The 144,179-nt window shown below is 38.3% G+C and overlaps 3 long non-coding RNA genes and 2 pseudogenes across 3 annotated transcripts; 2 read left to right on the forward strand and 3 right to left on the reverse strand.

Moving 5' to 3' along the window:
• Positions 1-5,663: 5,663 nt before the first annotated feature.
• On the reverse strand, positions 5,664-9,599 carry LOC103103752 (uncharacterized). The gene is made up of 2 exons (XR_474353.3): positions 9,392-9,599; positions 5,664-6,285 (listed from the first exon to the last, which is right to left on the reverse strand). It is a non-coding gene; the product is annotated as an uncharacterized LOC103103752 (long non-coding RNA).
• A 15,696-nt stretch (positions 9,600-25,295) lies between these two features.
• LOC130457198 (uncharacterized) lies at positions 25,296-30,105 on the reverse strand. Its single transcript, XR_008916307.1, has 2 exons — positions 29,979-30,105; positions 25,296-25,917 (listed from the first exon to the last, which is right to left on the reverse strand). It is a non-coding gene; the product is annotated as an uncharacterized LOC130457198 (long non-coding RNA).
• An 18,251-nt stretch (positions 30,106-48,356) lies between these two features.
• On the forward strand, positions 48,357-55,321 carry LOC103097373 (uncharacterized). Its single transcript, XR_462007.2, has 3 exons — positions 48,357-48,407; positions 51,972-52,101; positions 54,521-55,321. It is a non-coding gene; the product is annotated as an uncharacterized LOC103097373 (long non-coding RNA).
• A 19,768-nt stretch (positions 55,322-75,089) lies between these two features.
• On the forward strand, positions 75,090-84,360 carry LOC130457199 (electrogenic aspartate/glutamate antiporter SLC25A12, mitochondrial-like; annotated as a pseudogene).
• Positions 84,361-97,621: 13,261 nt separating this feature from the next.
• Positions 97,622-98,037, reverse strand: LOC130456906 (clathrin light chain A-like; annotated as a pseudogene).
• Positions 98,038-144,179: the final 46,142 nt, after the last annotated feature.

Genomic DNA, 144,179 nt, shown 5'->3' on the forward strand with positions numbered 1-144,179 from the left:
GAACAGTGATCTGCCACTGAATTGCAGAAACTGAGATTTTGAAGGACCTTCAGGTACAGTTTACTCAAAGCATGCCTGAAAGGAATCCTCAGTGTGACAATCTGAATAAATGGAAATCCTTAAAATCTGTTCCACCAAGACCAAGGCTATGGGGCACACTATACCAGCTTCCCTATCCTTCTCTCTCACAAACTCCATGATGGAGCTTTTGGTTCCTTCCATGCTGCTCATTACTTCTTCCTCAGCAGTCAGTAATGTTCTTATATTAGGTAAAATGAGTTCTTTAAAATAGAAGGCAGTGATTTCACTTAGTAGGTAAAACACTGAAGTGGAGGTAAAGAAGAGCTGAGTTGAATTCAGCTTCAGAAACTCCCTACCTGTCTTATAAGTACTTCAGAAATGGTATATAATATCTCTCATGTCCTGGGTGGCAGAAGGTTACCTTAGAAAAATCAAATGTTCCCTGGAGAGCAGGGCACATAAACTACTACAATTTCATATGAAAACCTGAACACATTTCCCAAAGGGTACTGTGGAAGAGGAATGAAGAGAGAAAGGTTTTGAAGGACAAGCCAAGACGCAAGAGACTAAGCTGGGGGACCTGTCTTGTCAATCAAGACAAAGATTCTAAAACTGAATGTTCCCAGGAGGAGTGGCAGTTGAGCGGACCAGGGGGAGGGGACTGAGAGGAGACTCTCTCTTTGGACAGTTGAGGCTGGCAGTTGAGGCTGGCTGAAGACCCTGATTGTGCTGGCTTGGTTTTTGGGGGGCTTTCTGATCAAGGGGAGACCCCTGTGTTCTCTGAGATTTTGACTGAGCAAGAGTTAGGGTTTTCCTGGCCACAGAGAGAGGAGAAGGAGAAACTTAGCTTTTGAGATGGTTGTCTCTCTCTGAGAGTTTAAGCTGGCCAGGAGAAACTGAGAGATCTTGATTGTGTTGTAAAAGAAGAAAGAAGATCTTAGCTGTTGTCCTCCATTTATCTAACTGTTCCTCTTCTCACCATTGTTACTGGACTATTTCCATAACCCTCTCAAATTCCCCTTATAGATTAGGGAAACCTTCATCCCACTTTCCTCAGTTTCACATCCTGTTATCCTAATAAACCCCTACTTGAAAAAGGAAAAGAAAAGAAGATCTTTATAGTTCACTTAGGGGGGAGGGAAGAAGCCAAAGGCTTCAAAAAGAATTGGGAGGTGAAGGGGGGCAGGGAGCAGAGGGTTGGAGAAGGGAGGGAATGAAAGGGAGGAGGAGGTTAGAAAGATATACTGATCCATCAGCCATCAGTAGGGATCCGTAGGCAAACACCAGAGCATTCCCCAGAGTAGCTCCCTTGTGTAGCAGTTCCCTTGTGTGGCAGCATCTGGTTCCCCTGTAGCAGTTGCTCTCTAGTCTCAAGACAGCATCCAGGCATTGCAACAAGTAATAGTGTCACCACAGATTTAACTTCTATTTCAAGAAGTAATAGTGTTTCACTCAGTTTCCCACAGTTTATTCTTCTATGTTCTCTGTTCTCTGTTCTATTTGTTGGCCATTAATAATGGGAATAAGGTGCATAGCTCTGGATAGCTGTCTAAAAGGAATCTGGAGCTTTTGTTGGACTTCTGGCTTCATGTCAATCAATGATATTTCAAGGAAGCTCAAGCAGTTAATGCAATCATTGATGATATTAAGAAATGATATTTTTCAGCAATAAGGTAGGTGGTCATTTCGATTTATTATGCCTTGGTTAAATTATATGAGAAGTAGTATTTTCAATACACAGTTTATAATTAAGAGAAAAAACTATTAATGATAACGAGCATTCAGAGTAGGACCACCATTTAATAAAATACAAAGAACAGGAAGTGGCACTGAACTATGAAATATGAAGCCCTAAAAATGGGAGATAATTGATGAATTTTTTAAAAAAGTAAATAAATGATAAGTTAAATGAATCAACTTTAAAGTAAAGAAGCAAAAATATTAAGCATTGTTAGCTTTAATTAGTTATTAATTAGTTCTCTAGCATAATTAGAAATAGAGATATAAATACCAGAGAAAGGATTCTTTCCTTGTCCCCATAAGCATGGCCAGGGGAAAAAAATCACAGTAGTCACTTTAAGAAAGATTTGCATGCTGAGAGGACTGGTAGAGAACTCTTGGCCACTCTCCTGAACTCACTGTCTTGAGAGGTGGTTGGTGACTTTTCTCTGAATACTATCAGCTGGTAGTTTTGGTTAAACTTAACTTTGAAACCTTAAAAGAACATCTGTGAAAGTGGGAGGAGTTTTTGTTTGGTGTGAGAGCTGTTCTCCTGAAGAGAGAAGCAGCTGCCAGTGGGGGTGCTCTTTGGATCTCACTGATACAGAGTGAAGTCTGACTCCCTGCTGGGAAGAGTCAGAGGAAGTCATTCAGTTCTGTCATATCTCAGCAGTTAGAGAAGGTGTAACTTGTGACCTTCAATATGTAATTTAAGGAGGTTAATAATATTTGAAGTTTACATATTAGAAGAAGTTTAGATAGAGAGAATTGGGTTTTAGATATACAGTTTAGAACAGTTTTAAGGAGGTTCATCCTTGTGAACAAGAAGCAAATCCTTGTGGATTAGATGGAGGGGGGTTATATTTAAAAATCTTATAATTAGAATGAGTTTTCCTATTTTATCTCTACCTACTTACTCCAGCCCCTGCCTCTCCTGATAGCAAATAATAAATAAGTGTTGAATTAATCTATGTCTAGCAAATTCATCCACCATCTACAACCAAGTGACTAACAGTTTAAGACTATCTATCCCAACTGATAAGGATCATTCAGCTATCTATATCAATAATCCATAATAAGATCAATATCGACAATAATGGAATGTTAGGAAATCATATTCTCAATGACTTTTCCAATCCGTTTCTAACATCAATCAATTTAATCAGCAGGCATAGCAGCTCTCTGCTCCATTGTTTGAGGACAAATTTTCATGTTCTTCATTTGCTTGTAGTACAGTTTTTATTTTGTAGATTCCTTAGGATTCATAAGGATGCTGAGAATCCTGGTGACTTAAAATGAGAAGTAACCTCATTCCAGTTTTGTTCCTTGTTATTATTATTTGTTTTTCAAGCAAAAACAGGACTATGAGGGAAAGCACATCAATCTCCCTTTTCTTTTCTTCAAAAATCAGACCGTTTGGGCCTATGACCGTAAAATGGAACTACCATCCAGCTATCCTGATTGCCTTACCAGCACCTGGTAGAAATTGCACAGAGAATCTTAAGCCTGAGTTTGGTAAACGTATTCTTAGAGTTAATGGGCAAAGGTTGTTAATGGAAAGAACATTATAGTAGGCATCAGGAGGTCTCAGTTTAATTATTCGTAGGAGGACTGGAAAACTCTAATGACTAGATGGATACTGTATTTGATTTATAAAATATTTAAACACTGCTGAGTGGGGATTTGGGGGCAAGAGGATCTGAATTTGAGTGAAAATTTTATGACATATATTTATTCAAGAAGCCTATTCATTCTATGTGTTTTTTGTTATGGTAGTGTATTTCAGCTAAAGATACTTTCTTAAGAGAGAATGGCTGATACATCAAAGAGATAATAAGGAAAAAGACTTGTACAAAAATATTCATAGCCACACTGTTTGTGGTGACAAAAAATAGGAAAATGAGAGGATGCCCTCCATTTGTGGAATGGCTGAACAAATTGTGGTATATGCTGATGATGGAATACTATTGTGCTCAAAGGAATAATGAACTGGAGGAATTCCATGGGAACTGGAACGACCTCCAGGAATTTATGAAGAGTGAAAGGAGCAAAACCAGGAGAACATTGTACTCTGCTACTCTGCCCTTTCCTTTTAAAAAGCATGCTCTCACCCCCCCCCCCCCTTTCCCTCTTTCTTTTAGTTAGTCATCTAGGTTATCTGTCTATTGTAAACTTTCATTCTGGGACTGGATTATACAGGTTATTTCAACCATATGGAACTGCATGACAAAAGGGAGGAAGTCAGGAAAGCCCTGAAATGAGTGTCCTTATGTTCTGTATTTGAGCCTACTCTATATTATTGCCATTTTTTGTTTAATTGTTTAGCCCATGTTTTTCAATCCTTGAGCCACCTTTTCCTCTGAAGTGTTAAAAACACAACATAACTTTTTATTACATCAAAAGTAATATTTTTAGTCCTTAGCCTTAATTGTTCTTCAAAACAAATTAAAAAGTCTATTATGCATTTGAACAACGATTACACAAAATGAGAAGAGTCACTGAGAGGGAATGATCATGAGGAAGCCATAGATTAACACATCAGTGTCAATCTTGCTACATTATACTAGAGAACTTTTAATAGGACTTAGAAGAAAATTAGCTTCTCCATTAGAATTTATGTTGAAAAACCTAACCTATGAAATTGTAGCAGAGCTGCTGATCAAAATACTTAAGTTGAGAGACTAGTTATATAAACAACAAAATGACTATCTAAAAAAAATGACAGAAAAGAAAGACCTAGAAACCAAGTATTTCTCCATTTACTAGAGAGTGGCTACTGTGAATTTCAAAACTACTCAACCCTATTCAGACCATTCTTTAGAAGATGGGATTTAGCTATTTCCTGATCAATAACAATAGAGATACTTGGAATAACAGAATCAGGTCTTGCAAACTACAACCTCCACCCTACTCAGGGTAACAAGATCAGGAAGGGCTGCAGCAAAACTCAAGATTTAATTATTTGAGAATATGGCCTTCAACAGACATGTGCAAAAAAGGACAGACTTCTGGGCAGTCCTAGGTCAAGGTAGAGCCACCATTGGCACATGTGAAAGACAGGAAGTGAGGTAGAGGACAGCTCAGGAGTTCTGGGGACTTCCTGTGTGGAGGGAAGAAGGTTGTTGGAGCCTGGTGCTTGGAGTGGAGAAGCCCACAGACTGTTTCTGCATTTTGGTCACATGAGTGATAGGGACTGATCTCTTTTCTTTGCCTTGGCTATCCAGGGCCTTGGGCCTTTGGCTCAGCCTAAGCAGAGTGGGTATTTAAGCCCCATTTCCTTCTCTCCCCTTTCCCCCTCTCTCTCTCTCCCTCTAATACTTTTCTTCCTCCTGTTTGTAATTAAAACACCATAAAAAGTTTGACTGCTGATTTGAGTTTTCATTTAGGAATTACATAGCTGAATTCCTTGGCGACCTAGTCTTTTAAAAGTGATTTCCATATCACACTACATGCACTTGGGGAATAGAATAGAATACTCAACTCTAAGTAATGATGACTGAAATATGCAGGGAAGTAAGTAAAGAATTATATGAAGTGAATTAAACTTGTATAGAGAATCCACAGAAACACTGATTATGTCATTGTAAACCAGAATAACAACAGTGCTGTTTGACCTTGGAGAAATCTCTCAACTTCATGGAGAATTAATTTTTTCATCAGACAAGTCAAGATAACAATTCTACCTGGATTAACTCAGGGCTGATTGTAAGAATTAAATGAGTGAGTAAAAGATGTAAAGAATTTGAGAAGCTGTGAGTGAAGTACTATGAAAAAGGAAATTGATCCTGCTATTCCCATTGATAGAGCGGGCCTATAGTTCATCATTAAACATGGATTGAAAATGCTGATTTGAAATGAACTGCCACCATATAATAAGTGTTGATGGTTGGGAAGATGGTAAGAGAAAAGCAGCAAGTCCAGTCTCACCATGAAACATATGCTTTATTAGGATGCAAGAAAAGTGGAAGAAGGGTTAAAGTGGCCCTAAGATGGAAATCCAAACAGAGATTACACAGCACACTGTACAGAGCAGAAAGATGATGAAATAACAGGGGAGTCTGATCTTTCTAAGTTGCCTTTCCTCTGACATCACAGGGTTAAAGTTGACTCTTTCTTGGTTGATGCTCATCCTTGGAGGTAGAACTTGGAAGTAAGATGGATTCTTCTTTCTGATATGAGTGTAGCTGCAGGAACAAAGGTTCTTCTCCCAGGGATTCCATCCAGGGCACTTCAAGGGCAGAGGAACATGCAGATTCAGAGAGGGTAGGAAGAGCAGAGGTGTCTAAGGAGATGCTTGAACTCCCAGTTTCATGGTTCTTCTAGCATCTGGTGCTCTCATTTCTGGGGAGGGTTCTGTGGCTGGGAAGATGTATTGCCAGAAATGGAATTGTTGTTCCCCTGTATCTCATTTCCAGAGGAAGTAACTGATCCTGAAATGCAAGTATTGCCCTTATTGATAGTGTTTTTCTCAGGGGCAGGTGGCTGACAAGGCACATTGATCATATTATTTTGGGTGCAGGACATCTTTCTTGGATCTCAGTGAATCTGAAAGAAAAAAAATCAGTGTTCACAGGTAGATAAATATTCTGCAATTATGAAAGTCTGCGTCTTCATACTGAGATGGGTTGGGATCAAAGGAGGCTCTTTGGCTAGACTTTGGGATAATCAACTATATACTGACTGGGGTTAAAGACCTATGAATAACAGTAGGTCTGACAGTTACTAGTTGTATAACTTTGAGGAAGACATTTAACTTCTCTGGGTCTTCTGTTTGCCATCACCAATACAGGCAAAATGAGGTCACCCTGATTATATATTAAATTCAAGGGAGTGCTACATCATGGTGAACTGATCATTTATATCCTCCATCACATCCTCCTCCAACATCTGATGAGAGTAGAAACCTGAGACCTCAAAACTAAAGGCTGAGAAAGTCATGCAATGCTGACTTCTTCCTAGCAAGAAGAGTTTCTATGATGGGACAGAGAAAAGATGATTTGTGTATCATCTTTAACTTATTATCAAGTGACAAGTTGTGACGGTCAAGCAACTCATGAAGACCATCGTCTAAGGTAGTGACTGATTTGAGAGAAATTCCACAATGTTATGATAGTAAGTCTTTGAAAAACTTCTATTATTAGAGCATTGATTCAACTGTTTCCCATCTTACATATTTACTACTGTTTATGAAGGGAGGTAAACTAAGTCATTGACCAGAAAAATCTGTTTTTCCCTGAGAAAGTAGAATTCAGAAATGAGCTTTCCTGTGAAGGTCAGTCAGTTCAGAATAGTTAGAATCCATGAGAAAAGAGCTCCCTTAGTGATGGCAGCTGGGATAAGATACAAGGAATGCCTTGTACCCCACACCACTGACCAATATAGCTTCTAGACGATAAAGCTGCTCGCTCCATCAGGGTTATGTCTCATAATGAACATTGTTTGCTTTGTATCTTGCACCCTATAAAAGCTGCATTGTAACTTCAGTCTGGTGCAGCAATCACTAGGAAGGTTGCCCTGGCTAGTTAGGTATGTATTATTAATAAATAATATTGATTCCATTATTCAGTTCAATAACTTCTGGGTGTCCAGACTCATTTTATGAAGTGCACCACTTCATTTATTCATTGGTCCTCCCTATTAATTCTCCTTTCTTCAGTTTTTTTTCCTTTTTTTTTCAAACTCTTACCTTCCGTTTTAGAAGCAATACTGTGTATTGTTTCTAAGGCAGAAGAGTGAATGAGGCTAAGCAATGGGGGTTAAGTGACTTGCTTAGGGTCACACACCTAGGAAGTATCTGAGGCCATATTTGAACCCAGGACCTCTAGTCTCTAGGTTGGACACTTGATCTACTGAGCACCCAGCTGCCTCCTTCAGTTCTTTCTCTAAAGCCTTTATGTAACCCCAGCCCATGATCAAAATAACCATTATGAAGAAGATAGAGCATCCCATAGCAAATTCTGCCATATCACTGGATCATCTGAAAAGAAGATGTTGGAGAGATTATATAGACAAAGAAGCCCTGGTCTGGATGATAGAACAAGTATGAGTTAATCAATCTAACATTAGACCTCTAGTAAGCATTGACAATGTATCAATCACTGTGCACAGCTCTGAGGACAGAAAGAAAGAAAAAATCACCCCCTCCATGATCTCAGGAAGCTTATGTGCTATTGAAGAGGACAGCATGTTGGGGGAGGGGAGGCTGAAGAAGCCAGGTTCCTGTAAGCTCTGTCTAGTGTCAAAGGAATTTAATCCTAAAGGAAACTTTCCATACCTCTCTGTCCTCTTTTGAATATTGAAGTAGCTTAACACAGTCATCTGGAAAGTACTCACCAACTCACATGTCACAAATAAATGCTTTTTGAATGGATGTCTATAGCACCACAGTTTTATATAATGTTATTGGAAATGAATAAAACTTGAAGGAAAAGACCCAAACTCCCTAGAATTTGGCCTAATCCACTAATCAAACTTCATTGTCATGACCATCAGAATGAGAGAATCATGATGAAAGCCTCCAGGGAGCTGTGCCAAAACATGGGAAAATAAAAAATGGGAGAAATGCCCTTGTGGCCCCAGGACCTCAATATCAGATATGCCTTTGATGGATCAGAGGGAGATTCTGCTCTGATCATTAGCATCCTCTAGAAGAAGATGGAGAAGAGAAGGTTATTATACCTTCTATAGTATCCTTTAGTTAAAAGCCTTCTTAGATTTTTGTTAGACTCCTTCTAGGTTCCTGTGTAAGGTAGAGTTCAACACCACATATGAAAAATTTCATAAAAATAGTCCAGGATCAACAGGCTTCAACAATCCTTCTCTGAATTCCAACAATCAGTAAAACAAATATTTGACCTTCCATGATGGTTCAGAGAGAAGAGAAATCAATTAAGCCAATTCTTTTTTGAAAGTGAGGGAACTGAGACCCAGTAAATATCCAAACCTCATAAAGGTAAGAGTGAGTGATAGAACCAGTATTTGAATCCATGTTTTTTCATTCTATGTGTCATTTTCTTCCACACATGCTGCCACCCGAGCACCTCTCATACAATTAAATTTAAGAATAGATCTTAGGAGTCTAAGAAAATGAGGTGTTTGGAATGAAGGACCTCTAAGATCAAAGCAGGAAGAAACTTTCAAGATCATCTAATGCAAAGTTCATTTTACAGAAAAAAAATTGATCATCAGAGAAAAAAGTGACTTGATCAAAGTGAAAGAGCTGAATAGGATGAGGTCAAAGATTTTTAACTGCAATCTCCTTATTTCCTACCAGGGAATCTTTAATTGCTAATGCTCAATTCAGTGGAAATGAGAAAACATCAAAATTTGTATCAAGAAGATCTCAGGAATATAATATAAATTATTCTTTTAGAGTATTTCATAGGATGCATGAACCGAAAGGAATCTGGAACATTACCAATAGGCCCAAAATAACCTTTTACAAAGAAGGAAATGAATACCAAATGAAGTGAAGTGACATCCTTAAAGTAACATAACTCATTAGAGGCAAAACAAAGACAAGAACCGAGAACTCAGTATTTCTGATTCCCATGCCAGTGTGCTCTCCCTTCCACAAAAGGGCCTCCTCTGCCTTTCAGCCTCCAAGAGAAATCCCAGCCCCAAAATGTGCCCTGAAGAATCTCACACTCACCAGATGCTCCAGAACTGAGTGGGATCTAGAAGAGCCAGTGGATGGCTCGGTATTCAGCAAGAGCACTTTAATAGGGCTTGGAAGTCCTGCCCACAGGAAGGGAAGGTGATACCACACTCTGTTATGTCAGGTGCAGGATAAAACAATGTATGTAACAAAAATGTTTTGTAATAAATGTTATGTAATATGTAATAAATCTTATGTAATTTTATGTAAAGTTCATTTGTATCCTTAAACTACTTCAGAGGAAAAAGTGGTTCATGGTTTGAAAAATATGGACTTAACAATTAAACAAAAAGCAATAATAATACGGAATAGAGTCAACTACTGATCATGAGAAACTCATTTCAGGGCTTTCCTGCCTTCTTCCCTTTTATCATAGAGTTCCACATGCTTGAAATAAACTACGAATCTAGCCCAAAGAATAAGAGTTTACAACACATAGATAATTTAGAAGACTAATGACAAGAAATAGGGAAAGGAAAAAAAACGTGTTTTTCAGAGCAAAGAGCAAAAAGAAGGGAAATTTTTAATAAAATATCAATCTCAACCATTCACACTTAATGAATAAAGTTAGAACTCCTGATGCCATTAGAGTTGTTTCCATGAACAACTTTTGCTACTAACTCTAAGGATAAGTCTACCAAACTCAGACCCAAGAGTCTCTGTGCAATTTCTACCAGGTGCTGGTAGAAAGCAATCAGGGTAGCTGAATGTTGGTTCCTCGTTATGATCATAGCCCCAAACAGTGATTTTTGAAGAAAGGAAAACTGAGAGTGATGGGTTTTCCTTTACCCTCCTGTTTTTGTTTGAAAACCAAATGATAATCACAAGGAACAAAACTGGAATAGGGTTAATTCTCATTCTAAGTTAACAGGATTCTCAGCATCCTTATGATTCCTAAGGAATCTCCAAAATAAAAATTATCCACAAAGCATATGAAGAACATGAAAACTTGTCCTCAAATAAAGAAGGCAGTTGCTGTGCATGCTCATAAATTTGACTGATGGCAGAAATGGATGGGAAAGGTCATCCAGTATATTATTTCCTACCAGCCTAAATATTTTTGCTTTTCTACTTTAAAATCCATTCATACAACTAATTATTATTTTACTTATTTATTCATCAAATATTTATCAATTGCATTCCATTTGACAGGTTTCATACTTCATAGTTCAATGAGATTTCCTGATCTTTGTATTTTATTGACTGGATAGCCTGCATGACCATGGTGGTCTAGCTCTTGGATGCTCCAATCATTAACAGGATTTTTTCACTATGAAACTCTGTATTGAAAATATTATTTCTCATGTAGTTGGACCAAGGCTCATTCTGGTCATGAAAGTGAGTGGGGCAAGTTATTTCCTGATCTGAAAGAGAGTATATTTTGTTTGGGAGTTGCTTGAAATGGTTGAGTCTTGAATTGTGCCCAATTCCTCTGGGTAGGACTCCTTGTAAAAGTGGGGTTCAACACCACACACAAGAAATTTAATGAGAACTATCTATATTCAACACATTCAATACCTTTCAACATTCTGACCCAAGTCACCCAATGAAAGAATGAAACACACAAAGATCTTCAATGGAGAGTAGAATGAAGACTCAGAGACAACAGGAATCTTAGAAATCAATTAATCTAATTCCCTCTTTTTATAAGAATGAGAAATGAGGCACAATAAATACCCAAAGACCATGAAGATAGGAATAAGTGAGAGGACCTTGAACACAGGTCTCATCATTCTCTCTTTAGTCATGGCCTTCTGCACATGCCAGCACCTTAACAGCTATGATAGAATTTAGTTTAAGAAGAGATCTTGGGGATCTAAGAAAACCCAGGGTTTGGAATCCATGATGTCTAAGGTCAAAGCTAGAAGAGACTTTAGAGATAATATAGTGCAAAACTTTAAATTGTTCATATGTAAATTAAATTTGGGAGAAAAAAGTGAATTGTCCAAATTTATTACCTGATTTCAAAGGAATCTATCATTTCATCTCAGGTCTTCTAATTTATGAACAGTACTCTTTAATGTATATTGCTCAATTCAGGGGAAATTAGAGGAGATTAAAAATGCCCAAAGGGACTTCTTAGCTAGGTAATATGAAGTAATTCCTTGACATATTATATAGAGTTCTCAAGCAGAAACAATATATTTTAAAAATGGAACTAATCAAGAGAGGGAAGATACTAATATTTAGGTTGATGTTTAGAGGGTCCTTTCACTAGAGTTCTTCAAATAGAAATTCACTGGCCAGCTTCTTTGGAGATTCTGTAGAAAAGATGTGGTCACTGTTTGGAATTAACCATATTAACTTCCAATGCATTTAACCACTTTACAGAGAGATTCATATTCGAAAAGGAGTATATATACATGTGTAAATATATAGTATAAGTGTGTGTGTGAGTGTGTGAGTATGTGTTGCATAAGAAAATCCAGAATTGTCCCCAGCATGTGGCAGGGAACATGTACTTAGGCTCCTCTAACATTAGTTCTGTAAACCTTAAAATATCTTAGACTTATAAATGTTGGCAATTTCACCATTGGGAAATTTCATACTTGAAAAATTCCCTATTGATAGTAGGAACTCTATTGGAATGTGAACCCTATTGGCATGGGAGGTTCCTCCTCCTCCCTTCTTAAGATTACTTTAGGTCAGAAACCTTTTGCTGAACAATGGAAAGGGCTTTGACCTATGCTTAAGCATAGAAATGGAATTTCTTTGAGTCATGATTGATTTTAGAATTGATACAATAGAGATACTTGAATGACAGAACCAGATCTTGGAAAATACAATTTCCACCCCACTCAGTCCTAACAGGATTTATAAAGGGCTGTAGCATAGATCAAGATTTAATTATTTGAGAATATGACCTTCAACAGACATGTGCAAAGCCACAGACCTCTGGGTGGTCCTGGGTTAAGCTAGAGCCACCATTGGCACAGGGAAGACATGGACAGTGATTGGGAGATGTGAGAACTGAGGGGAGGGAACTTGGATGGTTTCCTTAAAGATAGAGGGGTCTGAGGACTGGGGGTTTTCTTTGGAGAGTTTTGGCTCTGAGTGGTTGGAGAGGTACTCTGAGAAGCTTGCTCTGAAGGAAGCTGGAGGTGGAGGCCCCTGAGACTGTTTCTCCATTTTGGTCACGTGAGTAATAGGGACTGATCTCCTTTCTTTGCCCCAGCTATCTAAGGGCTTAGGCCTTTTGGCCCAGCCTAAACAGAAGGGGTATTTAAGCCCTATTCCCTTCTCTCCCTTTTCTCTCTCCCTCTCTCTCTCTATCTCTAATACCTTTCTTCATCCTGTTTGTAATTTAACTTTAAAAAAGTTTGACTGCTGATGACTTGAGTTTTCATTTAGGAATTACATAGCTGAATTCCTTGGCGACCTTAAATTAATATATATCAGTCTTTTAAAGTGATTTCCATGTCACATTGTGGCGACCACGAAGGGACTCTTGCTATACTCTTGCTATAATATCAATATATGCCTAAAAGCTTTAAACTATGGGAACCTGCCATTTATTGATAAAATATTATAGGACTGTGATTAATGCTTGTGTCTGATTCCAGGAAAAGGGATAAAAACAAGGAGCACAGACTAAACCTGAATAGTGCCAATAGAGCACACAAGAAATATTAAAGTGAGACTCGAGGTTGCGACGCTTAACTTATGTTTAAGTCATAGGACTTCCTTGTATCTACACTCTTTTCGAAGTACTCAAACAAGTACAAAGCTTGACTATCATGCTGGCTCCCTATATCCCTGAGGGAAAAAAAAATCAGATGAGGGAATGACATTTCCCCATCAAAATAGAATTCTAATTCTTTTCTTCTTATATTATGGCAACTTCCTGTAGTCTTGGCTACAAATGGCTAAGTGAAATATTACTGCATTCTGTCCTACATACTTGTGGGATAGAAATTACTTTAAACTGGACCTATACAAGGCCTATTTTGAATTTTTCTTATGTTTTTGATTATTTTTCTATTCTCTTGATAATTGACACATACACCCCCATAACTTAACATTGCATTCTGAGCTAAACTTGATATTTTTTTTAATACTTACTTCAGGGGGGATTGTATTTTAATTTAAAATCTAAGAATTTTTTTATTTTTGAATTATATTGTTTGAGATTGTATTTTTTAAAAAATTCTAGAATTTTGTTTAAGATTTTACTTTTATAAAAAAATTCAAAGATTTTGATTCTGTTTGAGAAAAGATCTTCAAGAAAGAAGCTTGAAACTTTTATATCCAGAGAATGAACTGTTGCAGAAAGATGCCGAAAACCTACACTTCATCAAGAAGCTCAAGAATGAACTTTGGATATGATTGATTGGACTGAACTTTTGATTGAACATTTATTTTAACTGTACACATTTATGCCAAAAGGGACTGCCCCTAATTTGGCTTTCTGTCAATGCGCCTATCAAAACATTGGTTTTACTTTCTTTTCTTTTCTATTTCCTCTCTAACTCTTCTAATTTCTCTTAGAAAATTGAATATTGTGTATATCTATAGTTAGAAGTGAATTTAGAACTACAAAATGATTATGATAAATGATCAATGGGGAGACTAGTCTCCCAATGATCATCAGGGGGGATTGTAAACCTTAAAATATCTTAGACTTATAAATGTTGGCAATTTCACCATTGGGAAATATCATACTTGAAAAATTCCCTATTGATAGTAGGAACTCTATTGGAATGTGAACCCTATTGGCATGGGAGGTTCCTCCTCCTCCCTTCTTAAGATTACTTTAGGACAGAAACCTTTTGCTGAACAATGGAAAGGGCTTTGACCTATGCTTAAGAATAGAAATGGAATTTCTTTGAGTCATGATTGATTTTAGAATTGATACAATAGAGATACTTGAATGACAGAACCAGGTCTTGGAAAATACAATTTCCACCCCACTCAGTCCTAACAGGATTTAGGAAGGGCTGCAGCATAGATCAAAATTTAATTATTCCAATCTCTACCCTACTCAGGGTAACAGGGTTTAGGAAGGGCTGTAGCATAGATCAAGATTTAATTATTTGAGAATATGACCTTCAACAGACATGTGCAAAGCCACAGACCTCTGGGCGGTTCTGGGTTAAGCTAGAGCCACCACTGGCACAGAGAAGACATGGACAGTGATTGGGAAATGTGAGAACTGAGGGGAGGGAACTTGGATGGTTTCCTTAAAGATAGAGGGGTCTGAGGACTGGGGGTTTTGTTTGGAGAGTTTTGGCTCTGAGTGGTTGGAGAGGTGCTCTGAGAAGCTTGCTCTGAAGGAAGCTGGAGGTGGAGGCCCCTGAGACTGTTTCTCCATTTTGGTCATGCGAGCAATAGGGACTGATCTCCTTTCTTTGCCCCAGCTATCTAAGGGCTTGGGCCTTTTGGCCCAGCCTAAACAGAAGGGGTATTTAAGCCCTATTCCCTTCTCTCCCTTTTCTCTCTCCCTCTCTCTCTCTATCTCTAATACCTTTCTTCATCCTGTTTGTAATTAAACTTTATAAAGGTTGACTGCTGATGACTTGAGTTTTCATCTAGGAATTACATAGCTGAATTCCTTGGCGACCTTAAATTAATATATATCAGTCTTTTAAAGTGATTTCCATGTCACAGTTCTCTCTTTCCTTAAAGTATTGTCTTTGTTTCTCTCACCTCTACAAAATTAAGTTATAAAACTTAGGCTCTAGATTGTATATGAAATATCTCCCAAGTACTAGGAAAGCAATCTGGGGAGTTTGTATATAGTGAATCAGATTTCTAGGTTATGATCCTAGGACCAACCAGTCAGAATTTTTTAGGGAAGGATAACATAGAATTATGTGCTTTCCCTCACACTCCTATTTTTCCTTTAAAAAAATCATAAGTAGCAAAACATGAATGAAGTCACTCGTCATTCCAAGCCACTAGGATTCTCAAGATTCTCATGAATCCTGAATATTTTCCAAAATAAAAATTATCCTCTAAAATACTAAATAGCACGAAGGTTTTCCCTCAAATAAAGAAGCAGAGAGCTGCTGTGCATTGTCATTAGTATTATTGATGGCAGAGATGGATGGAAAAGGTTAGCCAGGGTATTACTAACTAGTGCCATCATCTTTTTGGTTCTCTATTTTGAAATCCATTCATTCATCTGAATGCACAGAATTCTCTGACCAAGGAAATTGTAGGTCTTTGAAGAATTTTTCTTAATATGGATTCAATTCAACTCACTTCCACAATCTTCCAAACTCATTTCCAAAATCTTTCACATTTATTACTCATCTTCTTATTGGTCCCTCCAGCAAATTCTCTCATTTGTCCATTCTTTTTCTAGAATCTAAAAGAAGCTCCAGCTAATGATGGAAACAGCCACTGGTCAGGACATAGTAATGAGTAAATCTTAGTCAATCAATACTTATTAAACACTTGATATATATCAGTTATTAGGATAAGCTCTGAGGACTGAAAGAAAAAAATAAATGACTATGATATCAAAAAACTCACATTCTATGGGAAAAGGTAACTTGTAAAAAAGAGGGAAAAAAGGTTCTGAAAATATATATGCAGTCAATGGAATTTGATCTTAAAGCATCAAGGTTTCTCTTGGACTGACTCTTGTCATCTGACAATGAGGAACTTAAAGCAGTTCTCTGGAATTTCTCTGCAAAAGCTAATATTACAAATAAGTGCAGGTTGAATGAATGTGCCAATTGACATTTGATCTTGCAAATGGTCAGAGTAAATGAGAAAGATCTTGAGGGATAAAGAACAAAAGGCCTGAAATTCTGGCTAACTTCCTGATAAATCCACATTCTCATGACTTCCACGATAAGGCATACTTGATTAAACACCTCCAGACAGCTCTGCCAGGATGTGAAGAGCCTACAAGGGTTCTGAGGAATTGCTGAACAAAAAGCCTTTTGATATAACGAGTTAATGTGAAACAGTATACCTCTTCCTTTAAAAGGTGACTCAAGGACTGAAAAATGTGGACTAAGCAACTAGACAAAACAATTCAGTAACAGAGAATAGGGTCAATTAACTAAACAGAATCAATTATTCCATGATACAAAATAATTTTAATTTTTTCATAGGGTACATTTTAGAATTAAAGAAGAGTCTGACAGCTTCCTATGGAAGGGAAGAATTCTGCTGGTATTTTAAGGAAGGCAAGTAAATTGGGGGGCAAATATGAAGAAGGCAAGCATTGGAGTTTATTATCCTAGTATAATGAAATCTCTCTGAAGATAGAGACTAGGACAGAAACTCTTCAGCTTTTGTCCTTGAGTCTTGAGCACTGTACAAGACTCTGGCATATGATTCAGAGATCATCCATATTGTGTGTTTTCTGAAATGACTGAATTGAGTCCTGGGCTCTGTTAATGGATATACAGAACTCTAACATGGAAGAAAATGATGTATTTCTGCACTGCTTGGCTCAGACTACAGCTGGAGTATTTTTGTCCAATTGTAGGCCCCCTATTTTAGGAAAGGCATTTTTAAGCTGAGAGCTCTTAATATGAAGAAAAAATAAGTTTTGAAATAGCATCCTATGGAGATTGGATGAAAGGGAAAATTGGAAGGTGATCCTGGAGAAGAAAGAGAAGGCCTTGTAACTAACGGGTCTCTGATTTTTTAAATGAAATAGTCTTGAAAATTGGTTCACTGGATGCAGTTCTGGGGGTGGAGCCAAGATGGAGGAGTAACTAGAATAGCAGCACCTTTTCCCCAGGAAAATCATCTCTGACCAAGAGTAAAATATTGCCACAAAAAGAATATAGGAGTGAAACAAAGTTAAAAAAAAAAAAAAAAGAAAACCCAGAACATAGGTAGAGATTATCTGGGGAACTGAGGGGAGAGGGCAGCAGAGGTAGGAGGCATAGCAGCAAGTCTTTAACAAATTCTCCCTCCATGAATGGTCTGCCAGGGTATGCTATTAGCTTGGCAACTTGAAAACTTGCTCACAGTGATGAAATATTTAGCTGTTTCTGCTTCACAAAAGTATTTTGCTGAGTTGTCAATGTATTTTTCAGTTTTAATATTTTATCTTTTCTCACATCTCCAACCAAACAATCATATTTATCTTTATGTTGAGTTTGATAGTGTTGATGCAAATTGTATTCTTTGAACACAGACACTATATTCTGGCATATCAAACACACAGCTCTTTCCTTGTACTGCATGAAAAAGTAATCGAAAGTCCACTGTTCTTTGAATATCCTACACTGAGTCAATTTTTCTCTTTCTTGATGTCATTTTTTCCTAGGGATTCCAAATTGTTATTAGTAAAATACCAATTATATATATATACATACATACATACATATATATATGCATGCATATATGTATATTTATATACAGCCCTACAAAAACAATATACCAACAATAATTTTGCCCACACAGAGGCATACAGACTGCACTGCCCATCAATGCAGCCTTCTCAGTCCACATCATTTCAGTCTCACCTGTGGCCATATTGGTGGAACTCTACTTTTACCTTAGGCTCACACTGGTGTGGTGCAGGAACCAGCATTACAGAGCTGGTTTCTCCACCACCTTTCCAGTTCACACTACCCTGTGCAAACTGCACTGTGATCTGTGAACTCACACAGGAATCTGATTGCATGGGTCAGACCCATGAGATCAGATTCCATAGCAGGAAAAAAGAAGGCATGACACTAGTGTGTATCCTCTTGTGGTCCATATTTATGGATCTGTAATTATAGGCTGTAAAACGAAAAACACATGTCTCACTTCCCCCACATAGTACAATGGCAACCATATTCCCCCAGATGCACAACATAATGACCCCTATAACCTCCCTTTGCCCAAAAGTCTTTCCCCACATTACTATACAGTGAAATGGCCCCCATACTCCCCCAAATGAGTGCCATTATTCTGCCATGTTTCCCTGAAAATCCCCAACATCTCTTCTTAAACTAAATTCTATGATAGCTGTTAAGGTGCTGGCATGTGTGGAAGGTCATAACTAGAGGGAGAATGAGATGACCTGGGTTCAAGTCCTGGACCTCTCACTTACTCCTACCTTTATGATCTTTGGGTATTTATTGGGCCTCAGTTCTGTTCCTTGTAAAAAGAGGGAGTTAGATTAATTGATTTCTAAGATTCCTTTTCTGTCTGAGTCTTCATTTTACTCTCCAGTGAGGATCTTTGTGTGTTTGGTTCTTTGATTGGGTGATATGGGGCAGGATTGTTGAAAGGTGTTAAATATATGTGGTTTTTGTTAAATTTCCATTGTGTGGTGTTGATTTCTACCTTTAGAAGAAGAATTCTTGCCCAGAGAAATTGGGCACAGTTCAACACCCAGCCATTTGAAGTATCTCCCAAACAAAACATTATCCTCTTCCATTCAGGAAATAATTTGCCACATTCACTCTCATGACCAGAATGAGCCTCACTGGGGAGCTGCCTCCATTCATTGTAGAATCCCTGCCATGACCTCACTCCTAGCCTGTTATGGCAGAACTGATTGAATCTAATTCATTATTTTTCTAGCTTGAGGTACTCAGGAACTTAAAATTTTGAAATAAGAAGCTTCTGAAGTAGGTAGTGTTATAAGGAGTTTTCTTAATCTCACTCTGTCTCTTTAAGAGTAGAATTTCTATGTTAGAGGGAGTTACTTAAACTCAATCTGTCTCTTTAAGAGCAGAATTTATAAGGAAGGAAGGACTGGACAGTTGGGCTTTTTCTCCTTAGAACTTTGAGGGAGAAGGAGTCTGACTGAGGGCTTTTACCTCACAACTTGGAGGGAGCTGAAGTCTGTGTCTGTTCCTGTGTTAGGCAGTTTCACTATTTACATTTGAGGAAGAAGAACTAATTTAAGAAGGTGTTAATGATTCATGTTCATCGATTAGCTTAGGTAGAAAGATAGGGAATATATTTCCAGGTAGAAGTAGTATAGATAAGATAGGCCTGCTTTGTCAGGCAAGAAGATCCTGACTAAGAAGGCAGTTAGATTTATGGTTTCTTGGAAAATTCAATATAGGGTTTGGATTTTAGGTATAGTATAAGATTAAGAGCTATAATTTCACTTTTCTCCCTCCTATTTTCCTATCCAAACTTGCCTCAGAATAAACCAAGTGCTTGTGTTTTACCAACTTGCTCTCAGTATATGTATCAACTCCTACCCCCCAAAATTTGAACCCTTAACAGCTGCAAATGATTTTCTGATGTTTTTGCTAGAAATAATTAATATTCAAAAGATTGTAGGACCAAGTGTCTGAATGGAAAGAACAGTGATCTGCCACTGAATTGCAGAAACTGAGATTTTGAAGGACCTTCAGGTACAGTTTACTCAAAGCATGCCTGAAAGGAATCCTCAGTGTGACAATCTGAATAAATGGAAATCCTTAAAATCTGTTCCACCAAGACTAAGGCTATGGGGCACACTATACCAGCTTCCCTCTCCTTCTCTCTCACAAACTCCATGATGGAGCTTTTGGTTCCTTCCATGCTGCTCATTACTTCTACCTCAGCAGTCAGTAATGTTCTTATATTAGGTAAAATGAGTTCTTTAAAATAGAAGGCAGTGATTTCACTTAGTAGGTAAAACACTGAAGTGGAGGTAAAGAAGAGCTGAGTTGAATTCAGCTTCAGAAACTCCCTACCTGTCTTATAAGTACTTCAGAAATGGTATATAATATCTCTCATGTCCTGGGTGGCAGAAGGTTACCTTAGAAAAATCAAATGTTCCCTGGAGAGCAGGGCACATAAACTACTACAATTTCATATGAAAACCTGAACACATTTCCCAAAGGGTACTGTGGAAGAGGAATGAAGAGAGAAAGGTTTTGAAGGACAAGCCAAGACGCAAGAGACTAAGCTGGGGGACCTGTTTTGTCAATCAAGACAAAGATTCTAAAACTGAATGTTCCCAGGAGGAGTGGCAGTTGAGCGGACCAGGGGGAGGGGACTGAGAGGAGACTCTCTCTTTGGACAGTTGAGGCTGGCAGTTGAGGCTGGCTGAAGACCCTGATTGTGCTGGCTTGGTTTTTGGGGGGCTTTCTGATCAAGGGGAGACCCCTGTGTTCTCTGAGATTTTGACTGAGCAAGAGTTAGGGTTTTCCTGGCCACAGAGAGAGGAGAAGGAGAAACTTAGCTTTTGAGATGGTTGTCTCTCTCTGAGAGTTTAAGCTGGCCAGGAGAAACTGAGAGATCTTGATTGTGTTGTAAAAGAAGAAAGAAGATCTTAGCTGTTGTCCTCCATTTATCTAACTGTTCCTCTTCTCACCATTGTTACTGGACTATTTCCATAACCCTCTCAAATTCCCCTTATAGATTAGGGAAACCCTCATCCCACTTTCCTCAGTTTCACATCCTGTTATCCTAATAAACCCCTACTTGAAAAAGGAAAAGAAAAGAAGATCTTTATAGTTCACTTAGGGGGGAGGGAAGAAGCCAAAGGCTTCAAAAAGAATTGGGAGGTGAAGGGGGGCAGGGAGCAGAGGGTTGGAGAAGGGAGGGAGTGAAAGGGAGGAGGAGGTTAGAAAGATATACTGATCCATCAGCCATCAGTAGGGATCCGTAGGCAAACACCAGAGCATTCCCCAGAGTAGCTCCCTTGTGTAGCAGTTCCCTTGTGTGGCAGCATCAGGTTCCCCTGTAGCAGTTGCTCTCTAGTCTCAAGACAGCATCCAGGCATTGCAACAAGTAATAGTGCCACCACAGATTTAACTTCTATTTCAAGAAGTAATAGTGTTTCACTCAGTTTCCCACAGTTTATTCTTCTATTTCAGTTCTCTGTTCTATTTGTTGGCCATTAATAATGGGAATAAGGTGCATAGCTCTGGATAGCTGTCTAAAAGGAATCTGGAGCTTTTGTTGGACTTCTGGCTTCATGTCAATCAATGATATTTCAAGGAAGCTCAAGCAGTTAATGCAATCATTGATGATATTAAGAAATGATATTTTTCAGCAATAAGGTAGGTGGTCATTTCGATTTATTATGCCTTGGTTAAATTATATGAGAAGTAGTATTTTCAATACACAGTTTATAATTAAGAGAAAAAACTATTAATGATAACGAGCATTCAGAGTAGGACCACCATTTAATAAAATACAAAGAACAGGAAGTGGCACTGAACTATGAAATATGAAGCCCTAAAAATGGGAGATAATTGATGAATTTTTAAAAAAGTAAATAAATGATAAGTTAAATGAATCAACTTTAAAGTAAAGAAGCAAAAATATTAAGCATTGTTAGCTTTAATTAGTTATTAATTAGTTCTCTAGCATAATTAGAAATAGAGATATAAATACCAGAGAAAGGATTCTTTCCTTGTCCCCATAAGCATGGCCAGGGGAAAAAAATCACAGTAGTCACTTTAAGAAAGATTTGCATGCTGAGAGGACTGGTAGAGAACTCTTGGCCACTCTCCTGAACTCACTGTCTTGAGAGGTGGTTGGTGACTTTTCTCTGAATACTATCAGCTGGTAGTTTTGGTTAAACTTAACTTTGAAACCTTAAAAGAACATCTGTGAAAGTGGGAGGAGTTTTTGTTTGGTGTGAGAGCTGTTCTCCTGAAGAGAGAAGCAGCTGCCAGTGGGGGTGCTCTTTGGATCTCACTGATACTGAGTGAAGTCTGACTCCCTGCTGGGAAGAGTCAGAGGAAGTCATTCAGTTCTGTCATATCTCAGCAGTTAGAGAAGGTAACTTGTGACCTTCAATATATAATTTAAGGAGGTTAATAATATTTGAAGTTTACATATTAGAAGAAGTTTAGATAGAGAGAATTGGGTTTTAGATATACAGTTTAGAACAGTTTTGAGGAGGTTCATCCTTGTGAACAAGAAGCAAATCCTTGTGGATTAGATGGAGGGGGGTTATATTTAAAAATCTTATAATTAGAATGAGTTTTCCTATTTTATCTCTACCTACTTACTCCAGCCCCTGCCTCTCCTGATAGCAAATAATAAATAAGTGTTGAATTAATCTATGTCCAGCAAATTCATCCACCATCTACAACCAAGTGACTAACAGTTTAAGACTATCTATCCCAACTGATAAGGATCATTCAGCTATCTATATCAATAATCCATAATAAGATCAATATCGACAATAATGGAATGTTAGGAAATCATATTCTCAATGACTTTTCCAATCCGTTTCTAACATCAATCAATTTAATCAGCAGGCATAGCAGCTCTCTGCTCCATTGTTTGAGGACAAATTTTCATGTTCTTCATTTGCTTGTAGTACAGTTTTTATTTTGTAGATTCCTTAGGATTCATAAGGATGCTGAGAATCCTGGTGACTTAAAATGAGAAGTAACCTCATTCCAGTTTTGTTCCTTGTTATTATTATTTGTTTTTCAAGCAAAAAACAGGACTATGAGGGAAAGCACATCAATCTCCCTTTTCTTTTCTTCAAAAATCAGACTGTTTGGGCCTATGACCATAAAATGGAACTACCATCCAGCTATCCTGATTGCCTTACCAGCACCTGGTAGAAATTGCACAGAGAATCTTAAGCCTGAGTTTGGTAAACGTATTCTTAGAGTTATTGGGCAAAGGTTGTTAATCGAAAGAACATTATAGTAGGCATCAGGAGGTCTCAGTTTAATTATTCGTAGGAGGACTGGAAAACTCTAATGACTAGATGGATACTGTATTTGATTTATAAAATATTTAAACACTGCTGAGTGGGGATTTGGGGGCAAGAGGATCTGAATTTGAGTGAAAATTTTATGACATATATTTATTCAAGAAGCCTATTCATTCTATGTGTTTTTTGTTATGGTAGTGTATTTCAGCTAAAGATACTTTCTTAAGAGAGAATGGCTGATACATCAAAGAGATAATAAGGAAAAAGACTTGTACAAAAATATTCATAGCCACACTGTTTGTGGTGACAAAAAATAGGAAAATGAGGGGATGCCCTCCATTTGTGGAATGGCTGAACAAATTGTGGTATATGCTGATGATGGAATACTATTGTGCTCAAAGGAATAATGAACTGGAGGAATTCCATGGGAACTGGAACGACCTCCAGGAATTTATGAAGAGTGAAAGGAGCAAAACCAGGAGAACATTGTACTCTGCTACTCTGCCCTTTCCTTTTAAAAAGCATGCTCTCACCCCCCCCCCCCCCTTTCCCTCTTTCTTTTAGTTAGTCATCTAGGTTATCTGTCTATTGTAAACTTTCATTCTGGGACTGGATTATACAGGTTATTTCAACCATATGGAACTGCATGACAAAAGGGAGGAAGTCAGGAAAGCCCTGAAATGAGTGTCCTTATGTTCTGTATTTGAGCCTACTCTATATTATTGTCATTTTTTGTTTAATTGTTTAGTCCATGTTTTTCAATCCTTGAGCCACCTTTTCCTCTGAAGTTGTTTAAAAACACAACATAACTTTTTATTACATCAAAAGTAATATTTTTAGTCCTTAGCCTTAATTGTTCTTCAAAACAAATTAAAAAGTCTATTTTGCATTTGAACAACGATTACACAAAATGAGAAGACTCACTGAGAGGGAATGATCATGAGGAAGCCATAGATTAACACATCAGTGTCAATCTTGCTACATTATACTAGAGAACTTTTAATAGGACTTAGAAGAAAATTAGCTTCTCCATTAGAATTTATGTTGAAAAACCTAACCTATGAAATTGTAGCAGAGCTGCTGATCAAAATACTTAAGTTGAGAGACTAGTTATATAAACAACAAAATGACTATCTAAAAAAAATGACAGAAAAGAAAGGCCTAGAAACCAAGTATTTCTCCATTTACTAGAGAGTGGCTACTGTGAATTTCAAAACTACTCAAGCCTATTCAGACCATTCTTTAGAAGATGGGATTTAGCTATTTCCTGATCAATAACAATAGAGATACTTGGAATAACAGAATCAGGTCTTGGAAACTACAACCTCCACCCTACTCAGGGTAACAAGATCAGGAAGGGCTGCAGCAAAACTCAAGATTTAATTATTTGAGAATATGGCCTTCAACAGACATGTGCAAAAAAGGACAGACCTCTGGGCAGTCCTAGGTCAAGCTAGAGCCACCATTGGCACATGTGAGAGACAGGAAGTGAGGTAGAGGACAGCTCAGGAGTTCTGGGGACTTCCTGTGTGGAGGGAAGAAGGTTGTTGGAGTCTGGTGCTTGGAGTGGAGAAGCCCACAGACTGTTTCTGCATTTTGGTCACGTGAGTGATAGGGACTGATCTCTTTTCTTTGCCTCGGCTATCCAGGGCCTTGGGCCTTTGGCTCAGCCTAAGCAGAGTGGGTATTTAAGCCCCATTTCCTTCTCTCCCCTTTCCCCTCCCCCCCCCCCCCCCCCCCGTCTCTCCCTCTAATACTTTTCTTCCTCCTGTTTGTAATTAAAACACCATAAAAAGGTTGACTGCTGACTTGAGTTTTCATTTAGGAATTACATAGCTGAATTCCTTGGCGACCTAGTCTTTTTAAAGTGATTTCCATATCACACTACATGCACTTGGGAATAGAATAGAATACTCAACTCTAAGTAATGATGACTGAAATATGCAGGGAAGTAAGTAAAGAATTATATGAAGTGAATTAAACTTGTATAGAGAATCCACAGAAACACTGATTATGTCATTGTAAACCAGAATAACAACAGTGCTGTTTGACCTTGGAGAAATCTCTCAACTTCATGGAGAATTAATTTTTTCATCAGACAAGTCAAGATAACAATTCTACCTGGATTAACTCAGGGCTGATTGTAAGAATTAAATGAGTGAGTAAAAGATGTAAAGAATTTGAGAAGCTGTGAGTGAAGTACTATGAAAAAGGAAATTGATCCTGCTATTCCCATTGATAGAGGGGGCCTATAGTTCATCATTAAACATGGATTGAAAATGCTGATTTGAAATGAACTGCCACCATATAATAAGTGTTGATGGTTGGGAAGATTGTAAGAGAAAAGCAGCAAGTCCAGTCTCACCATGAAACATATGCTTTATTAGGATGCAAGAAAAGTGGAAGAAGGGTTAAAGTGGCCCTAAGATGGAAATCCAAACAGAGATTACACAGCACACTGTACAGAGCAGAAAGATGATGAAATAACAGGGGAGTCTGATCTTTCTAAGTTGCCTTTCCTCTGACATCACAGGGTTAAAGTTGACTCTTTCTTGGTTGATGCTCATCCTTGGAGGTAGAACTTGGAAGTAAGATGGATTCTTCTTTCTGATATGAGTGTAGCTGCAGGAACAAAGGTTCTTCTCCCAGGGATTCCATCCAGGGCACTTCAAGGGCAGAGGAACATGCAGATTCAGAGAGGGTAGGAAGAGCAGAGGTGTCTAAGGAGATGCTTGAACTCCCAGTTTCATGGTTCTTCTAGCATCTGGTGCTCTCATTTCTGGGGAGGGTTCTGTGGCTGGGAAGATGTATTGCCAGAAATGGAATTATTGTTCCCCTGTATCTCATTTCCAGAGGAAGTAACTGACCCTGAAATGCAAGTATTGCCCTTATTGATAGTGTTTTTCTCAGGGGCAGGTGGCTGACAAGGCACATTGATCATATTATTTTGGGTGCAGGACATCTTTCTTGGATCTCAGTGAATCTGAAAGAAAAAAAATCAGTGTTCACAGGTAGATAAATATTCTGCAATTATGAAAGTCTGCGTCTTCATACTGAGATGGGTTGGGATCAAAGGAGGCTCTTTGGCTAGACTTTGGGATAATCAACTATATACTGACTGGGGTTAAAGACCTATGAATAACAGTAGGTCTGACAGTTACTAGTTGTATAACTTTGAGGAAGACATTTAACTTCTCTGGGTCTTCTGTTTGCCATCACCAATACAGGCAAAATGAGGTCACCCTGATTATATATTAAATTCAAGGGAGTGCTACATCATGGTGAACTGATCATTTATATCCTCCATCACATCCTCCTCCAACATCTGATGAGAGTAGAACCCTGAGACCTCAAAACTAAAGGCTGAGAAAGTCATGCAATGCTGACTTCTTCCTAGCAAGAAGAGTTTCTATGATGGGACAGACAAAAGATGATTTGTGTATCATCTTTAACTTATTATCAAGTGACAAGTTGTGATGGTCTGTAAACCTCAAAATTCCTTAGACTTATAAATGTTGGAAATTTCACCATTGGGATATTTCATACTTGGAAAATTTCTTACTGATAGTCTATTGGAATGGGAACTCCATTGGCATGGGAGGTTCCTTCTCTTCCCTTCTTCAGATTACATTAGGACAGAAACCCTTTGCTGAACAATGGAAAGGACTTTGACCTATGCTTAAGCATAGAACAGGAATTTCTTTGAGTCTTGATTGATTTTAGAATTGATACAATGGAGATACTGCACCCTATTCAGTCCTAATAGGATTGAGTAAGGGCTGCAGCCTAGATCAAAATTTAATTATTCCAATCTCTACCATACTCAAGTTAACAGGATTTAGAAAGGGCTGTAGCAAAGGAATAAAGATTTAATCATTTGAAAAATATGACCTTCAACAGACATGTGCAAAAGCCAGAAACCTCTGGGCGGTCCTGGGTTAAGCGAGAGCCTCCATTGACAGGGAAATTGATGAAGAGTGATTGGTAGATGTGAGGACTGAGGGGAGGCAACTTGGATGGTTTCCTTAAAGATAGGGGGTCTGAAGTCTCCAGGAGGTTGTTGAGGTTTTGGTCGGTGTGGTTCCTGGGCTCTGAGAAGGCTTGCTCTGAAGGAAGCTGAAGGTGGGGGCCTCTGAGACTGTTTCTCCATTTTGGACACGTGAGTGATAGGGACTGATCTCTTTTCTTTGCCCCAGCTATCTAAGGGCTTGGGCCTTTTGGCCCAGCCTAAACAGAAGGGGGTATTTAAGCCCTATTCCCTTCTCTCCCTTTTTCTCTCTCTCTATCTCTAATTCCTTTCTTACTCCTATTGTAATTAAACTCCAAAAAAGGCTGACGGCTGACTTGAGTTTTTCATTTAGGAATTACATAGCTGATTTCTTGGCGACCTTAAATTAATATATATCAGTCTTTTAAAGTGATTCCCTTGTTACAGGTCAAGCAACTCATGAAGACCATCGTCTAAGGTAGTGACTGATTTGAGAGAAATTCCACAATGTTATGATAGTAAGTCTTTGAAAAACTTCTATTATTAGAGCATTGACTCAACTGTTTCCCATCTTACATATTTACTACTGTTTATGAAGGGAGGTAAACTAAGTCATTGACCAGAAAAATCTGTTTTTCCCTGAGAAAGTAGAATTCAGAAATGAGCTTTCCTGTGAAGGTCAGTCAGTTCAGAATAGTTAGAATCCATGAGAAAAGAGCTCCCTTAGTGATGGCAGCTGGGATAAGATACAAGGAATGCCTTGTACCCCACACCACTGACCAATATAGCTTCTAGACGATAAAGCTGCTCGCTCCATCAGGGTTATGTCTCATAATGAACATTGTTTGCTTTGTATCTTGCACCCTATAAAAGCTGCATTGTAACTTCAGTCTGATGCAGCTTTCACTAGGAAGGTTGCCCTGGCTAGTTAGGTATGTATTATTAATAAATAATATTGATTCCATTATTCAGTTCAATAACTTCTGGGTGTCCAGACTCATTTTATGAAGTGCACCACTTCATTTATTCATTGGTCCTCCCTATTAATTCTCCTTTCTTCAGTTTTTTTTCCTTTTTTTTTCAAACTCTTACCTTCCGTTTTAGAAGCAATACTGTGTATTGTTTCTAAGGCAGAAGAGTGAATGAGGCTAAGCAATGGGGGTTAAGTGACTTGCTTAGGGTCACACACCTAGGAAGTATCTGAGGCCATATTTGAACCCAGGACCTCTAGTCTCTAGGTTGGACACTTGATCTACTGAGCACCCAGCTGCCTCCTTCAGTTCTTTCTCTAAAGCCTTCATGTAACCCCAGCCCATGATCAAAATAACCATTATGAAGAAGATAGAGCATCCCATAGCAAATTCTGCCATATCACTGGATCATCTGAAAAGAAGATGTTGGAGAGATTATATAGACAAAGAAGCCCTGGTCTGGATGATAGAACAAGTATGAGTTAATCAATCTAATATTAGACCTCTAGTAAGCATTGACAATGTATCAATCACTGTGCACAGCTCTGAGGACAGAAAGAAAGAACAAATCACCCCCTCTATGATCTCAGGAAGCTTATGTGCTATTGAAGAGGACAACATGTTGGGGGAGGGGAGGGTGAAGAAGCCAGGTTCCTGTAAGCTCTGTCTAGTGTCAAAGGAATTTAATCCTAAAGGAAACTTTCCATACCTCTCTGTCCTCTTTTGAATATTGAAGTAGCTTAACACAGTCATCTGGAAAGTACTCACCAACTCACATGTCACAAATAAATGTTTTTGAATGGATGTCTATAGCACCACAGTTTTATATAATGTTATTGGAAATGAATAAAACTTGAAGGAAAAGACCCAAACTCCCTAGAATTTGGCCTAATCCACTAATCAAACTTCATTGTCATGACCATCAGAATGAGAGAATCATGATGAAAGCCTCCAGGGAGCTGTGCCAAAACATGGGAAAATAAAAAATGGGAGAAATGCCCTTGTGGCCCCAGGACCTCAATATCAGATATGCCTTTGATGGATCAGAGGGAGATTCTGCTCTGATCATTAGCATCCTCTAGAAGAAGATGGAGAAGAGAAGGTTATTATACCTTCTATAGTATCCTTTAGTTAAAAGCCTTCTTAGATTTTTGTTAGACTCCTTCTAGGTTCCTGTGTAAGGTAGAGTTCAACACCACATATGAAAAATTTCATAAAAATAGTCCAGGGTCAACAGGCTTCAACAATCCTTCTCTGAATTCCAACAATCAGTAAAACAAATATTTGACCTTCCATGATAGTTCAGAGAGAAGAGAAATCAATTAAGCCAATTCTTTTTTGAAAGTGAGGGAACTGAGACCCAGTAAATATCCAAACCTCATAAAGGTAAGAGTGAGTGATAGAACCAGTATTTGAATCCATGTTTTTTCATTTTATGTGTCATTTTCTTCCACACATGCTGCCACCCGAGCACCTCTCATACAATTAAATTTAAGAATAGATCTTAGGAGTCTAAGAAAATGAGGTGTTTGGAATGAAGGACCTCTAAAATCAAAGCAGGAAGAAACTTTCAAGATCATCTAATGCAAAGTTCATTTTACAGAAAAAAAATTGATCATCAGAGAAAAAAGTGACTTGATCAAAGTGAAAGAGCTGAATAGGATGAGGTCAAAGATTTTTAACTGCAATCTCCTTATTTCCTACCAGGGAATCTTTAATTGCTAATGCTCAATTCAGTGGAAATGAGAAAACATCAAAATTTGTATCAAGAAGATCTCAGGAATATAATATAAATTATTCTTTTAGAGTATTTCATAGGATGCATGAACCGAAAGGAATCTGGAACATTACCAATAGGCCCAAAATAACCTTTTACAAAGAAGGAAATGAATACCAAATGAAGTGAAGTGACATCCTTAAAGTAACATAACTCATTAGAGGCAAAACAAAGACAAGAACCGAGAACTCAGTATTTCTGATTCCCATTCCAGTGTGCTCTCCCTTCCACAAAAGGGCCTCCTCTGCCTTTCAGCCTCCAAGAGAAATCCCAGCCCCAAAATGTGCCCTGAAGAATCTCACACTCACCAGATGCTCCAGAACTGAGTGGGATCTAGAAGAGCCAGTGGATGGCTCGGTATTCAGCAAGAGCACTTTAATAGGGCTTGGAAGTCCTGCCCACAGGAAGGGAAGGTGATACCACACTCTGTTATGTCAGGTGCAGGATAAAACAATATATGTAACAAAAATGTTTTGTAATAAATGTTATGTAATATGTAATAAATCTTATGTAATTTTATGTAAAGTTCATTTGTATCCTTAAACTACTTCAGAGGAAAAAGTGGTTCATGGTTTGAAAAATATGGACTTAACAATTAAACAAAAAGCAATAATAATACGGAATAGAGTCAACTACTGATCATGAGAAACTCATTTCAGGGCTTTCCTGCCCTCTTCCCTTTTATCATAGAGTTCCACATGCTTGAAATAAACTACGAATCTAGCCCAAAGAATAAGAGTTTACAACACATAGATAATTTAGAAGACTAATGACAAGAAATAGGGAAAGGAAAAAAAACGTGTTTTTCAGAGCAAAGAGCAAAAAGAAGGGAAATTTTTAATAAAATATCAATCTCAACCATTCACACTTAATGAATAAAGTTAGAACTCCTGATGCCATTAGAGTTGTTTCCATGAACAACTTTTGCTACTAACTCTAAGGATAAGTCTACCAAACTCAGACCCAAGAGTCTCTGTGCAATTTCTACCAGGTGCTGGTAGAAAGCAATCAGGGTAGCTGAATGTTGGTTCCTCGTTATGATCATAGCCCCAAACAGTGATTTTTGAAGAAAGGAAAACTGAGAGTGATGGGTTTTCCTTTACCCTCCTGTTTTTGTTTGAAAACCAAATGATAATCACAAGGAACAAAACTGGAATAGGGTTAATTCTCATTCTAAGTTAACAGGATTCTCAGCATCCTTATGATTCCTAAGGAATCTCCAAAATAAAAATTATCCACAAAGCATATGAAGAACATGAAAACTTGTCCTCAAATAAAGAAGGCAGTTGCTGTGCATGCTCATAAATTTGACTGATGGCAGAAATGGATGGGAAAGGTCATCCAGTATATTATTTCCTACCAGCCTAAATATTTTTGCTTTTCTACTTTAAAATCCATTCATACAACTAATTATTATTTTACTTATTTATTCATCAAATATTTATCAATTGCATTCCATTTGACAGGTTTCATACTTCATAGTTCAATGAGATTTCCTGATCTTTGTATTTTATTGACTGGATAGCCTGCATGACCATGGTGGTCTAGCTCTTGGATGCTCCAATCATTAACAGGATTTTTTCACTATGAAACTCTGTATTGAAAATATTATTTCTCATGTAGTTGGACCAAGGCTTATTCTGGTCACGAAAGTGAGTGGGGCAAGTTATTTCCTGATCTGAAAGAGAGTATATTTTGTTTGGGAGTTGCTTGAAATGGTTGAGTCTTGAATTGTGCCCAATTCCTCTGGGTAGGACTCCTTGTAAAATTGGGGTTCAACACCATACACAAGAAATTTAATGAGATCTATATTCAACACATTCAACACCTTTCAACATTCTGACCCAAGTCACCCAATGAAAGAATGAAACACACAAAGATCTTCAATGGAGAGTAGAATGAAGACTCAGAGACAACAGGAATCTTAGAAATCAATTAATCTAATTCCCTCTTTTTATAAGAATGAGAAATGAGGCACAATAAATACCCAAAGACCATGAAGATAGGAATAAGTGAGAGGACCTTGAACACAGGTCTCATCATTCTCTCTTTAGTCATGGCCTTCTGCACATGCCAGCACCTTAACAGCTATGATAGAATTTAGTTTAAGAAGAGATCTTGGGGATCTAAGAAAACCCAGGGTTTGGAATCCATGATGTCTAAGGTCAAAGCTAGAAGAGACTTTAGAGATAATATAGTGCAAAACTTTAAATTGTTCATATGTAAATTAAATTTGGGAGAAAAAAGTGAATTGTCCAAATTTATTACCTGATTTCAAAGGAATCTATCATTTCATCTCAGGTCTTCTAATTTATGAACAGGACTCTTTAATGTATATTGCTCAATTCAGGGGAAATTAGAGGAGATTAAAAATGCCCAAAGGGACTTCTTAGCTAGGTAATATGAAGTAATTCCTTGAAATATTATATAGAGTTCTCAAGCAGAAACAATATATTTTAAAAATGGAACTAATCAAGAGAGGGAAGATACTAATATTTAGGTTGATGTTTAGAGGGTCCTTTCACTAGAGTTCTTCAAATAGAAATTCACTGGCCAGCTTCTTTGGAGATTCTGTAGAAAAGATGTGGTCACTGTTTGGAATTAACCATATTAACTTCCAATGCATTTAACCACTTTACAGAGAGATTCATATTCGAAAAGGAGTATATATACATGTATAAATATATAGTATAAGTGTGTGTGTGAGTGTGTGAGTATGTGTTGCATAAGAAAATCCAGAATTGTCCCCAGCATGTGGCAGGGAACATGTACTTAGGCTCCTCTAACATTAGTTCTGTAAACCTTAAATATCTTAGACTTATAAATGTTGGCAATTTCACCATTGGGAAATTTCGTACTTGAAAAATTCCCTATTGATAGTAGGAACTCTATTGGAATGTGAACCCTATTGGCATGGAGGGTTCCTCCTCCTCCCTTCTTAAGATTACTTTAGGTCAGAAACCTTTTGCTGAACAATGGAAAGGGCTTTGACCTATGCTTAAGCATAGAAATGGAATTTCTTTGAGTCATGATTGATTTTAGAATTGATACAATAGAGATACTTGAATGACAGAACCAGATCTTGGAAAATACAATTTCCACCCCACTCAGTCCTAACAGGATTTAGGAAGGGCTGTAGCATAGATCAAGATTTAATTATTTGAGAATATGACCTTCAACAGACATGTGCAAAGCCACAGACCTCTGGGTGGTCCTGGGTTAAGCTAGAGCCACCATTGGCACAGGGAAGACATGGACAGTGACTGGGAGATGTGAGAACTGAGGGGAGGGACCTTGGATGTTTTCCTTAAAGATAGAGGGGTCTGAGGACTGGGGGTTTTGTTTGGAGAGTTTTGGCTCTGAGTGGTTGGAGAGGTGCTCTGAGAAGCTTGCTCTGAAGGAAGCTGGAGGTGGAGGCCCCTGAGACTGTTTCTCCATTTTGGTCACGCGAGTAATAGGGACTGATCTCCTTTCTTTGCCCCAGCTATCTAAGGGCTTAGGCCTTTTGGCCCAGCCTAAACAGAAGGGGTATTTAAGCCCTATTCCCTTCTCTCCCTTTTCTCTCTCTCTCTCTCTCTCTCTCTCTCTCTCTCTCTCTCTCTCTCTCTAATACCTTTCTTCATCCTGTTTGTAATTAAACTTTATAAAAGGTTGACTGCTGATGACTTGAGTTTTCATTTAGGAATTACATAGCTGAATTCCTTGGCGACCTTAAATTAATATATATCAGTCTTTTAAAGTGATTTCCATGTCACATTGTGGCGACCACGAAGGGACTCTTGCTATACTCTTGCTATAATATCAATATATGCCTAAAAGCTTTAAACTATGGGAACCTGCCATTTATTGATAAAATATTATAGGACTGTGATTAATGCTTGTGTCTGATTCCAGGAAAAGGGATAAAAACAAGGAGCACAGACTAAACCTGAATAGTGCCAATAGAGCACACAAGAAATATTAAAATGAGACTCGAGGTTGCGACGCTTAACTTATGTTTAAGCCATAGGACTTCCTTGTATCTACACTCTTTTCGAAGTACTCAAACAAGTACAAAGCTTGACTATCATGCTGGCTCCCTATATCCCTGAGGGAAAAAAAAAATCAGATGAGGGAATGACATTTCCCCATCAAAATAGAATTCTAATTCTTTTCTTCTTATATTATGGCAACTTCCTGTAGTCTTGGCTACAAATGGCTAAGTGAAATATTACTGCATTCTGTCCTACATACTTGTGGGATAGAAATTACTTTAAACTGGACCTATACAAGGCCTATTTTGAATTTTTCTTATGTTTTTGATTATTTTTCTATTCTCTTGATAATTGACACATACACCCCCATAACTTAACATTGCATTCTGAGCTAAACTTGATATTTTTTTTTAATGCTTACTTCAGGGGGGATTGTATTTTAATTTAAAATCTAAGAATTTTTTTTTGAATTTTTTTGTTTGAGATTGTATTTTTTTTAAAAAATTCTAGAATTTTGTTTAAGATTTGACTTTTATAAAAAAATTCAAAGATTTTGATTCTGTTTGAGAAAAGATCTTCAAGAAAGAAGCTTGAAACTTTTATATCCAGAGAATGAACTGTTGCAGAAAGATGCTGAAAACCTACACTTCATCAAGAAGATCAAGAATGAACTTTGGATGTGATTGATTGGACTGAACTTTTGATTGAACATTTATTGTAACTGTACACATTTATGCCAAAAGGGACTGCCCCTCATTTGGCTTTCTGTCAATGCGCCTATCAAAACATTGGTTTTACTTTCTTTTCTTTTCTATTTCCTCTCTAACTCTTCTAATTTCTCTTAGAAAATTGAATATTGTGTATATCTATAGTTAGAAGTGAATTTAGAACTACAAAATGATTATGTTAAATGATCAATGGGGAGACTAGTCTCCCAATGATCATCAGGGGGGATTGTAAACCTTAAAATATCTTAGACTTATAAATGTTGGCAATTTCACCATTGGGAAATTTCATACTTGAAAAATTCCCTATTGATAGTAGGAACTCTATTGGAATGTGAACCCTATTGGCATGGGAGGTTCCTCCTCCTCCCTTCTTAAGATTACTTTAGGACAGAAACCTTTTGCTGAACAATGGAAAGGGCTTTGACCTATGCTTAAGCATAGAAATGGAATTTCTTTGAGTCATGATTGATTTTAGAATTGATACAATAGAGATACTTGAATGACAGAACCAGGTCTTGGAAAATACAATTTCCACCCCACTCAGTCCTAACAGGATTTAAGAAGGGCTGCAGCATAGACCAAAATTTAATTATTCCAATCTCTACCCTACTCAGGGTAACAGGATTTAGGAAGGGCTGTAGCATAGATCAAGATTTAATTATTTGAGAATATGACCTTCAACAGACATGTGCAAAGCCACAGACCTCTGGGCGGTTCTGGGTTAAGCTAGAGCCACCACTGGCACAGGGAAGACATGGACAGTGATTGGGAAATGTGAGAACTGAGGGGAGGGAACTTGGATGGTTTCCTTAAAGATAGAGGGGTCTGAGGACTGGGGGTTTTGTTTGGAGAGTTTTGGCTCTGAGTGGTTGGAGAGGTGCTCTGAGAAGCTTGCTCTGAAGGAAGCTGGAGGTGGAGGCCCCTGAGACTGTTTCTCCATTTTGGTCACGCGAGCAATAGGGACTGATCTCCTTTCTTTGCCCCAGCTATCTAAGGGCTTGGGCCTTTTGGCCCAGCCTAAACAGAAGGGGTATTTAAGCCCTATTCCCTTCTCTCCCTTTTCTCTCTCCCTCTCTCTCTCTATCTCTAATACCTTTCTTCATCCTGTTTTAATTAAACTTTATAAAAGGTTGACTGCTGATGACTTGAGTTTTCATCTAGGAATTACATAGCTGAATTCCTTGGCGACCTTAAATTAATATATATCAGTCTTTTAAAGTGATTTCCATGTCACAGTTCTCTCTTTCCTTAAAGTATTGTCTTTGTTTCTCTCACCTCTACAAAATTAAGTTATAAAACTTAGGCTCTAGATTGTATATGAAATATCTCCCAAGTACTAGGAAAGCAATCTGGGGAGTTTGTATATAGTGAATCAGATTTCTAGGTTATGATCCTAGGCCCAACCAGTCAGAATTTTTTAGGGAAGGATAACATAGAATTATGTGCTTTCCCTCACACTCCTATTTTTCCTTTAAAAAAATCATAAGTAGCAAAACATGAATGAAGTCACTCGTCATTCCAAGCCACTAGCATTCTCAAGATTCTCATGAATCCTGAATATTTTCCAAAATAAAAATTATCCTCTAAAATACTAAATAGCACGAAGGTTTTCCCTCAAATAAAGAAGCAGAGAGCTGCTGTGCATTGTCATTAGTATTATTGATGGCAGAGATGGATGGAAAAGGTTAGCCAGGGTATTACTAACTAGTGCCATCATCTTTTTGGTTCTCTATTTTGAAATCCATTCATTCATCTGAATGCACAGAATTCTCTGACCAAGGAAATTGTAGGTCTTTGAAGAATTTTTCTTAATATGGATTCAATTCAACTCACTTCCACAATCTTCCAAACTCATTTCCAAAATCTTTCACATTTATTACTCATCTTCTTCTTGGTCCCTCCAGCAAATTCTCTCATTTGTCCATTCTTTTTCTAGAATCTAAAAGAAGCTCCAGCTAATGATGGAAACAGCCACTGGTCAGGACATAGTAATGAGTAAATCTTAGTCAATCAATACTTATTAAACACTTGATATATATCAGTTATTAGGATAAGCTCTGAGGACTGAAAGAAAAAAATAAATGACTATGATATCAAAAAACTCACATTCTATGGGAAAAGGTAACTTGTAAAAAAGAGGGAAAAAAGGTTCTGAAAATATATATGCAGTCAATGGAATTTGATCTTAAAGCATCAAGGTTTCTCTTGGACTGACTCTTGTCATCTGACAATGAGGAACTTAAAGCAGTTCTCTGGAATTTCTCTGCAAAAGCTAATATTACAAATAAGTGCAGGTTGAATGAATGTGCCAATTGACATTTGATCTTGCAAATGGTCAGAGTAAATGAGAAAGATCTTGAGGGATAAAGAACAAAAGGCCTGAAATTCTGGCTAACTTCCTGATAAATCCACATTCTCATGACTTCCACGATAAGGCATACTTGATTAAACACCTCCAGACAGCTCTGCCAGGATTTGTAGAGCCTACAAGGGTTCTGTGGAATTGCTGAACAAAAAGCCTTTTGATATAAGGAGTTAATGTGAAACAGTATACCTCTTCCTTGGAAAGGGGACTCAAGGACTGAAAAATGTGAACTAAGCAACTAGACAAAACAATTCAATAACAGAGAATTGGGTCAATTAACTAAACAGAATCAATTATTCCATGATACAAAATAATTTTAATTTTTTCATAGGGTACATTTTAGAATTAAAGAAGAGTCTGACAGCTTCCTATGGAAGGGAAGAATTCTGCTGGTATTTTAAGGAAGGCAAGTAAATTGAGGGGCAAATATGAAGAAGGCAAGCATTGGAGTTTATTATCCTAGTATAATGAAATCTCTCTGAAGATAGAGACTAGGACAGAAACTCTTCAGCTTTTGTCCTTGAGTCTTGAGCACTGTACAAGACTCTGGCATATGATACAGAGATCATCCATATTGTGTGTTTTCTGAAATGACTGAATTGAGTCCTGGGCTCTGTTAATGGATATACAGAACTCTAACATGGAAGAAAATGATGTATTTCTGCACTGCTTGGCTCAGACTACAGCTGGAGTATTTTTGTCCAATTGTAGGCCCCCTATTTTAGGAAAGGCATTTTTAAGCTGAGAGCTCTTAATATGAAGAAAAAATAAGTTTTGCAATAGCATCCTATGGAGATTGGATGAAAGGGAAAATTGGAAGGTGATCCTGGAGAAGAAAGAGAAGGCCTTGTAAGTAACGGGTCTCTGATTTTTTAAATGAAATAGTCTTGAAAATTGGTTCACTGGGGGCAGCTGGGTAGCTCAGTGGATTGAGAACCAGCCCTAGAGACGGGAGGTCCTAGGTTCAAATCTGGCCTCAGACACTTCCCAGCTGTGTGACCCTGGGCAAGTCACTTGACCCCCATTGCCTAGCCTTTACCACTCTTCTGCCTTGGAGCCAATACACAGTATTGATTCCAAGACGGAAGGTAAGGGTTTAAAAAAAAAAAAAAGAAAATTGGTTCACTGGATGCAGTTCTGGGGGTGGAGCCAAGATGGAGGAGTAACTAGAATAGCAGCACCTTTTCCCCAGGAAAATCATCTCTGACCAAGAGTAAAATATTGCCACAAAAAGAATATAGGAGTGAAACAAAGTTAAAAAAAAAAAAAAAAGAAAACCCAGAACATAGGTAGAGATTATCTGGGGAACTGAGGGGAGAGGGCAGCAGAGGTAGGAGGCATAGCAGCAAGTCTTTAACAAATTCTCCCTCCATGAATGGGCTGCCAGGGTATGCTATTAGCTTGGCAACTTGAAAACTTGCTCACAGTGATGAAATATTTAGCTGTTTCTGCTTCACAAAAGTATTTTGCTGAGTTGTCAATGTATTTTTCAGTTTTAATATTTTATCTTTTCTCACATCTCCAACCAAACAATCATATTTATCTTTATGTTGAGTTTGATAGTGTTGATGCAAATTGTATTCTTTGAACACAGACACTATATTCTGGCATATCAAACACACAGCTCTTTCCTTGTACTGCATGAAAAAGTAATCGAAAGTCCACTGTTCTTTGAATATCCTACACTGAGTCAATTTTTCTCTTTCTTGATGTCATTTTTTCCTAGGGATTCCAAATTGCTATTAGTAAAATACCAATTATATATATATACATACATACATATATATATGCATGCATATATGTATATTTATATACAGCCCTACAAAAACAATATACCAACAATAATTTTGCCCACACAGAGGCATACAGACTGCACTGCCCATCAATGCAGCCTTCTCAGTCCACATCATTTCAGTCTCACCTGTGGCCATATTGGTGGAACTCTACTTTTACCTTAGGCTCACACTGGTGTGGTGCAGGAACCAGCATTACAGAGCTGGTTTCTCCACCACCTTTCCAGTTCACACTACCCTGTGCAAACTGCACTGTGATCTGTGAACTCACACAGGAATCTGATTGCATGGGTCAGACCCATGAGATCAGATTCCATAGCAGGAAAAAAGAAGGCATGACACTAGTGTGTATCCTCTTGTGGTCCATATTTATGGATCTGTAATTATAGGCTGTAAAACGAAAAACACATGTCTCACTTCCCCCACATAGTACAATGGCAACCATATTCCCCCAGATGCACAACATAATGACCCCTATAACCTCCCTTTGCCCAAAAGTCTTTCCCCACATTACTATACAGTGAAATGGCCCCCATACTCCCCCAAATGAGTGCCATTATACTGCCATGTTTCCCTGAAAATAAGACACTGCGAAAATAAGGGTGCAGATGCATCCTGTGATCCTCTCACTGACCACCGATGAAAGAGGTGCCCCTTCTGGAAGTGCAGTGGGGGGGCAGATAAATGGCCTTAGAGAGTCACATGTGGCTTGCAGGCCATCGTTTGGGGACCCCTGCTTTAAACAATTATATTATCATTGATTTCTTATGAAATGGCCAAGCCAATTTAAGGAGAATGATCATCCTACCTAAAGAAATTTGCCATACAAATCAAATTGCTCCAAAAATATTTTATATTACTAGGGGAATAAAATAAAGTTCATCTGGTAAACAAAAGGCCAAAAAATATTAATTGAATTGATGGGAAAAAATGAAGGAAACTGTAGTATGAAGCAGTAGTAACCAAATCTGGTACTGGCTAAGAAACAGAATAGTGGATCAGTGGAACAAATGATGTAATCAGCACCTGGTATTTAATGTTATAGCAACTCAGTGTTCAATAAACCCAAAGATCCAGGCTTTGGGGGAAAGAATTCACTAAGTCAACCTGCTGGGAAAACTGGAAAGCAGTATGACAGAGACTAAGTTAAGGCACTATGCAGTTAATGGGGAGATGTGGAAAATGTCACCCCTTTTAAGAGTTGGGGCCCTAAAAATTGAGTTTATGGAAATAATTTGTTCATTTGTCCTGTTTTCAGTTTCAGGAGTCTGTCAGACTCCTCCTTAATTCAAATGTGAAGAAATTAAAATTATTTTGTAACATTTAATAATTGCTTCTGTTTGATAACTGACCCTATTCTGTGTGACTGCATTGTTTTGTCTAATTGCTTAGTGCACATTTTTCAGTCCTTGAGTCACCTTTCCAAGGAAGAGGTATATTGTTTCACATTAACTCGTTATCATGTTGAAAGGCATATTCAGCAATTCCTCTAAACCCTTCTGGCTCTACAAGTCCTGGCAGAGCTGCTTGGAGGTGTTTAATCAAGCATGCCTTATTGTGAAAGTCATGAGTATGTGGATTTATCAGGAAGTTAGCCAGAATTTCAGGCCTTTTATTCTTTATCCCTCAAGATCTTTCTCATTCACACTGACTATTTGCAAGATCAAATGTCAATTGGCACATTTATTCAACCTGCATTTATTTGTAATATTAGCTTTTGCAGAGAAATTCCAGAGAACTGCTTTAAGTTCCTCATTGTTAGACAACAAGAGTCAGGCTGAGGGAAACCTTGCCCCTTTGAGATGCTTACTAAGGAAGTATTGATTGATTGACTCATATTTACTCATTCCAGTGTTCTGACCAGTAGCTATTTCCATCATCAGCTGGAGCTTCTTTTAGATTCTAGAAAAAGAATGGACAAGAGAGAGAATTTGCTGGAGGGACCAATAAGAAAATGAGTAATAAATGTGAAAGATTAGGGGAAGTGAGTTGAATTGAATCCATACTAAGAAAAATCCTTCAATGACTTACAATTTCATTGGTCAGAGAACTCTGTCCATTAAGGAGAATGAATGGATTTCAAATGTCAACTAGAAAAAACACAGAACTATTAAATAGTCAAAATCACTCTTTAATCAAGGGAAAAGGGGTTAGCGCTACTACTACGACAACAGAGCTGCTTTCCAAGACTGCACCGGAGTCAAGACGCCCTGGTCACCAGCCCCTGGGAGTGCCACCGACTCAGGATGGACTCCGAGGAACAAAAGAACTTGGGGAACCTATATGCCACTCTAGGTGACCTGGGGCTTTAGGATTAGAGGGACAGTTGAATGACTTTACAATAGTAAGAAAGGAAAATGAAGAGTTCCAGACAGGAATAATAGTGAGGGACTGGGGCCCTACAATGGACACAAAAGGGAAAGACTCAGCCTAGGGCTGGGTCACCTTGGTCATGGACCTTAGCCTAGGGGGAAGAAACCATTGGGACAAAAGGGATGTTCAATATTGGATGGGATTAGCTGTTCCCACCCAAACTACCAGGAAGTTCACTGTCTGGTGAAGAGGGACCTTCCCTCAGGGGGAAACTCTCCTGTGACAAGGTCAAAACCTGAGGTTTCTACACTCAAACTAAATAAACTAGGGATCTCTAGATTTCCATGTTGACACCACCCCCCCCTTTTGGTCAAGACCGAAGGTCGCTGACCAAACATGGACAAATGAGTAATGCTATATGGGATTGGACTCCATCCCCTACTGGTGGGAAAGTCTAGGGACACAGATATTGGTGATTGGCATTTGGGGGCGTTCCCCAATGCCACCGGCGCATTGACAATTGAGCCAGAAAGGCAGGCAGTCTGCCTTTGGCCAAAAACAGACTAACAATCAAAACACTACCCCAATTCCCAAAGTCTTAAGTCTTTCACATCTGGTGGGTCCTGATGATGTCTTCAGCCTCCTCTCTCGCAGACTTCTGTCCTCTGGTAGGCTCCTCCTTTGGTATCAGCCAGCTTCCTTGCTGCTGCAAGAGAAAACTTAAGAGAAATCTATAAACACACATTCTTTAACAGGACTTGATCTACTCCCTATATGCTTATTCACTATAAGGATTATCCACACTGCTAACCTTAAATCTGCAATTCCATCTTATTAATTTTAATAATGTCTTTTCCACAAATTACAAAATTGCATAATTTACATGCTTAATCAGAAAGATTGCCTTACTTTACCAAAATATAAAAATCCTACAAACTGTAGAAATATAAAAGCAGAAAAATTCTCACTATTAAAATGCTTCTAATTTTTCCTAAATTTTAAAACCTTATACACTCAACTCACACCCCCCCCTTTAGGGAGGTTGAGATGTTAGGGATTTTGAAATTGATTCAATTCTTTTTCTTACTTAACCATAACCATGGTCCAGATTTAAAATATTTATCTTCTGTTACTAACAATCATTTCTAGGCTCCATCATTTCTTCCTAACCTCTTCTGATACTACTTTGAGACAAATTAGCACTCTGGAATCTTTGCTGCAAATTCTCAGCTGTCACTTTCAAACCGTAGTCAGGTAAAAATGTTCCCTTTTTAAACTTTTCTTACTTCAACTAAGTTTGGGGAATAGCTCTGTCCTTTCTAGGTTCTCTATTTAAAGGGACTTTTGCTCAGGGTAAATAAAATTCTCAAGGGAAATAAACTTACCAATACCTCTATGGTTCAGAGAGATAACATGTGAATGAAAGAAATTTTAAAAGAAAAAGAATACTTAGCCAGTTCAAACTTCTTTTTATCTTCTTCTTCTGATCAGCCGTATTTTTGAGTCACTCATTGACTTTACTGACCATTTTGGAGTTGTGGCTTTCTTTAGATGAGATAGATGTATCCAACTTTCAATTCCTTTTAGTTTTGCTGCAGATGGATTTACCAGCAATACCTGGTGAGGTCCGTCCCATCTGACTTGTAGAGCATCCTTTCATAGGTGCCTCTTTCTGTATACCCAATCTCCGGGCTTCACTTTAGATGTTGAGGGTGTTTCTGAGGAAGAATTCCTGGAAACTGACTGAGATATAAGGTGGTTAAGGCCTTGGAGAGTTTTTGCTAGTCCCTGACAGTATGATAAGAGGGAAACCTTGGTGCTCATGGAGTCAGCATAGGGTGAAAAAAGAGACATTGGCCGACCTGTGATTATCTCGAATGGTGAGAGTGAGAGCTTGCCAAAAGGTGTGGCTCTCAGGTTCAACAGAACTATTGGGAGGGCTTTGGGCCAAGGAATGTTTAAGTCCTCCGTAAATTTGGCTAATTGTACTTTAATGATGCCATTTACACATTCCACTAATCCTGAGGATTGTGGGTGATATGCACAATGTAGATGACGTAATATAGGTCATGCTGTTAACAGCTGTGACACTACCGAACCAGTGAAATGTGTTCCTCTATCACTATGTATTTCCCTAGGAATTCCCCATACTGGAAATATCTTTTCCAGTAAGCATTTGGCTACTGCTGTTGCTGTGGCCTGTCTGCATGGAAATGCTTCTACCCAGCGAGAAAACATGCAAACCATTACTAAAACAAATTTGTATCCAGCATGAGGTGGTAACTGAATGAAATCGATTTGCCATACTTGAAAAGGGGCCTCAGGTAATGGGAATTTACCTGGCATAGGTTTTAAAGGCTTACTGATATTATATTTAGGGCAAATTTGACATTGCAAATACACATCCTGGTGATGTTGGACTTAGCCAGGAGAGAGGCTTCTAGCTTTGCAAGGCGGCTTGTGGAAAAATGCTGAGTGTGATGAGAGTTCAAAAGCACCTCTATTCCATATGGGACATGCAGTGTTAAAGGAGATTCTAATGTCACTTCTGCTAGTTCTAGTAAATCTGAAGCTGCCACTACTGCCCTTAGGCATGATGGTAGCCCTCTTGCCACTGAATCTAGACTTTTACTGTAGTATCCAAGAGGCCTAAAGTGGTCTCCATGTTTCTGGCTCAAAACTCCCAGGCTAATCCCGTTTCTTTCTAAAAGGAAAAGGTGAAAGGGTAGTGAATAATTTGGATGCCTCAGGGCTGGGGAGTTAGAAAGAGCTGACTTTAAGTTCATGAAAGCAATTTTTGCAGCCTCATTCCAAATCAGAGGTTCCGGGGATGAGGCCTTGAGGAGATCAAAAAGGGGCTTGGCTACTAAAGAGAAAGATGGGACCCATAACCTACAGTAACCAGCTAATCCCATGAACCCTCGAAGCTGTCTTTTTGTTTTGGGCCTTGGGAAATTCAATATAGCAGCTACTCTGGCGGGATCCAGGCTATGCCCTTCAGCTGATATTAGATGTCCCAGAAACTTCACCTGTGAAGAGACAAACTGCATTTTTTCTTTAGATACCTTATGGCCTTTTTGTGCTAAGGACTTAAGGAGCACAATCGAATCTTCCCTCGAAGACTGGTTATCTGGGGAACACAGAAGTAGGTCATCCACGTACTGGAGTAAGGTGGACCCAAATGGAAATTTAAGGCCAGCAAGGTCTGCTTTTAGTACTTGGGAGAAATATGTGGCACTCTCTGTATAACCCTGGGGCAGAACAGTCCAGCAGAGCTGAATTCCTTCCCAGGTGAAAGCAAAAAGGAATTGGCTGTCTGCATGTAGTGGCACACTGAAATAAGCACTGCATAAATCAACCACAGTGAAAATTTTTGCACTGTGTGGGATTTGATTTAAAAGGTTGTGGGGGCTGGGGACTACTGGAGCTCACAGGCATTTACTGCTCTTAAATCCTGAACTAGGCGCCACCCTCGGCCTCCTGGCTTTCGGACACCCAGTATGGGTGAATCGCAAGGGCTGGAACATTTTATCAAAATACCTGCCTCTAGATAACCATCAATTAATGGTCTAATTCCTTCTGTCGCTTCCCGTGAGAGGGGATATTGAGGGACCCTTGGAAGGGGTTTGGATGGGTCTAACTGAACTTGTATTGGGGGAGTGCTTAAAATTCTCCCGATGTCAGAAGAATCAGTAGCCCACAGAGAGGAAGGAACTTCCTCCAGCTGTGGAAGATCATAGGCTATAATGGGAGCTGTAAGTATTTGGAAGGTGGGAGGGGCATCCGATGGGGATAGGGAAAGCCTTATTTCCTTTCCTGGGGAAAATTCAATTGTGGCTTTGTATTTGTCTAAGAAATCTCTACCCAAAAGATGCAGGGGGGCATCTGAGGAAAGAAGAAAGGAGTGCATATTTTTCACTTCTCCCAGAATAAATGGGAGAGGTTGAGACAAGTAAACAGATTGCACGTGGTTCGTGATCCCCACTATTGAAACTTTTTGGTCACTCCGAGGAAGGGGGCTAGGAAAGGCCGTGGGGTTTAAAACTGACATTGTGGCCCCAGTATCTATGAGAATCTCAATAGGATGGGATACAATCACAATGTGAGTGATGCCCACTGGGGAGGTGGACACCACAGTGAAAACCCCCTTGATACCCTCGGAGCCCCGTCATTGTGAGGCTTCCTCATGATGTTCCTTTCGGGGGAACTTTCCTGAGTGGTATTGAAACTTACCTTGGCGTCTCTCCCTCTTACCCTGGAGCCGATGGCAGTCTTTTTTAAAGTGCCCAGTCTGGTGGCAAAAGTGACATCTCCAGGCTCTTTGCCTCCCGCCTGCTTTTTCAGCAGAATAGGGTTCAGTCGGTCTTTTCTCCTTCTGCTCCCAGTGTTTTAACTGCAAATTCATGATCTGGTTGGTTTTTTTTTGTCATTTCCTCTGCTGCCTTCTCCTTTTCTTCTGTCAGTGTTTGTTGGAATTTACTTGCTAGATAGACTAGGTCAGGGGTGGGAGTTAAATTCCAGTCTACTTTCCCTCTCTTGAGATTTGCAAGGGCTTTATTTAACCCTTCCACATAGAGGGTGTTAAAGGTAATTAAGGTGTCTGGGCTATCTGGGGAAAGTCCAGAATTTGCCCTGAAGGTATCGAAAAAATCTATTATAAAAATCAAATACAGATTCTCCTTTCTGAGTGCAAATTTGGATTTTCCCCCAATTTACAGATTTTGGAAAGGCCTTGGGGATTGCTTCTAACAAAACCTCCCCCATCTTCTTTGCCTCCTGAAGATGGATTTCAGGTCCTTCCTTTCTGGCCATTAACTGATTAATATATTCTAAAGGGTTCTCCCAACTTGCAGTTTTAAACCAGTGGGCTGCATCTCCTGAACCTACTAGTATGTGAGCTAGCTGGTAAAGGTCTGATAGGCCAGGCTGGTAGGTAGAGAGAGTTAATTCAAATTCCTTGGCAAATTCTATGGGGTTTTCTCTAGCCTTTGGGAATTCCTTGGCCATGGCTCTGAGCTCTGTTTTTGTCCAAGGAGTAAAAGATACCTGCATTGTTTTGGTTCCTTCCCTTCCCTTAATTTTAAAAAGGAATTGAGGGATGGGTGCCTCAAGTGATTCTAGGGGCTCAGGTATGCTGTCTAAAGAGGTTGCTGCGTTGCTAGAGCCTTTTAGGAGTTCCTTAAGGCTTTCTACCTCCTTCTGTAAATCAGCTATTTGCTTTTTAGTGGCTTCCCTGCTCTGTTCCTTCAGTTGTTCTCCTTGTTCACCTTGATTCTCCTCCTCCTCCCTTACCTTTCTCTTGTTCTTACCCGTCTCTCGTTCTACGGATCGTTCTGACCTGTATTTTCTCTGGGTGTACTCCTCGAGCCATTGGTTGAAGACTTCTCTTTCGTCTCCTTCAACTTCTCGATCTGCTTCACTTAAAACAGACTGCAGAAACAACATTCTTTCCTCGTTAAGTGAACCCCACCTTGGCCAGCTTACCTTCGGATTGGCCTTTGTCATCGCTTGCCACTTCTCTAAGTACTTGCTTGCATCAGGTCCATACTTCGAAACCATGTAACTTGCGGCCGTATTTCTTTGGGCTACTGACCGCCCTACCAAATTTTGGGACAACAGACAAGCTGTTACCCATGTCCAATGACTATGGACAAATTTGACTAAGGATCTCTTAATTAAAGAGCAAGTTATTCCCAAACCAGAGATGCGAGTCCTACCTCCGAGAGAGCCGCTTACCTGGCCCTTGCTAACCGGACTCCTGACCCAACGCCAAACAGGTTGTGTGTGGTACCTCAAGTCTGGGGTCCTCGTTAGCTGGAGGGCTCAGGCCGCGGGGACTTCGGATCTCGGTGGGACCTCCATTAATGTCAACTAGAAAAAACACAGAACTATTAAATAGTCAAAATCACTCTTTAATCAAGGGAAAAGGGGTTAGCGCTACTACTACGACAACAGAGCTGCTTTCCAAGACTGCACCGGAGTCAAGACGCCCTGGTCACCAGCCCCTGGGAGTGCCACCGACTCAGGATGGACTCCAAGGAACAAAAGAACTTGGGGAACCTATATGCCACTCTAGGTGACCTGGGGCTTTAGGATTAGAGGGACAGTTGAATGACTTTACAATAGTAAGAAAGGAAAATGAAGAGTTCCAGACAGGAATAATAGTGAGGGACTGGGGCCCTACAATGGACACAAAAGGGAAAGACTCAGCCTAGGGCTGGGTCACCTTGGTCATGGACCTTAGCCTAGGGGGAAGAAACCATTGGGACAAAAGAGATGTTCAATATTGGATGGGATTAGCTGTTCCCACCCAAACTACCAGGAAGTTCACTGTCTGGTGAAGAGGGACCTTCCCTCAGGGGGAAACTCTCCTGTGACAAGGTCAAAACCTGAGGTTTCTATGCTCAAACTAAATAAACTGGGGGTCTCTATATTTCCATGTTGACACAAAGTAGAGAACCCAAAATATGATGGAACTAGTTTGTAATATCCTGACTGACCTTTCCAATCCATTTCTGCCATCAATAATACTAATGACAATGCACAACAGCTCTCTGCTTCTTGAGTTGAGGGGAAATCTTCACGCTATTTAGTATTTTTAGAAGATAATTTTTATTTTGGAAAATATTTAGGATTCACCAGAATCTTGAGAATCCTGGTGTCTTGGAATGACCAGTGACTTTGTTCATGTTTTTCTACTTATGATTATTATTTGTTTTAAATGAAAAACAGGTGTGTGAGGGAAAGCACATCATTCTGTGTTATCCTTAAAATCTGACTGGTTGGGTCTATGATCATAACCTGGAACTCTGATTCATCAGTAACAAGCTCCCCAGATTGCTTTCCTAGTACTTGGGAGAAATTTCACATACAGTCTAGAGCCCCGAGTCTTGTAACTTAAGGTTGTAGAGATAAGATAAACAAAGACAATACAGGAAGGAAAGAGTGAGGCAATGTTAGCTTAAGCACATGTTCTCTGCTAGATGTTGGGAAAAATTCTGGATTTTCTTATGCAATGTATACACATACACTTTCACTATATATTTATAAAATATGAATCTATCTATTAAGGGGTTAAATGAAATAGGGGTTCATATCTCCAATTCCAAACAATGGGCACATCATCTTTTCTACAGAATGCCCAAAGAAGTTGTCCAATATATTTCTATTTGAAAAATTCTATTGTAAAGACCCTCCAAAGGTGAACCTAAATATTAGTGTCTTCCCTCTCTTATTTAGTTCTATTTTACTTTTTATATATCTTGTTTCTGTTGTGAACTCTATAGAATACTTGAAATGATCCCCTTGGGTATTTTTTATCTGCCCTAATTTCCACTGAATTGAGCAATATGGATTAAAGAGTCATGTTCATAAATAAGACCTGAGATAAAATACTAGATTACTCTCAAATCAAGTAAATGACCCTTGTACTAGAGGAATCAGGAACTGAAGTTAGAAAGGTCTGAGTAAGAGGAGGGACAGATAAAAGAAATCACTACTTCCTCTCTTAGTTAGAAATACACAAGGGAAGGGAAGAGATTTGATCAAGGTCCAGAGCTTAGAGGTAAGAAAGAAAGTTCCTTTTCAATCTCTGATTTCTGGTTTCCTTCCCTAATAGATGATTGTCCTGATCTTCCCTAGAACATTAGATGGAAAGGAAGAAGATGTTTCTTTCTTCCTCTTTGGCTTTAATTACAAATTGAGGCTCAGTCTCTGCTAAGTAATAACTATTTATTCTTTGAAAATATAAGGAAATTGGGGTATATGGGTAGAGGGAAAAAATAGGAAATCCCTAATTATTATTTTATCCTATATTCCCAATCAAGGTCTGGGGACCTGACTCCCTGGAGAGATGTATTCATCTGTTGGACTCCTGATTTAGAGTTATATAAAATATCAGTTGAAGATCTTTTTGAATGGATAGTCTCTTCTGTTCCACAGGGAAAAAGTCTCTATCCACTAATGAAAAGATCAGGGCTATGTTCTGATTCACATCAGCTAGTTGAAGAACCTTAACAGGTTGAGCTCAGAGTGATGCTCTTCTTCTCTCCTTGCCAGAAGAGAAATAACCCTCTCTCCAACTGCTGATTTGCTTTTCTTGGCTAGAGGTTCTAGCCCCATCCACCATTGACATCAGAATTCCATCCTCTTTCTTCTTGGTGTTTTTTTGCAAACCAAATCCTTGCAATGCAGTCTGTAATTCTCTCACCCACACCTTAGACAAGTCATTTTTTTTCTCAGTTTTAATTTTCATCGGTATAATGAGGCTTTTCACTAGATTATCTCTAAAGTCTCTTCCAGCTTTGACTTTAGAGATCATGGATTCCAAACCCTTAATTTTCTTAGATCTCCAAGATCACTTCTTAAACTAAATTCTATGATAACTGTCAAAAGTTCCTGGCATGTTTGGAAGGACATGACTAGAGGGAGAATGAGAAGACCTGGGTTCAAGTCCTGGTTCTCTCATTTACTCCTACCTTCACGATCATTGAAAAACAGGGAATTATATGAATTGATTTCTAAGATTCCTTTTCTCTTTGAGTCTTCATTCTGCTCTCCAGTGAGGATCTTTGTGTGTTTGGTTCTTTGACTGGGTGATTTGGGGCAGGATTGTTGAAAGGTGTTGAATCTGTGTGGTTTTTGTTAAATTTCATGTGTGGTGTTGAATTCCACCTTTACAAGAAGGAGTCCTGCCCAGAGGAATTAGGCATAGTTTAAGACTCAGCCATTTCAAACTTCTCCCAAACAAAACATAACCCCTTTCCATCAGGAACTAACTTGCCCCAATGAGCCTCACTGGGGAGCTGCCTTTCTCTGAGTGATTCATTCTAGAATCCCTGCCATGACCTCACTCCCAGCCTCTTATGGCACAACTCATTGAATCTAATCCATTATTTTTCTAGTTTGAGGTACTCAGATTGTTTACAATTGAAATAAGTAGCTTCTGAAGTAAGTAGCAAAATGTTTTCTGAAGTTTTTGCTAGAAATAAGTAGTATTATAAAGATGGTAGGAACAAGTGTCTGAATGGAAAGAACACTGATTTGGGGGTCACTGAATCCCAGAATCTGAGACTTTGAAGGACCTTCAGGTGCAGAACACTTATGAAAGGAACCCTCAGTGTAACAATCTGAATAAATGGAAATCCTTAAAATCTGTTCCAAGAATTTCAAGGCTACAGGTCACACTATGCCAGCTTTCCTATCCTCCTCCCTCAGAAACTCCACGAGGGAGCTTTTGGTTCCTTCTATGCTACTCATTGCTTTTACCTCAGCCATCAGTAATGCTCTTATATTTGGAAAAATATGCTCTTTGTAATACGAGGAACTGAGTTCACCTAGTGATTAAAATAATGAAGTGGAGGTAAAGAAGAGATGAGTTGAATTCAGCCTAAGAAACTCCCTACCTGTCTTAAAACCACTTCAGAAATGGATAACCTCTCTTCTGGCCCGGTTGACAGAAGTCATGACAGAAAAATGAAATGTTCCCTGGAGGGCAGGGAACATAAACTACTATAATTTTATATCAAAGCATAAATGTTTCCCCAAAAACACTCCATTCTATTTGTTGGACCTGAACCATGGGAATAAGGAGCATAACTCTGATTTCTTTCTGAAAACTTTTGTTGGACTTTTGCCTCCATGTGAATCAATGATATTTTAAGGAAACTCAATTGGCTAATGCAAACTTTGCTGATATTAAGAAATGAAAGATTTCAGCAATAAGGAAAGTGATAGTTCCAATGTATTAATCTTGGTCAAACTATGTGAGAAATGATATTTTCAATACAGATTTTCATAGTTAAGAACAAACCCTGTTAACGACTGGAGCATCCAAGAGCTACAATGGTCATGCAGGCTATCCAGCCAATAAAATACAAAGGTCAGAAAATGGCACTGAACTTTGAAGTAGGAAGCCTATCAAACGGGATGTAATTAATAAAAATGTGTTGAATAATAATAAAAAATAAATGGATGATCAATTGTATGAATGGATTTTAGAGAAGCAAAAATATTAATACTGGTGGGAAATAATATTCTGGATGACCTTTCCCATCCATTTCTGCCATTAATCAAATTAATGACCATGCACAGCAGCTGCCCTCTTTATTTGAGGAGAAACTTTCATATTCTTCATAGGTTTAGAGGATAATTTTCATTTTGGAGATTCCTTAGGAGTCATAAGGATGTTGAGAATCCTGTTGACTTAGAATGAGAATTATACTTATTCCAATTTTGTTCCTTGTGATTATCATTTGTTTTTCAAGCAAAAACAGGAGAGTGAAGGAACGCACATCACTCTCAGTTTTCCTTTCTTCAAAAATCAGACTGTTTGGGACTATGATCAAAATGAGGAACCAACATTCAGTTACCCTGATTGCTTTCCCAGCACCTGGGAGAAATTATACAGAGACTCTTGGGTCTGAGTTTGGTAAATTTATCCTTAGAGTTAATGGCAAAAGTTGTTCATGGAAACAATACTCCATTGGGCATCATAAGGTCTATGTTTAATCATTGGTAGGAATACTAGAAAACTGGTGACTAGGTAGGGATGGATATTTGTTTTTTAAAGTGTTTAAACACTGTTGATCAGGAATTTCTGGGCAAGAGTGTGAATTTGAGAGAAAATTTCAAGAATTGTATATTTATTCAAGAAGCCTATTTATCCTATTTGGTTTCAGCTATGATTATGTATGTTAAGGAAAGACACTTGTATGATTGGTTGAGATGGATATTTTATAAAATACTTCCCCTTTTCTGCCCTTTCCTTTGGAAAAAAAAAACATGTTTTTTTTCCCCTCATTCTTTTAATTAATTTTCTAGATTACCCTTGTATTTTAAACTACAAGTTTAAACTACAAATAAACCTTGTATTTTTTTGGGCTGGATTCCTGGTTTATTTCAAGCAATTGGAACTACATGACAAAAGGGAGGATGGCAGAAAAGTCCTGAAATGAGTGTTCCCATGTTCTGTACTTGACTCTATTCTGTATTATTACTGCTTTTTGTTTAATTGTTAAGTCCATGTTTTTCAATCCTTGATTCACCTTTTCCTCTGAAGTAGTTTAAAGTTGCAAATTTAGTTTTTATTACATAACATTTTTATTATATACCTTATTTTATCCTGCAGCTGGCATGACAGAGTCTGGGATTATCCTCCCTTCCTGTGGGCAGGATTTCCAAGCCCTATTAAAGTGCTCTTGCTGAAAACCCAGCCATCCACTGACTCTTCTGGATCCCACTCAGTTCTGGAGCATCTGGTGAGTGTGAGGTTCTTTAGGGCACATTTTGGGGCAGGGATTTCTCTTGGAGGATGAAAGGCAGAGGAGGCCCTTTTGTGGAAGGGAGAGCACACTGGCATGGGAATCAGAAGTACTGGGTTCTAGGTTCTTGTCCTTGTTCTGCCTCTAATGAGCTGTGTGAATTTAAGAATGTTATTTGAACTCATTTAGCATTACTTTTCTTCTCTGTAAAAAGTTATTTTTGGCCTCTTGGTGATGCTAGAGTCCTTTCGGTTCATGCACTCTGTGAAATGCTCTAAAGGGATTAGTTTATATTACATTTCTGAGATTTTCTTGAATTCATTTTGATCTTTTCTCATTTCCACTGAGATGAGCATTGGTGATGAAAAAACCCTGGTCAGATATGAGGATATTGGAGTCTAAATCTTAGACCTTTTTCTATTTACCTCTATTACCTTGGCCAAGCCACTTTTCCCCTGACCTTCAATTTTATTCTTTAAAATGAAATCTGCACCAGATAATCTCTAAAGTGTCTTCTAGCTTTGACCTTAGAGATCCTGCATTCCAAACACCTCATTTTGTTAGACTCCTAAGATTTATTCTGAAATTTAATTGTATGACAGATGCTCTGGTGGCAGCATGTATGAAAGACCACGACTAGGCAGAGAATGAAAAGACATGGGTTCAAATCCTGACTCTATCACTTATTCCTAACTTGATGATCTTTGGATTTACTAAGTCACAGTTCCCTCCTTGGGAAAAGAAGAATTGAATTAGTTGATTTCCAAGATTCCTTTTTCTGATTGTGGGAATTTGGAGCAGGGTTGTTGATCTTGGACTATTTTTATGAAATTTTTCATATGTGGTGTTGAACTCTACTTTGCACAGGAATCTAGAAGGAGTCTAGCAGAAATCTAAGAAGGTTTTTAACTAAATGATTCTGTGGAAGGTGTGATAGCCTTCTCTTCCCCATCTAACCTATAGTGGATGCCAATGATCAGAGCAGAATCTCCCTGTGATACATAAAACATATATCTGATACGAAGTCCTGAGATTGCAGGGGAACTTCTCCTATTTTCTCTTTCCCCTAGTTCTGGCAAAACTGTCTGGAAGCATTAATCAAGATCCTTCATTCTGATGATCATGACAATGAGGCCTGATTAGAGGATTAGGAAAATTTTCCGGGACTTTGGTTTTTTTTTTTTAACTCAAGTTTTTATTCATTCCCAGTCACATAAAAAACCATGATGCTATGGACATCCATTCTACAAGTGTTTATTTGTGTTATGACAGTTGGTAGGAACTTTCCAGAACACTGTGTCAAGCCACTTCAAAATTCAAAAGAGGACAGTGAGGTATGGAGAGTTTCTCTTTTGGATTAAATTCCTTTGACACTAGACATAGTTTACAGGAACTTGGCTTCTTTGCCTCCCCCTCAACCTCCCATATTGTTCTCCTCAATAGCATGTGAGCTTCTCGATATCACGGGCAGTAATCTTTTATTTTTCTGTCACCAGACTTGTGCATAGTGATTTGTAAACAGTCAATGTTTACCATAGATCTAGTGTTAGATTTGAGTAACAGGTTCTGTCATTCAGGCCAGTGTTTCTCTATATAACCTGTCCAACTTCTTCTTTTTATAGATGATCCAATGATGTGGCAGAAGATGTTAAGGGGTGCCACATCTTATTTATGGTGGTTATCCTAATCATAGGCTGGGGTTTCCTAAAGGCTGAAGTAAAACCTAAGAAAATTGAATTAATTTGGTGAACCAATGTATTGATAGTAGTAAATATGGAAGGCAGGAGGCAGTCAGTTCAATCAATAATCTATTAAGAGAAGCCTTTCAAAGACTTGCAATTTCACCAGGGTGAGATTCCTTTCTAATCTGTTTATATTTTAGGCAATTGTCTTTATGAGTTGCTTTGGGCATCATAATTTGACACCTGATGATAAATTATAGGTGATACACAAATCATCTTTTGTTAGTCCTATGTTAGAATCCTTTTCAGCTAGGAAGAACTTAGCATGGCTTGACTTTCTCAGCCTTGAGTTTTGAGGCCCCAGGGAAACTTTTCTGCTCTGATGAGATGTTGGAGGAGGATGTGAGTTGACCATATAGATGATCAATTCACCATGATAGAGCATGTCCATGTATTTAGCTAATCAGGATCATCTCATTTTGTCTATATTAGGGATGGCAAAAAACTAAGTCTCAGAGATGTTAAATGTCTTCCTCAAGGTCATATAGCTAGTAGCTGTCAGAGTGCTTGTTAAATCACAACTCTTTAAGCCCAAACCAGTGCACAGTTGACTATCCCCAAGTCCAGCCCAAGAGCTTGCTTTGATCACAACCCCTCTCAATATAAAGACTTAGACATGCTTAAATGTGGAAGTATTTACCTACCAGTGAATACTGATTTTTTTTTTCTTTCAGAGTCACTGAGATCAACGAAAGATATACAGTCCAAATAATAAAAGGATCAAAATGTGTTATCAGGACTCTTTCAATTGCCCCAGGCCTTATCAACCCTATGTCCCTCAGGGTTGTCTTATCTATCCAGACCCTTGTGCCCCTTTGATCTACCCACAACAACCATATGTCCCTCAGGGCCCTATTGCCATCTGGCCAGACCCATATAATCCTTGTGCCCCTATGACCTTCCCACAACAACCCTATGTCTCTCAAGGCTGTATTACCATCTGCCCATGCCCAAGTAATCCTTGGGCCTCTAGTATCTACCCACAACAACCCTATGTCCCCAACTACCCAGGATCATGTAATTCTTATGGCTATATGACATATTGACAATCACAGGGCAGGGGAATTGAAATTCTTATGGTCCACTTTACTAGCACAGAACCCTCCCAAGAATTAAGAGCACCAGATGCTGGTGTAACCACAAACCTGGAAGCTCAAGAGACCTGTGCTCTTCCTACCCTCTCTGAACCTTCATGTTCCTCTGCACTTGAAGTGCCCTAGATGGAATCATGGTGAGAAGAACCTTTGTTCCTGAAGCTATAGTCATTTCAGAAAGAAGATTCTATCTTACTTCCAACTTCCACCTCCAATGATGAGAGGCAGCAGAGAAAGAGTCAACCTTAATTCAATATCTGGTTCCTACAGAGTTTGAGAAAAGGCATCTTTGAACAACCAGATCCCCTGCTATTCCATCCTCTCTCCTTTGTACCGTGTGCTCTCTTCTTCCACCCAAATAAAACATATGTTTCATTGTGAGACTACACTTGTTGCTTTTCTCTTTCCATCTTCCCAAATATCAATCTTTATTATCATGTCCTGTCATTTCTTTTCATATCAGCATTTCCCATCCATGTTTAAGGATAAGCTATATCCCTCCCTATCAATGGGAACAAAAGGATCAATTTCCCTTTGTATAGCCCTTCTCAACTTCTGAAATCCTTTACATCTTTTGCTAACTCATTTATTTTCCAACAATCACCCCTGAGTTCATCCAGGTAGGATTGTTATCTTGACTTGTCATATGAGAAAATTGGTTCTCCAAGAAGTTGTGGGATTTAGGCAAGGTCAAACATCTTTTTTGTTATTCTGATTTACAGTGACATAATCATTATTTATGTGGATTTTCTAGAGTAGCTTAATCCATGTAGCATCACTTTATGTAGTTCTTTACTTGCTTCCCTGCATATTTTACTTACCATTACTTAGAGTACTGTATTGCCTTCTATACCCTAAGTGCATTTAGCTATTCTCTATTGAATGGAGAAATACTAGGTTTCCAGATCTTTGTTTCTTGTGATTTTTTTCCAAATAAATATTTTGGTGTTAATGAGACTTACTTTAAATATTCCATTTAACAGATCTGCTATAATTTCAGGAATGTAATTTTTTCAATATAAATTCTAATGGAAAAACTAGTTTCATTCTATGTCATATTAAAAAGTCTATAATGTGGTAGATGAGTAATAAATGTGAAAGATGAGGGGAAATGAGTTAAATCAAAACCATAGTAAGGAAAGACCTTAAAGACCTGCAATTTCATTGGTCAGAGAATTCTGCCTATTCAGATGCATGAATGGATTTCAAAGAAAAGATCAAAAAACATTATGGAACTAGGAAATAATATACTGGATGACCTTTCCCATCTATGCAGTCAATAAAACTAATGACAATAAAGGCTTGCTTCTTTATTTGAGGGAAATGCTATTTAGTATTCATAGAGGATAATTTTTATTTTAAAAAATATTTGGGATTCATAAGAATCTTGAGAATCCTGGTGGCTTGGAATGGCCAGTGATTTTGTTCATGTTTTGCTACTTAAGATTATTATTTATTTTTAAGCCAAAAAAAAAAGTGTAAGGGAAAGCACATCATTCTATATTATTCTTCCCTTATCTGACCAGTTGGGCCTAGGATCATAATTTGGAATTCTGATTCACCAGGTACAGGCAACCCCATTGCTTTCCAAGTACTTGGGAGAATACAGAAAAAAACAAAGACAATACAGGAAGGAAAGAGTGAGGTCATGTTAGAGGGGCTTAAGTATATGTCCCTTGCCAGATGTTGGGGATAATTCTGAATTTTCTTATGCAACACACACACACTTATACTATATGTATATATACATATATTTATATGTATATATCTTCTAGATTATTGGTGTATTGTAAACTCTCCTTTGTGCTCAATTAGTAGGTTATTTCAAGCATGTGGAACTGTATGACAAAAGGGAGGAAGGAAAGAAAGCCCTGAAATGAGTGTTCTCATGTTCTATAGAGAACTGTGGCCCAATAAATACCCAAAGATCATAAAGGTAGGAGTAAGTGAGAGGTCCAGGACTTGAACCCAGGTCTTCTCATTCTCCGTCTAGTAATGACTTTCCACACATGCCAGCACCTTAGCAGCTATCATAGAATTTAGTTTAAGAAGAGATGTTGGGGATCTAAGAAAATTAAGGGTTTATAATCCTTGATTACTAAGGTCAAAGCCAAACCCTCATTGTTCAGATGAAAGTTAATGTTGAAAGAAAAAGTGACTTATCCAAGGCCATTTACTTGATTAGAATGGAATCTAGCATTTCATCTCTGATCTTATTTATGACCAGGACTCTTTAATCCATATGGTTCAATTCAGAAGAAATTAGAACAGATAAAAAATTCCCAAAGGGACATCTTAGCTGGCAATATGAAGGAATCCATTCCAAATATTTTATAGAGTTTACAAGCAGAAAGAACATATTAAAAATGGAACTAATAAAGAGAGGGAAGACACTAATATTTAGGGTAATATATAAGCGTATTTTCTCTAGAATTTCTCCAATAGAAATTCATTGGACAACTTCTTTGGGGATTCTGTAGAAAAGATGTTATGCTCAATGTTTGGAATTGGCCATATGAACCCCCATTCCATTTAAACACTTAATGGACAGATTCATATTTTAAAAGAAATGTGTATATAGATATAGATATATGGAAGAGTAGGAATGAGTGTGTGTGCGTATGCATCTGTTGCATAGCATATGAAAATCCAAAATTTCCCCTAGCATGCTGCAGGAGATATGTGCTTAAGCCCATCTAACATTACTTCACTCCTTCCTTCCTGTATTTTTGCCTTTGTTTCTCTCACTTTTACAACCTTGAGTTACAAAACTCAGGCTCTAGATTGTATATGGAATTTCTCCCAAGTACTTGGGATACTTAGCAATGGGGATAGCTTGGACCTGGTGAATCAGTATTCCAGGTTATGATCCTAGGCCCTACCAGTCAGATTTTTTAGGGAAGAATAATATAGAATGATGTGCTTTCCCTTACACTTTTTTTTTGCATTAAAACAAATAATCATAAGTAGCAAAACATGAACAAAGTCACTGGCCATTCCAAGCCACCAGAATTTGCAAGATTCTTATGAATCTCAAATATTTTCCAAAATAAAAAATTATACTCTACGAATACTAAATAGTATGAAGGTTTTCTCTCAAATAAAGCAAAGAGCTGCTGTGCATTATCATTAATTTCATTGATAGCAGTGATGGTTTGGAAAGGTCATCCAGGATATTACTTTCTAGTTCCATAATATTTTTTGTTCTCTATTTTGAAATTCATTCATTCATATGAATAGATAGAATTCTTTGTCCAATGAAATTGCAGGTCTTTGAAGGTTTTTTCTTAATATGGATTTGATTCAACTCATTTCCCCTGATCTTTCACGTTTATTACTCATCTACTTATTGATCCCTCAAGCAAATCCTCCCTCTCTTCCTTTATTTTTCTAGAATCTAAAAGAAGCGTGTTAAAATTTATTGTGGTTAGACTGATAATATATTAATTAGGTGGTCACCAGGGATTTAATTTATAAATCCCAAAATGAATTACTAAAATAAATAGAATTTATGGTAGTTTATTTTATTTACAATATTTACAATAGAAGGAAGATATTAAGGAGAGAGAGAGAGAGAGAGAGAGAGAGAGAGAGAGAGAGAGAGAGAGAGAGAGAGAGAGAGAGAATTCTGACTTCTTCTGATACCAGTTAGAATTTCTAAGCCCCAGCCAGGGGTAGAGAGTCTCAAGAAGTTGGGCCTTACCTGGAGGCTTCACGTCTCCAGAAAGGTGGGGTCACTAAGCCAGCTTTTTATTCACCAATGGTAACAGTCTAAAAGAAGTCTGAGTGTTGGTTTTCCAGTCACTCCTCTGAGTCTGTCTTCAGGTCACTTCTCCATCCTTCATTCCAAGCTCAGGTAACTCCCTCTCTTCAGTCTTTCCCCCCCCCCCCTCTATTTAAAGACCTTTTTCTCTTGTGTCACCTCTGTGGAAGAGGCATGAAGGAAGAGAAAATTTTCATGCATGCAAGACAAAAGTCACACAGCAAAAGATTAGAAACAACTTATGCATAATGCTTACACACACCTATGAAGAACACATGTACAGCTTACTTGCATCCATGAAGACAGAACAGATCAAACAAGTCCAGGACCTAAAAGAAAAATTAGAAATGATTGAAAAAAATCTTAAAGATAAGGAGATAGAAGAAATCAAGAGAATAAACATGGTTAAGACTTGTATAACATCTACTTACAAGAAACCTAGTTACAGACAAAAACCAGTGCAGAGAGAGACTAAGAAAGGCTACCTTACTAAAGATTGTTTTTTTAAAGAAGAAACATGAGATTAATAATAACAACATACAAAATTCACAAACTAGGTACAAAAAGTCCACTTGTTCTTATTGCACACTAAAGTTCTCAAAGCAAGCTCCAGACTTGCATGAAATGCAACAGGACATAAAAACTGGAGAAAACCTAAGTACTGTGATATGGAAATCACTTTAAAAGACTGATATATATTAAATTAAGGTCACCAAGGAATTCAGCTATGTAATTCCTAAATGAAAACTCAAATCAGCAGTCAACCTTGTATGGAGTTGTTTTAAAATTACTAACAGGAGGAAGAAAGGTATTAGAGAGAGAGAGAGAGAGAGAGAGTGAGAGAGAGAGAGAGAGAGAGAGAGAGAGAGAGAGAGAGAGAGAGAGAGAGAGAGAGAAAGAAAGGGGGGGAGAAGGGAATAGGGCTTAAATGCCCACTCTGCTTTAGGCTGGGCCAAAAGCCCAAGTCCTTAGATAGCCAAGGCAAAGAAAAGATATCAGTCCCTATCACTCACATGACCAAAATGGAGAAACAGTCTGAGCGCCTCCACTCCAAAGCACCAGGCTCCAACCACCACCTCTCCCTCCACACAGGAAGTCCCAGCCTCCTCAGCTCTCCTCTACCTCACTTCCTCTGTCTCCCCTGTGCCAATGGTGGCTCTAGCTTAACCCAGGACCGCCCAGAGGTCTGTCCCCTTTGCACATGTCTGTTGTGGCGATATTCTCAAATAATTAAATCTTGAGCTTTGCTACAGCCCTTTCTAAATCCTGTTACCTTGAGTAGCGTGGAGATTTTAGTTTCCAAGACCTGATTCTGTCATTCCAAGTATCTCTATTGCTATTGATCAGGAAATAGCCAAATCCCATCCTCTAAAGAATGGTTTGAATAGGGTTGAGTAGTTTTGAAATTCACAGTACTCAGATATGATTATGAAAGAGTTATGAAGCCAGGACTATAAGGTATTTAGTGTGACAAATTGAGATATAAGAAATAGTAAGAATGAGGCTGCAGTTGAAAATAGTAGAAAAAAAGTTGGGAAATGGTGAAAATTCAATGCAAGAAAGTGAATCTGTGAGTGATAACTATAGCAATAAAGCAAGAGATAAAGGATATAACATCTCAAATAGTAAATGAGATGAGACTTACAGAAAAGCTGCATAGTAACCAAACAGGAAAAGAGTGTCAATGAAATAAAATCTTTATTAGAGAACTTTTTCCAGTGTAGAGTGGGTAATGGGATTGAATTGTGCAAAAGAAAAAGAAAAAGTCTCAAGAACTCAAGCAGGAGTTTGTGACAGATGCAGAGACACATAATTTCAATTCCCTAAAGGTTACTGTTGCTAAAGGAAAAAAAATACTTTCAAATCATTCACAGAGTCGCAGGAATTCCCACCAACCTTAGTTGATTCTGTTAATAGCCACATGTCAAAGGTACCCTTAGAAAATACATCTAATTTGAATCCAGAAGCTGAAACCTTCCGTCCAGCAATGAGTGATGTAGATGAGACAAAATTAACTGAAAATGAAGCTGAAATTACTTTTGAACACAATAATCCTATTCAAAGTAATGGAGGTGACAGAACAGTTAAATTTGAATATGGGGATGGAATGGGAGTCTTAGTAACAACCAAGGATTCAGTTGGTCCCAATGTTCTAAGTGGCAGAGGTGAATCTGACCAAAACAACAGCTATGATTTAGGTTCATGTTCCAATGTGGTAGAGAATACAACCTCAAATGTAGACTTCATAGGGAATGAATCAAATCAAATAGAATTATCTGAGCTACATATGCACCTATCAGAAAGTAGCACAGAAATGAACACTGATTCAGTGGTTATGAACACCTTAGGTACAAAGCCAAAAACATATGTATATACTGTGGGACAGAATGAAGCCACACATCCTACTGATGATGCAGGGGGACATGCAGATGTACCAAACTTATTCCCAGAAGAAAATAATAAAATAGAGGGACAGATTCCTATCTCTACACAGTCAAAAGACAGGGAAAATGAACATAAACCTCAGACTGGTGATAGAGTAGGATCTATGAATGATAACAATATAAGATGTCTGCAAGAAGAAGCTATCCCCATACCATCACGTTTACCAATTCAAAATGAAACTCTAAAGCTTAGTAGTGAGAAAGAACAAGAAACTGATCTGAAAAATATAAAAACTGGTGACATAAGCTTAGATCAAAACACAAAGTCAGAGTTATTAGCAAATTCTGACAGAAGTTTACATGGCATTGAGCAAAATCCAAAGAACATAGTGATTGGATTTAGTGAATAGATTCAGATACTGGATCAGAAGGGATACCAGAAGTTATAATTATAATGGATGAAGATGATTTAGAACAAATGCCTTATCAATTTTATAAGCTTTATGAAGAGGTAGATGAATGAGGGGATGTGTGGGGCACAAATGAGAAGATAGAATATCTGAAACCAGTACAATCAAAATCTCACCAAGACTATGATGAGGAATTATTCTTTGGGCATAGAACAAGTTGGATACCATTGGAAGAACTTTATGCAAGATTAGGGGTTGATAATGAAGATGATTGTATAGAGAAGTTGAATTACACGGCTTGTATAGATACAGATTTTAAATGGGGAGGAGAATATCAAGAAACATATTGAGAACAAGAGGAGGAGAGATAGATACACAATTTCACTTCTATTCTCTAACTTCAAAAACATGACAAGGACTATTCATGCTGTAACAGTGAAACCAACACAAACCTTATGAGAATGAAGACTAGTCTTAGGTAGCATGGAAAATAAGTTATTCCATCAAAAGAAGAACTGAGTAATTTAACAATAAGGATACTTTTAACCTTGTAGCATAACTTCATAACTTCATAATGTCCAACTTCATAACTAGGATAGACACAAACATCTAAAATGCTATGGAAGCATAAATTCACATTGAATGGATTTGTTAACAAGACCTTAACATCAAGTTGTAGTTGAGACCTGAAAGAAAACGTGTATCCATATCTCTCAAGCTTCATCCTAAAACAGTCTCTACTGGGGGGAAGGAAGAGAGAGAGGGTATACCATGAAGATATTATCTCATAGTTTCAGATCCCTCACTAGACACAACAATGTGATCATGTCATCAATGAAGATACTTACAAATGACACATGAGAAAAAAAGTCCTAGTCATGAACAGCAACATGAGTAGCCCTAGAAGAAATAAAAAACAGTCTTGTGAATGAAAACCTAATGAAAGCAAAGGAAAGCACACATGAGAGTATATATCTATAGATAGCACAGAAAAGAGAGCACTGCACATACTAAAATGATAAAAGCATAGCACCCCTGAAGCAAATACAGCCAGTAACACAGACACAAGTAAAACATGCATTTGTAAGTTTAACAGTCATATAGAAGCCTATATATATGTATATATACATATATATATTCATACATAATCTCTGCCAGCCACACAATAACAGAACAGAAAGAAACAATGTTATTTCAAATGAATACATAATTCTCTAAATTTTATCTCTAAGAAATTATTACAGTAACCATAAAATAAATAAACCTAAATAAACCTCCTTGAAAAAAAATTCAAACTTATAAAAGATAAGCAAACTTGCTTTATGCACAATGCTATTAAGAACTTACACACACCCATGAAGATATACATATGCAAATCTTAATCTCATGCATGAAGATAAACATGTGAAAAGCTTACTTACATGCATGAAGATGTACACATGTAAAGCTTACTCCCATGCTTGAAGATGTACACATGTAATGCTTACTTTTAAACATGAAGACTTATTGATAAATTCTGACAAACATTCGTGAAGATTTCACCTTACTTCCATGCACATGTAAATTTCACTCTTACATGAATACACACATAAAAACCTTACACACATGCATGTTCGTGTTTGTTCCTGAGTTTGTTCTGGAATGGAAGAATATGTCTTCAATCAAGACTGGAAGAAGATGAGTGGCATGCTAACCAGTTGGAGGACCAGAGATGAAGAAAGAGTTTATACAAGCAACCTAAAAGGACATGGGAGGATTTTGAAATTTAGGAACTTTTGATCATGAGGATATGTAAGAATGTGTCATACATGTTAACATCATGTATATGCATGCACATGCTACATAGAATTACACTTTAGGAAGATATTTCATGGAATGGGTAAGTATACAACATCTATAGTTGCATAACAAAAACATACACTGATAAAATTTCTGTGGAAAATCCAACCAGACTAGGAAATTTCTTTTCTGCATGAGTTTGCACAGAAATCTAGAAGGTTGTACATATGTAAATTTGTATAGACCTTATGTACACATGTGAATTGGTTGGTAGTAGTCTCTCGGTAATGGAGGATGACAATTGTCTTTGTGCATTTTTGTGCACAAAGACACTTGTGCATGAAGATTTAAGTGGAAAAGTCGATTCACAGAGACAGTCCCACTCTCTCAGCGTTGGAAGCCTGGGTCCAGTGGCACGAAAAGTCGTTACATCTGGAGACTTCCTCAGCTGCATTGGATGGCTGTGTTGTCTTTTGTGCTCCAACACGCCCTAAGCACTCCACAGTGCCTTGCTGCATCGCCATCTCAGCCGTTGAACCTTCTTATTGGTTTCTTCCGCCTGTTCCGCCGAAACAGTCTTCACATGCTGGGTGAGCAAAGCCCTAGTTCACCAGGGGTCCACGATGACCCGATGGCTACCCTCACAAGGTTTGGTGGGCCTGTCGAAGCCATTGCCCGGGGTGTGGCCCCTGCTGCATGCTAGCAGCTACTAGGAGCCACAAGTGAGAGCTGGGTGTCAGGTGGGGGTCAGAGGCTGGAGAGCTGCCCTAGGAGGGCACGACAAGCCCTCCATACCAAAGATATTACTCCTCCCTGAGCACCCCATACACCCCCCCACACACATGTGAATACTAATTTACTAACAAGCTAACTATATTAGAGTAATTTATTAATATATTCTAATGATTAACAATAGTGGCAGCCTAGTGAATTTGTTCAAATCTTAGGAAAGTAGAGACAAATAGAATTACTTAACTATAGAAAATACATTGCATTATGATTGTAGATTAGCATTTTTAAGTACTAGAAGATTTTATTTAGTGAATTTATAGACATTAGGAGATAAGACAGTTGCATGTTCAAAATGTTATGGAAATTGTTGGAATGATTTGAAAAAGTGTTATATGATTTGTTGTTATTATGTAAAAACCATGTTCATGTAAATCCCTTACCTAAACCATTTTCCTATACCCATTCTTAGCTTAGCATTTGGTAGACAGAATAGCTAAGATAAGTTAGGATTTTGTTATTTTGGGAATATAAGGGAATATTTCAAATAGTACAGAGTTAAGAATAGATAGATAGGGTTATATAAAAGATAAGTATCATTAAAAAAGCAAGGTGCATTTTTTTTTAAGAAAAAGGGAGGAATGTGGAAGAGGCATGAAGGAAGAGAGAATTTTCATGCATGCAAGACAGAAAGCTGGGGTCATCATCTGTCAATCAAGGTGAACATTCCAAATAGAATGTTCCCAGGAAAGTCAGTTGGAGCCTAGCCAGGAGATAAACTGAGAGATTGCCTTGCCTTCTAACCAAGGGAGAGACTGGCTTCTTCTGACCTAGGCTGAGACTTTGGTGCGGCTGATGTTGGTGACTGACCATTATATACTGGGCTGATTAGAAGAAGACAGGAGAAAATCAATTGTCCTTCATAACTCCCTGACAGACTTTTGTGTCACAGCTGTGACAGAACTGGCATTTCTCAAAATCTTCCTAACCTTCATTATAGACTAAGGATAAATCCCCATCCCTCTCACCTCATCTTCTATCCTGTCCTATCTCCCCCAATAAATCTCCTTACTTGAGATAGAGAGAAAAAGTATCTTCTCTAAACCTCACAGTTCACCTTTGAGTTACATAAAAAAGTGGGGGAAGGGGAAGGGAGGCAGAAGGGAGTGGGTGGAAAAATGGGAGGTGAAGGGTGGAGGGTAGGAAAAATCTTGATCTATTAGCCATCAGTAGTAATTAATAGGCACTCTCTGATTGTATCTCTGGTAGTATCTATCTCTCATAAATATCTCTATCTCCTAGTATATCCTTTATTACTATAGGCAACCCCAGGATCTCCTTTATTACAACTAGAAATAGCTCCAGGGAATCCTTTTTATTATACCTCCTCTAAATTTTCACATCTACCAATCACAACAGATGCTTTTCTCCAGGACTGTCCATTCTTTAGTTCTCACCTTCTTTGGTTAGATTTTATCTTTTTGAATTAGTTAAATCTTCTTTTGTTAATTTCACTTTTTGTAGTTACCTAACACCTTTTTGTGATTAATTCACTTTTTGTAGTTAAAATCTAAAAATAGATTGTAGCTTAAAATTCTAGCTTCACTATAAAGTAAGAGCTAAATGCCTTCATTGTTACAATCAGGAGATTACAATTTTATCTTCACAATAAAGAAAGAGCTAAGTATCTTCATTGTTACAATCAGGAGATAGCTAACTCCAATCTTCACAAGCTCTAGCTGATGATGGAAACAATCACTGGTCAGGACACTGGAATGAGTAAATCTTAGTCAATTTCCAACACATCCTGGCAGCAAGAGTTAGCAAGAGAAATTCCCTTTAAAATCACCCTAGACAATATAAAATACTTAGGAATCTATTTGCCAAGACAAACATAGGGATTATAGTAACACTACTACAAAACACTTTCTGCACAATTAAAACTAGATCTAAGAAACTGGAAAAACATGAATTGCACACAGGTAGGATAAGCTAACATAATAATAATGACTACCTTACCCAAATTAATTTATTCAGTGCCATAGCTATTAAACTACCAAGAAACATTTTAGTGAATTAGAAAAAAAAAACTATAACAAAGATCATTTGGAAGAACAAAAGATCAAGAATATCAAGGGAAATAATGGGGAAAAATGTGAAGGATGAAGGCCTACCATTACCAGATCCTAACATGCACTATAAAGCAGTGGTCATCAAAACAATTTGGTACTGGCTAAGAGACAGAAGGCAGGATCAGTGGAATAGACTTAGGATAATTAACCTCAGCAAGATAGTGTTTGATAAACCCCCAAATCCACTATTTGACAAAAACTGTTGGGAAAACTTGAAAACAGTATGGGAGTTTAGGTCAACATCTCACACCCTACACCAAGAAAAATTCAGAATGGGTGAATGACTTGAATATAAAGAAGGAAACTATAAGTAAATTAGGTGAACACAGAATAGTTTACCTGTCAGATCTATGGGAAATGAAATATTTTAAGACTAAACAAGAGTTAGAAAATATTACAAAATGTAAAATAAATAATTTTGATTACATTAACTTAAAAAGATTTTGTATAGACAAAACCGGTACATTCAAAGTGAGAAGCAAAGTGACAAATTGGGGGGAAAATCTTTAAAACAAAAACCTCTGAATATCTGTTCATAGCTCTTAATAATTTAATAGAATGTAAATATAGTAAAAGAGGAATAAATGTAGGAAAGAAGTAGAAAATACTGCCTAGCTAGATACTCTATAATTGCTTTCTGAAGAAGTCCAGTTCACCACCTGGCAAGGGTTTCCTAAAATCTCTATCTCTTTGTGGAGTCCCAATAGTCTCTTTAGCCAGATGTCCAGGTGGTATCTTCAGCAAGCAATGCAAGCCTCTTCCTTCAGCTCCAGTCACTCACCCAGCAAGCCTCTCCAGCATAGTGATCTCCAACCCAGAATGAACCCATGAGAAAGGCCTCTTTCAAAAAGCTCAGGAATGAATCCATAGGAAAGTTCTTTCCCAAAAGATCAGAAATGAATGAATCTTCTTCTGGGCCTATCCTTTTATACCCCCTATTCCACATCACTTCCTGTCTCTCTCCCCCTTCATAGGAGCCAATCACAGCCTTTCAATTTGCCTAGCACTGTCAAGGGGACAGTATTTGTGGTCTTTGGGTTTGAGAACTTTTTCTGTTAGTGATTTACTCAGTGTTAAATAGGAGTACTTTAAGTTATTGATTGATTAACTCAAAATAGACAAAGAGACTTTTAATTGGGAGGTCAGAGGGAACCTAAAATTTGGGGAACACAATCAGTTAGGTCTTGAGCTAAACACAGATACTATATACCCCTTAAACTTCTTTAAGGACACAAAAGAACTCTGGAAAAGGGCTAACATGTAATAGACAAGGGGACATATAGCCAGGCAGGAGGTCAGGATAGTAGTCAATGTTACACCAATTTTCCAGTCTAGGCCCACTCTAATTTCCTCATTGACATGGCTACTAAGTGAATCTTCCTTGCTCTGATCACATTTCTTTCCTGTGCAAAAATCATCATTAGACTCACATTTCCCAGTAAAAATCATTTAAGGTCATTAGCCTAGCATTCCAAACCCAGTATGACCACAACTTTAAGTCTTTCGAGCTTTTCAAGCCTTGTTTTATAAAACTTCTTTTCAACTACACTGTCTTACTATAAAACTGGACTAGATAGGTTTCTCCATCATCCCCCATTTCAATACCCTTGCTCACACAACCTCCAATTAATGTAATGGTTCCACTTACTTCTCTTGAAATTCTTTCTTTGCTTGAGGCCTCACTCAGGGGGTCTTGCTTCACCCACCCTTCCTTTATTTGTTCTTAACCATCTTCCAAATGCCTTTAGTATATTCTATTCTGTATCAAGTTTATTGGTATATACATCTTGTTTGCCCTGATGATTGTCAAGATTCATGAGGGTGGAGATTGTTTCTTCAGCAATCTCAAGTTCTTTGTTAATGGATAGCACAGTAACTCATATATTCTCTAATAATCCAAGGATTTCTAATTTTGTTGATCTAGACATTCCTCTCTCAATATAAGTTACAATCTGTTTGTACCTCGGTTGATGGACTTTGAGATGAGATTGTGGCAAAAGAAGTCATTACCTTGCAGTCAAGCTGGTGATGAAACTATATTACTCAGGGCAGATCCTTGGAGAATTTTTTTTTTTAATATATTTTATTTGATCATTTCCAAGCATTATTCGTTAAAGACATAGATCATTTTCTTTTCTTCCCCCCCCCACCCCCCATAGCCGACGCGTAAGTCCACTGGGCATTAGATGTTTTCTTGATTTGAACCCATTGCTTTGTTGATAGTATTTGCATTAGAGTGTTCATTTAGAGTCTATCCTCTGTCATGTCCCCTCAACCTCTGTATTCAGGCAGTTGCTTTTTCTCGGTGTTTCCACTCCCATAGTTTATCCTTTGCTTATGAATGGTGTTTTTTTCTCCTGGGTCCCTGCAAGTTGTTCAGGGACATTACACCACCACCAATGGAGAAGTCCATTACGTTCGATGATACCACAGTGTGTTTGTCTCTGTGTACAATGTTCTCCTGGTTCTGCTCCTCTCACTCTGCATCACTTCCTGGAGGTTGTTCCAGTCTCCATGGAACTTCTCCACTTTATTATTCCTTTTAGCACAATAGTACTCCATCACCAACATATACCACAATTTGTTCAGCCATTCCCCAATTGATGGGCATCCCCTCATTTTCCAGTTTTGGGCCACCACAAAGAGCACAGCTATGAATATTTTTGTACAAGTCTTTGTGTCCATTATCTCTTTGGGGTACAGACCCAGCAGTGCTATGGCTGGGTCAAAGGGTAGATATTCTTTTAGCACCCTTTGGGCATAGTTCCAAATTGCCCTCCAGAATGGTTGGATCAGTTCACAGCTCCACCAGCAATGAATTAATGTCCCTATTTTGCCACATCCCCTCCAGCATTCATTACTTTCCTTTGCTGTTATGTTAGCCAATCTGCTAGGTGTGAGGTGATACCTCAGAGTTGTTTTGATTTGCATCTCTCTGATTATAAGAGATGTAGAACACTTCATAGTTTTGATTTCTTTATCTGAGAACTGCCTATCCATTTCCCTTGCCCATTTATCAATTGGAGAATGGCTTGATTTTTTGTACAATTGATTTAGTTCTTTATAAATATGAGTAATTAAACCTTTGTCAGAGGTTTCTATGAAGATTTTTTCCCAATTTGTTGTTTCCCTTCTGATTTTAGTTATATTGGTTTTGTTTGTACAAAAGCTTTTTAGTTTGATGTAGTCAAAATTATTTATTTTACATTTTGTGATTCTTTCTATATCTTGCTTGGTTTTAAAGCCTTTCCCCTCCCAAAGGTCTGACATGTATACTATTCTGTGTTTACCCAATTTGCTTATGGTTTCCTTCTTTATGTTTAAGTCACTCACCCATTTTGAATTTATCTTGGTGTAGGGTGTGAGGTGTTGATCTATTCCTAGTCTCTCCCACACTGTCTTCCAATTTTCCCAGCAGTTTTTATCGAATAGTGGATTTTTGTCCCAAAAGCTGGGATCTTTGGGTTTATCGTATACTGTCTTGCTGAGGTCGCTTTCCCCCAGTCTATTCCACTGATCTTCCTTTCTGTTTCTTAGCCAGTACCAAATTGTTTTGATGACTGCTGCTTTGTAATATAGTTTTAGGTCAGGGACTGCAAGGCCCCCATCATATGTGTATTTTTTCATTATTTCCCTGGATATCCTTGATCTTTTGTTCTTCCAAATGAACTTTGTTATGGTTTTTTCTAAATCAGTGAAGAAGTATTTTGGTAGTTCAATGGGTATGGCACTAAATAGATAAATAAGTTTGGGTAGGATGGTCATTTTTATTATATTGGCTCGTCCTATCCATGAGCAGTTAATGTTTTTCCATTTGTTCAAGTCTAGTTTTAGTTGTGTGGCGAGTGTTTTGTAGTTGTGTTCATATAGTTCCTGTGTTTGTCTTGGGAGGTAGATTCCTAGGTATTTTATTTTGTCTAAGGTGATTTTGAATGGGATTTCTCTTTCTAGTTCTTGCTGCTGAGCTGTGTTGGAGATATATAGAAAAGCTGATGATTTATGTGGGTTTATTTTGTATCCTGCAACTTTGCTAAAGTTGTTGATTATTTCAATTAGCTTTTTGGTTGAATCTCTAGGATTCTTTAAGTAGACCATCATGTCATCCGCAAAGAGTGATAACTTGGTCTCCTCCTTGCCTATTTTGATGCCTTCAATTCCTTTATCTTCTCTAATTGCTACTGCTAGTGTTTCTAGTACAATGTCAAATAGTAGAGGTGATAATGGGCATCCTTGTTTCACTCCTGATCTTATTGGGAATGCATCTAGTTTATCCCCATTGCAGATGATATTAGCTGTTGGTTTTAGATATATACTGTTTATTGTTTTTAGGAATGACCCTTCTATTCCTATGCTTTCTAGTGTTTTTAATAGGAATGGGTGTTGTATTTTATCAAAGGCTTTTTCTGCATCTATTGAAATAATCATGTGGTTCTTGCTAGTTTGCTTGTTGATGTGGTCAATTATGTGGATGGTTTTCCTAATGTTGAACCAGCCCTGCATCCCTGGTATGAATCCTACTTGATCATGGTGAATGACCCTTCTGATAACTTGCTGGAGTCTTTTTGCTAGTATCCTATTTAAGATTTTTGCATCTATATTCATTAGGGAGATTGGCCTATAGTTTTCTTTCTCTGTTTTTGACCTGCCTGGTTTTGGAATCAGTACCATGTTTGTGTCGTAAAAGGAGTTTGGTAGAACTCCCTCTTTGCTTATTATGTCAAATAGTTTGTATAGTATTGGGATTAACTGTTCTCTGAATGTTTGATAGAATTCACAGGTGAATCCATCAGGCCCTGGGGACTTTTTCTTAGGAAGTTCTTTGATGGCTTGTTGGATTTCAATTTCTGATATGGGATTATTTAGGAATTCTATTTCCTCTTCTGTTAGTCTAGGCAGTTTGTATTTTTGTATATATTCATCCATTTCTCCTAAATTGGTGTATTTATTGCCATATAATTGGGCAAAGTAATTTCTAATGATTGCCTTAATTTCCTCCTCATTGGAGGTGCTGTCCCCCTTTTCATCTTTAATGCTGTGAATTTGCTTTTCTTCCTTCCTTTTTTTAACTAGATTGACCAGTACCTTGTCTATTTTGTTTGTTTTTTCAAAGTACCAGCTTCTTGTCTCATTTATTAAATCAATAGTTCTATCACTTTCGATTTTATTAATTTCTCCCTTAATTTTTAGGATTTCTAATTTGGTTTTCTGCTGGGGGTTTTTAATTTGATCGCTTTCCAGTTTTTTCATTTGCATTTCCAATTGATTGATCTCTGCTCTCCCTTGTTTGTTAATATAAGCATTCAGGGATATGAATTTACCTCTGATTACCGCTTTGGCTGCATCCCAAAAGGTTTGAAAGGATGTTTCGCCATTGTCATTTTCCTTGATGAAATTATTAATTGTTTCTATGATTTCTTCTTTAACTAAACGGTTTTGGAGTATCATATTGTTTAATTTCCAATTGGTTTTAGATTTGGTTTTCCATGTACCATTACTAATCATTATTTTTATTGCCTTGTGATCTGAGAAGGCTGCATTCATTATTTCTGCTTTTCTGCATTTGTGTGCTATGTTTCTGTGACCTAATGTATGGTCAATTTTTGTGAATGTGCCATGTGGTGCTGAGAAGAAGGTGTATTCCTTTTTATCCCTATTTATTTTTCTCCATATGTCTATTAATTCTAATTTTTCTAAGATTTCATTCACTTCTTTTACCTCTTTCTTATCTTGGAGAATTTTTTAAAAATAATTTTATCACTTTGGAATTAGAGGGGCTTTTAGAGGCAATATATATATATACACTCAATAAAACACTCAACACTCAATAAAAAATCTTTTCTACAAAATTCCCAAACAAGTAGCCAAAAAAATCTCTACTTAAACATCCTCAGTGAAATTTAATATGCCACTCTGAATGCTGCTGCTTTCTCTCTCTTGATTACCTCCAGTTTATTTTGCACATATCTTATTTTTACATATTGTTCACACGTCATCTCTCTCATTAAATTGCAAGGTCTTTGAGAGCAGAACCTATCTTTTATATTTCTTTGAATTCTCATGGTATATCACAGTGCCTGGAATATATTCATCACTTAATAAATGCTGGTTGGTTGATCCATAGGACAACCAATAACAATGATAAACTCCTCTAACTATTTGGGGGTTTTCCCTTCCAATGAGTTGAAATGTCGTTCTGCATATTTCATTGATTTTTCCTGGAATTGTCTTTAGAGGCTCAGCTAAATCATGGAACTAGTCTTCTACACGATGAATGATGCTTCCTCACAGAAACCAAATGTAATGCAGCTCCTCTCTTTTCAAGGGTAAACATCCTATTTTTAGAACTGTTTCTCTGGGATCAATTCATAGGACATGATTTAGATACCCATTGCACATGAATTATTCAACTTAATATGAAAGTGATTCAGCTTAACAATGTCTTTTCTAAAATGTGGGGCCCTTAATTTGAAAAACTACATCAGATATTATCTGACCAAAGAAGTATAGAGATGAACTATTATTTTCTTTTTACTGACACTGTATTTACCTTAAAAGATACCAGGACTCAATTCTAATTAATTCAGCAAAAATTTACAAAGTGTATTCTCTGAACCATGTTCCAGAACTTTGTGAAGTACCAGGGAATTAAAGACAAAGTTGAATGGTCTCAGTTTTCATGGAACTTTCATTACACTGAAGGAAAAACATCAATACTATCCCATCTCATTCCTTTCTCCAGGGTTCCCAGGCTTCTTTCAAGTGCCAGCTGAAATTCACATTCAACAAGAAGCCTATTAGAATGCCCCTTAATGATAGTGCCTTCACTCTGTTTATTTTTTCCTAATTTATCTTGTATATAGTTCGGTTGATTATTGCCTGGCACGTAGCAGGCATTTAATACATTTTTATTAATTGATTACATATAGTTGTTTTTTGTTATCTCCCCAACTAGACTGAATTCCTTGAGAGTAGGGATTAACTTTGACTTTTCTTTGTAATCTTGCTCTTAGTACCATGACTATCATATAATATATGCTTATGAAAATATTTATGGAATGATGGATTAACTGACAAGTAAGTTCATAAGAAATACAATGGAGACTTCTGGATTAAGATGGCCACAGTGTAGAAGCAAGGATCTTCCTTTCCTCACACCAACCAATATAAAGTGCCTCAAAAGAACAAAAAACAAAAATCAGATGAGTTAAAGGGCTCCACTGTATGATGCAGTCTTGAAGGTGGGCAGGATTTGGGCATTTCCAAGCTATAAGGGGGTTAAATAACTCCCACCAAAGCATGAGCTGATCACCCCTCCCCCACTCCACCTAAGGTGCCAGAGTCAGAGCCAGTGTGCCAGAATCAGAGAGAGCATGGGGCAATCTCTAAGTCCTTGGGAGCTGGCTGAGAACATCACAGATCTACCCCTAAGAACAGCTAGACTTGGGACCCTAGGAGGCTGAGGAATTCAGACCTTGGGCACAGAGATAGAGCAAAGAGGGGCAGCACACAGCAGACACCGTGGAGACCCAAAAACTGGCCTCAGGGAAAAACTGTTTCATAGATTGAAACACAGAGAGCCTGCCCTTCTCACTCAGACTTCTAGCTGGGAAGGGAAGGAAGAACCAACAAAGCAATGGCCACCAACACCCAAGAAATACAATTTACAAACACCAAAAAGAACAAGAGAAAGGCATTTATCCTGGATAATTTTTATGGAGAAAAAAAAATACAGACTACAAAGGAGATAGCAGAAGACAACAAACAAGTAAACACATCCAAACCTTCCAAAAAATGGAAATTGCTAAAAAGCTCTTGAGGAGCTTAGATTTGAGATTATGAACCAAATTAGAAACAGAAGAAACAGCGAGAAAAGTGGGAAATAGTTCAAAAAGAAAATAACAGTTTAAAAGGCAGAAATTTCCACTTGGAAAAAGAAGCTGAGAAATAAAATGAAATAATAAGCAAATTGGAGACCAGAATTAAACAGCTGGAAACCATGAAAAGCAGGATAGACCAAACCAAAAAGGAAAATTAAAAAATCATAGCTAAAAACCAGTCTTTAAAGACCAGAATTGGGCAAATAGAAGCTAATAGAAGACAGCAAGAATTAATAAAGCAAAGTCAAAAGAATGGCAAAAATAGAATGAAACATGAACTATATCACTGACAAAGTGACTGACCTGGAAAACAGATGTAGAAGAGACAATGTGAGAATTATTGGTCTACCTGAAAACCTAGAAATAAAGAGAAACCTTGACATCATAATATAAGAAATTATCCAAAACAAACAAACAAACCAAAAACCAAACTGCCCTGTTGTTCTTCAACAAGAGGTCAAAATAGACATTGAAAGAATCCACATATCACCTTCTTCATTAAATCCTCAAAAGACAACCCCCACTAATGTAATTGCCAAATTTAAGAGCTTCCAAGCTAAGGAGAAATTATTACAAAAATCCAGAAAGAGACAATTCAGATATCAAGGAACACCAATCAGGAATACAAAGGACCTGGAAACTTTCACACTAAAAAATCTCAAGGCTTGGAATATAATATTCAGAAAGGCAAGAGAATTGGGTCTACAACCAAAGATCACCTACCCATCAAAACTGACTACATACTTCCAGGGGAAAGTATGGGAATTCAACAAAATAGAAGATCTTCAAATATTTGTAATGAAAAGACCAGAACTAAATAAAAAATTTAATAATCACATACAAACATCAAGAGAAACATGAAAAGGTAAATAAGAAAGAGAGGGTAAATAAAAATAATTTTTTTCTTTAAGTGCTTCAATAACATCAAATTATTGATATTTCTATATGGAAAAATGTTATTTGTAACTGAAAAAAATTGTATGCACTATTATAGTAGTTAGAAGAATTATTCAGGTTCCCTGACAGCTCTACTTGCTGCCTTGTTCACTTGCTTGCTCCTGGCTCTGAGTACAACATGGAGGTCAAGGTGCAGACAACCAAGCAGGGTGATCCTCATGAGGTAAGAAACATATTCCTATAGGATGCTAGTACTGAAGTTGATGGAGAACATTACATGACCCCAGAGGACTTTGTCTAGTGTGATCTTGGATTATATACTGATCCACGTTATAATCCATGGACTGTGCAGCTCTTGGCAGTAGTAGCTGATCAAACCAAGGATGGGTTGATCTCCTATCAAGAGTTTTTGACATTTGAGTCTGTTTTGTGTGCCCCAGATGCTATGTTTGTAGTAGCCTTCCAGTTGTTTGACAAGAGTGGAAGTGGAGAGGTGACATTTGAAAATGTCAAAGAACTTTTTGGACAGGCAATTGTTCATTATCAGTATCTTTTAAGTGGGACTGTGAATTTATTATCTTGCATTTTGGGCACAATAGGAAGAAACATCTTAACTACACAGAATTTACTCAGTTCCTCCAGGAGCTGCAGCTAGAACATGCAAGGCAAGCCTTTGCCCTGAAAGATAAAAGCAAAAGTGGAGTGATCGCTGGACTAGATTTCAGTGACATTATGGTTACTATTCAGTCACAAGTGCTCACTCCTTTTGTGGAGGAAAACATGGTTTTGGCTCCTGGTGGAAGTATTGCCCACCCGGTTAGCTTCTTCTACTTCAATGTATTTAACTCCTTATAGAATAACATGGAACTTTTTTTTTTTTAAAATATATTTTATTTGATCATTTCCAAGCATTATTCGTTAAAGACATAGATCATTTTCTTTTCCTCCCCCCCCACCCCCCATAGCCGACACGTAAGTCCACTGGGCATTAGATGTTTTCTTGATTTGAACCCATTGCTTTGTTGATAGTATTTGCATTAGAGTGTTCATTTAGAGTCTATCCTCTGTCATGTCCCCTCAACCTCTGTATTCAGGCAGTTGCTTTTTCTCGGTGTTTCCACTCCCATAGTTTATCCTTTGCTTATGAATGGTGTTTTTTTCTCCTGGATCCCTGCAAGTTGTTCAGGGACATTACACCGCCACTAATGGAGAAGTCCATTACGTTCGATTATACCACAGTGTATTAGTCTCTGTGTACAATGTTCTCCTGGTTCTGCTCCTCTCGCTCTGCATCACTTCCTGGAGGTTGTTCCAGTCTCCATGGAACTTCTCCACTTTATTATTCCTTTTAGCACAATAGTACTCCATCACCAACATATACCACAGTTTGTTCAGCCATTCCCCAATTGATGGGCATCCCCTCATTTTCCAGTTTTGGGCCACCACAAAGAGCGCAGCTATGAATATTTTTGTACAAGTCTTTTTGTCCATTATCTCTTTGGGGTACAGACCCAGCAGTGCTATGGCTGGGTCAAAGGGTAGATATTCTTTTGTCGCCCTTTGGGCATAGTTCCAAATTGCCCTCCAGAATGGTTGGATCAGTTCACAACTCCACCAGCAATGAATTAATGTCCCTACTTTGCCACATCCCCTCCAGCATTCATTACTTTCCTTTGCTGTTATGTTAGCCAATCTGCTAGGTGTGAGGTGATACCTCAGAGTTGTTTTGATTTGCATCTCTCTGATTATAAGAGATGTAGAACACTTCATAGTTTTGATTTCTTTATCTGAGAACTGCCTATCCATTTCCCTTGCCCATTTATCAATTGGAGAATGGCTTGATTTTTTGTACAATTGATTTAGTTCTTTATAAATATGAGTAATTAAACCTTTGTCAGAGGTTTCTATGAAGATTTTTTCCCAATTTGTTGTTTCCCTTCTGATTTTAGTTATATTGGTTTTGTTTGTACAAAAGCTTTTTAGTTTGATGTAGTCAAAATTATTTATTTTACATTTTGTGATTCTTTCTATATCTTGCTTGGTTTTAAAGCCTTTCCCCTCCCAAAGGTCTGACATGTATACTATTCTGTGTTTACCCAATTTGCTTATGGTTTCCTTCTTTATGTTTAAGTCACTCACCCATTTTGAATTTATCTTGGTGTAGGGTGTGAGGTGTTGATCTATTCCTAGTCTCTCCCACACTGTCTTCCAATTTTCCCAGCAGTTTTTATCGAATAGTGGATTTTTGTCCCAAAAGCTGGGATCTTTGGGTTTATCGTATACTGTCTTGCTGAGGTCGCTTTCCCCCAGTCTATTCCACTGATCTTCCTTTCTGTTTCTTAGCCAGTACCAAATTGTTTTGATGACTGCTGCTTTGTAATATAGTTTTAGGTCAGGGACTGCAAGGCCCCCATCATATGTGTATTTTTTCATTATTTCCCTGGATATCCTTGATCTTTTGTTCTTCCAAATGAACTTTGTTATGGTTTTTTCTAAATCAGTGAAGAAGTATTTTGGTAGTTCAATGGGTATGGCACTAAATAGATAAATAAGTTTGGGTAGGATGGTCATTTTTATTATATTGGCTCGTCCTATCCATGAGCAGTTAATGTTTTTCCATTTGTTCAAGTCTAGTTTTAGTTGTGTGGCGAGTGTTTTGTAGTTGTGTTCATATAGTTCCTGTGTTTGTCTTGGGAGGTAGATTCCTAGGTATTTTATTTTGTCTAAGGTGATTTTGAATGGGATTTCTCTTTCTAGTTCTTGCTGCTGAGCTGTGTTGGAGATATATAGAAAAGCTGATGATTTATGTGGGTTTATTTTGTATCCTGCAACTTTGCTAAAGTTGTTGATTATTTCAATTAGCTTTTTGGTTGAATCTCTAGGATTCTTTAAGTAGACCATCATGTCATCCGCAAAGAGTGATAACTTGGTCTCCTCCTTGCCTATTTTGATGCCTTCAATTCCTTTATCTTCTCTAATTGCTACTGCTAGTGTTTCTAGTACAATGTCAAATAGTAGAGGTGATAATGGGCATCCTTGTTTCACTCCTGATCTTATTGGGAATGCATCTAGTTTATCCCCATTGCAGATGATATTAGCTGTTGGTTTTAGATATATACTGTTTATTGTTTTTAGGAATGACCCTTCTATTCCTATGCTTTCTAGTGTTTTTAATAGGAATGGGTGTTGTATTTTATCAAAGGCTTTTTCTGCATCTATTGAAATAATCATGTGGTTCTTGCTAGTTTGCTTGTTGATGTGGTCAATTATGTGGATGGTTTTCCTAATGTTGAACCAGCCCTGCATCCCTGGTATGAATCCTACTTGATCATGGTGAATGACCCTTCTGATAACTTGCTGGAGTCTTTTTGCTAGTATCCTATTTAAGATTTTTGCATCTATATTCATTAGGGAGATTGGCCTATAGTTTTCTTTCTCTGTTTTTGACCTGCCTGGTTTTGGAATCAGTACCATGTTTGTGTCGTAAAAGGAGTTTGGTAGAACTCCCTCTTTGCTTATTATGTCAAATAGTTTGTATAGTATTGGGATTAACTGTTCTCTGAATGTTTGATAGAATTCACAGGTGAATCCATCAGGCCCTGGGGACTTTTTCTTAGGAAGTTCTTTGATGGCTTGTTGGATTTCAATTTCTGATATGGGATTATTTAGGAATTCTATTTCCTCTTCTGTTAGTCTAGGCAGTTTGTATTTTTGTATATATTCATCCATTTCTCCTAAATTGGTGTATTTATTGCCATATAATTGGGCAAAGTAATTTCTAATGATTGCCTTAATTTCCTCCTCATTGGAGGTGCTGTCCCCCTTTTCATCTTTAATGCTGTGAATTTGCTTTTCTTCCTTCCTTTTTTTAACTAGATTGACCAGTACCTTGTCTATTTTGTTTGTTTTTTCAAAGTACCAGCTTCTTGTCTCATTTATTAAATCAATAGTTCTATCACTTTCGATTTTATTAATTTCTCCCTTAATTTTTAGGATTTCTAATTTGGTTTTCTGCTGGGGGTTTTTAATTTGATCGCTTTCCAGTTTTTTCATTTGCATTTCCAATTGATTGATCTCTGCTCTCCCTTGTTTGTTAATATAAGCATTCAGGGATATGAATTTACCTCTGATTACCGCTTTGGCTGCATCCCAAAAGGTTTGAAAGGATGTTTCGCCATTGTCATTTTCCTTGATGAAATTATTAATTGTTTCTATGATTTCTTCTTTAACTAAACGGTTTTGGAGTATCATATTGTTTAATTTCCAATTGGTTTTAGATTTGGTTTTCCATGTACCATTACTAATCATTATTTTTATTGCCTTGTGATCTGAGAAGGCTGCATTCATTATTTTTGCTTTTCTGCATTTGTGTGCTATGTTTCTGTGACCTAATGTATGGTCAATTTTTGTGAATGTGCCATGTGGTGCTGAGAAGGTGTATTCCTTTTTGTCCCTATTTATTTTTCTCCATATGTCTATTAATTCTAATTTTTCTAAGATTTCATTCACTTCTTTTACCTCTTTCTTATTTATTTTTTGATTTGATTTATCTAAATTTGATAATGGTTGGTTTAAGTCTCCCACTAGTATGGTTTTATTGTCTATTTCTTCCTTCAATTCTCCTAGTTTCTCCATTAGAAATTTGGGTGCTATATTATTTGGTGCATACATATTGATTAATGATATTTCCTCATTGTCTATAGTCCCTTTTAACAAAATATAATTACCTTCCCTATCCCTTTTGATCAGGTCTATTTTTGCATTGGCTTTATCAGATATCATGATTACCACTCCTGCCTTCTTTCTATCAGTTGAGGCCCAGAAGGTCTTACTCCATCCTTTAATTCTGACCTTGTGGGTGTCAACCCGCCTCATGTGTGTTTCTTGAAGACAACATATGGTAGGGTTTTGGATTCTAATCCATTCTGCTATTCGTCTACGTTTTATGGGTGAGTTCATCCCATTCACGTTCAAAGTTATGATTGTCATTTGTGGACTCCCTGGCATTTTGATTGCCTTCCCTAATTCTAACCTTTTCTTCTTCGGCTCTACCTTTTAGTCCAGTGATTTACTTTGAAACAGTCCCCCTTGTTCCCTCCCTTGATGTTTCCCTTTTTAGTCCCTCCCTTTTTGTTCCTTCCCCCTCCTCCCTCTCTTTCCCTCCCTTTTTGTTCTCCCTCTCCCCCTCCCCCCCCTTGGTTTTCCCTTCTCCTTACCCTTGTTGGGTAAGATAGAATTCAAGATCCCAATGGATCTGGATGTTTTTCCCTCTCAGAGTTGATTTCCCTGAGATTGAGGTTTAAGTAAACCCCCCCCCTCTCTTCCTCTCCTTCTTATAGGAGTTTTCTTCCCCTCCCCTTCCCATGTGAATCTTTGTGTGAGAATGATTATTCTATTTGGTCTTTCTTTACCCCCTATTTATACATTACATTTTCCCCACATATTAGTATACATAGATTGATATAAATGTAGTCCTTATAGAAGAGAGTTTGAGTAAAAGAAGAAGATAACATTTTTCCCCTTTCCTTAATATTTACCTTTTCAGGTATTCCTTGCTCTTTGATTTTCGGTATCAAACTTTCCACAGAGCTCTGGTCTTTTCTTTGCAAAGAGTTGGAAGTCTTCTATTTTGTTGAATGCCCATACTTTCCCTTGGAAGTATATAGTCAGTTTTGCTGGGTAGCTGATTCTTGGTTGGAGACCCAGCTCTCTTGCCTTTCTGAAGATCATGTTCCATGCCTTACGATCATTCAGAGTAGAACTTGCAAGGTCTTGGGTGACCCTGATTGGCATTCCTTTATATCTAAATTGTCTTTTTCTGGCTTCCTGTAGGATTTTTTCTTTTGTTTGATAGCTTTGGAATTTGGCAATTACATTCCTGGGAGTTGTCTTTTGGGGGTTTAGTGTAGAAGGTGTTCTGTGAGCTCTGTCAGTGGCTGTATTGCCCCCTTGTTCTAGAATCTCTGGGCAATTTTCTTTGATTATATCTTGTATCACCATGTCCAGTTTGGTGTTTATTTCTGGCTTTTCTGGGAGTCCAATTATTCTTAAATTATCCCTTCTCCCTCTATTTTCCAGATCTATCACCTTGTCGGTGAGATATTTTATGTTCTCTTCTAATTTCTTGGTATTTTGGCTTTGCTTTATTAATTCTTGCTCTTTTACACGATCGTTGTCTTCCAGCTGCCTGATTCTGGCCTTTAAAGCCTGGTTTTCCTTTTCAGTTTCATCATACCGGTTTTGTAGATGCGTGAATTTCTTTTGCATTATTTCCAACTTTTCCTCCCAGAAGGCTTCCATCTTTTTGGTCATTTCTGATTCAAATTCTTCATAGGTTTGTGGAGGGTTTCCATTTCCTTTGGAAGGTTTTGGAGCATTTTCTTTTATATTATCTTCTATCTGCTCTGTATTTTGTATTTTGGCTCCATAGAATGTGTCCAAAGTCGCCCCTTTCTTCTTATTTTTCTTGGTATTTTGGGGCTTCTGTGGTTCTGTGGAGTTTGCCATTTCTGAATGTGGAGGATTAGCTTTTCTTGTCTCTGTCTGGTGTTCAGAGGCTTTAGTCCTGGGCAGATGGTTCTATGAGGTTTCCCTAGGTTAAACTGAATATGCCTCACTGGAACTGGAATGGAAGGGTCGGACCACGTTGCTTTCCGGAAGTTGCCTTCAGAATCGCTGGCCGTGAGGCCTGCGGGGGGATGGGCTGCAGCTTTCCCAAGCTCTAGGGCAAGGACTTTCACTGAGACTTGGATAGCAGGATCCAGCCCGTGAGGCTGTCTTGCCCGCCCTGAGGGTTGCTGTTGTTTAGACCAGCTCTCTGCAGCGGAAGCCCCAGGCAGTAACTTTCACTGGGACTCGGGTAGAAGGCCCTGAGGGTTCTGCTCTCTGAGCCCGGCCGGGCTGCGGCTTCCGGGAGCCTTGGACTCTGCACTCCTACCCCTGAGGTCCGAGTGATCTCGGGTTCTGGCTTTTGAGGGGAGCCGTACCTTTTGAACCGGGTCCAGGTCCAGGAGGAGGGTTCCCAGGGTCTGTGCTGTTGATCATTTTGAATTTCGGCGCCTTAGGAGCTTATCATTTGAGATCGGTCGGGAAGGGTTTTCCGGAGATCTGAACTTTAGCTTTCTCTAAGCCGCCATCTTAACCGGAAGTCTCGGAACTTGTTAATAAGATATATAGCACTCTAGATGGAACAAGGAAAGATGCTGAAGTCACAAAGGAGGAATTTGCCCAAAATGCAATAAGACATGGACAAGTTACACCATTGGAAATTGACATCCTTTACCACCTTGCAGACCTGTACAATGCTACTGGGTGCTTGACTTTGGCAGCTATTGAGAGAATAGCACTGCTGGCCATAGGTGCCTTACCTTACAACCTGGCAGAACTTCAGAGGCAGCAATCTCCTGGGTTAGGCAGGTTTGTCTGGCTCCAGATCACTGAGTCTGCTTACAGATTCACTTTGGGCTCAATTACTGGAGCTGTGGGAGCCACTGCAGTATATCTTATAGACCTGGTAAAGGCACGCATGTAAAATCAGCATGGCACTTGTAAATCTTGAAATTTCTCAGACTTGTGAATGTTAAAAATTTCCACATTGAGGAATCCTCCATTGGAACAAAATTCCCTACTGGAAATGTTCCCCATTTTGAGGAGAAAACTCCTTGCTATAGGAGGACCTCTACTCCACCTGTACTTAAGACTGCTTTGGGGGAGAAAACTCCTTGTTAAACAATGAAGCTACTTACATGGGACTATTTCCCATTTTAAGCAGTGAAGCTACTTAGACCTAAAATGTGAAAACTCTACTTAAGATCAGAAAAGGTCGGAGAAGTTTTCTCTTGATGAGATTAGTTGACACAGCAGTTTTTTCTCTGGTTCAGACTTACTGAAGGGATTAATCTACTCAGCTGTGAATTCAGAATGGGCTGTCTTTTTGGAAAACATCTACGGTGATTGGTAGATGGAAGAACTTAGGGGAGGTGACATAGGAGAAATGGCCCTTTAAATAAGAGCTCAGAGAAGAGCGAGAAAAAGACCTCATTCTGAAATATTCAGATTGAGTAGGGAGCTGGTGAAAGCAGCTGAGATGATGCTGGCCTGATATCACTAGAATCCTTGCTTGGATAGATCTTGTGGTGAGTGATAAAAGACTGACTGATTCTCTCTCTCTTAAGACTCAGGTCTAGGCCATGTTGGCTTAAGGCCCTTCATACTTATACCTTTTTTTCTCTCTCTCTTTCTCAAATTATTCATTGTATTATTAATTAAAATTCTCTATAAAACCCAGTTGACTTGGGCATATTCTTAATTGGGAATATTTCCCTGGTGACCACCTTATATTTGATTTAAAACCAAGACACTGTAGTGATACATATTTTCTGCGGTCACAATTTACTCACCCACTCTTATATATATTTATCATAATTGTTTTCCTTTCCTTGGCTCCCACCATTTTAATTGTTACAGTTTATGGCTCCCACTATTTTAATTATTACACACTGACTCTGTCACTGGGGAGCTGATGTATAAAAACAACTTTGACTCTTTTAAGAAAGTCTTATGCTATGAGGGCTTCTTTGGACTCTATAGAGGTCTGGTGCCACAACTCATAGGGGTTGCTCCAGAAAAGACCATTAAACTGACTGTTAATGACTTTAAGACAAAGTCACCCAAAGAAATGGTTCCATTCCAATATAAGCAGAAATTCTTGCTGGAGGTTGTGCTGGAGGCTCTCAAGTTATCTTTACTAATCCTCTGGAGATTTTGAAGATTCCATTTCAGGTAGCTAGAGAGATCATCACAGGACCTAGGATCAGTGCCCTGAATGTTCTTTGGGACCTGGGGATCTTTGGACTGTACAAGGGTACCAAAGCATGTTTCTTGCGAGACATTCCCTTCTCTGCCATCTATTTTCCTGTTTATACTCACTGCAAACTCCTCCTGGCTGATGAAAACGTACAGGTTGGAGGTTTAAATCTCTTGTCAGCTGGAGCTATGGAAGGTGTGTCCGCAGCTTCTTTGGTAACCCCTGCTGATGTCATCAAGACAAGGTTGCAAGTGGCAGCCCTTACCTGTCAGACAAAATACAGTGGCTTTATTGACTGTTTCAGAAAGATACTGAGAGAAGAAGGTCCACCTGCCTTTTGGAAAGGGATGGCAGCTCAGTGTTCTGATCCTCTCCCCAGTTTGGGGTTACCCTGGTCACTTACTAACTTCTGCAGAGATGGTTCTACATTGATTTTGGAGACCTCAAGCCCTCAGGCTCAGAGCCTACACCCAAATCCCACTTTGCAGACCTTCCTCCAGTCAACCCTGACCACATCAGTGGATACAGACTGGCAATGGCTTTGTTTGCTGGCATCAAAAATAAGTTCACTCTCTATCTTCCCAAATTTAAAGCTCTGGTCATTGCTGTATTTCAGCCAAAGGTGGCCGTGGCATCACAGTGAGGAGACAGCTGTTCCACCTGGCCAAAGTTTATGATAGAGAAGGGCACAGGAGAGCAGTGCTGTAATTGATCCAGTCATCTGCATAGCTCTAGCTGAACTGAGAATTTAAACCGGTTCTTTCTATATGATATATACATATATTTGTTTATAAAGTAATCATTTGAATAGGAAAATGACCACAGGAGTTTCAAACTTGTCTTCTTTTGATATTTTAGTTTATTTTTATTTGGTCAATTTCAAACATTATTCCTTGATTACAAAAACCATATTCTATTCCTCCTTCTCCACCCCCCACCCTTCCCATAGCCAATGCGTAATTCCACTGGGTATTACATGTAACCTTGATCAGAACCTATTTCCATGTTGTTGATGTTTGCACTAGGATGTTCATTTAGGGTCTATATCCCCAATCATATCTCCCTAAACCCATGTAGTCAAGCAATTGTTGTTGTTTTTTCCTGTGCTTCTACTCACACAGTTTTCCCTCTGAATGTGGATAGTGTTCTTTCTCATAGATTCCTCCAAGTTGTTCAGGATCACTACATTGCCACTAATAGAGAAGTCCATTGCATTCGATTGTACAACAGTGTATCAGCCTCTGTATACAATGTTTTCCTGGTTCTGGTCCTTTCACTCTGTATCACTTCCTGGAGGTTGTTCCAGTTCCCATGGAATTCCTCCACTTTATTATTCCTTTGAGTACAATAGTATTCCTTTTGTCATGGTCTTCTGGTAGACCAATGATTCTTAAGTTGTCTCTCCTGGAACGATTTTCTAAATCTTCTGTTTTATGAATGAGATGCTTCATATTTTCCTCAATTTTTTCATTCTTTTGATTTTATTTTATAGTGTCCTGCTGCCTTGTGAAGTCACTTAATTCTAATTGTTGTATTCTTGTTCTTAAAGACTGGATTTCATCCCTGGCTTTTTGGTCATCCTTCTCCTTTTGGTCTGATTTTCTTTGGAGGTTATCTTTCATTCTCTTTACCTCATCTTTCATCTCCTTTGCCTCATCTTTTGTCTTCTTTGCCTCATTGTTCATCTCCCTTGCCTCATTTTCAAGCGGGTTGATTTTGGCTTTCAAGATACTATTTTCTGTTTCCAGATGACTTATCTTAGTTTTTAAGTTCTTTTCCCAATTGTCTTCAGCCTCTCTTAATTGTGTTTTGAATTGTATTTTGAGTTCTTCCAAAGCCTGTATCCAATTCACTGGGTTTTCTGTTTTATTGTTTGATGTTCCTTCCTTCTCTGTTCCATTTGCTCATTGTTCATTGCCTGTATAGAAGCTGTCAATTGTAATTTCTTTTTTCTTTTTCTGTTGTTTGCTCATATTTACCCCTTCTTTACTCCCTGCAGTTGTCTGTGCTCTTGCTCCTCTCTGTCTTTTTTTTAAATTTTGGTTTTGGGGTTTTCTGTCAGTCTTTCCTCTTGGAGCTTTGTCAGGAGACCTCTCAGGGTAGTCTGTGGGTGTGGGTGTGGGTGTTGGAGCTTGAACTTCCCTGACCTCTGAAGATTTTTGATGGGATTAAGTCCAGCTGGGTTGGGCTGGAAGTGCCCTGAGGCCAAAACCTCCTGGAAGGCAGGAGCAATATGGAGGGTCTCCACTGCTGTGACCAGGCTGCCTGCTCTGTGCTCCCTCTCCAGCTCCTTCCCCAATGCCTATGTTTGATGCTCTGAGCCTGGCACAGCCCTGCCCACAAGGTACTCCCTCCAGACCTGCACCTTTGCCCAACCAGAGGCTCCCGTTGCCACTGGAGGCTGTAATTTTTTTCTAAGTCTTGCTTGGTTTAAAAATCTTTCCTTTTCCAAAGGTCTGACATGCATACTATTCTTTGTTCATCTAATTTACTTATAGTTTCTTTCTTTATGTTCAAGTCATTCACCCATTCTAAGTTTATCTTGGTGTAGGGTATGAGATATTGATCCAAACCTAATCTTTCCCACACTGTGTTCCAATTTTCCCAGTATTTTTTTTTTTATCAAATAATGGATTTTGGTCCTAAAAGCTGGGATCTTTGCGCTTATCATAGACTGTTTTTCTGAGGTCACTTACCCCAAGTCTATTCCACTGATCCTCCTTTCTGTTTCATAGCCAGTATATTGTTTTGATGACCACTGCTTTATAGTATAGTTTGAGATCTGGTGCTGCAAGGCCACTTTCCTTCACATTTTTTTCATTATTTCCCTGGATATCCTTGATCTTTTGTTCTTCCAAATGAACTTTGTTATGTTTTTTTCTAATTCAGTAAAAAAGTTTTTTGGTAGTTTGATGGGTATGGCACTAAATAATTAAATAATTTTGGGTAGAATGGTCATTTTTATTATGTTAACTCATCCTACCCATGAGCAGTTAATGCTTTTCCAATTGTTCAGATCTAGTTTTAATTGTGTGAAAGTGTTTTGTAGTTGTGTTTATATGAGTGTTATTCTTTATGATCAGGTGGAATTTATACCAGGAATGCAAGGATGGTTCAATATTAGGAAAACCATCCACATAATTGACCATATTAACAAGGAGACCAACAAAAATCACATGATTATCTCAATAGATACAGAAGAAGCCTTTGACAAAATACCATATTCATTCCTATTGAAAACACTAGAAAGTATAAGAATAGAAGGATCTTTCCTAAAAATAATAAACAGTATATATTTAAAACCATCAGCAAGCATCATTGGCAATGAGGATACATTGGAAGCCTTCCCAATAAGATCAGGAGTGAAACAAAGATGCCCATTATCACCTCTATTATTTAACATTGTACTAGAAATGTGAGAAGTATCAATTAGAGAAGAAAAAGAAATTGAAGGTATTAAAATGGGCAATTAGGGGAACAAGTTATCACTCTTTGAAGATGATATGATGGTCTACTTAAAGAATTTTAGAGAATCAACTAAAAAGCTAGTGGAAATAATCAATAACTTTAGCAAAGTTGCAGGATACAAAATAAACCCATATAAATCATCATCATTTCAATATATTTCCAACATATCCTGGCAACAATATCTAAAAAGAGAAATTTCATTTAAAATCACCCCAGAAAATATAAAATACTTTGGAATCTGCAAGGACAAACACAACTACAAAACACTTTCCACACAACTAAAACTAGATCTAAACAATTGGAAAAACATTAATTGCTCATGGATAAGAAGAGCTAACATAATAAAAAAGTACAATCCTACCCAAATTAATTTGCTTATTCAGTGCCATACCTATAAACTTTTTAGTGAATTAGAAAAAAAAACTATAATAAAGTTCATTTGGAAGAACAAAAGATCAAGAATATCAAGGGAAAAATGAAAAAAATATGTGAAGGAGGGGGGCCTAGCAGTTCTGAATCTTAAACTATACTATTAAGTAGTGGTCATCAAAACAATATGGCACTGATTAAGAGACAGAGGAGAAGATCAGTGGAATAGATTTGGGGTAAATGACCACAGCAATACAGTGCATGATAAACCCAAAGATTCCAGCTTTTGGGACCAAAATTCCCTATTTGACAAAAACTGCTGGGAAAATTAGAAAGAAGTATGGGAGAGATTCAGTTTAGATCAACATATCACACCCTACAGAAAGATAAATTCAGAAAGGGTGAATGACGTGAACATGAAGAAGGAAACTGTATGTAAATTAGGTGAACACAGAATAATATACCTGTCAGATCTATGGGAAAGGAAATTTTTCAAGTCTAAGTAAGAGTTAGAAAAAATTATAAAATGTAAACTAAATAATTTTGATTGCATTACATTAAAAAGGTTTTGTACAAACAAAAACAGTCCAAACAACATTAGAAGGGATGCAATAAATTGGGAAAAATTTTTATAATTAAAACCTCCGACAAAGGTCTAATTACTTAGTTTTATGAGGAGCTAAATCAATTGTAAAAAAACCAAGCCATTCCTCAATTGGTAAATGGGCAAGGGACATGAATAGGTAATTTTCAGATAAAGAAACCAAAGCTATCAATAAGCACATGAAAAAGTGTTCTAAATCTCTTATAATTAGAGAAATGAAAATTAAAACAACTCTCAGGTACCACTTCACACTAACAGATTGGATAACATGACAGCAAAGGGAAGTAATCAATGTTGGCAGGGATGAGGAAACATTGGTACATTAATGCATTGCTGGTGAGGTTGTGAATTGATCCAACCATTCTGGAAGACAATTTGGAGCTATGCCCAAAGGGCTTTAAAAGACTGACTGCCCTTTCATCCAGTCATACCCACTCCTGGGTTTATACTCCAAAGAGATCATAAGGAAGAAGACTTGTACAAAAATATTTATAGCCATGCTTATTATGGTGGCCCCAAATTGGAAAACGAGGGGATGCCCTTCTATTGGGAATGGCTGAACAAATTGTGGTATATGTTGGTGATGGAATACTATTGTGCTAAAAGGAATAATAAAATGTAGGAATTCCATGTGAACTGGAACGACCTCCATGAATTGATGCACAGTGAAAGGAGCAGAACCAGGAAAACATTGTACATAGAGACTGATACACTGTGGTACAATCAAACATAATGGACTTCTCAACTAGCAGCAATGCAATGATCCAAGACATTTCTGAGGGACCTATGAGAAAGAACACTATCCACATCCAGAGAAAGAATTGTGAGAGTAGAAATACAGAAGAAAAACAACTGCTTGATCATATTGGTTGATGGGGATATGATTGGGGATTTAGACTCTAAAGGATCACCCTAGTACAAATATCAAAAATATGTAAATGAGTCTTGATCAATGATACATGTAAAACCCAGTGGAATTTCAAGTTGGTTATGGGAGGGGTTTGGGAGGAGAGGAGGGAAAGAACATGAATCATGCAACCATGGAAAATTTTTATTTATTATTCAATTAAATAAAATGTTTTTAAAAGAAAGGTGAATTTGGGAAATGGGAAGTTGGTGAATCTGGCTTGGATTTCTATAATATGGCTTAAATTAACAACAAAAAAAGAAATATGATGGAATTTCATGTAGAAGAAAAAGAATGTTATTAATTGGTGATATTAAGAAAGGCTTGGCATTTGAATTATCACCTAAGCTGGTGCTTTTAAGGAAACTGGGAATTCTGTCAGGAAAAAGTGAGGAGCAAGTATAAACTAATCATCAGTGATCATTTATACAAAAATGCAGACTTTGGCAGGTGAAATGTAGTGTAATGGGAACAGGTAACAGATTGGCTTGGTTATAATGGAGAATGCAGGAAATGGGATAATATGACATAACTCTTTGGAAGACATTAAATTTTAGGAGTAAGAATTTGTATTTTTTCTTTGAAGAAATGAGGATCCTGATTTTTGAATTTTTCCCTTCCCTAGTCCCCCTCCCCCTTACAACCAATGTCATTTGGAATTTATAGGAACCAATAGCCTAAAAATTCAAAATGAGAAAAGGCAAGTTTTTCCTCTTCTTGATCCCTAAGCCTGATGATTTGGGTCTGTGGGAAAATCATGGCAAAAGCAAATTGCTCACACCTCATTTATCCCTAGGGGATGTGATAAAAATTATGGAGTATAACAGACCTGTTTCCCTGGGTGAAGGTATGTTTGGTTGACTCAATGTCTCCACCCTGTTCATAGGACATCTATTGAAAAATGGAAATATCCTTAGCTCCCCATCATCACTGGCATTAAAGATTCCTTCCAGATTTCAGGCTACTGATAGTTAACTGTCTGACATTTTCCCAATGGCAAAAGTCCTTTCCAGGAAAAGCTTCAGGTTCATCTAGGCGGAATCAAGGAAATTCTGGCATAAGGTAAAGTTGAGTGGTCTCTCATGCAAAAGATACAATGAGGTTTTCTTGGACATAGCAAATTTTAGTGGATACTAAGATGAAAGAGAGAGGAAATAGAGGCTAGAAAACACCTAAGAAATAGAGAAATTAGAGAGTTTACTTTGTAAGATAGAACTTACTTGCACGTACAATGGAGAATAAAATTGTTGGATACATCATATTTGCTCTGATGCTACAACAATAAGACAATGGTATGGTAGGAAGACCACTAGATTTAGAAAGAAAAGATGTATCAAAATTCTAATCCTATCTCTTAACTATATGAGATTTGGGCCATGTCACTTCCATTCTCTGGGCCTTCATCTATAAAATGAAAGTGCTGAACAAGATAATTGCTCTAATAATTTCTAACTCTATAATCTTTTTTTCCCTATGATGTCACAGCTTTTTAGACTTAACAGCACCCCAACCACTATCAAGTTAAATATATAAATGAGGAATCTCTTCTAAAAATACCTGACAAATCATAATTCAATCCCCTCTTGAAGACATCCAATGAGAGAAAACCCACAACTTCCTGGGGCAACCCACTTCACTGTTAAGGATAATTTTAGTTGTTGGGAATTTTTCTTGATATCCAACATAAATCTGCCTTTTTGTACCTCCTATATATTCCTCTTTGACTAATCAAAATGAATCTCATGTGATTATCCATTGTACTCTTGACTGTCATAAACTGTCATAAACCCTCTGGGATTCCTCTTCTGCAGTTTAAATACCCCTAGTGCCTTTTCCCAATCATCACAAGTCATGGCTTCAATACCTTATACAAACATGGTAACCCTACCCTGGATGGAATGTCTTTACTTGTGAAACTCTGTATTAAACACTGTATTTCAGATGTAATTTGATTAGAATAGAGTTCAGTGGAAAAATCATTTCTTTATTCCTGGGAGTTTCTTTTATTTTTAATTTCTCAAGTTGCATTAGTCTTTTGGACTTCCTTATCACACTATTGATTTAAATAGAACCAGAGTCCAACAAAACCTTCATGTTCCTTTCAGATAGTCTTTCATACTGTGCTTCTTTTCCTTACTGGCAGAAATCAGAATGAGTACTCTTTGGAAAACACATTTGAGGACTGTTAAAAAACTGTAGTAGTCCAAATGCAGTGCCCTCCTGGGAAAATTCAGTTTCTCTGTTTTAAGATACTATCACTAGACCTTCAAGAGAGGTTATATGAATTGTTCAAGAGTTATAACACAAGCAATGAGTTCCCTTTTTTAAATTACAACTCAAATCTTCTTTACTTCAAATCCAGTGCTCTGTTTACTATGCCACCAAATTACCTCATTGTAGATAGAAAATACGAGATCCAGTATGAAATCATTGCCACAGACAGAATAGCATTGTCACCAGTGTCACAATGGAAAGAATACTAGTCTTATAATTATAGTGCCTAGATTCAATCCCAAACTTTGCCTTAGTGGCTACAAACCAAGCCCCATGAGGATTAAGTGCCCTTTTTAAAGAAGTAAGATCCTATGTTGAATGAGTCTCAATTAATCCCTGCCACAATTGTTATTAACTAGGGGAATATGGCAAACAGAAAAAAAAGCAGGGCTCTCTTCTGGTGTGAGGTTATTGGTTTTTTTCAGGACTTCTAGAAGTAGATTTGGAGTGGGCAAGAAATAGAACAGGATCTGAGAAGAGCAAAAAATAATATGGAAATGGGAACTTTTGAAAAGGCATGAAATAATGGGAAGGTGGTGAGAAATGTTAGTTGTTCCATGGATAAAGAGGCCAAGAGGAGAGTGCATCATTTGGTCCAGGAACAGTAGAGGAGAGGCAGCAGACATTGCTGGAATGGATGTTAAAAGGGGGAATAATCCTAGGGAAAGTGGCCATGACTTTAAGGTGTTCCAAATCAGAATGCTTTGATTTGATTTGATTTGAACCTTCTTGGGTTCTCTTGATAGCTTGAATTCATATAGAGCCTTGAGGGGAACAAGGAACTTAATTTATACAATTTCATTTGCTCCTTATGAAGGAGATATATGAATAATAACATCTTTATTTTACATGTAAGGTTATTCCCCCTTAGAATTCATAAAGCTGAAGATCAGAAGGGAACAAAAATAGAGATAGGGAAATGTAAAAGGAAAGAAAGCTCTTTGAGATAAAAGGGAAACATTTTATTCCTTAGAACACTCTGAGGCTTGAAAAATCCAAAAGTATATGAAAAGGCTAGGTATACAATGAAAATTCCAACAATGAATATTCCCATAGGGCACAGACTCTCCTCATCCCCAGGCATTCATCTTCTTGGACTCCAAAGAATTCTGGGAATTTAACTACTGATCATCCTAAGTGAAAGTATAATCCTTTACTCAGAGGACTTTCTCTGCTCCACAAAGGATCTTCAATCAGAGAAATCAAAGAAACTTCAGCTCTTCACCCAAAATTCTTAGAGGTGAGCAATGTAAGGGTCAAGGCTCTGAAGGAATTAGAGAGAAGGAATCCCTTGCTAATCATTAATGTTCATACTTTCAACTCAGATTGTGTGATTCTGTAACCCTTAAACCACATCAAGGTATTGCTTTTCTCATTACTCTTTAATAATTCCACATTTCTGAAAGTAGATTACGCTTTGTTGGGGAGGTAACTGGGATGACAGAACATGAGATGTCTCTGCTTCTTCTGGGCAGGACTTTCCAGTCCTATAAAGGGGCTCTTACAGAAATCACAGCTATCCACTCACTGGCTACCTGGTTCCTCATATGTTTGTAGTATTTGGTGGATCTGAGATTCTTCAGGGCTAATCTTGGGGTTTGGATTTTTCATGGAGGTTGAATATTATTTGAAGCCATTTGGTGGAGTGGAGAAGGCATTTGTCTACAAATAAGAAACCTTATTTTGGGGGTTCTTATCCATCCTTTGTCTTTAATTAGGTATCTTAAGGAAGTCAGTGACTTCACCTGGCTAATCCTATGACAGATTCCTTTGGCATCAGTTTTTTTTCTCTATAAAAAGTAATCTTTGGGGGCAGCTGGATGGCTCAGCAGGTTCAGAGCCAGGCCTAGAGACTGGAAGTCCCAGGTTCAAATCTGGCCTCAGATACTTTCCAGCTGTGTGACCCTGGGCAAGTCACTTAGCCTCCATTGCCTAGCCCTTACCACTCTTCTGCCTTGGAACCAATAGATATTATTAATTCTAAGATGGAAGGTAAGGGTTTAAAAAAAAGTAATCTTTGCTTCTCAGCCTTTCGGCTAAAATCAAGTCTGTCTCTAAAAGGTGATCTTGAAGATTCCTTTATGCTTTTATGTATGATTTTATAAAGGACTATAAATAGATAGTTTCATATTAAATATCTGAGATGTCTTTGTGGACCACTTTTCATTTGTCCTAATTGACTGAAATTTTCCTTTAAAAGCCACAATCAGAAATATAAAGATCTAAGTTTAAATTTTAGATATGTCATTAATTTTCTATTTCAGGTATTAAATCAATACATATTTATTAATTAGTTAAGCCCTTGTTATATTTTATATATTACATAAGAAGTTTACCTGTGCAGAATATATGATCTTTCTCTAAGTTTTTTGGTTCTAGGTCTTAACTTTATCATCTGTAAAATGAAATAGTTCTACTAGATAATCTCTGCTTCCTTCAAGTTTTTGACTTTAGAGATCATATTATCCAAGTATTTTCATTTTTCTTTACCACCACAATTGGTGCAAAAGTAAAACTATGATGCGTGTGTTGGAAGCATGTTTGAAAGGTCCTAAGTGAATTTGGATCTGTTGCCCTGGGTCCAAATCCTAACTTTGTCACCTGTATGGCCTTTAATTTATTGGACCTCTGATACTTCATTTACAAAAAGAGGGAATTAGATGAGATGCCCTCTAAAATTCTTTTCAGCTTTTAATTTTCATCCTATTCTCAAATGAAGTTACTGTGGGGAGCTTTTCTCATATAATAGTACCATGAAGAAGGTAAGTAAACAGGATGGTCTCATTATGCCTATTTTAGAGATGGGAAAACCAAGTCTCAGAGAGTTTAAATGACTATCACAAGGTGATATACCTAGTAACTGTCAGATCCAGGGTTTGAAGTCAGGTCTTTTAACTCTGATCCTAGTGGTCATTTCAGTAGCTCCAAATTTAATCTAAATGCCTTTTGAAATCATGCCCTTCTTCAGTAGGAGAGCTCAGAGATTCTTGTTCTTGAAAGTACCTGACTGTAAGTACTGTCATCTATTTTTTTCAGATTCACCAAAATCCAGGATAGATTTTCTACCGGCAGCAGCAGCAGGAGCAATGCCCACAGCCCCACCAGTCCATGTATCCCAGAGTCATGACCACCCAAGAGCCCTGAGCCATGCCCTTCATAACAGAGCCAGTAGAAATATCCCCATGCCCTCCACCCTGCCAGTAGCAGTGAAAGATGCAGGCAGCACCACAAAACAAGAAGATTGAACATTCCTGTGAAGACTCAAACTCCTTCCTGCTCTCTCTGACCCTCCATGCTCCTCTGCCCTTGATCTGACATGGATGGACAGTTTGGTAGAAGTTTTTTTCTCCTGAAGTTGTAGTCTTTTCAGAAATAAGTTCTCTATTCCATTCCCTTTTCCCAGTCCAAGCCCCATACCTTGAGGCACGAGAGACAACAGAAAAATCACCAACCTACTTATTGCTAAGTTACAGAAAAGAGAACCCTGAGAGACCAGATTCCTTGGTCTCTTAATACTGAGTGAACTCTCCTCTGGGCTATATGCCATGGTTTGGGGAGTGATTTCTATCCCTTGAGCCCTTGTAACTCTCTTCACTGCTCCAAATAAAACCTATGTTTTATGGGGGGGGGACTTGAATTGTTTTTCTCTTGCTTTACCAGCCCTCACCCCCAATTTGTCAGATGGTGTCAGCTCTTTCCAGCTCAGTATTTTCTATGCACATTTCATGTTAAGTCTAGACTCTTTCTATTCATTCAAAGTCAAATGAAAATGGATCCCAAGGGGCAGAATTATTGACTTTTAAAACTACAACTAAGCATTATCTATGTTGTATTGTATTTTTATTTATTTCATTAAATATTCCCCTATACATTTTAATCTGTTTCAGGTTGCACTGGGGAATGCTATTTTTGTCCATTGAGCTAATCCAATCCAGTGGATGTGAGGTGGAATATTAGGGTTGTTTTAATATGATAGTTTTGTGATCTGAGTTTCATTCCTCTATATTCAATGCTGGGAATAACAGGAACAGTTCATGTTATGTATCACTTCTTGGCTTTCCAGATTTTTTATGTCCCTTACTTTTTCTTGTTATCAGCCCTATAAAGTGGACAAGACTGAGATGATTAACTTAATTTGTCTGATAATACGACTGAGAAACCATGAGGCTGTATAATTTGCCCCAAAGTCACACTGTGAGTAAATGGTTGGTTAGGGATGCAAATCCCAATCTTGTTTCTATGTCTAGTGGTTTATTTTTTTAATTAAATTTTATTTCATTTTCAGATCCCTGTTTTCTCCTTTTTATCTCTTCTTCCAACTAAAAAAGCAGGAAAAATCCTATTATATTATGCATATTCTAATAAAAGAAATTCCTTTATTGACCATATTGCACTCTGGGTTCATCAAGTCTTTATGAAGAAGTGGATAGCTTATTTCCTATTGAGACCTCTGGAATTCTGACTGTTTTTTTTTTTTTTCATACTGATCAAGGTAATATTATAGTCTTTAAAAGTTATTTGCCTCTACAATATTACTATCATGTAAATTATTATCCTATTTGTACTGATTTGATTTTACATGAGTCTGTATGGATCATCCCAGATTTCTCTGAAACCATCCCTTTCATCATGTCTCATATTGCAACTATATTGCATTACAAAAACATACCATAACCATTCACCAACTGTGGGTACTGTAATGATTAAAATAGTTGAGGTTATAAACTGTAGTGATTAAAATAGTTGAAGAATTAAATTGTTGTAGATAAAAGAGTGGATGAGTAAATTGTGACTGCAGAAAATACGTTTTCAAGACAGTGTCTTATTTTAAATCAAATATAAGGTGGTCGCCAGGGAAATATTCCCAATTATGAAATATACCCAAGTCAACTGGATTTTATAGAGATTTTAATTAATACAAATGTGGAATTAAGAAAATGAGAGAGAATAAGAAAGGAATAAGTATGAAGGGCCTTAGCCGAAAGGTCTAGACCTGAGTCTTAAGAGAGAGATCAGTCAGTCTTTAATCACTCACCACAAGATCTGTCCAAGCAAGAATATAGACACCAGTTCAGCCAGCCATCCTTCTCCAGAGAGGGATTCTTCTGACTGTCTCTTAGACTCAGGTTTTCCTCTCCTTATAAAGGGAATTTTCTCCTTTGTCACCTCCCCTAAATTCTTACATCTACTAATCACAGTAGACGGTTTTCAAAGGACAGACCATTCTTAGTTCACACCTGAGTAGACTAATCTTTTGAATCTCTGAGTAAGTTTTCACCTCTTTGCTCCTTGTAAATTCACAAGTTGCCAGACCTTTATAGGTACTTAGCACCCTTTTGTATTAGTTCTAAAAATAGGCATAACTTAAGAAATTTTTGTCTTACTATAAGTGTGGGTTTAAGTACTTTTCATTGTTCAGCAAAGAGTTTACAACTTTATCTTTCCCTAGGGCAGACTTAAGTAGGGGTGGAGTAGAGGTCTTACATTCCTGATCTAAGTAGAGTTCTCACATTCCTGATCTAAGTACCTTCACTGCCCAAATGGGGAATGGTCCCAATGGGGAATGGTCTTAACCCAACCTAATGAAGTAGGGTCTGGGAATGTTTTAAGGTTCACAGTACCCTGTTATTTTCCAATTTCTTGTCACCATAGGATGAGCTGATTCAAATATTTTTGTACTTATTGTACTCTTTCCTTTTTATTTGATGTCTTTTGAGTATAGACCTCTGTCGCTGTCACCAAACTGCTCAGAACTTCATATTTCTAATTTCCTTGGCACACTGGACACTTAGAAATTCTGGTGACTCACTTTAAAAAAAAACCCTTATCTTCTATCTTAGAATAGTGCTATGTATTGGTTCTTAGGCAGAAGAGTGGTAAGGGCTAGGCAGTTGGGATTACTGACTTGCTAGGAAGTGTCTGAGGCCATGTTTGAATCCAGGACCTTCTGACTCCAGGCCTGGCTGTCTATCACTGAATCACCTAGTTGTCCCTATTTCTCCCCACTGCCTCTTTTTTTTTTACTATTTGAAAGAGAATGTCATTATCTCTTTGGTTGAAAATGACAATGCACAAAACCACAAGAAACTATTGTCCTGTAGTTTCTCTCTTCTCTCCCACTTGCAGTGCCAGGGAACAGTTTGAAGAAAACAGGCAATCACAATGATCAACTCTAAAGACAAGAGGTTTGGTCCAAAAGAGCCCAACATAAGTAATCCAATAACTGTGAACAGCTTCACTGAGTAAGATTAATATATTGCAGTGTTTTTATTGGGTTTCTCCTTAGTAAACCAGGAGAGCCTACTTGAGGGAGATGAAGACTGAGCACCTGCAGGGACACATCCTTAACCTGCTTCCTAGACTTGGGGTTAAAGACACACATTGAAGAAGTCTCTTCAATGTAACTTACAAAAGTTTTTTTCAATTGACCTGTTACTACTTTTGTTATTTTTTTTTGTAGCTGTTCATTCTTACAATTCTTTTATTCCTTTTTCTTTCCACTCTATTTCTTGCTTCTGAGAATTAACATCAACGACTTTCAGACATTCCAATTGTTCTTTACAGATACAGATACTCTCTGGTTCTGACTGTAATCAAGTAACTTGTGAAATAGCTGTGTAAGTATTGGTGGGACCTTCCTTTTTTATTTGTAGATCAAGTTCATTTCCAGATATATTGGCAAATACACACAAACACATACACACACCATACACACATTATTGGCCAACACACACACATAACACACATGCACACATTAGTAGTAGTAGTAGTGGTAGTCTCTCGGTGATCGAGAATGACTATTGTCTTTGTGCAGTTTCATCTATGGTGTACCCTCATGTGGCTTTGGAGTCCAAAGGCTGAGGCGCAGAGTTTGTGGCACATGGGACATGGGACTCCAGTTGTTATGGGAGGTGCGGTTGTGGCCAGGTGTCGGCGTTCACGCGCAGCGGCAAGACGTCAACGTCGCTCATCTTCAGAGGTGGCGGCGGCATGGTTAATGTGGGTTCACCAGCTGTTTCTGTCAGAGGCAGCGAGTTCTAGTTGCTTTGGTGTAATGCCAGCCCACTTCAAGTTGGACTTTAGCTGATCCTTGAATCTTTTCTTTGGTCGACCTTGTTTCCTGAGTCCAGCTGACAGTTCACCATAGAATATCTGTCTTGGTATTCCCTGTGGGTCCATGCGCATGACGTGTCCAGACCATTGTAGCTGGGTTTTGAGGACCATCACTTTGATGCTGGTGGAGTTGGCTCTGTTGAGGACTTCCTGATTGGTGATTCGGTCCTGCCATCGGATCCTCATGATTGACTGGAGGGAGCGTTGGTGGAATTGCTCCAGCTGCTTCATGTGCTTCCAGTACAGTGTCTATGTCTTACAACCATACAGGAGCGAGCTGAGGACCACTGCATTATACACTTTGAACTTCATCACAGTGCTTACACCTCTGTGTTGGATGACTTTGCAGCACAGCCACCTGTGCTGGCTGGCCTTTTGGATCCTGGCATTGATCTCATGGTCTAGGGACCCGTCGTTGGCGATGGTGCTGCCCAGGTACTTGAAAGTGTTGATGTTAGAAAGCTGCGTGCCGTCGATTGTAATGCATGGCTGGTTCGTTGGCCTCCCTGGTGCAGGTTGGAATAGCACCTCCATTTTGCTGAGGCTGATAGTCAGGCCAAACAGTTTTGTTGCTGTAGAGAACCTGTCCACAATGGTTTGAAGATGATTTTCTTGGTGGGCCATGAGAGCACAGTCATCTGCAAAGAGAGCTTCCAGGATGAGTCTCTCTGTTGTCTTTGTTTATGCAGTCAGGCAGCGAAGGTCAAATAGTGAGCCATCCAGTTGGTATTTGATGTAGACTCCCAGGTCTAGATCCATCACAGCATGTCATAATACTTGGGTGAAAAATAGGTTGAATAGTACCGAAGCGAGGACACAGCCTTGTTTCACGCCATTGGAGATGTTGAAGTGATTGGAAGTCTCTACACCAGATAGGACTTCCCCTGTCATGTTGACATGAAAGAGCTGGATCAGTTTGATGAATTTTTCTGGGCAATTGAGCTTGCTGAGGACCACCCACAATGTGTCTCTGTTCACTGTGTCGAACGCCTTTGTCAGGTCTATGAAGACAATGTAGAGACTCAGGTTCTGCTCAAGGCATTTTTCCTGCATTTGCCTCACCGTGAAGACCATGTCAATGGTGCTGTGATCTGGTCGGAATCCACATTGTGATTCAGGCAGGTTCTGCTCTGAAACAGATGATAGGAGTCTGTTGAGTATAGCACGGGCGAGGATCTTTCCGGCAGTGGAGAGTAGTGAGATGCCTCTGTAGTTGTCAAAGGCTGCTCGTGAGCCTTTGTTCTTGTATAGGACTACGATGGAGGCATCTCTGAGTTCTGGGGGTATATCTTCCTCTTCCCATATGCTGGTCAGCACTATGTGGAATGCCTGGAGTGCCTTTCCATTTAAGGCCTTGTACACCTCGGGTGGGATCCCCTCTTTACCGGGTGCCTTGCCTGCACTCATTTGTTTAATGGCTTTTTGGACTTCCTCTATTGAAGGAGGGACATCAAGTTGTTCAATGGAGCGGTTTTGGGGGATCTGGTCAAGGGCGCTTTGGTCGACTGAAGAGGGTTGGTTGAGAAGCTGACTGAAGTGTTCTTTCCACCTGTTGCTGATGCCTTTTTTATCTTTTATGAGAGTGTCACCGTCAGAGGATAGCAAGGGAGTGGTGGTGGGTTTTAATGGCCCATAGACAGTCTTGAGGGCACTGAAAAATTGTTTGTAGTTTTTCATATCAGCAAACCGCTGCATTTCTTCTGCCTTTTTTTCCCAACATCAGTCTTGCATCTTCCTGATCTCACACTGCGCCGTGGCTTGGAGGGACTTGAATCTGTCCTTTTTAGGAGCAGAGTTTGGGTTATTTTGCCACTCCATAAAGGCTTTGTTCTTCTTGCTCAATAGATCTTCAATAGCAATGTTGTTCTGGTTGCGTTGTTTTGGGCCTAGGACTGCCTTTGATGTTTCCTTCACTGCGTCTCTGAACTGGTTCCATTTCTTGGTTGAGCTTCCAGTGAGTGGTCCCTTGGCAGACAGCTTGTTGTCCAGGCAGGACTAGAATGTTTGCAAATAAGATGGATCTCTAAGACGACTCACATTGTAAAATACACGAATTGTCTGGGTGCTTTTTGGATGGCGAGGCGCAATGAGCATTTGAAGAGTCGCTCTAACCAATCGGTGGTCTGTCCAGCATTCAGCTCCTCTCATGGCTCTGGTGATCTGTACATCCTGGATGTCTCGCCGGAGTACAATGATGTAGTCAATGAGATGTCACTGTTTTGATCTTGGGTGCTTCCACTTTGTTTTATATTTGTTCACCATTCTGAACACAGTGTTCGTGAAGGTGAGTTCGAACTCTGAGCATTTGCTGAGTAGCAGTAGGCCGTTGTTGTTCATTTTGCCCACGCCGTGTTTGCTGAGCACTCCTTTCCATCTTTCGTGGTCCTGTCCAACGTGGGTGTTGAAGTCTCCAAATAGTATCAGCTTGTCATTTGTGGGCACTGAGTGCAGGGTGGCACTCAGGTCAGAGTAGAACTGCTCGATGGTCTTCTCTGTGCTGGTCAGTGTTGGGGAATATGCGCTGATGATTGTGGCATACCAGTCTTTGCTGAGAGGCAAACGGATCTTCATGAGCCTCTCGCTGATGCCCACAGGCAAGTCTGGCAGCTGTTTGAGCAAACTGGTTTTGATGGCCAGGCCAACACCATGGATTCTGTCTTCATTTGAGTCTCTACCTTTCCAGAAGAAGGTGTATCCAGTGGTGGTTCGCTGAGTGATCCTTCCTCTGGTAAGCGTGTTTCGCTTGAGGCTGCGATGTCGATGTTATATTGTGCCAGTTCTTTGCTGATTAGAGCTGTTCTTCTCTCAGGTCTTGGGGTATTCTCTCTATCAAGTAATGTCCTGATGTTCCATGCTCCTAGTAGGAGTTTCTTTGTATTTTTTCTTTGATTTCGACCCCTTAAAGGGGATGACCCACCAGCCGCGGTGTGCTGACTGGGTATTTGTAGGGCAGGCAATGTTTGGGACACCTTTTCTAGTCCCCTCCCTTGATTAGGGTGAGCAGTGCTGTCCTAGAGAGGGCTGCTCAGTTGCCCAGGATGCTGCCGAACATCCCTGCTGCCCACAGGGCCGAGCGACCACTGGTCCGTGGGCCACCTACGTGCAGGATCATGACTACAACTGCCAGTGGTCACCTCCACCTGTTGCGTCATCACTCCTCCATTGCTGCAGGTCTTGAGGAGAGTGGACAGGGTTAGGATAGATGAGTATGCACAAAGATACTTGTGCGTGAAAGAGATTTAAGTGGAAAAGCCGATGCACAGAGACAGTCCCACTCTCTCGGCATTGGAAGCCTGGGTCCAGTGGCACAAAAAAATTGTTACATCTGGAGACTTCCTCAGCTGCATTGGATGGCTGTGTTGTCCTTTGTGCTCCAACATGCCCTAAGCACTCCACAGTGCTTTGCTGTGTCACCCTCTCAGCCGTTGAACCTTCTTATTGGTTTCTTCCCTCTGTTCAGCCAAAGCAGTCTTCACATGCTGGGTGAGCAAAGCCCTGGTTCACCATGGGTCGATGACCCGATGTCTACCCTCACAAGGTTTGGCGGGACTGTCGAAGCTGTTGCCCAGGGTGTGGCCGCTGCCACATGCTAGTAGCTACTAGGAACCACAAGTGAGAGCTGGGTATCAGGTGGGGGTCAGTGGCTGGAGAGCTGCCCTAGGAGGGCACGACAAGCCCTCCATACCAGAGATACTACCCCTCCCTGAGCACCCCATACAACCCATGCATGCACACATGCATGCATGCACACATTACCTAAAGAGTAATAGATGAAAGTGATCTGTTTCTACCTTAATAGTAATATCACTGGGTCAGTGGGCATGTATAACTTGATAACTTTTTGAACATAGTTCCAGATTTCTTTACGAAAATGTTTAGAGTATTTACAGTTCCAATGAGTACATTAATATATAAATTTGGAGACTTCTGGGTAAGCATGGCTGCAGAGTAAATGTGGCTCACTTCCTCTCCTCAGACCCAATGACACAGACGACCTCAAAAGACCCCCCCCCAAAAAACCCCAACTGTACTCATAATAATGGAGAGACCCCACACTAAAGCACAGCACTAAAGGTAGGTGGGACTCTGGCATTTCCACAATATAAGGGAATGAAAAGCTGACCTACTCTCCCCCACCCTTCATACTGACGGGAGCCAGAGTTTAAGTCAGCACTGGCCAGAATCAACAAGTGAGGGAGGGGCACCCCAGGACTGAACAACGGGCAGCCCCATGTCTGGGACCTGTATAAGGCCACCAATGACCTACTTCTGAGAGTAGTAACACCTGAAACCTCAGCAGGTGGGCAAGGGGAACTCAGATCTTGGGTGCCCAGAACTTGCGTGCTATAATCAACAAGTGTGCGAAGGGATCCCCTGAAGTGAGCAAGGGGCACCCACAGGTCTTGGGAGTTAACCAAGACCACCAAAGACCTACACCTGAGAGCAGTAACACCTGAAACACCGGCAGGCAGTGGAGGGAAGACCCTGGGCCCCCCCCAGGAAGACAGCACAGCTGCAGAGAACTGACAATTTGCCTGAGACTAAAGCCTTGATCATTAAACCCTTACTCTGAGAGCAAGCCCTCCTCACTCAGATTTCTGACTGGAAAGGGGAGAAAAAACCCATAGAGATGGCAAACAATGCTCAGGAACAACAGCCTCCCAATACCAAAAAAAAGCAAGAAAAAGGGGGTGAATTTGGACACATTTTATGGAGGCAAAATACAGAATACAGAGGAAATAGAAGAGGAAACATAAACAAATGCTCCAAAACCTTCCAAAAGAAATGGAAATTGTCCACAAGCTCTTGAAGAATTTAAATTGGAAGTTATCAAAAAGATGGAAGCCTTCTGGCAGGAAAAATGGGAAAAAATGCAAAAGGAACTCAGCAATCTGAGGGACCAAAATACATAATTGCAGAAACAGCTTGAAGCATCAAAAAGCAGGACAGACCAAACTGAAAAGGAAAATCAGTCTTTAAAGGTCAGAATCAGGCAACTGGAAGACAATGAATTTGCAAAAGAGGAAGAATTAATAAAGTAAAGTCAAAAGACTAAGGAATTAGAAGATAACATAAAATATCTCACTGACAAGGTGACAGACCTGGAAAACAGAGGAAGGAGAGATAATCTGAGAATCATTGGCCTACCAGAAAAGCCAGAAATAAACAGTAACCTTGACATCATAATACAAGATATCATCCAAGAAAACTGCCTGGAGATTCTAGAACAAGGGGACAAAATATGCATTGAAAGAGTTCACAGAACACCCTCTACACTAAATACCCCAAGGCTACTCCCAGGAATGTAATTGCCAAATTCCAAAACTTCCAAGCAAAAGAAAAAATCTTACAAGAAGCCAGAAAAAGACAATTATATATAAAGGCATGCCAATCAGGGTCACACAGCACCTAGCAATTTCCACTCTGAATGACCATAAGGCCTCGAACACAATATTCAGAAAGGCAAGAGATCTGGGTCTTCAACCAAGAATCAGCTATCCATCAAAACTGACTATATACTTCCAGGGGAAAGTATGGGCATTCAACAAAATACAAGATTTCCAAGTATTTGTAAAGAAAAGACCAGAGCTCTGTGGAAAGTTTGACATCCAAACACAAAGAGCAAGAGAAACATGACAAGGTAAATATGAAGGAAAGGGAAAAGGAGAAAAATGTTATCTTTTTCTTTTATTCAAACTCTCTTCTATAAGGACTACATTTATATCAAATTATATATATTAATATGTGGGGAAAATATAATGTGTAATTCTCAAAAATTGTATGCATTGTTAGAGTATTAAGAAGAATCATGCATAGGGAAAGTTTGGGGTATCAAGACCATATGGAGAAAGGTGGAGGAAGAAAGAAAAAGGGAGGGGGGAATCATTGATGGTACTAAGATATATTTCAAGAAATAGAAAAAAACTAAATAGAATAATCTTTGTAACACAAAGATACACATGGGAAGGGGAAGGGAAGAATTCTCCTATAAGAAGAAGAGGAAGAGAGTTTTTACTTAAACTTTACTCTCAGTGAAATCAACTCTGAGAGGGAAGAGCATCTAGATCCATTGGGATCTTGAATTCTATCTTTTTTTTTTTAATTTTATAGTATTTTATTTGTTCATTTCCATGCATTTTTCATTAAAGACAAAGATCATTTTCTTTTCCTCCCTCCCACCCCCCCGTGGCCGACGCGTGATTCCACTGGTATCATATGTGTTCTTGACTTGAACCCATTGCCATGCTGTTAGTATTTGCGTCAGAGTGTTCGCTCCAAGTCTTTCCTCTGTCATGTCCCCTCAGCCATTGTAGTCAGGCAGTTGCTTTTCCTCCGTGTTTCTATTCCCTCAGTTTGTCCTCTGCTTTTGGATAGTGTTTTTTTCTCCTTGATCCCTGCAGATTGTGCAGGGACATTACACCACCACTAATGGAGAAGTCCATTATATTCGATTACACCACAGTGTGTTTGTCTCTGTGTACAATGTTCTCCTGGTTCTGCTCCTCTCGCTCTGCATCACTTCCTGGAGGTTGTTCCAGTTCACATGGAAATCCTCCACTTTATTATTCCTTTGAGCACAATAGTATTCCATCACCAACATATACCACAGTTTGTTCAGCCATTCCCCAATTGATGGGCATCCCCTCATTTTCCAAATTTTGGCCACCACAAAGAGCGCAGCTATGAATATTTTTGTACAAGTCTTTTTGTCCATTATCTCTTTGGGGTACAAACCCAGCAGTGCTATGGCTGGATCAAAGGGTAGACATTCTTTTATCGCCCTTTGTGCATAGTTCCAAATTGCCCTCCAGAATGGCTGGATCAGTTCACAACTCCACCAGCAATGAATTAATGTCCCTACTTTGCCACATCCCCTCCAGCATTCATTACTTTCCATAACTGTCATGTTAGCCAATCTGCTAGGTGTGAGGTGATACCTCAGAGTTGTTTTGATTTGCATCTCTCTGATTATAAGAGATGTGGAGCACTTCTTCATGTGCTTATTAATAGTTTTGATTTCTTTATCTGAAAACTGTCTATACATGTCCCTTGCCCATTTATCAATTGGGGAATGGCTTGATTTTTTGTACAATTGATTTAGCTCTTTATAAATTTGAGTAATTAAACCTTTGTCAGAGGTTTTTATGAAGATTTTTTCCCAACTTGTTGTTTTCCTTCTGATTTTAGTTACATTGCTTTTGTTTGTACAAAAGCCTTTTAATTTGATGTAGTCAAAATTATTTATTTTACATTTTGTGATTCTCTCTATGTCTTGCTTGGTTTTAAAGTCTTTCCCTTCCCAAAGGTCTGACATGTATACTATTCTGTGTTTACCCAATTTACTTATGGTTTCCTTCTTTATGTTTAAGTCTTTCACCCATTTTGAATTTATCTTGGTGTAGGGTGTGAGGTGTTGATCAATTCCTAATCTCTCCCACACTGTCTTCCAATTTTCCCAGCAGTTCTTATCAAATAGTGAATTTTTGTCCCAAGACCTGGGATCTTTGGGTTTATCGTATACTATCTGGCTGAGGTCGCTTTCCCCCAGTCTATTCCACTGATCCTCCTTTCTGTCTCTTAGCCAGTACCAAATTGTTTTGATGACTGCTGCTTTGTAATATAGTTTGAGGTCTGGGACTGCTAGGCCCCCCTCATTAGTGTTTTTTTTCATTATTTCCCTGGATATCCTTGATCTTTTGTTATTCCAAATGAACTTTGTTATGCTTTTTTCCAAATCAGTAAAGAAATTTTTTGGGAGTTCCATGGGTATGGCACTAAATAGATAAATAAGTTTGGGCAGGATAGTCATTTTTATTATGTTGGCTCGTCCTACCCATGAGCAGTTAATGTTTTTCCAATTGCTCAAGTCTAGTTTTAGTTGTGTGGCGAGTGTTTTGTAGTTGTGTTCATATACTTCCTGTGTTTGTCTTAGGAGGTAGATTCCTAGGTATTTTATTTTGTCTAAGGTGATTTTGAATGGGATTTCTCTTTCTAGTTTTTGCTGCTGAGCTGTGTTGGAGATATATAGAAAAGCTGATGACTTATGTGGGTTTATTTTGTATCCTGCAACTTTGCTAAAGTTGTTGATTATTTCAATTAGCTTTTTGGTTGAATCTCTAGGATTCTTTAAGTAGACCATCATGTCATCTGCAAAAAGTGATAACTTGGTCTCCTCCTTGCCTATTTTGATGCCTTCAATTTCTTTATCTTCTCTAATTGCTACTGCTAGTGTTTCTAGTACGATGTCAAATAATAGAGGTGATAATGGGCATCCTTGTTTCACTCCTGATCTTATTGGGAATGCATCTAGTTTATCCCCATTGCAAATGATATTAGCTGATGGTTTTAGATATATACTGTTTATTATTTTTAGGAATGACCCTTCTATTCCTATGCTTTCTAGTGTTTTTAATAGGAATGGGTGTTGTATTTTATCAAAGGCTTTTTCTGCATCTATTGAGATAATCATGTGGTTCTTGTTGGTTTGCTTGTTAATGTGGTCAATTATGTGGATGGTTTTCCTAATATTGAACCAGCCCTGCATCCCTGGTATAAATCCTACTTGATCATGGTGGATGACCCTTCTGATCACTTGCTGAAGTCTTTTTGCTAGTATCCTATTTAAGATTTTTGCATCTATATTCATTAGGGAGATTGGTCTATAGTTTTCTTTCTCTGTTTTTGACCTGCCTGGTTTTGGAATCAGTACCATGTTTGTGTCATAAAAGGAGTTTGGTAGAACTCCCTCTTTGCTTATTATGTCAAATAGTTTGTATAGTATTGGGATTAACTGTTCTTTGAATGTTTGATAGAATTCACTGGTGAATCCATCAGGCCCTGGGGATTTTTTCTTAGGAAGTTCTTTGATGGCTTGGTGGATTTCATTTTCTGATATGGGATTATTTAAGAATTCTATTTCCTCTTCTGTTAGTCTAGGCAGTTTGTATTTTTGTATATATTCATCCATATCACTTAAATTGGTATATTTATTGCCATATAATTGGGCAAAGTAATTTCTAATGATTGCCTTAATTTCCTCTTCCTCAGAGGTGATGTCCCCCTTTTCATCTTTGATGCTGTTAATTTGCTTTTCTTCCTTCCTTTTTTAAATTAGATTGACCAGTACTTTGTCTATTTTGTTTGTTTTTTCAAAGTACCAGCTTCTTGTCTTATTTATTAAATCAATGGTTCTATCACTTTCAATTTTATTAATTTCTCCCTTAATTTTTAGGATTTCTAGTTTGGTTTTCTGCTGGGGGTTTTTAATTTGGTCACTTTCGAGTTTTTTTATTTGCATTTCCAATTGATTGATCTCTGCTCTCCCTAGTTTGTTAATATATGCACTCAGGGATATGAATTTACCTCTGATTACTGCTTTGGCTGCATCCCAAAAGGTTTGAAAGGATGTCTCGCCATTGTCATTTTCCTCGATGAAATTATTAATTGTTTCTATGATTTCTTCTCTAACTAAACGATTTTGGAGTATCATATTGTTTAGTTTCCAATTAGTTTTTGATTTGGTTTTCCATGTACCATTACTGATCGTTATTTTTATTGCCTTGTGGTCTGAAAAGGCTGCATTTATTATTTCTGCTTTTCTGCATTTGTGTGCCATGTTTCTGTGACCTAATGTATGGTCAATCTTTGTGAATGTGCCATGTGGTGCTGAGAAGAAGGTGTATTCCTTTTTATCCCTATTTATTTTTCTCCATATGTCTATTAATTCTAATTTTTCTAAGATTTCGTTCACTTCTTTTACCTCTTTCTTAGTTATTTTTTGATTTGATTTATCTAAATTTGATAATGGTTGGTTCAAGTCTCCCACTAATATGGTTTTACTGTCTATTTCTTCCTTCAATTCTCCTAGTTTCTCCATTAGAAATTTGGGTGCTATATTATTTGGTGCATATATGTTGATTAGTGATATTTCCTCATTATCTAAAGTCCCTTTTAACAAAATATAATAACCTTCCCTATCCCTTTTGATCAGGTCTATTTTTGCTTTGACTTTATCAGATATCATGATTGCCACTCCTGCCTTCTTTCTGTCACTTGAGGCCCAGAAGGTCTTACTCCATCCTTTAATTCTGACCTTGTGGGTGTCTACCCGCCTCATGTATGTTTCTTGGAGACAACATATGGTAGGGTTTTGGATTCTAATCCATTCTTCTATTTGTTTACGTTTTATGGGTGAGTTCATCCCATTCACGTTCAATGTTATGACTGTCACTTGTGGACTCCCTGGCATTTTGATATCCTTCCCTAATTCTAACCTTTCTTCTTCAGCTCTACCTTTTAGTCCAGTGATTTACTTTAAATCAGTCCCCCTTGTATTTCCCTTTCTACCCCCCTCCCTTCTAATTCCCTCCCTTATTTTCCCCTGTAGTCTTTTTAAAAATTCCCCCCCCACCCTCTCCCTCCCTTGTACTGCTTCCCTCCCCACCAGTCTGTTTTTTACCCTTCTACTCCTCTATAGGGCGCAAATCTATTCTCTTCCCCAATGGATTGGATTGTTCTTCCCTCTTTGGGTCAGTTTCAAAGTACGTAAGAGTTGAATATTTCCTATCTCCAACCTCTTTACCCTTCCAGTGTATCGATGTTCTCCCCCCTCCCGCCATGAGCTTCTTTGTGACATATAAATTTACCCCCATTTGTTTCTTTTCCCATTTCTTTTAGTCATAACCTCTTTTCTTTTTTAGCTTTAGTCATGTATATATATATATATATATACATACACATGTATATGTATTTATGCATGCATATCTCTATATACCTATTTATGTCTTGTCCTTTCATCCTATACAGTTTGTCACTGTTCCCTCTGAGTGTAGTTCTTCTAGCTGCTTAGGTGATAGCAACTGTTTTTAAGAGTTGCCAATGACCTCTTTTCTTATAGGGATACATATCATTTTAACTTATTGAGTCTCTTTAAAAAAACCTTTGTTGTTGTTGTTGTTTTTCCCCTCTTTTTTAATTACCTTTTGATGATTCTCTTGAATTCTGTGGTTGGACTTCGAATTTTCTGTTCAGGTCTGGTCTTTTATTTATGAATGCTTGGAATTCCTCTGTTGTGTTAAATGACCATACTTTCCCCTGTAAGAATATAGTCAGTTTTGATGGGTATTTTATTCTTGGCTGTAGGCCTAGTTCCCTTGCTTTCCGGAATATCATATTCCATACCTTTCGGTCCTTCAGTGTGGATGCAGACAGATCCTGTGTTATCCTCACCATGTTTCCATGGTATCTGAATGGTTTCTTTTTGGCAGCTTGTAATACCTGTTCTTTTATCTGATTGTTTTTGAATTTGGCTATAACATTTCTTGGTGTTGTCAGTTGGGGATTAAAAACAGGGGGTGATCTGTGGATTCTTTCAATCTCCACTTTCCCCTCTTGTTCTAGGATTTCGGGACAGTTTTCCTGGATAATTTCCTCTAGTATTATGTCCAGGCTTTTTCTTTTGTCGTGGTCTTCTGGTAGTCCAATTATTCTTAAATTGTCTCTTCTTGAACGATTTTCTAAATCGTCTGTTTTGTGAATGAGATGCTTCACATTTTCCTCAATTTTTTCATTCTTTTTGTTTTGTCTTATAGTGTCCTGCTGCCTTGTGAGGTCACTTGATTCTAGTTGTTTTACTCGGGTTCTTAAAGATTGGATTTCATCTTTGGCTTTTTGGTCGTCTTTTTCCTTCTGGTCTGAGTTTCTTTGAAGACTGTCTTTCATCCTCTTTATCTCGTCTTTCATCTCCTTTGCTTCATCTCTCATCTCCTTTGCCTCATTTTCCAGCTGGATGATTTTGGCTTTCAGGACACTATTTTCTTGTTTTAGTTCAAGTGCTTCTGTTTCCAGATGACTTATCTTAATTTTTAAGTTCTTTTCCCAATTGTCTTCAGCCTCTCTTAGCTGTGTTTTGAGTTCTTCCACAGCCTGTATCCAATTCGCTGGGATTTCTGGTTTATCGTTTGCTGATCTCTCCCCCTCTGTTCCATTTGGTGAGTAGTAGCTGTCTATTGTAGTTTCTTTCTTCTGTTTCTGTTGTTTGTTCAAATTCACCCCTTCTTTCCTCCCTGTATTTGTCTGTGCTCTTGTTCCTCTCATTTTTTTGTTTTTTAGGGACTTCTATCAGTCCCCCCTCTTGGAGCTTTAACAGAGGATCTCTTGGTGTAATCTCTGAGGGAGGGTTGTTGGGGGTTTGAGCTTTCCTGTCCTCTGGAGGCTTTTGATTGGCTTAAAGTTCAGCAGTCAGTGAGGATGGATGGGGAGCCTGGGCTTCCCTATGTTCTGGAGACTTTTGATGGGATTGAGTTCAGCTTATTTGGGATGGGTTTATTCTGAGTTTTAAACTTCCTGGACGGCTGGAGCAGATATGGAGGATCTCTAAAGCTCTGGCCAGGCTGCCAGGTCTATGCTCCTTCTAGGCTGACATCTTGACTTCGCCTCTAGGTTTCTGTTTTTTCAGAAGACCCAGCTCTCTAAGGAGGGAGGGGTTGTGGCTTGCCTGGACTCTGAGGGCTCCTGATGAGATTAGGTTCAGGTGGTGTGGGCCGAAAGATCCCAGAGCCAAAAAAGGGAAGGGAAAATAAAACAAAGCAGCCACCTCCTCTTCCACAGTCTGTGTTGAGTGCCCAGAGACTGGCCGAGTTACTTTCAAGGAAAGCTCTTTGGAGCAACCCCTTTGCCAGCCCTGAGTTTTCTGTCCTTTCAGTAGCTCTGAGGGCTCCTGATGGGATTAGGTTCAGCTGGTTCTTTCAGAAGACCCTGCTCTCTAAGGGGGGAGGGGTTGTGGCTTGCCTGGACTCTAATGGCCCCTGATGGGATTAGGTTCAGGTAGTGTGGGCCAAATGATCCCGGATCCAAAAAAAAAGAAGAAAGAGAAAAGCAGCAACCTCCTCTTCCACAGTCTGTGTTGAATGCCCGGAAACTGGCCCGGGTTACTTTCAAGGCAAGCTCCCCGGAGCACCCCCCTTGCCAGCCCTGAGTTCTCTGTCCTCTCAGCAGCTCTAAGGGCTCCTGATGGGATTAGGTTCAACTGGTTCTTTCAGAAGACCCTGCTCTCTAAGGGGGGAGGGGTAGTGGCTTGCCTGGACTCTGATGGTTCCTGATGGGATTAGGTTCAGGTAGTGTGGGCCGAAAGATCCCGGAGCCAAAAAAAGGAAGAAAGAGAAAAGCAGCAACCTCCTCTTCCTCAGTCTGTGTTGAATGCCCAGAAACTGGCCCGGGTTACTTTCAAGGTAGGCTCTTCGGAGCCACCCCTTTGCCAGCCCTGAGCCCTCTGTCTTTTCAGTAGCTCTGAGGGCTCCTGATGGGATTGGGCTCAGCTGGTGCCCCAAGGCTGGGACCTCCCCTGAGACCCAGAGGGAAGAACCCAGCCAGGAGGCCACAGGCTTCCCCCTTCTCTCTATGCTTCCCTGCCGTCTGTGTTGGGCACTCCGGAGACTGGCTCAGGTTGCTTTCAAGGTGAGTCCTCAGAGCCCTGAGGTTCCCGCTGCTGCCTTGGGCTCAGCACTCTGGGTTGGGGGGGATGGGTCCTGGGACCTTCTTTCTGTCTACCCCTTAGATCTGAGTGATCTAGGGTTCTGGCTTTTGGGGTGCGGTACCTTTTGATCCAGGTCCAGGAGGAGGTTTCCCCAGGTCTATCCTGTTGTTCAGCTTGAATTTCGGTGGCCTAGGAGCACTTTGTTTGCGATCGGTAGGGAAGGGTTTCGGAGGTCTGAACTTTCGCTGCTTCTACACCGCCATCTTGACCGGAAGTCTCTTGAATTCTATCTTATCCAACAGGGTAAGGGAGAAGGGAAAACCAAGGGGGAGGAAGGGGGAGGGAAAACAAAGAGGGAGGGAAGGAGAGGGGGGAGTGGAAGGGAACAACAAGGGATGGGCTAGAAAGGGAAACATATCAAGGGAGGGGACTAGGGGGACTGATTTAAAGTAAATCACTGGCTTAAAAGGTTATAGCTAAAGAAGAAAGGTCAGAATTAGAGGAGGCTATCAAAATGCCAGGGAATCCACAAATGACAATCATAACTTTGAACGTGAATGGGATGAACTCACCCATAAAACGTAGACAAATAGCAGATTGGATTAGAACCCAAAACCCTACCATTTGTTGTCTTTAAGAAACATATATGAGGCGGGTTGACACCCACAAGGTCAGAATTAAAGGATGGAGTAAGACCTTCTGGGCCTCAACTGACAGAAAGAAGGCAGGAGTTGCAATCATGATATCTGACAAAGCCAAAGCAAAAAATAGACCTGATTAAAAGGGATAGGGAAGGTAAGTATATTCTGTTAAAAAGGAGTATAGACAATGAGGAAATATCACTAATCAACATGTATGCACCAAATGGTATTGCACCCAAATTTTTAATGGAGAAACTAGGAGAATTGAAGGAGGAAATAGACAGTAAAACCATATTAGTGGGAGACCTGAACCAACCGCTATCAAATTTAGATAAATCAAATCAAAAAATAAATAAGAAAGAGGTAAAAGAGGTGAATGAAATCTTAGAAAAATTAGAGTTAATAGACATATGGAGAAAAATAAATAGGGACAAAAAGGAATACAACTTCTTCTCAGTACCACATGGCACATTCACAAAGATTGACCACACACTAGGTCACAGAAATATGGCATACAAATGCAGAAAAGCAGAAATAATAAATGCAACCTTTTCAGATCATAAGACAATAAAAATAATAATCAGTAAGGGCACATGGAGAGCCAAATCAAAAATTAATTGGAAATTAAATAATATGATACTCCAAAATTGATTAGAGAACAAATCATAGAAACAATAATTTCATTGAGGAAAATGACAATGATGAGACATCCTTTCAAACCTTGTGGGATGCAGCCAAAGCAGTACTCAGAGGAAAATTCATATCCCAGAGTGCATATATTAACAAATTATGGAGGGAAGGGATCAATGAATTGGAAATGCAAATAAATGGAATACTATTTTGCTCAAAGGAATAATAAAGTGGAAGAATTCCATGGAGACTGGAACAACTTCCAGGAAGTGATGCAGAGAGAAAGAAGCAGAACCAGGAAAACATTGTACACAGAGACTGAAACACTGTGGTACAATCGAACGTAATGGACTTCTCCATTAGTGTCAATTCAATGTCCCTAAATATTCTGCAGGGATCTAGGAGAAAAAACACTATCCACAAATAGAGGACAAACTGTGGGAGTAAAAACACGGAGGAAAAGCAACTGCTTGACTACAGGGGTTGAGGGGACATGATTGAGGAGAGACTCTAAATGAACACCCTAATGCAAATACCAACAACATGGAAATGGGTTCAAATCAAGAACACATGTGATACCCAGTGGAATTGTCCATTGGCTATGGTAGGGGTGGTGGGAGGGGGGGGGGAAGGAAAAGAAAATGACCTTTGTTTCCAATTAATAATGTTTGAAAATTACCAAATAAAACAATGTTTAAAAATATATAAATTTATCCATCAGTCATTTTCCATTTTTACCTACTTGGTTAATTCAATGAATGTGAGATACAATTTCAGGGTTGTTTTAATTTGAACGTTTGGATTTTTTTCCTTCTAAAAATCTTCTATTTGCGTATTTTAACAATTTAACAATTGAGTAGTGGCTCTTGTTCTTATAAATTTGAATCTCTGATATGATCAGAAAGCTGATAAGGAAGATTTTTCAAAGTATAAAAAGTTTCATAGACCCCCAAAATGTCTATAGAAGCATTTTTAGCATACAAAATCTAGAAATAAAATAGGTGATCTTCCATTGGAGTATGGATAAATTAATTTTAGCATAGAAATATGATGGAATATTGTTTCCTATAATAAACAAAGACAGAGAAGTATGTGAAGACTTGCATAAATTGATGCAAAGTGAGGTGAGCAAGACCAGAAAAATATATACAAGCAATGACTATACCAATGTAAATAAAAATAACAACAAAAAATTAAACTGAGGAGTTTAATTCCAATGTCCAAACCTTCCCCCAACTTAAAAGGACAAGAAAAAGCTTCTCCCTCCCTTCTTTGCAGCTGATTGTTCATTAAATTTTCTTAGCATTTTTCATTTCTATTTTTTTTATCCTTTGACTCTAGACAATTCTTTTGGGGAATGTGTGCATATGGGAGGAGTAGATATATCAGGAGATAAAGTTGATCTATTTTGCTACAAATAAAAAAAAACAACAAAAAATAAAAGTAAGAGAAAGTGAATTGTCAGGATTTCCACATGTCCAGCATACCAAGGAAACTAGAAATATAAAATAATCAAAAACTTAAGGAGAACCCTTGTTTCTCTCCCATTAGAGCTTTTGGAACCACAGAGATTTGAAGATGGAAAGAGACTAGCAGAGTTTGTGATCCCTTTTTGGTGTCTACAACAACCTGAAGACAGATAGGACTGGAATATTCCTAGGAATAAAGAAGGCTACATGGAGGGGTGAAAAGGAGTAACATCTTTACAATCAGAGGTCTTGGTTTTTAATCCCAGCTTTATTACTTACTAGCTGTGTGACACTGAGCTAGTTAGACTCTCTGGAACTCAATTACTTTAATTTTAATTAATTAATTAATTTTAATAATTAATAATTTACTTCCATGTAAAAAATAAAGATATTGAATCCAATATTGCTTTCCAACTTTAAATTCTATGATTATAGAATTTTGGAACTATAATTGTGACCCATAACCAATTTCCAAGTTGGATTTGAAGAACCATTTTTAGTGATACTTAACCAAGAAAGATAAGTGTCAAACCAAGCTCAATTAATAATAAGGCAGAATAGAGTTATTAAAGGATCACTGGACATAGTGAAAAAAGAACAGTATTTGAACCCCACAGTAACTACTTAGCCACTAGGTGACCTCAGAGAAGTTATACAATCTTATAATGCCCCAGTTTTCTCATTAAGCCAATGAAGGTAATAAAGAACCAGTCTTGTACATGCCACTGGCTCATTATTTAGAATAAATGAAGTCATAAAGGATAGAAGGAGTTTGGGAAACACAAATGTGCTATACAAAAGTGACCCTGTCACATTATTTCCATTGATAGAGTTACCTGAAAATTTGGGGTGAGCACTAGGAAGGCAAGAGGAAAAGCAATTCAAAGATCAACATGAAATGTACATTTTATCTGATCGATGGGAGTAGAGTTACAAGGACTAGGGGGATGGAAATCACCATCTAGATTATAACACAGAGGACAGCTTTTACAGTGGTGGGCGTTAGGGAGTCTGGTATCTCAGGGTCATCCTTCCATTGAGGTTCCAAGAGGCCTGGTATAATGTAAATTGGTACTTTCTCTTCAGCCTCTCATCCTGAAAGGTATGAAGATGAGAATAGACTATGGAAGTGAGACAGAGGTCTTGTTTCTGGAATGATTGCAGCTCTAAGGGAAAAGCTCTTCTTGATTTTACTTGCAGGGAAGAACAAGGGAAGAGAAACTTGGAGATTCAGAGTCATAGGGTAGGATTCTGGGTCTCCCCAGGACTGTTCAAACTCCTTTTTTCATGGTGCTGCAGCCACAGGAACTGTTAATTGCTACTAGGTGAGCACTGCTTCTGACAGGGTGGAGGATATGAGAAGCATTTTTGCTAGCATGACTGTGGTAGACATGGCTCAGGACACTTGGAAAGGCATGGCTCTGGGCACTGGGGAGTGTATGACTCAGGACACTTTGGAGGGCACGGCTCCAAGCACATGGTAGGGTATGGCTCTGGGCATTGGGGAGTACATGACTCTGGGCACTTGGGAATGCATGGTTCAGGACACTGGGAAGTACATGACTTTGGGCATTGGGGATTGCATGTCTCAGGACACTTTGGAGGACATGGCTCCAGGCACATGGGAGGGCATGGCTCTGGGCATTGGGGAATACATGACTCTGGGCATTTGGGAAGACATGGCTCTGGGCATTGGGGAGTACATGACTCTGGGCCCTTGGGAATGCATGGCTCAGGACACTGAGAAGTGCATGGCTCAGGACACTTTGGAGGACATGGCTCCAGGCACATGGGAGGGCATGGCTCTGGGCATTGGGGAATACATGACTCTGAACACTTGGAAATGCATGGTTCAGGACACTGGGAAGTGCATGACTCTGGGCACTGGGGAGTGCATGGCTCAGGACACTTTGGAGTACATGGCTCCAGGCATGTGGGAGGGCATGGCTCTGGGCATTGGAGAACACATGACTCTGGGCATTTGGGAAGACATGGCTCTGGGCACTGGGGAGTACATGACTCTGGGCACTGGGGAATGCATGTCTCAGGACACTTTGGAGGACATGGCTCCAGGCACATGGGAGGGCATGGCTCTGGGCACTGGGGAGTACATGACTCTGGGCCCTTGGGAATGCATGGCTCAGGACACTTTGGAGGGCATGGCTCTGGGCATTGGGGAGTACATGACTCTGGGCCCTTGGGAATGCATGGCTCAGGACACTGAGAAGTGCATGGCTCAGGACACTTTGGAGGGCATGGCTCTGGGCATTGGGGAGTACATGACTCTGGGCCCTTGGGAATGCATGGCTCAGGACACTGAGAAGTGCATGGCTCAGGACACTTTGGAGGACATGGCTCCAGGCACATGGGAGGGCATGGCTCTGGGCATTGGGGAATACATGACTCTGGGCATTGGGGAATACATGACTCTGGACACTTGGAAATGCATGGTTCAGGACACTGGGAAGTGCATGACTCTGGGCACTGGGGAGTGCATGGCTCAGGACACTTTGGAGTACATGGCTCCAGGCATGTGGGAGGGCATGGCTCTGGGCATTGGAGAACACATGACTCTGGGCATTTGGGAAGACATGGTTCTGGGCACTGGGGAGTGTGTGTCTCAGGACACTTTGGAGGACATGGCTCCAGGCACATGGGAGGGCATGGCTCTGGGCATTGGGGAGTACATGGCTCAGAGCACTTGGATTGGCAAGGCTGTTTGCGCTGCTGCAGATACTGGTAGGACATCTTTCCTGGATCTCAGTGAATCTGAAAGAAAATGAAGTTAATGTTTATAGTCAAGTACTTCTTTTTTTTTTTTTAAACCCATACCTTCTGTCTTGGAGCCAATACTGTGTATTGGCTCCAAGGCAGAAGAGTGGTAAGGACTAGGCAATGGGGGTCAAGTGACTTGCCCAGGGTCACACAGCTGGGAAGTGGCTGAGGCCAGATTTGAACCTAGGACCTCCCCTTCTCTAGGACTGGCTCTCAATCCACTGAGCTACCCAGCTGCCCCCTATAGTCAAGTACTTCTAAGTGCAAGAAGTCTTGAGATCTTATATTGAGCGGATCTCGCTGATCTCAGACATCTTTGGGGCTAAATTTTGGGGTAGTAAATGCCACTGAACTGAGGGTTGGAAGACCTAAATTCAAATCCTGGGCCTGGCATTCATTCACTGGCTGAATCATTTATGCATATTATTTAACCTTTCTTGGACTTTGTTTTCTATCTCCAAAATAGGCATAATAATATCACCCTTTTAACTTACAAAACTTTAATTTAACACTAAATGGTGTTATTATGCTAGAAATGCTCCATACAAACTGTAAACTGCTATATTAGTGTGAAGTGATACTATAATTCCTCCTCTTGTATCCTCCTCCAACATCTTATAACATAAAAATTGTCCTGGAGTCTCAATATTTAAGAAAAGGAATATAACCACTAGTAGGTCCTTCCTAGTTGGAAAGGATTCTAATTCAGGAGAAAAAAACCTTATAAATGAATTATCTATGACTTGCCAAGTTAAGTTTGGTCTTAACATTAGGTGATAAATTTCCAAGGTCAGAGCAACTCATAAAGAACATGGATTAAGGTCGAAGGTAGTCTTCAGACCAATTAAATTATGGATGTTAGGAAAATTATTATTATTATTATTATTATTATTATGCCAATGGGATTTTCCTTCACTTTAAATGCTCATCTATTCATTGGTCCCTGCAGCTAATTTGTCTCTGTCTTCAATTCATTTAGAAACCCCCAATTCACAAGGAGACAATTCTGCAAGTATACTGTGGGAATGCTGAACAACTTTGTTCCCTGCTTTGGATCTCAATTTTCCCTTTTATTTTTTTCTGGGTTATATATGTATTATAAAACAAAACATACTTCCATATTATTCATTTTTGTAAGTGAAGTGAATAATCTTATAAAACTAAAACCCCCAAACATATTCTCAAATAAACAAGCGATAAATCACATGTTTTCATCTGCATTTATACTCCAACAGTTCTTTCTCTTCTTTTTCATAAGTCCCTCAAAATTGTACAGGATCATTGTATTATTGTCAGTAGCGTGGTCAATCACATTTGACCATTCCACAATATTTCAGTTACTGTGTATAATGTTCTCCTGGTTCTGTTTATTTCACTCTGCATCAATTCATAATCTTTCCAGTTCTTTCTGAAATAACCCTGTTCATCATTCCTTTGAGCACAGTAGTATTCCATCACCATCATATACCACAAGTTGTCCAGGCATCCCCCAATTGAATGACATCCCTTTATTTTCCAATTCTTTGCCACCACAAAAATAGCAATTACAAATATTTTTGACAAACATGTTTTTCCCATTTAAAAAACCTCTTTGGAATATAGATATAGTAATGGCATCACTGGATCAAAATTGATTTTCCATTTTATAAAATGAGAAAGTTGAACAAGTAGGAAAGAGGAAGAAATATTGATCTGGAAGGGAGAACACATACTTCTGAGTCAGTCAATCAAGAAACATTAAGGAAGCTCCTCCTATGTACCAGGCACCTTGTTAAGCATGGAAAATTCGAAGAAAGATAAAAATACTTCCCATGCACTCAGAGAATTTGCATTCTATTGGGGGAGAATATGTGCAAAAAATTGGTACATCTATGATATATGCATAGGGTATAGAGACTACTAACCTTAGAGGGGAAGTTTTCACTGAGCCTCAGTGCCCTCATCTGAAAATGAGGGGACTAGAACAGCTGATACAAAAGATTCCTTCCAGCTATACAAGACAAATAAATGCTTTCTGAATGAATAATCCATGGCTCTATGGCTTTATATATGGATTATAAACATCCTTGAGGGAAAAGGATGAATGCCACTGAAATTCTGGCTAATCCCATGATAAATCATTTGTCATCATCTGTCCCACAATCACAGAGCCTTTATTAAAGTCTGGGAGGAGGAATTTCAGGAACTGAATGAAACAATATCTCAGGCTCCCATGCTGCCCCAAGCGTGCACCTTCAGATGAGTGACTGATGATCCAAAGGGCCATTCTCCTCTGATCATTGGACTCTTCTAAAGCAGGGTGAGGCAGGGAGGGTTCTGACACTTTTTACATCATTCTTTAATTTAAAACTTTTCCTAGATTTATTCTGAGCCTCTTACTTCCTTTACAAAGTATGTTTCAGAACCACTCAGAGGCAAGTCAACAAAAACAATGATCAAAAACATCCTTCAATATTCTTTCCTTAATTATTCCAACTAGATGACTAATCACACAATCTTCATTTATTCATAAGATGAAGATTCAGAGAGAAAAACCATTGTAGAAATCATCTAATCTATTTCCCTCTTTTTTACAAATGAAAAACTGAGGTCCAATAAAATTGCCAAAGATTACACAATAGGAGCAAGTGATAGAGCCAGAATTTGGACCTAGATCATCTGACACCACATCCACTTAACTCCATCCAAAACAGCTAGTCTCCATTGCATTTATAGAATTTGAGTTTGAGAACCAGTCTTGGAGATAAAAGAAAATCAAAAAGCTTATACTACATGATCTTGAAATCAGAACTTCATGGAACTGTAGATATTATCTAGTAAAAGCATTTCATTTTATAGATGAAAAATTAAGTACTAAAGCCTTGAAAAAAGACCATAAATTTTGCAGAGAGCATTGTGCATAGTAGGTTCTTAAGAAATATATATTGATTTATAGACTGAAATAGCTGCTTACTAGAAGTCCCAGATCTTACTCTCAGGTCTCCTCATTTCTGACAAGAGCTCCTTACACGATAGTAATCAATTAGGATGAATCAAAATAGCTACAGTATCCTTCAGGTATTTAATAGGAAATTATCCATTTATAGTATTTCAAACAAGCATACAGTGGAGCTAGATAGTACAGCAGTTAGAACTCTGGGCCTAAAGTCAGGAAGACTCATTTCCTGAGTTTAGATCCAGCCCCAGACACTTCCTAGCTGTGTGGCCCTGGGTAAGTCATGTTACCCTATTTGCCTCAATTTCCTCACCTATAAAATGATCTGGAGAAAGAAATGGCAAACCATACCAGTCTCTTTTCTAAGAAAACCCCAAATGGGGTGAAAAAAAAACTGAACACCAATAATAGAACACCCAAAATATAATAGAGGGACAGGGAATCAAGTAGTCAGACAGAAAGGGATCTTTAAGATCACCCCCAGACCATTAATGACCTTTAATAGAAGAAGTAGATATCATAGGAGGTTAAATCACTTCCTTAAAGTCCCTGAGCTCCTTAGAGGTAGAACAGGATCAAGAATCTAGAACCCAGGATTCTGATACCGGGGCACCAATGTCTTCTCCACTCCACCAAAATATCTCTATTGATTTCAGCCTCCAAGAGAAGTCTGAAGAATCTCAAACTCACCAGATGCTCCAGCACAAATGAGAAACTGGGGACCAGCAAGTGGATGGCTGTAGTTTCAGCAAGAGCCAATTTATAGAGCTAGGAAGCCCTGCCCAGAGGAAGTAGGAATAATCCCAGACTTTGCCATCCTAATTATCTCCCCAACAAAATGCAATCTACCTGTAGAACCTCCCTCTTTTTCTAGCCTCACTAGAACAGTTTCTTGAATGTAAGTATTTCCTCCTGGAGTCCCTGACATGATTGAAAATAAAGCCCATCATAGGAGAATTGATTGAATCTAACCCATTCCTTGTCATTGCTGAAAAAATCAGGATACCCTAAGGTTTTGCTATAGAAAACATGGGGAAAAAGATGTCATAAAATGAGAAGAAATGCAATTCCTTAACATAGCTTGGAAGTCACAAAATCACTCTGAAAACTGGAAAGGAAAACTCTTTCAGCAAGGACAATGATTCTTAGCCTAGGACTTCTCTGGATCTCTTAGAGATATACCCTGGAAATTTCTCATCTTCAGGAATTAGGTGAAATTTTATAAGCCCTCTCATTTGATAAACCCTTATGGATGAGACAAAAAAAATTCTGGGAGTCTTTGGAGTCCTGTGCAGATGAGTGCCTGGGGATAAGGCTAATCCCTAGGGGAAAATTTATTATTTCCTTGATATTTTCATATATTTCAGGCTATTCAAGTCACAGAATGTTCTAATGTACAAAATGTTTCTCCTATATCTCAAAGTAATTTGTTTTCTCTTATATTTTCATGTCTTTGTTTGTTTTTGTCCCCTTCTGGCCTTCAGTTTTACTGAGCCAAAAGGGCATCATCCATATGCATAAAAGAGGTTAATATTGACATTATATCTCTCTCCTGAGGAGCAAATGTACTCATATATCAATTGCTTTGCATACCTCAAGGCTCTAGATGAATACAAACTATTACGAATAACCCAGGAAGGACTGTCAGCATTCTGATTTGTAAAGCTATAGTGTCAAGGACACATTCTCCAGTATTATTTCTTTCCCCTGCCAATTATCCCACCCTGGCCTGCTGCCCCTCCTCTACAGTTCCTGGACTAAATGGGGTACTTTCCCCTTGACTTCCTTATCTCTAGAATAATGAAAAACTCTTCTCATTTTCCTACTTATTTAACTTCCTTTCCGAAGTCCTCATTTTCATGATTTTTGTTGCTCTTCTCAGATTCTCTTCTGATTCTAGTGCATTCCAAAACTCTTTCCAGAAGTCTTAAACAAACGCCTCAGACAACCGAAGAGATCCCTGTTTTCTTCATGTTTGCTGTATATCTCTTACTAATAAAAATTTTGGTAGGGATGAACAAACTCACTCAGTATAAGCCCTTGCCCACAAATAGCAGGCATTTAATAAATAGTAACAAGCTTCAGTTTGTAGCAGCTAATGGCAAAACTTGGATTTCCACTACACCCCTGGTGTTGATGGTATTCTGTCTGTGGGCAGTGATGTTATACTGAGTGATATATGTTTTGTGTAACATGAGACAGATAGGGGCCATAGTGGATAGAGCACTGAGCTCAGAGTAAAGTTAGAATCATGAGAAACTCACTACCTATGTTATAACCCTTGAATAAGTCACGTAACCTCTATAGGAGGTCAGGTGATAGCATTTTGTGACAGGAAAATTAAATTTTTTCAGTAGAACATTGCCCATGGACAATCACATCTTTATTCCATCCCTGAAACAAGTTTCTTAAAAAGCATTTCCTCTAATTTCTAGGACCTGGACTTGGGGAAAAGGAGCACAAGGGATTTGAAGGGATTTTTTTAATCTTCTGGATCTATTTAAATCAATAGTGTGATTGGGCAGTGTAAAGGACTAACAGGAATCTTTAGAAAGGAAAGCTTCCAGGAATAAAGAGGTGATCATTCCTCTGTAATAAATCCTGATTAAACTATTTGTGAAATAGTGAGTATACTAGAGAATTCTACAATTAAGGAAAGACATTGATAATGTAGAGAGACTCCAGAGAAGAGCCACCATGATGACAGGTATTATGACAATGAAGTATGAAGATCAGGGAAAGGCACTGGAGATGCTTATCTTGATGATGTCTCCAACAGCTATTTTCAAGGGTATGTTGATCTTTATGAGAAAAGAATCAGATGTGTTCTGTTTAGCCCAGAAGGAAAGAAAAAAGAAATGTATGGAAGGACAAAGAAGGAGTTTGGAGTGGGATGGCAAGAAAAATTTCCTAACAATTAGAACTCAGTGAGTTGTCTCAGGATGTCATAGGTTCTCCCTCATTGGACAACTTCAAAAATATAATTATTTTTCAAGTATTTGTGAGGAGTTCTCATTTATGAGTTGGCTTTGATGGGGTTTGAGGTTGCTTTCACTCTTAAAATCTGTGATTTCATGAACAAAGAGTCATAGATTTAGAACTAGAAAGGACTGGAGAGATCATCTAGTCCAGTACCAGCATTTTAAAGATGAAGTAATGATAACCAAGAAAAATTAAATGACTTGTCTTAAATCAAAATAATTAAGCAATGGGATAAGAATTTGAAAACAGATCTCTTTACAAATCTGGTGGCCTTATTTTATTAAAATCTCATTGTTACAGCATTAGGATAGAGGTGTCCCAGGGGTTAATCCCATATGTGAGGGTTCTATCTAATCTGTAAGACTCTCTAAATTCTCTATGAATATAAAGGCAATCTATTTCTTAGGATTGATCTCCCTTCTTTCCACCATTTTTTTCCTTTTAGTCCATTAAAGCTTTCTATATCTAAGGACAATTCATTATATCCTTTGACTGGGACATCACTCTAGGTGATAGAATTTCCTTGATTCCATCTGGATGAACTAGTTTAGCCTTGAAAGGGCTTTTGCCAGTTGGGATGATATTATGCAGGTAAGGATTATAGGATGATAGATTAAAAGCCTAAAGTGACCTATAAATGCTAATGATGATGGGGAGCTAAGGATATTTCTACTTTTCAACATCAATCTGATGTTCAGGGTAAGAATATTCAGTCACCCAAACATACCTCCACCCAATAAAATGAGTATGCTAGATTCCATAATTTTCATGATCTCTTCTAGGGATCAGTGACCTGGATCTGACATCACCATCTGTCATCGTTTCTCCACAGACTTGGAAGCATTCGACTTGAGGACTAGGAAAAGGAAAAACTTGTCCTCATCTTGAATTTTTAGCTCATTGGTTCCCATAAATCTCAAATGACCTTGATTGGAGGGGAGGGGAAGGGAAGAGAAAACACAAACAAAATGTTCCTTATTACTTCATGGATAAAATAAAAATTCTTCATTCTGGTATTTAATACCCTCCATGATTTTATATCATAGTAACATGCAGCCTGAATTCTCCATTACAGCCAAGGTATTCTACAGCCCATGCCCTATATACTATATTCTATTTTCAATGTGTGGATCTTTGGTTAAATGATCCTCAATGGTCAGAATGTAATCCTTCACTTCTCCATAGATTTCCCAGCTTTCTTAAAAGTACATTTCACAAGTCAACATACATCAAACCTTTCATGATATCCTCACTTCCTTTGTGTTTTTTACTTACTTGCCAATTAGTAAATCTATAAATCTTTATCCAGCACCTACAATGCCTCAGACACGTACTAAGAGCTGGGTTAAAGACAATCTTTGTTCTTAAGGAGCTCACTGTCTAATAGGAGAGATTAAAGAAAACAATTATGTACCAACCATATCCAAGATAAAATAGAAATAATAAAAAAACACCTTCTTTGAAAGATGAGATTTTAGCTGGTACTTGAAGGATGCCAGGGAAACTAGGAGGTGGGGATGAAGAAGGAAAGCATTGATAACTCTAAGTGTAACAAAAGATTCTTGAAAACAGAAACTAATCAACTTTTGTCACTGTATCCTCAGTACTGGGCACAGTACTGGTATATGGTATAGAGAATATGCTTAGTAAATGTTTGCTGAATTGAATTGGAAATGAATTCTGGGCACCATTAATGAAAATATAGTGTCCATAATGAGGAAGAAAATAACCTACCTCTACATTGCTTTTATTGTACAACAGTTGGAGTATTTTGTCCAATTTTGAGCTCCACATTAAAAAAAATTATTAATTATTTATTATTATTAAGCCAAAAGACATTCATACAAAGAAAAATAAGATTATATCATGTCCTATAAATACATGGCTCAGAAACCAAGAGAAACCATTTTAAAATTTAAAAATGTTCATTCTGGAAAAGAGAGAGGGGGCATAATAATTGTTTTCTACTTTTCATGTGTGTGGGGAATCATGCAAAAAAATATGGTTTGACTCAATGGGTTTCTAAAGGGCAGGACCAGGATAAATGAATGAAAGTTTTAGATTAATTTTGTTATTTTTACTAGTCCTATAAAATAATTTTTGGTAGTTTTATTGGTATGGCACTGAATAAGTAAACTAATTTAAGTAGAATTATCATTTTATTATATTAACCCATCCTACCCATGAGTAAGTAATTTTTTTTAGTTGCTTATATCTGACTTTGTGTGAAAAGTGTTTTGAAGTTGTGTTCATATAATTCCTGTATTTGTTTAGGCAAGTAGATTCTCAGTTATTTTATATTGTTTAAATAGAATTTCTTTTTCAATCTTTTACAGCTGAACTTTATAGGTAATATATAAGAATATTGATTATAGATGTGTTTATTGCCTATCCTGAAACTTTGCTGAAGTTATTATTTTAACTAATTTTTAGTTGATAAATGAAAGATATAGAAAGAAAGATTTCAACTCAATGGATAAAAAAATTCCAATAGTTATCACAGTTCTATAATGATGTTGATTTCCCCATGCATTGGGCAATAAGCATTCTTAAAGTGCAAACTATGTACTTGGCACTGTGATGTACCTTAAGCATTCAAAACAATAAGGAAGATAGTCAAAGAGCTTACAGTCTAATTAGGGAGACTATGCAAATAATATATAAAAGAAATAGCCTCAGTTCATGGTGGAAACAACAACCACAAATATTTTGTTTAGGTTTTTATCAAGAATTGGTTTTATTTGAAATATCCAATTTACAGAGTCTGGAAAAGTGTTTCTCAATAAAGAAGTAAAACCTTCAAAAAAAAAAAACTTTTGCCACAAACCTGAATCTCTGTTTCACTAAGTATAAATAAAAAGGTGTTGGGCAGGCTGTATAGAGAAAGAAATATTGGTGGAATGATAGAACACATGAGTCTGAATCAATCAATGAAGTCAATAGGCACTTGCTATATACTAATCACTTCACTACTGTCTGGGGATAGAAAAAACTAAAAGAATTACCCATGATATCAAGAAGTTTATATTCTAATGAAGAGGACAACATGCAAAAAAATATGGCTTATACTGAGGTTTTTAACTTAACTTTAAAGGGGAAGGTTTCTTTATGCCTCAGTATACTCATCATAAAAATGAGAATGTTGGATAAAAAGATCTGGGAAATTCCTTTCATCTCTAATATTACAAATACATTTTTGCTGAATGAATACTCCATAGCTCTATGGTTTTACAAAGAGTCATTTCATATGAATGAACTTGTGGGGGGAAAAAACTGAAATCGCTAAAATTCTGTTTAATCCCCCAATAAATCTCTACCCCTATTATTAGCATGAACTTTGGACCTTGATTAAAGCCTGGAGGGAGTTATGTCAGGAGATGAATAAAGAAACTGTAAGAAGTCCCAATACTTCACCAGGAGCTCAGCATACATATCTGACTGACTAGAAGGAGGCTGTTCTGTTCATTGGACTCCTCTAAAAGAGGATGGGAAAAGGAAGACTCTAATATATTCCACAGGATATTTTAGTTCAAAGCTTTCCTAGATTTCTCATGGGTCTTTTAATTTTCTTATACAAAGTAAAGCTCAATACCATACATACATAGGAAAGACACTAAAAGTCTTTCATCACCCTCCTTCAACAATTGTGACCCAATTCCTCTGAAGAAGAAAATCAAACACATTAAACTCACTTGATCATAAAATGAAGGTTGAAAGAGAAAAGGCACCCTAGAGATTGTTTAATATACTTCCCTCATTTTACAAATGAAAGAACTAAAAAACAGTAAATTGCCAAATATCAAAGAGAAAGGGTTAGGTGACAGAGACAAGATTTGGACTCACATTTTATTCTTAATCTAGTTATGCCCTTCCACATATGTTGCTACCATAACAATTTTTAGAAAATTCTCATTTTACAATCATTTTTTCTAAAACCCTTACAATCTGTATTAGTAACAACTTTAAGATAGAAGGGCTAGAGCTAGGCAAACAGGATTAAATGATTTACCCAGGGTTACAGCTAGGAAGGGTCTATAAAGTCAGATTTGAACCTAGGTCCTCCTGACTCTTGGTGTAGGGTGTGAGGTGTTGATCTAAGCCTAATCTTTCCCACACTGTCCTCCAATTTTCCCAGCAGTTTTTATGAAATAGTGGATTTTTGTCCCAAAAGCTGGGATCTTTGGGTTTGTCACATACTGTCTTCCTGAGGTCTCTTGCCCTCAGTCTATTCCACTGATCCTCCTTTCTGTCTCTTAGCCAGTCCCAGATTGTTTTGGTGACCGCTGCTTTATAATATAGTCTGAGATCTGGGACTGCAAGGCCCCCTTCCTTTGTATTTTTTTTCATTATTTCCCTGGATATCCTTGATCTTTTGTTCTTCCAAATGAAATTTGTTATGGTCTTTTCTAAATCAGCAAAAAAATTTTTTGGAAGTTCCATGGGTATGGCACTAAATAGATAGATGAGTTTGGGTAGGATGGTCATTTTTATTATATTGGCTCATCCTACCCATGAGCAGTTAATGTTCTTCCAATTGTTCAAGTCTAGTTTTAGTTGTGTGGAAAGTGTTTTGTAGTTGTGTTCATATAGTTCCTGTGTTTGTCTCAGGAGATAGATTCCTAAGTATTTTATTTTGTCTAAGGTAATTTTGAATGGGATTTCTCTTTCTAGTTCTTGCTGCTGAGCTGTGTTGGAATTATATAGAAATGCTGATGACTTATGTGGGTTTATTTTGTATCCTGCAACTTTGCTAAAGTTGTTGATTATTTTGATTAGCTTTTTGGTTAAATCTCTAGGATTCTTTAAGTAGACCATCATATCATCTGCAAAGAGCGATAATTTGGTCTCCTCCTTGCCTATTTTAATGCCTTCAATTTCTTTTTCTTCTCTAATTGCTACTGCTAGTGTTTCTAATACAATGTCAAATAATAGAGGTGATAATGGGCATCCTTGTTTCACTCCTGATCTTAATGGGAATGGATTTAGTTCATCCCCATTGCAGATGATATTAGTTGATGGTTTTAGATATATACTGTTTATTATTTTTAGGAATGACCCTTCTATTCCTATGCTTTCTAGCGTTTTTAGTAGGAATGGGTGTTGTATTTTATCAAAGGCTTTTTCTGCATCCACTGAGATAATCATGTGGTTCTTGTTGGTTTGCTTGTTGATGTGGTCAATTATGTGGATAGTTTTCCTAATATTTAACCAGCCCTGCATCCCTGGTATAAATCCTACTTGATCATGGTGGATGACCCTTCTGATCACTTGCTGGAGTCTTTTTGCTAGTATCCTATTGAAGATTTTTGCATCTATATTCATTAGGGAGATTGGTCTATAATTTTCTTTCTCTGTTTTTGGCCTGCCTGGCTTTGGAATTAGTACCATGTTTGTGTCATAAAAAGAATTTGGTAGAACTCCCTCTTTGCTTATTATGTCAAATAGTTTGTATAGTATTGGAGTTAGCTGTTCTTTGAATGTTTGATAGAATTCACTGGTGAATCCGTCACGCCCTGGGGATTTTTTCTTAGGAAATTCTTTGATGGCCTGTTGGATTTCTTTTTCTGATATGGGATTATTTAAGAATTCTATTTCCTCTTCTGTTAGTCTAGGCAGTTTGTATTTTTGTAAATATTCATCCATATCACCTAGGTTGGTATATTTATTGCCATATAATTGGGCAAAATAATTTTTAATGATTGTCTTAATTTCCTCTTCATTGGAGGTGAGATCCCCCTTTTCATCCTTGATGCTGTTAATTTGCCTTTCTTCTTTCCTTTTTAAAATTAGATTGACCAGTACTTTGTCTATTTTGTCTGTTTTTTCAAAGTACCAGCTTCTAGTCTTGTTTATTAGCTCAATATTTCTGTCACTTTCAATTTTATTAATTTCTCCCTTAATTTTTAGGATCTCTAGTTTGGTTTTCTTCTGGGGGGTTTTAATTTGTTCATTCTCAAGTTTTTTGATTTACATTTCCAATTCCTTGATCTCTGTCCTCCCTAATTTGTTAATATATACACTCAGGGATATGAATTTTCCTCTAAGTACTGCCTTGGCTGCATCCCATAATGTTTGAAAGGATGTCTCACCATTGTCATTTTCCTCAATGAAATTATTAATTGTTTCTATGATTTCTTCTCTAACTAACCAATTTTGGAGTATCATATTATTTAATTTCCAATTAATTTTTTATTTGGCTCTCCATGTACCCTTACCGATCAATATATTTATTGCCTTGTGATCTGAAAAGGCTGCATTTAATATTTCTGCTTTTTTGCATTTGAGTGCCATGTTTCTGTGACCTAGTATATGATCTATTTTTGTGAATGTGCCATGTAGTGCTGAAAAGAAGGTGTATTCCTTTTTGTCCCTATTTATTTTTCTCCATATGTCTATTAACTCTAATTTTTCTAAGATTTCATTCACCTCTTTTACCTCTTTCTTGTTTATTTTTTGGTTTGATTAATCTAAATTTGATAGTGGTTGGTTCAAGTCTCCCACTGTAAACCTCAAATTTCCTTAGACTTATAAATGTTGGAAATTTCACCATTGGGATATTTCATACTTGGAAAATTTCTTACTGATAGTCTATTGGAATGGGAACCCCATTGGCATGGGAGGTTCCTTCTCTTCCCTTCTTAAGATTACTTTAGGACAGAAACCCTTTGCTGAACAATGGAAAGGACTTTGACCTATGCTTAAGCATAGAACAGGAATTTCTTTGAGTCTTGATTGATTTTAGAATTGATACAATGGAGATACTTGGAATAAATCTCCACCCTATTCAGTCCTAATAGGATTGAGTAAGGGCTGCAGCCTAGATCAAAATTTAATTATTCCAATCTCTACCATACTCAAGTTAACAGGATTTAGAAAGGGCTGTAGCAAAGGAGTAAAGATTTAATAATTTGAAAATATGACCTTCAACAGACATGTGCAAAAGCCAGAAACCTCTGGGTGGTCCTGGGTTAAGCTAGAGCCTCCATTGGCACAGGGAAATTGATGGACAGTGATTGGTAGATGGGAGAACTGAGGGGAGGAACTTGGATGGTTTCCTTAAAGATAGGGGGTCTGAAGACTCCAGAAGGTGGTTGAGGTTTTGGTCGGTGTGGTTCCTGGGCTCTGAGAAGGCTTGCTCTGAAGGAAGCTGAAGGTGGGGGCCTCTGAGACTGTTTCTCCATTTTGGACACGTGAGTAATAGGGACTGATCTCTTTTCTTTGCCCCTGCTATCTAAGGGCTTGGGCCTTTTGGCCCAGCCTAAACAGAAGGGGTATTTAAGCTCTATTCCCTTCTTTCCTTTTTTCTCTCTCTCTATCTCTAATTCCTTTCTTACTCCTATTGTAATTAAACTCCAAAAAAAGGCTGATGGCTGACTTGAGTTTTTCATTTAGGAATTACATAGCTGATTCCTTGGCGACCTGAAATTAATATATATCAGTCTTTTAAAGTGATTCCCTTGTTACACCACTAATATGGTTTTACTGTCTATTTTCTCCTTCAATTCTCCTAGTTTCTCTATTAAAAATTTGGATGCTATATCATTTGGTGTATACATGTTGATTAGTGATATTTCCTCATTGTCTATACTCCCTTTTAACAGAATATATTTACCTTCCCAATCCCTTTTGATCAGGTCTATTTTTGCTTTGACTTTGTCAGATATCATGATTGCAACTCCTGCCTTCTTTCTATCAGTTGAGGCCCAAAAGGTCTTACTCCAACCTTTAATTCTAACCTTGTGAGTGTCAACCCGCCTCATATGTGTTTCTTAGACAACAAATGGTAGGGTTTTGGGTTCTAATCCAATCTGCTATTTGTCTACGTTTTATGGGTGAGTTCATCCCATTCACGTTCAAAGTTATGATTGTCATTTGTGGATTCGCTGGCATTTTGATATCTTCCCCTAGTTCTTACCTGTCTTCTTTAGCTATCTCCTTTTGAACCAGTGATTTACTATAGGTCAGTCCTCCTAGTCCCCTCCCTTAATATGCTTCCCTTTCTAGCCCCTCCATTTTTATGCTCCCTTCCCCTCCCCCCTCTCCTTTCCTACATTTTTATATTCTCTTCCCCCTCCTCCTCCTTAATTTTCCTTTCTTTCTTGCCCTGTTGGATAAGATAGAATTCAGGATCCCACTGGATCTAGATGTTCTTCCCTCTCAGATTTTATTTCACTGAGAGTAAGGTTTAAGTAAGTCCACTTCACGCTCCCTTCCTCTCCTTTTCATATGAGAGTTCTTCCCCTCCCCTTCCCATGTGTATCTTTATATGGGAAAGATTATTCTATTAAGTCCCCCCCTATTTTTTGAAGTACATCTTAGTGTTATCGACAGTTCCCCTCTCTCTTTTCCTTTCTTTGCCCCCACCTTCCCCAAATCTTCTTAATGCCCCAATCTTTCCCTATGCATGTTTCTTCTAACTACTCTTATGATGCATACCATTTTTGAGAGTTACAAAAAACATTTTCTCCACATATTAATTTATATAATTTGATGTAAATGTAGTCCTTATAGAAGAGAGTTTGACTGAAAGAAAAAGATAAGATTTATCTCCTTTTCCCTTTCTTTCATATTTATCTTATCATGTTTCTCTTGCTTTCTGTGCTTGGATATCAAATTTTCCACTAAGTTCTGGTCTTTTCTTAGCAAATGCTTGGAAAGCTTCTATTTTGTTGAATGCTCATACTTTCCCCTGGAAATATATAGTCAGTTTTGCTGGGTAGTTGATTCTTGGTTGGAGACCCAGCTCTATTGCCTTTCTAAATATTGTGTTCCATGCTTTGCAGTCTCTTAGTGTGTTATCCACTAAGTCATGTGTGATCCTTATGGGAGCCCCCCTATATCTAAAGCTCCTCTTCTTGGCTTCTTGTAGGATTTTCTCCTTTTCTTGGAAGCTCTTGAATTTGGCGATTACATTCCTAGGGGTTTTTTGGGTATTTAGTATAGAGGGTGTTCTATGAACCCTTTCTATTTCTATTTTGCCCCCTTGCTCCAGAATGTGTGGGCAATTTTCTTTTATAATCTTCTGTAGAATAACATTGAGTTTATTGTTTATCTCTGGTTTTTCTGGGAGACCAATAATTCTGAGGTTGTCTCTTCTTCCTCTGTTTTCCAAGTCTGTGACCTTTTTAGTGAGATATTTTATGTTTTCTTCTAATTCATTAATTTTTTGGCTTTGATTTATTGATTCTTGCTGTTTTATCATCTCACTTTCTTCGAGTTGCTTAATTCTGGTCGTTAGGGACTGGTTTTGTTTTTCAGCTTTGTCTGTCCTTCTATTGGATGCTTGCAGCTCTTTTTCCAATTGAGCAGTCTTATCTGTCGGACTGCTGATCTCTTTCTCCCATTTTTCTTTCCAGGGTTCCATCTTTTGGGTAAGTTCCAGTTTGATATCTTCCAGAGCTTGTTGATAGTTTCCATTTGGGAGGCATGTTCTGATTTTTTTTTTATTTCATCCTCATTCTCTTCTTTTCCTTGGGTACTTCCACCATAAAAGTTTTCAATAGTCACCTTTTTTGCTGTCTTCCTGGAGGCTTGATTTTGGGCCATATGAGCCATCCCTTTGGTGGTTTTATTCCCCTTTCCTTTTTGGTCTGGGGTCTGGGTGATATGGGTGGGTTTTCTGTGAATTTAGGTTGCCTCAGACTAGTTCTTCCCAGCCTCTGAGGTTTCTTAGAGCGCTGGGCCCCTGATCCCAGCCAAACTGCCCAGGTGTTCAGCTCAGCCCAGATAATCAGCGCGTGGTCCATCCCTGGTGTTTAGCTCCGCCCAGATGCTCAGCACAACCACCCCAAGTATGGCCCCCTGGGCCCCCTGTGCTCAGCGCAGGATTCTCCCATGAAACCGCCCTGAGATGTTTTTTCCTGGCAGTCCCCAGATCCCAAGGACCCTGGGGTGCCCCCCCAGACAGAGATGTTTTTTCTGCATGTAACTGAAAAAAATGTAATTTAATTTTTTTAAAGTATGCTAATCTTGGGGCAGCTTAGTCGCTAAGTGTATAGAGAACCAGGCCCAGAGTTGAGTTTCAAATCTGGTCCTCAGATCCTTCCTATGTGTGTGACCCTGGGCAAGGCATTTACCCCCAATTACTTAGCCCTTGCCACTCTTCTGCCTTGGAAACAATAATTAGTATTGATTCTATAATAGAAGTAAGAGTTTTCTTTTAAATATACTGGTCAGTCACATGAAAAGGTAATCATTTTTGTTTTGAATAGTAGGAAACTAATTTACTTATTTGGTGTCATACCCTCAAACTACCAAAAAACCTTTTAAAATAATTAGATAAAACAATAACAAAGTTCATTTGGAAGAACAAAAGATCAAGAATATCAAGGGAAATAATGAAAAAAATGCAAAGGAAGGTGGTCTAGCAGTACCAGATCTTAAACTGTACTATAAAGCAGTGATCATCAAAATTATATGGTACTGGCTAAGAGACAGAAGGGAGGATCAGTGGAATAGACTTGGGGTAAGTGACCTCAAGAAGACAGTCTATGATCAAAGATCCCAGCTTTGGGGACAAAAATCCACTATTTGACAAAAACTAGGAAATTTGTAAAACAGCATGAGAGAGATTAGGTTTAGATAAACATCTTACACCCTACACCAAGATAAACTCAGAATGGGTGAACAACTTGAACATAAGGAAGGAAGCAATAAGTAAATTAGGTGAACACAGAATAGTATACTTGTCAGATCTTTGGGAAAGGAAAGATTTTTTTAAAATTTTATTTAGTCAGTTTAGAACATTATTACTTGGTTATAAGAATCATATTCTAGTCCTTCTTCACCTACCTCCACCCTTCCCGTAGCCCACATGCAATTCAACTGGGTATTATATGTGTCCCTGATCAGAACCTATTTCCATGTTGTTGATGTTTACACAAGGATGTTCATTTAGCTTCTATATCCCCAATCATATCCCTCAACCCATGTAGTCAAGCAGTTGTTTTTCTTTGGTGTTTCTACTCCCACAGTTTTTCCTCTGAATGTGGATAGTGTTCTTTCTCATAGATTCCTCAGAGTTATTCAGGATCACTGCATTGCAACTAATGGAGAAGTCCATTTCAATTGATTGTACCACAGTGTGTCAGTCTCTGTGTACAATGTTCTCCTGGTTCTACTCCTTCCGCTCTGCATCAATTTCTGGAGGTTGTTCCAGTTCACATGAAATTGCTCCAGTTTATTATTTCTTTGAGCATAATAGTATTCCATCACCAACATATACCACAATTTGTTCAGCCATTCCCTAATTGAAGGGCATCCCCTCATTTTCTAATTTTTGCCACCACAGAGTGCAGCTATGAATATTCTTATACATGTGTTTTTCCTTATTATCTCTTTGGGGTACAAACCCAGCAGTGCTATGACTGGATCAAAGGGCAGACAGTCTTTTAGTGCCCTTTGGGCATAGTTCCAAATTGCCTTTCAGAATGGTTGGATCAATTCACAACTCCACCAGCAATACATTAATGTCCCAATGTGCTGAGAGCCATCAGACCACAACGCCTAGACAGAGTCATGCATGGTAGCTGAGGAGACCACAGAGTGGTCTTTGGCAAGATGTGATTGTCCACCCAGTCCCCCTTTTACATGACCTCTTTCATCAAGCCCCTTACCTATGAATTGACATGATTATTATTCCCCCTAGTCTCAAAAGAAATAATGCAAGAGCAAAACACCTATACCCTAATTCTCTAAAACATCACCAAAAGATCAGACACTTAAACCCAAACCCAAAATGACTATCATGGGTTAACTTTTAGTTAGGTACATAATTTCCAGTGAAACTGCAGCTACAAGCCAAACCCAAAACTTTCCCACTCAAAGAAACCTATTCTCATGAAGCCAGCACACAAATCAATCATAGAGGACCATACAATAAGAACAAGTACATCAAGCTTCAATATGCCTCAGTGACTCAATTACACAAATCAGTAACTCAGAAACTCTCTAGTAAGCCACCAGTCTAAATTTGAATTATGTTCCCAGTACCCCACAACCTCAATTATATGATTGTTGAATTGTCTTTTAACAACTGCTGATTAATTATTTCATTTTATTAAAAGCAATAAGTAAATTCACTTGAATGTTTGTAAGCTCAAAACTTCTCACAGGGTAATGAGAAAATTTAGCCACCTGTGATGAAATCATTTATCTTGTATACTGTCTGTAATCACAATACAAAAATATAGAATGTTAATCAAGTGATTTCTGGCACCCAAACAGGGATCCCACCACTGCCACCAGAAATGCCATGGGCAGAATCCAGCCTCACTTGTGACTCCAGGGGTTTCCAACTGGTGGTGAATGATCAGTCAAAAAAAAAAATAACAAGTGGAAGACTGCCTACCCTTTGATCCAGTCATAGCACTGCTGGATTTGTACCCCAAAGAGATAATAAGGAAAAAGACTTTAAAAGAATATTCATAGTTGTGCTGTTTGTTGTGGCAAAAAATTGGAAAACAAGGGAATGTCCTCCGATTGGGGAATGGCTGAACAAATTGTGGTATATGCTGGTGTGGAGGAATTCCATGTGAACTGGAATGACCTCCAGGAATTGATGCAGAGTGAAAGGAGCAGAACCAGTAGAACATTGTACACAAAGACTGATACACTGTGGAAAAATCAAATGTAATGGATTTCTCTACTAGTGCAATGCAATGCACTAGTGCAAATGCAATGCAACTAATGCAAAACTACTATGCAATGATCCTGAACTATTTGGAAGGACATATGAGAAAGAACACTATCCACATCCAGAGGAAGAATGGTGGGAAAAGAAACACAGAAGAAAAACAACTGCTTGATCACATGGGTAGATGGGGCTAGGACTGGGAAAGTAGCCTTTAAATGATCACCCTATTGAAAATATTAATAATATAGAGATGATTCTTGATCAATGACACATGTTAAACCCAGTGGAATTGTGCATCAGATATGGGAAGGGGATGCCGGGGAGGGGAGGGAAAGAACATGAGTCTTGAAACCATGGAAAAATTTTATAAATCATCTAATTAAATAAAATTTAAAAATCTTGTTAAAAAAAGAACAGGCGGATAGAACAAAGAGGAATGTGTGGAAGGGGCAAAAAGGCAAATATATTTTGGGCAACACAAGGAACTTCTTAATGATTAGAAATATCCCTAAGAATAAAATGGATTACCTCAAATTCAAGAAATAGAATGAATTTGACAGTAAATTAGAGTCAGAATTTGAATATAGGGCTTCTCTTTCCAAATCTAGTGGTTTCATTATAGTATTGTCTCATTGTAGCTCTGGGACAAATGTGGTGTATTTAACAAATGTAGTGTATTTGTTTTTCCCATGATTTATTACTCTATGTGTAGATTTTAATGATCCATTTAGTTCCCTAAGTTCTTTTTTAAAGGAAGTACTCTATTTTGGGTGTTCTCTCCACTCCATCCACTTTTTCTTCTACCTCAGTGTTCACTAAAGTTTACTCTGTCCAAGGATAACACGCCATATCCTTTGGGTGGGACACAACTCAACAGTATATTATTCTTTAATGTCCTTGATTCCATCTGGATGATTCAGAAGTTTTTCCTGTACAGGGGTTTGCCATTTGGATAATGTTAGACTAGTAATGATCATTTCATGACAGATTGAAAGTGGAAAGGAACCAGTAAAGCCAGTGATGATGAAGAGTTGCGGATTTTCATTTTTCAACAAATGCTTTTGTACCAGGTGGGGACAATAAGTCACCCAAACATAACATAACCCCACCCTATGAAGCAGGTCTCTCAGATTCCACAATTTTTATCACATCTACATGGAATCAGTGATTCATGCATGACATCAGTATTTGCCATTATTTCTCCACATGACCATAAGCACCAGGCTTGGGGAATAGAAAAATGTAAACCTTGCTCCTTCCTCATCCTGAATTCTTAAGCATGTGATTCTTATAAATCCCAAGTGGCTTTCACTGGGAGAAGGAAGAGCCTTATGGGGGATGGAAGGAGGAGAACAAAGACAAAAGTCTCTTATTTTTTTAAGGATATAATATAAATTCTTTATTCAGGCATTCTCCATAGAACATACTTATAATTGTTCTATCTAAATTGACCAGATAATAAGTTAGTCTGATGCCTGTATTCCTTAACCTGTGCTCCATGTCCCGTGTGCATCTACCCTTTCATAAGTGATCCCCAAAGGTTAGGACACTCTTTCCTGACTTATTACTCATAAATTTTCCAGTTTACAAAAATAGCACATCTGAGGTGCCATCTCAGATACCACTCCTTTCCTGATACTTCCACATATTAGCACATTCTTCCCTTTGAAATTCCTTTATATTTCCTATTTATTTACTTCTGTGTGATAAATACTTTTATTACAAGTATTATTTAAATTTCATTTTCTATTTCTAAATTATTTATTGCTATTACTATATTATTATAGTATTATCTAATAGTGACTGTACTAACAACTGAGGATAAAAAGAAAGGCCAAAGAGAACCCCTGTTCTCAAGGAGCTCATAGTCTAATAGGAGATACAATAGGAAACAATTTCATACATATAAAATATACCCAGGATGAATTAGAAATAAACTAAAAGAGGGAGGGTCCTAGAATTAAAAGGGATTTCAGAAGTTCTTTGTTAAACGTGAGTTTTAGGTAGACTTGGAGAAAAACCAAGAAAGTCAGGAGAACAGAATGAAAATAGGGAGTATTTGGTATTAATCCTTTTAGTCTAATGAGATCTTCCAGAAGATAGAAATCAGCCAGCCTTTGTTTTCTCAGTACTAGAAACTGGTGCTGAACAAAGAACATGCTTAGTAAAAATGTTGGCTAAACTGATTGGAATTGAATCTTGTGCACCATGAATGGAAATAGAGTCCATAATGAGGAAGAAAACAACCCATCTCTACACTACCTTGGATGGAGAACTTTGTGAATTTTAGATTTTCTCCACCCTGCTTAGTCTTAGAATTCTAACAACCAGGAATGTATACACTGCTAATTAAGGATTAAGGGTTGAGGAGGAACATGTGCCTATGACAGACATGTGCTAGCAAGTGACAAATAAGAAACAACTGACAGACCCCCTGGGCTGTCCTAAGTCAAACTTAAGCTACCATTGGTACATGTGAGATGCAGGAAGTTATGTAAAGAATGGTCTATATATTTCACGTCACTTCCTCTTGCCGGTCTCTTGCTCTCTCTCACTTGGAGACGTTGGGCTTGTTTGGGATGTTGGGCTATGTTGGCAGCGTGGGGAGTGCTGGGCAGCGTTTTTTTGTGCTTGCAGCTCTTGTCGGATTTTGGCATTTGTGGCTTGCTGGTGAGGTGACTCGGAGAAGCTCTGTAGCATGGGTTAGGTGAGGCGTCTTCCCTGAGCTCTCTCAGAGTGAAAAGCTGATGCCTCTTTTCCTTTACCTCTTATCTTCTGAGGAGACCCCTCATCTTGGATGAGGCCTCGTGACTTGAAGCTGAGCTAGATTGAGAAGGCCCCTTGACCTAGGCCTCTGAATTCCTATTGGCTTGCCAGAGCAGTCCAATTCCCTTTGCTCTCTCCTTCTTCTTAATTTCTTCCTACTATTATAATTAAACCACCATAAAAATCCCAAACTGACTTGAGAATTTCATTGGGATTGAATTTTAATCCCTGGTGACCATTAAAATAATATATTCAGTCAAAAACCCCTAATTTTATCCCTTAACAACTTCTTGTGTGTTTTGCCTAATTCGGGGCCCCATATTTTAGGAAAGGGGGTGTATGGGGTGCTCAGGGAGGGGTAATATCTCTTGTATGGAGGGCTTGTCGTGCCCTTCTAGGGCAGCTCTCCAGCCTCAGACCCTCACCTGACACCCAGCTCTCACTTGTGGCTCCCAGTAGCTGCTAGCATGTGGCAGCGACCACACCCTGGGCAATAGCTTCGACAGGCTGGCTAAACTTTGTGAGGGTAGCCATTGGGTCGTCGACCCCTGGTGAACTAGGGCTTTGCTCACCCAGCATGTGAAGACTGTTTCGGCGGAACAGGCAGAAGAAACCAATAAGAAGGTTCAAAGGCTGAGATGGCGACGCAGCAAGGCACTGTGGAGTGCTTAGGGTGTGTTGGAGCACAAAAGACAACATGGCCATCCAATGCAGCTGAGGAAGTCTCCAGGTGTAACGACTTTTCCTGCCACTGGACCCAGGCTTCCAACGCTAAGAGAGTGGGACTGTTTCTGTGCATTGGCTTTTCCACTTAAATCTACAAGCACAGGTGTCTTTGTGCACAAAAACGCACAAAGACAATTGTCTTCCTTGGTTTGAGAGACAACCAACCATTTTAGGAAAGACATTGTTAAGCTGAAACACATTCATGTAAAGAAAAATAAAACCCTCAATCATTTCCTATGGGGAACTGATTCAGGAACCATAAAGAATCATTTATAAACAGTTACATGAAGAAAACTAGTTTTATGACTCAATGGGTTTCCAGAGGTCAGGATCAGGATAACTAAACAAAATTTTCTTCAGTAAAAGAAAAAGTCCCAATAATTGAATCAATTCCACAATGGTGTTGGTTTGGAAAGATAGATGTCTCAGTAGAGTGCCAATCCTGGAGATAGAAAGTCTTGGTTTCAAATCTGGCTTCAGAAACTTCCTAGATGTATGACCCTGGACAAATGACTTTAATTGTTTAGCCCTTACCACTCTTCTGCCTTGGAACTAATAATATGGATTCTAAGAGAGAAGTTAAGTACCTTAAAAAAATTATGTTCGTTACCCATGAGTAAGTCAACAAGAATTTGTTAAGTGCTGACTATGATTTTAAGCACTGTGATAAACCCTAGGGATATATGAAAAGATTAGACAGGTCCCAATCTTTTTGAGATCACATTCTACTGGTGGAGACTACTGCAGTGTGTGGGACCAGACCTCACCACAGAGTCAGGGGTCTTTGGCTGGTGGGGCAGTGTCAGTGTAAATGATGGGTAGACAGTTAAAGTTTCACCTGCAGTCAGGTGTCACAAGAAACTGATCCACCTTTGACTGGCTTGACTTTATTTTTATACCCTAGTGATTACATATGTTCTTGGCACACAATTTCATTTTTCAACATACATGCTTCCTTACAATGGAGTAAGTCATACATTAACTTTTAACAAATTATTTAATTAACATTCTATTATTATCCTACATACTTTGTTTCTATAGATCCTAACAAAAAACATGTGAGGTGCTCAGACTTGCAATTAAGCTAAGAGTGATTATGTGTTACTTTAATCAAATACACAATCAATAAAATTTTCTAAGGTGATAATCAACAAAACGCTGTTGCCAAGTGTGGGGTCAAAGGGTAGAAAAAACATAACCCAGTTTTAAGTATTTTTCCAACATAATTTTTCACTAAGGTATCCATGGCATGTTTCCTAGCCAATAATTCAAAACAAGTCAGTGAAGAAGAATGTACCGGCCTCTTCTTGAAAGGCAATTAATCTACCAGTTCAGGGAAACTTGTCCCTGGCCTGTTCATGGGAGTGAGAAATCCAAGTACAGTTTTGTTAGAAGATTTATACCTAAAAGAGGAGTCTCATCTATGATTTTCTTTATCTAAATGGGTGCATAGGAATTCTTAAGTTTAATTTTGTAAGTAGCATCTCTTGGTAATATTCTGGGGGGATGGAGTGAGACATCTATTTCAATCCTGCAGGCATTTTACTCTCATATATTTTTCTTGGGGCTGGTTAAGGATAATAATCACAACAATTCCAATAATGAAGAGGTGTTAATAATAGAAGAGTCACTCAGGGGTGCCTGATTGGATGTTTCCATCCTTCCTGGGGGCCACTGTGTAGCCCCTGGTTTTCACATGTGACCATGTCAGACAGCATGGGCTTGATGTTTCCTCACAGAGACAACATGCAAACAACATGTAAAACAAAATGTATACAAAATAAATTAGATATAATTAAGAAAGGGAAGACACTAAAATAAAGGGTGACAATGAGTTTCCTTTTATTGGAAGTATTTGGCTAGGAATTTTTTAGCCACTTGATTGGGGAGTCTATAGAGAAGACTAAACTAAATGATCCACTGAAACTCAGTTTCATTTAACCACTTAAGATCCATAAAAACATTTAAAAAGAAATACATATTTTAACAGAATAGCAGAAAAGAAAGCAAAATCTCCTGAACCCCTTAGACTACATTGACCTTTGGGGATTGGGGGGAGGGAAGGTTCACAACTTAATTCCATTCCTATATAGCAAAGTTCCACCAAGTTTTAAACCCAAAGGCACCCTAGGGGCTTCATCTATCCTAGAATCATCTCTTTAGGGTTGTCATGGCTGGAGTTCCTACAATTCTGGACTTCACCTAGAAATGTAATTTTATAACTGAAATAGAATAAAATTCAAAAACTGATTTTCAGGGCCAAAAAAGGTGGGTGTCATTCCTTCATCCACCACTCATTGTATAGTTGATAAATTTTGGGTGAAGAGGAATTTCATCTACTGGACACAGAAGGAGATCAGGTAGTTTTAAAGACAAATCAGCCAATGGAAAGAGGATACCCCATTTTTCATAGTAAGAGAACAAAGAATGTTCTCTTCCAGGAGCATAAATCTCCCAAAGGTGTGTCTCTACATGAGGTGATCTGCACTTGTACCAAAGCTTGGTTACATAAGTAAAAATGGATAAAAAGAATAGTAATACCATTGAGGAAGTATTGCTCTGGTCAATAAAAAAGTAAAAGCTTGAGCGAAGGAGTTGGCAGTAGCGATGCAACAGAAGAGAATGATTCAGAAATTATAGATGAATGAATGAGTAACATTTGTTACGTTTTTACTAAATGTCAAGTAGTATGCTAAGACCTAGAGATTCAAATACAAAACCAAGATATTTTATAACCTCAAGGAGCTTGCCTTCCATCAGAGAAAAACAAGACATTGTAGGGAGTAGTGGTCAGAGAAAAGAATTATGATCTCAAGGATGAGAAAGATGAAGAATGAAATAATTCTTTGTATGTCCTTTATGGAGGTAGTGGTAGTGTTGAGTTGATTTTGATTCTGTGAATATGTCAGAAATCGGGGGGGGGGGAACTAGAGCATTGGCAGGAAGGGTACATGGTCTCAAGAATTTCTTATTGAAGAGACTTGGGTAATCTCAAAGTAGGAGGTCTGATTCAGAGGATTTTCCAATAACAAAAACTATTGGTTCTGATGAAGAGGTAGAAACAGCAGAACTCAAAAACTGACCAAACTGAGTATAAAATACAAAGGAAAGAGCTATATTCTTTTGTTTTTATATTTCTGACATCTAGAAAAGACCCTTAAATGTATTTAACTTTTGATATATATATGGCATTCTTTCTGATTGTTGGGATTACTTCCTAAAGATAAGGAGCACAGCTTCCATGACAATATCACCTACCAATGTTAACTGTAATGAGTTTCTTCTTGGGGATGTATCTTCCCAGAAGTTAGGACTTTTCAAGTAAATTTTCTAGCCCAAAAGGCTTACCCTTGCCAAGGTTAAATTGTCCAGACACAGATCATAAAAACATTTATTTTTTCCCACCTTCTCCCATGCTACTCCACATACTTGAAACAACATATCTCAACCCACCTCAATTAGAAAATAAAAGTTTAGAATAGACAAAAAGGAAGAAAATTATAGAAAAGGAAACGGCAAGGAAAAAGGGAAAACATTTCATAATTTATCAATGTCAGTTGACCACTATCCATAGAAAACCTCTCTGTTTATTTTTTCCCATAAGGAAAAAAACCTATTAAATATTTAATAACCATTACCACCCCCCAGAAGCATTTATCTAGATAAATGCATAAAATTGTGTGCAAAATCACAAACTCTAAGTTGTTTCCAATTTGTTTAAAATAGGTTAATTATATATTCATAATAATATAAACATCTGCTTTTGATTTCCCTTTGGATTTTTTACTTGGATGCTTTTTCTCTTGATTTTGTGGCTGTTATTTTTTAATGTAATTATGGTGTGTATTATTCTTATTCTCTTTTCCTCTCTTCATATATTTCTCTTGTTTCTTTATATTTCCAATATTTGTCATCTTAATAACATAATGCAATCTATTACATTAATATATCACAATCATTTGTTATTTAGTTATTTTTAATAACAAAAATAATTTTATTTTAATAATTTAATTTTTATTTTATTATATGGATAATATTTAATAATAATTGTTGTCTATGAATATTTTTATACAAACATATTTTTACTCTTTCAATAGTGTTTTTAGCGCCTACCCATAGTAATGGTATCTTTAGGCCAAAGAGCATGAATAGTTTACATCTTTTTTTTAATTAAAATTTTTTATTCTAATAAATTTCCACTTAAGTTTTCTAAAGTTTTCTGATCCATATTGTCTCCCTTCCTTCCTCTCTCTCTCTTCTTGGGGCTGACAAACAATTACATCTGGATTATATATGCATTTTCACACAAAACACATTTCCATGTGTTCATTCCATGTTATTCATTTTTGTAACTGAATAATCTTATAAAAACTAAAACCCCAAAACATATACTCAGATAAACAAGTGATAAATCATGTTTTCATCTGTATTTATACTCTAACAGTTCTTTCTCTGGAGGTGGATAGCATTCTTTTTCATAAGTCCTCAGAATTACCCTGGATCATTTTATTGCTGTTAGTAGCAAAGTCTATCACATTTGATCATTCCACAATATTGCAGTTACTGCATATAATGTTCTTCTGGTTCTGTTTATTTCACTCCGCATCAATTCACATAGGTCTTTCCAGCTTTTTCTGAAATCATCCCATTCATCATTCCTTATAGCACAATAGTATTCCATCGCCATCATATTCA

Source organism: Monodelphis domestica, chromosome 2 (genome assembly GCF_027887165.1).
Source record: "Monodelphis domestica isolate mMonDom1 chromosome 2, mMonDom1.pri, whole genome shotgun sequence".
NCBI lineage: Eukaryota > Metazoa > Chordata > Mammalia > Didelphimorphia > Didelphidae > Monodelphis > Monodelphis domestica.